A 133113-nucleotide genomic window follows, 5' to 3' on the forward strand; every position below is an offset into this window, starting at 1 on the left:
CCCATGATTGCATTGCTTCGGGACCTGAAGCTTCAATGAAAACACCACCAAGTACTCACCTTCTTTATGAACTAATAAAAGTTTTCAATGGGAAAAAAGAAAACCAACAAAGAAAAAATGACAACAAAAGAAAGGCTCTTACACAACAAGACACAGAACTTTGTCACCTCCACTTCCCCATTCCTCAACAAATTCCTCTCTGCTATGCTTTGTGCTCCCTCCCAAGGTCTGGGACCAGCTTAGAGACACACCTTGGTGTGGGCAAGAAGCTTAAGGGAGTTGCAGCAGCCTCAGCTTCAGATTCTATCTCTTCTTGCCAGTCCTGCAGTAACACTGGGCAGCTTGACCTGACTGGTGAAGCCCTGTCTGGGCAGAGTAGATTTGTAATTCAAGTCCAGTGCATTGAGCTGCTCCCCAAAGGTGACAGCTGATGCCTGGGGTCAATAGGCAATTTGTGAGCACAGAATTAAAACAGCAATTCCCTCTTGAGTGGTATCAAGCTTCAATGAAACAACAACACACAGAAGATATTCTGTAAGGAGGAAAATTCCTCGTTTGACCTTGATCACGACAGCCTTTATAGAGGCTGGCACATCAATTTACATATATTAACCATCCATGTCAGCAGAGTAGGGAAAAAAATGTATACACAAGTGGGTTTTGCCCCAGGTAGTAAAACACCATTCCATTGAAGGCAAGATGGGCAATCCAGTGCAGAACTGCTGATACCAATCTCAATCAGAAGTGATGAATTTTTTTCATAAAAGACACACTCCAGCCTTTCTGCTTTTCCTGGCAGAAGCTTATTTATCGATTGTAAAATTCACCAGCCTCAGCAACGCTGAGCAGCCTCTCTGAGGGAGCACACTTTGGCAGGGCTTTTATGGACAGACAAGAACTGGTTTCCAAAGTGTGGAGAGCTGATAGCACTGGATTTTCCTGCTGGAGCAGCAGTCATGATCCTGGTGAGGTACAACATGACTGTTCTTGGCAGTCCTTGCAGCCAGCCCTGCCAGAGACTCGGTCTCTCCCACTCGTTCTCAGCAACTGCAAGTACAATGAGGCTTCTCCTAGGAGATCTTTTCAGTATTTTTTTCATCTCTTCTGGTTTTAGCCAGTTTAAACATTGCCATCAGGGCAGTGTTGGTGAAATTCAGGTTGGAGGCAAAGCAGCACTTGAGGATAAACCCAGGGTGGTTTCATCTCACCTAAAGCAAACGTCAGTGCCTTGCTCAGAGGAGGAGCTGACGTTTCCTTTCCTGCCTTCCTGAGGAGATGCAGCCTCTTGCTGACAGAGCACAAATGGCTGGAGCTGACACAGCCAGGCAGCCTCTCTTGGTCTCCTGTAAATCAGTGACTGACCAGCCAGGAATGATCACACTGCAGGTCTGTCAGAGCTGCAGGGTTTACAGCTTCCCCACAGGATAACACAGCTCCATCTTGTTTTCCTCTTGGGATTTTCAAGTTTTCACCCCATGGCTGCATCCTGCAAACCTCTGCCAAAGCAGTGGGCAGGGGCAGAGCTTCAGGGGGGTCCCTGTGGAGTTTGGGGGGTGATGGTGAAGCTGCTGAGCCCAAAGCCTGCAGCAGGTGGCTGCTGTGGACAAACCTTCTGGAAGAGGAGGAGAGCACGAGGAGGGAAAGCAGGACACATCCCCAGTGCCTGCCTGCACACCTCAGAGGGCACCAGTGTTTGGTTGTGTGGAGTGGGTGAGCTGTGAAGCCCAGAGTCACCTCCTGAGCCTGCACCTGCCTTGCAGGGCACCTACACAGATCAACAATGGCAGGGAGCTCCAGCTGGACTTGCTGCTGGTCTGGGATCAGAGCACTGAGTGGGACATGGCAATGCAGCAGTGACCCTGTCCTCCCTCAAGGCCAAGCCTTGTGTCTTCTGGTCTCAGTGACTGTGCTCAGTCTGAAATCCAGAACACACATCACTGCTTCCTTGGTGTTGTCAGAATAAAGGGCCCAAATCCTCTCTCCAGAACCAGCATGTGCTGTTTACTTCCAGTAATCCCATGTGAAAACTTTGCACCCCACACAGCAGCCCTTACAGGCAGAATGGACACAGCCTGTCCATGGAATAATAGCAGTGATGTTATCAAACACAAATGGCCTTTTTGGGTGCAAAAATCAGTAAAATTACCTCCACACAGCAAGTAGGATTCAGTCCTGCTGACCAAGAACATAATAGAAGATATTTTAAATTTGCACAAAGCCAAGTGCAGTCATCTGGAGTATTCACGTGGCTGTTTGGCTCATGGAGGAAACTGGAATCTGAATATGGAACCCCACCACAGCTGGAGGATTTGTCAGAGACTCTCTTCTTTCAGGAAAACTGCTTTAAAAGTTGCCTTTTTCTGCTGTAGTAAGTGCCTCTGTAGACAAGCTAATAAAACTTTCAGAGTACATAAATTTATCTGCACTTTAATTTCTATTTATAGTTCTCCTTAAATAAGGAGGCAAACAATGTCTCCAAACTGCTCCTAAGTAAGAGTCTGAAGTTAGACTCTGAAACTCCAATGAAATACAAAGAAGTTTTTGGCTCTATTAATGTTGGCAGTTTCCTTTCTCCTTTGTTACTGGCAGGGAAGAATATGCCTGACACCAGCACCTGGCTTGAAAATTAACTGAAGTCTCCTGAAAAAGGGCTGACCACCGTTCTGCTCCAGATCTCTTTGCTTTATTAGAATACTCTTTAAAAGATGACACTGCAGTTCAAGTCCAGAACCACTCTACAGAACAATGAATAGTGTTCACTGAAATCGCCATTCCTGTGAACTTCACAAAAAAACACAGCAGGAAAATTAAAGATACAGTACTCCAGACTGACCAAGTTTCTGCTGGCATGGAAATGAAAGAGGGTTCTGCAGCTAGAGGCCACTCAGCCATTAGATCAAACTCTTAATAATGGCCATGGAAATGTTTCTTGATTTCTGTTTAAATCACTGATTGCTCAAACCTTTACCTGGGTCACTGAAATTTAGTATTTCAGCCAGAATAAGCTAAGAACTGAAATACCTGTGTAGACTGCTACTCTCCAAGAGGACCACTGTATCTTTAAATGTATCCTGGATTAAACAAAGGTTTTATCTACACTTGTTAAATTATTGCACAGACCATTACACTGACAAGTACATTATGAACCCATGGAATGTTACAGTCTGGCCTGGAAAATAAAAGCAGCAGCATTATCCTTGAGGTCTCAACCATGAGGGAGAGCTGGCCCAGCACTTCTTGAATTGTACTAATTATTAACAGGTTTCAATACACAAATGAAACATTTAAAAATAATCCCTAACTGCCAGGATTATGTTTGGGAGCATTCTCCAAGACTTTCACTGTTTTGCAAGTGGCACTTAGTTTGATTTCTTGACATTTTTCTTGTATCAGACTACCTGCAGGAATCCAGCTGTTCTGCATTTTCCAAAGCTGAAGCCATACAAAGAAATAAAAGCTTGGGTCACCAGGGGATTTGAACCAGCCATTGCAATGTTCAAGTGGTGCAGCAATTTCACCTCCTGCACATCTCCTGGCAGTTTGCATGACCTAAACCTGTGACTCAGGGAGTGGGATGAAGGAGAGCAGAGCCCATGGTGCCACCATGGCCCTGACACCCCACATGCTCAGATTCATGGCTGGGTCCTCCCTCAGCCAGGCAGCCTCAGCTCCAGCAGCCTGCACTCAATGCCTCTGCTCCTCATCAGGCCAAAAGGGGAGGATTTGGGGAGAGGAGGAGGAATTTAAAAAGTCTGATTCATAAACACTTGCTCTGCACATGCAACTTGATGGGATTTTCTTCACAGTGCAGAAACCTCCCAGCCACCTACTCTGAAAGTAAGTAAAATTCAATAAAACAGTTGGCGTGCAAAAAAAGAAAATGCCTTTGTTTTGTCCTCTCCTCTGGAAGGCATGATGACACATTCAGGCTCAGACAAGTCATTAAAAAATGCCCATTTGCCCATCAAACTGACCAGCTGGCACACTGGTTTGTGTCTGCAGTTACACCTTCTGCCATTATATTGGTTTATTTGGATCTTCCAGTAACATCTTTCTGTCAGTTGTAGCATTTTGTTGCTCCCCTACAACACTGCAGAAAGAGAGATGGCAACTGTTCTGTCCTTGTCTCCTCAACTAGAGGAAAAATCCCTACTCAAAGCTTCTGCTTGAGCAGGGCTCTGGCTGTTCGATTTAGAACATAAAAGTTTCAAAAGCTACAAAAATCAAATCAGAAGAACAAACAAATGGCTCATGCCAATTGTGGCTGCAAGTGATACATAAATAAACCACTTTTGTCCCAGGCAAAGCTCACAGCAGAGGAGAACATGCACACAGACATCACAATAGCACTGACTGAGTGGACTGAAATAAAGATTCTCCTGCCACAAGCCATTACAGGAGGCTTATGAAAGAGAAACTGTAATAAACTTATACAAAAGCTGAACCAGCTTCAGACTGGGGAGCAGACACATTGACAAGGAGGCAACAGAGGTGTAAGCATAAAAAACCAAAGTTATGTTTGACATGCAGCTAAGCTATGACAAAGTTATACCTGGAACTGGAGAAAAAGTAGGAAAAAAATCCTTGTTTTAGTCAGACTGTGAACTGCTGCCAATGGTTCCATGAGCAGCATTGCAAAACAAGAGCTCTCGTGCCTTTGGCACTTCCACACGGTCTGTGGCAGCAGGGACACCTTGGGAATGGCTCAGCCTGGAGCAGCACTTGGGTCTGAGCAGCTCTGGATGCTGCAGAGGCTCAGAGACCACGAGCTTCAGACCATGCTCTCAGGAGAGGCAAGGGGGAAAAAAGAAATCCCAACTCTCACAGAACAGGGTGAGAGAAGACTGGAAAAATATTCTGTTCACCATCTGAAAGATCCTAGGAATAGAAATACAGATTCAGGCTGTAAACAGAGCTATTTCTAGTCAGGCTTAAGCCTTTAAAATCTGCTACTTATGAGGAACTTTTATTTCCTTTTTAAACTGTTGATATTACTATCTGCTCAAAAACCTCTGTAAGGAGTAAAAGAAGTGGAGTGTTATTTAAGGTAACTTTGAGACCTTCAGTTGGTTGTTGAACAAATTAACCAGTTTTTAAAAGAAAAGGCTTTTTAGGATCTACAGGGTTCACAGAAAGAACTCCATGCTGGAAAAGCAGACCACAGAGAACATCATGATTTGAGTTTTCAAGTGAGCTGATTGTTTTCATGATGAGGTTACATTCACAACCCATGCCCCAAAATAAAATGGGTACCTATGATACCTCTGATGTTAAAAGTCACAATTCTTCTCTATAAGTTATGGTTTGTGTCATGCAAAGAGATTTGTTGGGTCAAAACTGACACATAACTGAATCTCCTGTTCCAGTCCTTAATGCTGACAAAGAGTTTCTCATGTTTCCAAAATAGTGTTTCTTTAACAAGATCCAGGAAAAAATGTGGAGAAATATATGACAGAAACAGAGATACAGCTTGACACACTAAAGAAGCGCTTGGAAAACATCTGCTTAAATTAAATTTTACTATTAAATCCAGACATCTACTCATCTTGAAAGGGGCTTGCTGCCAGGCTTTTTCCTCAATGTTTTTGTATTTTCCACCCATTTTTTCTTGCTGGAATCTTCTTTATTTTTTTCGCTGCCAGGTTGCCAAACAGATGTCCAGAAGGACATAAGCAGCAGAAAGACTTCATTTTTTAACAGCATTAATAAAATACTAGACAGGTAGAAGGAAGAAAAAGAAAAAAGAGACTACATAAAATACTCAAACTGGGGCAAGGGTGTAGGTGAGGAAGGAAAACACCACAGCTTTGCTGTATCAGAAACTACAACTGAGAGCAAACTCAATCCATTGAGTAAGATGGGCAAATAAAGCCATTCTGGATATCCCTTGAGAGCTCAGGTCAATCCTTTAAGTTTACACAAATTATTATCTAGCTCTAGATTCCTTCTGAATTCTAAAGGAGAAAAATAAGTTTTCAACTACTAAAAAAAAATAATGTCACAATGTTTAAAAACAAAGCTTCAATAAAAAATATGTTAAAGACCATCTAGAATTGCCAGACCCCTTGCAGTCAGAGCAATCCATAAGGCATTGGAACTCGATGTGTCCAACTGCAGCTTGCCCAGTTAATGGCTGTCTTTCCAAGTCATACCCCGTCCTTTGTTTGCATCAAACACCCCAAATCTCAAATTAGATGAGGACTGGATGAACACCTATTAACCTACACATGCAAGGTTGTGCCATGGAAGTGTCCTTGCACTGATTTGTTTCCTTTAACATTTGTGTTAAGAAAGTTGCTGTAGCCAGCTCCAATAGTGCAAGGAGAATATACTTATCACTATCAAAAAGGGAGAGCCACCTTTATGTAAGAAAAGATTCAGATGCTACTTTTTTTTTTCCCTATATTGGGGTAGAAGGAAGGAGAATGAATGGGAAGCACAAACAGATCAGAAAGGTCAGCCATGATACTCCAGGTGTGTGTAAAACTTCCTCCCCTCCAGCAAACAGCACAGCCTCCCTTTCCCAGCTGTGCAGAGCAGGGTTAACAGAGTTCTAAAAGTCATCCCATGCATTTTTTGTTGCCTTAGGAGGTTTTCTGGTCTTGCTCTCCCCTCCTGTGTTCTCCCAGTTGGTCTCCCAGTTTTCCCAGCTGTCGCTGTTACTGTTCTTGTTGGAGACCGTTCCCGAGCCCCACACGTCCCAGCTATCCGAGCTCTTCTTCTCTGTGGAATTGTCCACATAGGTCCAGCTCTCACTGCTTGGAGATTTATGAGCTTTTGGTGCATCTGAGTTGCCAAAGGTATCCCAGAAGCTTTGATCTACAGCATTGTTCTGGTAGCCCTCCCCTCCACTGTTCTGGTAGCTGTCTCCCTCAGCTGGTCTACTGGGGGATGGGGGGGAAAGGAAGGTAGAAATAAATTAGTTATGCCAAATGTAACAGTAAAAATAAATGACCCCAAAGAAAACTGTGATTCTACTCCTCCTTGCTTAAAAAAAACCCGTTGATGATAAAGGAAGAACTAAATATTGCTCCAAATGACATAAGCTTGTTATCTAATTCACAGATTTTGTTAAGAGATTTAACAAGCCCTAGGAAAGAGAATGTGCATTTGGAGTAAGTTTTAAACCAAAATGTGTGCACTGCTTTGTTCTCAGTTTAAAAACAGTTATAAGCAAAGTTATATTGAATTCCTCCCTATTACATAGAGGAAGACTATCAGCAAAGACAGAATAAGTTCTTAATACTGAAAAGTTACCTTTCACTACTATACTACAGAGAATATACAGGAGATAAAATTATGTGTTCAAAGAGATAGAAAGTAAGAACAAAAAATTACCTGTCAGAATTATCATCTGCTTTGCCTGAAAAGAAAGTGGTGACATCTCTCCATCCCTTACTCCCAACTCCCTGAACCTAGAGAAAGAAAAAAGACACTCCATTCATTTGGACTGAACCAACACCCCTGCTGAGTCCAACAGCAAAAGCCAGGACAAATTCCTCCACTTGCTTCCATAAATCAAACACATTTATCTCAGAGCTCATTAATGTTTCTGATGGGCAGTTACATGGTGGATGTAAAGAACATACATTTGGCAGCACTGTGCTGCTGGAAGAGGTGGGAGGTAGGTCAGGTTTGGCTTTTTCACCCATTGTAGCATCTTTTGAAGCTTCTCCTAGACTTCCTTGACAAAAGTACTGGAATTAGTCCTTACATAAAATTAAACTTAATGAAAGCACTGCTGTTTTATCATTAATGTAACTTGTATTTATATTTCTACTGCTCTACACAGCTACTTTCACTCTGTTTCAGCATTATTTTACTACCCATGTAAAACAGGCCTAAAGTTGAGTCCTGGAATTGGATCAGAAATACAACTTCTGAAGTGGCACCGTGGAAGGTACTATTCTGAGACAGAGACAGGGAGGATGAATCCCAGAATTCAGCCTGAGAGGTGCCAGGCTCTAAACAGAACACATAACATAATTCATTTTACTTTATTCAAGCAGTACCAAAACCTAAGACACTGAGCTAGTCTATGGAAGAGTTTCCAGTGCTGACTTTCCCAGTGCTAGAAGAGACACACTCCTGGGTAAAACCATGCAAGTTACCCCAGCAGCTGTTAGTTTGTGCAGGATTTCTGAGCTTGGCAGCCTCAGCCACACTTACCACGTCACCGAGAGCAGCGGAAGGCAAAGGAGAAAGGTGCAGAGCATTAGCAGCTTTTACTGTACCAGTGGAACACAAGCTGTCTCCATATTCCCTCACACATTTTCTTTGCTGTTTATAACCACCCCATGTCCTCATTCAAATTACTAAGAGGACACCACCAGGCCTGTGCAGCTTTAAACATCCCAAAAAAAGTGCTGCCAGCTGAAAATTCCACTTTCCAAATTTCTCTGTTCAACACAAGCGCAGACCAAAGCTGCACTTTGAGGTTTTTATTATTTTTGGGGTTTTGTATTACTTTTATGAGAATATGGAGACTGGCTTGACTTGTTTGGCCTCCTTAAAGCCAGGCAGGCCACCTCATACCTTGCTGGCCAACTGTGATACCCCCGTGGTGACCTCCTCAAATATTTTCCCCTCTTTCACCTATGTGGACCAAAGTATTGGTAATTAGTCATAAAACAAAGTATTACTGAAACCTTCAGACAACCTCATTTGTGCTTAACAGCTAAAATGTCAAAAAACCCAACCCCAAACTGAATCAAAACAGATTTAAGTCAAAACTAAGTTAAGAAAATGATATATGAAGTCTGTTGATCTATAGTAGAGTGAGGCTCAGTCCTTTGAGTTTGTGGGAATTTTCTGTGGCTAAAAACCCAGTGTGAGGAAGGTATCACACCCAGTTTGAGAAAGGTATTATTTAAACAGAGTTCAGGTATCATTACACTACTGCTGAGCAATAAAACACAAGTACAAAAAACATCTACAAACATGAAGCTTTATCAATATATTCTACTGCATATAAAGATTGTGTTAAGAAACATAGCAGATCCCTTTTATTCTCTTTTATAGATGCTTATTTAAATATTAAAAGGGCTTTGAATTTTGGTGGAACACAATACAACAGGTACCTTTCACCACTTAATAAATGGCAGTTGTTCCAAAGCAAGTGATTTTGCATAACCATATAGAGAATAATTATTTCAGAAAGTAACACTTATTTAGAACTAACAGTACAACATCCTAAGGGAAATGGATCTCTTTTTTTTTAAACACAAAATGCATAATTTCTCATTAAATTGTCCTACAAAATAAAAAGCAGCTCAAGGAAATGCACTCTAAAATATAACCCTGAAAATAATGCATCTAAGCCCTCTGAAATAAGCTGTGGATAATTCTAGGGAATAGAAAACCAATTAAAGTCTTCTCCTGTGGTTTGAAATGCCATGTAAAGAATGGTAAATTAATAAAGGTAATGGAAGGGGAATTAGTTTGCAATATGATTAAAACATTCTCTTCAAATGGCTCAAAGATGTTTGACTGAATTAAAATAGAGCTGGCAGGTAGGTAAAACACTAGGAACTTAACACTCCAAGATACAACTACTAAATAGATATAAATATATATATATATACTTAAACAACTGATTTTATATCCAGTTAGGGTGCATTTTCCCCTTGTTCCATCTTCCATTATTGAAAGCATGAAATCCATAAAATGGTACCTAACAAAGAGAGAATGTGGCAGACTCTGGTGGACATGAGAGAGGTAAGTGGAGGGAGTTTACCCTCATTAACATTTCTCTGATAAGAGCCTAACTTGGAGTTATTTGATGTCTCCCCTTTACAGAAAGACCCCCTGAGAACCTGGGCAGCTCTGGCAGGAGCAATCAACCACTCCCTGAGTGAGCACAAGCATTTTTCTGCAAGCCATTTACTAGATCCAAAGTTACCTTTTCCTGTGCAGGTTTGAGAACATTTTCATTTAATGTCTGACCTAACTCTGATGCCTATTTAAAAGCAAAACAAAAACAAAGTCAGTTATAGTATCTTTTTAAAAAAAACAATAAAACCCCACAGCCAACAACTTCTGCAGGCTCATTTCTCAGCAGTGTATCCAAAAACACAAGAAGCCTTTAGCTTTGATTCATACAAGCAGAATGAAAAGCTGAAAAGCACAAACAAAGTGCTGCAGAAAACATTAAAAGACAATAAATTAAAATCAGATACACATGGCAATAGATGCCCAGAGCCCAAGCAAAGTCTGACCTTGCACTGGAAGCAGAAGCAATGGTGCAACCAGCAGCAGTTTAGAGGATGGGTGCCTTGCTAATGCCTGCAGCTGAATATTTGGAAGAACTGTCCTCATTTCCTCTTATTTTTCCATACTAATTAAATTACTCATAGAAGTAGATCTTTTTGGCTGATTTTCCCCCAACTTCTCTGTCTTGTAGTGCTCCAATTATCATCTGCTAGTAAGAGCCCAAGTGTTTCTGAGCAATACATAAGAGCCAAAGCTGTGAGAGAAGATTTTTGTTATTTTCTTGAAAGCTCCAGGTTTGCAGGGAGAAAAAACAATGAACTGCAGAAATCTGTTGCAATCCAGAACAAGATGCACAAGGATATTGTACTTCAGAGGCAGCTTACAAAATCATAAGTCTATAGTCCAAGTCACAAAATTACTTTCCTAAGGCAAAGCTGACAAGGACAACAGGTTTAGAAGAGTTTGAAATCATTCCTTGCCCTACTACTATAATAAGCCTTTGAAAGATTTAAACTTTCTTCAGAAGTGCCATACCATACTGAGTGCCTCCAGAATTCTCCTGGTTAATCCAAAAGGGCCAATATGCCAAGAATTAAGTTTGATTTCCTAAGGGTTCATATTTGATTACTACCATTGCTCAGGGTTTGAGCCTTCACTCATGTTCTTCCTGGGAATGGAGCACCTTCAACATCTTTCCTGCACAGACTCCCAGGTGTGTAAGAAGCCTTTCCCTAAGCCACAGCATTCCCAGGATCTCCCCAATAGCTCCAGTACTTCTACTCCTTACAGGATAAAAATTCTTTGCTAAGCAAAGGCAAAAGGAAATCCTACTTCCACCTAGTGAGAAACATGAATGCAAATCACAAAGAGATTGTTACCTTTGGAAGTGAGGCTATAAAGTGTTTAAGAAAAACAAGAAGGGGGTGTTCTCACCTTTGAAAAACCCTCTGGAGTCTACTGAACCCAGCAAAGTGTTTATGTTTGGTAATAAAGAGTGTAACACACCCAGACTAACAGTTCAGGTGTTCAAGTGGAGTCACTGCTAGAATTAGGAAGAATTCTTATTTGGTCTCTTACTCAGCCACATAATTTTGTAGATATGGAATGGAAAGATTTGGGTACAACTGTATTTTCATCTAAATCACTTCATCCTTCCTACCTATTGCTGAGTTCAAGACAGCACTTTAACCACCATAACAAACACCTCATTCAAGTGTCTGCCTTCCAGCAACACCCAGCTCTTGGCACATTCCTGAGGCAGACATGCAAACAGAAATCCTGAAATCATCAGAGTGTGGACAGCAGCACAGTCAACTTTCAGACAGTGCACAGCTCGGGTATCTCTACCCAACTTCACAAATTTTAAGTAGGTTTGAAGAAATGTTACCATACAGAACACACAACATTATTCTAAACAGGTTTGATGTAAGGCAAAGAAAGAAAAGACAGCTCAGGAGCAAATGCACATATTCAGCACGAACAGACAAGGAGTCCATGCACAAGAACAGATGTGAGGGTGTTACCGGCTCTGGCTGCTGCTTGTAGCCCCAAAACTTTACCCAGAGAGCAAAAGAGAAAAGAGCAAGGAAGGTAGAAGCAGCTTTTAGCAAAAAATTGGCAGCATTTTTTCAGGCAAGTTAAGTATCATGAACCTTTTTCAACTTTTTACATCTACTGACAAGAGAAATAGTGAAATGTGTTTGGTCACTGGGCCCCACATAAACTTTTAACCAATGTAGTGCATCAAAAATGTGTTAAATCTGTTCTGCAAAAGGTCAGAAGTTTCAGGAACAAAATTTAACCTCCAGTAACACAGCTTAAACTGTAGAGCATCATGTTGCTGTAGTCCTTGTCAGTAGATGTGATGAGCTTTTAAACTTAATATAGTTATTAATAACACTAAAGAAGGAGCAGCTTTTATTACAAAAGGAAAACTGCCAGAGGGAGTGAAGAGGAAGACCTGGAGAAAATTTAGTTTTTCTTAAGCCAAGCAATTTCAAAGCTTTGAAGTAGGAAGTTTGGGTGCTTTAACAAGACATTTTTGTTGCAAACATGCCCAAGTTTGGCCATTTGAAGGATTAATATCCCAGTGCATAGACCTCTCTGAACACCTATAAATATCTGCATCTCATTCAGAACTGGACAAATTAAGAATCACATGCTTTTATCACTTTTACATTTGAATTTAAAACTTTTCCTTGCAGACAGATCTTGCATCTGTCAGAGCTCTGTGTAATCAGGTCTGACTGTCTCTGTTTTAACCCCAGTTTGATAAATGAAATCCCTTTGTCATTGCTACTTTTTAAAACACACACAAGCAAGTTGATTTATTAATAACATTGAGCAGTTCACACTTGTAATATCTTACTAGGCTTTAGCCATGGGAAGCTGGCTTGCATTGTATTGTATCATGAAGAAAACTACTTCAAGCTAGACCACATTTAAGATTCACAGAAGTAAACCAGGGGTTTAAGTTTGCAAGCTCTGCAGCCTTTCCAACACATCCAACAGTAACAAACAGCAGAGTATCCCTGTTTATCTCTTGCTTAATTTGATCACTGCAGCTGATTGCAATTCCCATGGAATTAAAAGCTAGAACTAAACACTACTGTGCACTAAGAAGGAAAAGCACACTGGTCTGCTGATGATCAAATCTAAGTCAATTGGTGCAAGCAAACACATGGCACTTAAAGACAATTAGATGGAGTAAGAGCTAAATCTATAATCACCTTTTGACTTGCTTGAGATCCAAATCTGGTAGCCTGTGAAGAGAAGCAAATACAAGCAGGTTTACCTGGAATAAACCCTTTGATTTTTAAAGACATGCATTTAGAAATGCTGCATGATCCTCTCCAAGGTAATGGAGCTTTGGCAGAATTTCACAGTGAAAAGAGAATACCCATATCACCACCTCTAGCATTCCACTGCTAACTAAACCACATTTTATTTACTTACACCCTCTTTAGCAGCTGAGGCAATTTTGCTTGCTCCAGTTGTAAAACTGCTCCATCCCTTTAAAGAAAGCAAGAAATTAATGAGCTACATGTGAATAATAACAGCAAATAACTAAATTTTCATTAAAACAGATTAGCTGAAGTCAAATGGTCTAATACAGCTTGTCCTGCTACTGAGAGAAAATTTAGAGCTTCTCATTTAACTGAAATATAGCGATGAACTTCCAGTATTTGTGTGAATTTGAACAAGCCAGAGTGTTTCAGATGTTACTCTGCTGAAAATATGTACAAGTGTGGAGAAAAAGCATCCCATGCAGTGGAAGGCAAATTGTTCAAATTGCTTTCCTCACCAGGATGAACATCCATGCAAGGAACTCAGCCTCCCAGAAATACAGGGCTTCAGGACACCCTGCAATGTGTGTCTGTGCTCACACGAGGGCATTCCAGCCAGCACATTCAGGGAGATCCTGACTCACAGAATGGCTCACAGGAACACTGTTGCCTCTCCTTGGCTGTCTTAGCTCACCTGCACTACACTGCAGATGTGCTTTCTAATCTGAACTCTCTGGCCTAAAACTGTGAGATACCTAGAAAATATTTAGCTGATCTATAGCAAGCAGCCTGTGGGATCACCTGGAATATGGTGACCAACCTGTTCAAAGGCTCAGGCATTACCTTTCTCTAGTAAGTTCTAGTGAAATGATTCATTTATTTATTTTTTAAATCAACAGTGGAACTTGGTGTGAGTATTTAGGTAGTGAGGCTCTAGAGAGGGCTGTTGGCCACTAACCTTGGTAGAATACCTTGCTGTATTTCCATATGACTCCAAACCCCAAATATTGCTCAGCACTGTGACTTTGCAGCCTATCAAAGCAGCAGTATGGCCCTGACTGCCTCTGACTTTATTCCCATTTTATTTCAACAATGCATCTTTCACTATCTCTACTTGAATCACGACAACTGCTCAGCCATATGCTGTTATCTCTTCACACCCTGTCACAAGTATTTCAAATGTTTTCATCACTGCTCAGGGCTTCTGGCACCCACATAAACACACATTTCAGTTGTTTTCCTCTGAACATCCCTAACATGGTTAACGGATTTAGAGCTATTCCTTACAGGTAATTACATTTTTTTTCCTTCAGCCCCTTTGATTATTATTTCTTAATCCATTGCTATATCCTCACTCATTTCTATGAACTGATATCAGACATAATTCTTAGTTCTGCTCAAGTTTCTCCATTTTGCCTGTTAAAGTCCATTGGTATCATCTTCACTCTTTGAGAATACAACCAATACTCTGCATCTCTCCATATGCACCTGCAGTCTTTAGTTTCTCCTCTCCATTCATGTTCTCCCATACCAGGGGCTAAACCTGAAGAGAACAGTAATTCAGAAAGCTCCAAACAACTCCTTACCGAGTACAATGAGGACATGGCATTATTCAGGAAGTCATCCTCTTTTTTTGGAGGGTTCACTGTGTTCCCAAACCCCACGTAGCGATTCTCTTGGCCACTGCCACAGGAAAAGGAATAAACAGTCCTTGTATCAGCATGCAGCCATTAAAAACATTAAACAAGAACTGAAATGCATGGAAGAATGACAATTGTTTTTGCACCTGGAAAAGAAAGTCCTGTAGCACCCAGCACCCAAAATACAAAACTACTCACTTCTTAAAAACACCAAGGATCCACTGAGGAATCCTAGGACAATACAATTTCCTCTGTGCATGCTAATGTGGTCTTAATGACTCTCCAGGTTTAACAAATCACTGACATCAGAAAGCTGAGTAAATCCTAATAAAGTGACACATGAAAATGAGAAAAGGAATGAAAGAAGCTTTATAAATGCCTCTGTTTAACTCAAATCAGATCCAACATACAAACAGAATTCCCTGGTTTGGGACCCACCACAATAACATTTGGAGTTACAAACTTTTTCTTCAACGCTTCAAACATTTTGTTATGCTAAAGAGAGAGGCACTCAGAAAGTCAGAAAATATTGCCTTACCCTTGGTAGGAGCTGACATCATCATTTAACCAGTCTTCAAAAGCCTTGTCAGAAGAGGCAGTTGCAGTCTGAGATTGTCCAGCAGAACTGAAATAAAACATTGAAGAATCAAAGCCATGTTAAGCAAAACCCACCAGCTCAGCAGTACAGCTTGATGTATATCACCATAATACAGGTTAGAAATTGATTATTTATTTCATCTATCAAGAAGGGAACTCTAATGCAACCACTAAAAGGCATGAAGCTCTTGTTCCTTTGATTTACAACTGCTTTTGCAGTTAACTTGCATCTTTAGTGCACACAATAACAAACACTACATGCAAAAGCAGAACAACAAAATTGCTGTGTTACAGATCTTTGATGCTCCCCTGGTAATTAGCAGCAGAAGGGAAAAGTCTGTTTCTTCTTCCCTGGCATCCACTCCCAAACTGGCACAGCACCACAGTTAAGGTGAGGATGTCACACACTACCTGTGAGTGACACAAATGTCTAATTTCAAGAGCATTACAAGTCAGGATAAAACAAGCATCGCTTCTTCCCTGCTCTTGCTCACTTCTCTCTGCCATGGTTTAAGGCTCAGGTGCAGGGGGTGGGAATTATTACAAAAACAAAGTCCTGTTTCCTCATACTCAATAACTTCAGCTTGTTCAGACACCAGCAGCAACAGGGTAAACCCAGCAGACATGAAACCAACAGGTTTTGATGCTGTGTCTGTATCTGGTGCTGTATCTGTACCAACATCAGGTAAGCAGGGCACGTACCGGTGAGCAGAAGACAGAGACATTTTAGGCTGAGGTGGGGTCCAGTTCCTGGCAGGAGAAGTTTCCATGGACCACTCCTTGCCTTCAGCTACTGTAGCTACCTACAAGAAGCAAAATAGTCAAGAATGCCAAGTCAGAGATTTCATATAAATTATAAACTGCTTCTGTAACACAAGGACAAGTCATTTTTCCAATTTGCTGCTGGATCACTAAACTTTTTTTCACAAGAAACCAATTTTTTTTCTGACTCCCAGGTTGTGATGTTGAATTGAACACTGGTTTTATTTCAGGCAACTGAAATAGAAAATTAGACAATTTCCTCAAAGAGGCAGGTTTGGTTTGAAGAGGAAAGACTGGATTCATGACATGTAAGCACTAATCACAGAGTAATGGAGGAACAGAACTACATTATTGTTGTATGTTACTACATACACTGAAGATTTATCAAATCACTTTGGATAGAACTGTACAGCTGAAGTAGTCAGTGAACTGAGAACTGAGACAGTTCCACTGACTAAACAGCTGCAAAAAACTACAGCACTGAAAATCAGAGCTCCCTCAGATAAATGCAGAAATGAAAATTTCAATAGAAAACTCTTACAAGATTTGGGAAGAAGCACTCTGAGACCTTTAGGGTCCAAGAGGGCAGTCCTGGACTGCCAGCTCTGAGGTACCAGACCCTTGGGATAACCTTGGGCTAAAGTAGAGAGAGTTACTCAAAATAAGGAAGTTAGTCCAGAAAAGCTCCTGCCTGCTCAAGACACACTTTCCTAACCCCACCTTATCTCCCTGGCAGGACAACATTCCTTTTCTCTTCTGCCAAATACTTGAGCCATGAACTCATTCAGGTTTACATTAACTCTACCAGGATTTCACATCTCTCACATTTACCTTTTCAGGTACCACTGCAGAGGTTCAAAAAATTGCAATTTCCCTCCTTTCAAAACCAAGTGCTTAAAAAGCACTTAAAGATCATAGGGGTGAGAACACACCTAAAACTGAGCCTACCTGGTCTCTGAACAGAGCTGCAGCTTTGCTGTTGTATTTCTCTTGCATTGTCCAGCAGGGATCATAATCATCTTGAGACTCCAAGAACTGTCGGAATTTGCTGTTACCTCCTGCTTTCATTTTCTCCAGCTCAATATCCTTCCACTTGTCCATGGTTACAGAACGCACAAAACTGAAAAGCAGGTTTAAACAAAATAAAATTTAGATCACAGCTTGTTATAATTTCATGCTGTATCAACAGTGACAAAAAAAAGCTTATTACAACCTATCTCAAAAGTTGAGAGTACAAACATCTTAGAGAACACTCTCCAAGTACAGAAAGACAGATCATCATAAGAAGGTGGGCAGATCCTCACTGAAATAAGCCAAAATCATGTCATTTATTGGCATTTAAAGGAGACAGTCAACAGAAGGCAAGTGACTGAAAAAGCATCTTCCTTCAAAGTCCAGAAATTAATTTAGCCCACTATGTAACAGAAACTTTTCCCATACTTCACTCTGCAATTTTCTTTTTCTGTCTGTTATCATATATTTTGATGGTTGGACTTGATGACCTCAGAGGTCTTTTCCAAACTTGGCAATTCTATGATTCTATGTCCTCATCTCAGAAATTTCACCTTTTCTTCCATGCCACAGACAGAACAGTTAAAAAGGCTCCTTTACTATGAAACTTCTACTCACTAATGAGCTTCAAGTCACCCCTGGAAAAGCAAAGAATGTATTTCTGAATGGCCTGCTTGCTTTGGTGATTTCCTTCCTGGACTTCCTCTCCTTTCCTCATGAGAGTAACTGTTCCCTGCTCTGACCCTATGGGGTCTCCAGAACCCCAAGCAGTTTTATTCCATAGACCCCATCTCAGCTGAGCACAGTTCTTGTAAAGCAACAAAAACTATCATTTATATTACAAAGAAAAAAGAAACCTCCTGAACAGAATAAAGCTATTTTTTAGACTAGTTTTATAAGCAACTACAGACAAGGCACAGAGAGCAAAGCCCACTTTGGAGAGGAGCATGAAGTAAAACTGCCAGTGAAATGTTGGATTTGAGACACTCTATACATTCCAAACCAACACATGCTGTTCACAGCCATAATGAACCCTGAGGTACTGCAACTCAGTCCATGGTGTGTTGGAAAGGCTGACCTGAGGTGAACTCCCAAGCCTCGGTGTTTTCCTGAGCACTCCAGACAGATCCAAATTCCATAGGTCACACTCACCCACTGGGGGTTAAATGCACCACATTCAAAACAGACCTGTGACAGAAAAACAGTTACTTCTGCAATCTGTCATCACTGTCCATGGGAAGTTTTCACAGCTCAAAAAGGCAAATCATGAAAACATCACACTCCGAAAATAATTTCAGAAGGAAGGGTTCTTAGTGTTTGGAAACACCTTCCCTGCTATCATAAACTTCTTTCAGATATTTATTTATGCTGCTTGGATTATAAAAATTACTGCACCAACTACCAAAAACCAGTGAGGAAATACAGACAAACAAATGGAAATTACCATGCAAAGAATTCATTTTGATTTAATTTCTATTGCCTTGAAAGAAAGTAACCAAACTGAATTCTTGAGGTTTCCTTGGCAAAAAAAAAAATTAATATTTAAAGTTTGGAACATTTTTTCAGTCACACTACAGTTTGGCAGTAAATGGTAGCAGATCTAAACAGGACTTTTTCTTTAGAAATAGCTTTATTGCTCATACAGTGCAACAACTTCAGTTTTCGGATTCACCACTCAAGATTTAATTGATATAAATAAAAGTGAATCTTTCCATGGACTATCACATTTAAGGTATAATCAAGCTACTTGAAAGGGACTATTTTAATTTAAGTTGTGCCTCAGACACCACTTGTTGAAAAGATCCCAGGGGCTCCAGCCTTACTAGAACTTCTGAAATACTTGTGCCAAATATGCAGCAATGTATTGTAATGCATACATGAGATATCCAAATTCCTGTTAGCATTAGTGAGCCACAGCACAAAGACAACAGCAGCTGTAGCAGACTCCAGTGTACATCTGGAGTAGGTAAAAAGCAAATGCAATTCGACAAAACTGATCTAAAGATCATCATTTTCTCACATTGTTCTCATCTTGTGCTCTGACTTCCTTGAGGACTTTCCTTGTTCTTGGACTTGCCATGATTCTGCAAAGGGAGAAAAAGAAACTAAGTGATGATTAGGGATTTGATGTTGGTAGGATGCTCAGTACCTCACAAGCACAGCCCTGTGACAAAGAGCCTGGAATCTAAACCACTGACTCACAACCAGCTGCAGAGGAAAAACAGACAAACCAAACCACTATAAACCCCACAATCTGGTTTTTCCATTTACTTTGCACTTTTGGGGTGATTTATTTATCTTAACTCCACCAGTGGAAAGGTGTAATTCAGTCATGGTTGAGAAGTGGGTAGGGGGTGATAAACACAGGAATTCTTCTATGTCACAAGTGGTATCAAAACAGACTCTGCTGGCTGCTGCTCCCAGGCCCATCCACAACCCTTCCTGAAAGCACTTCCTAACATCCATGATTTCACCAGATCACATGCACACAGCTCATCAGACCTATGCAAAAAATAGCAGAAACTCTTACACTTCAGAGAGCAGAACATGTTGTTAAAAGAGCCCTTTACTAGATGATACAAGAACTTGTAATTTTCCAAAAATATTAAGTTTGTTTGTCAACTGAATTCTAAGAAATTAAGGCATTTATTTGGACCTTTTACACAAAATAATATTGTAATTCAACAGGCATGTCTCACTGGCAGACCACATCATCTCACTCTAATTTTTATGACGCAGAAAACAGCAGGGAGTAGTGTCAAGCTATGGATAAAATTCACATTAAGACAAAAAATGTGATTCCCGCACAGTACATGGCCTGGAGAAACCCAAAGTACACAAAGCACTCATGATGTGAAAAACTACAGTGTAGGGTGCAGCATAAGGCTGCAATTTAGATCAAAAATAAATTCCTATTATCAACTAATAGCATCACATTTAAATTAACTTTAAATAAACAACATCTGTTCTCCCTTTTTACTTCCTCTCCATCTTATAATTTCTACTCCAGAAAACAAACTTCTAAGATGTAATAAAAGACAGAAGTCACCAAGCTGACTAGAAACAGAACCAACTGCTAAATGTCAAGCTTATTGGCCAGTCAGATACAAAGCATAAAACAGCAGGTTGGTATTTTCACCAAACACTGGTGTGAGAGGCAAAAATGCCTTGATGCAACTCTCTGTTCACTGTGCTGTTTGACCAAATAATCAAAAGTCCTTAGAACATCAATAAAATTAACAAGCTCACAATAATTTTAGAAGGTAAATGATTGTTACATACAATAGCCCTAGGGGATGGAAGAAGGATGTATCTTTAATAAATAAAGGAAGGATGTTTAAAAAGGTAAAATGCTCCAGGTAAGGAAAAATTGCATTTGTATGACTGACATCAAGTTCAACCCCTAAAGCAAAGCAGTACAATAAATAGTTCTGTGCATCACCCACTAAGATACCATGACTCAGAAAAGAAGCTCAGTGTTGAACCTACATATTGCCACTGCTAAAAGCAGAGGGTGTTTGTAGCAGAAGTCACTGCTTTTTATCCAAAGCACTTATTCCTCTGTAAACATCTTGCTGACAAATGCTTAATTCTGTGGAATTTAAGGCGAAGTGCTTTCACTGATGTTTAGAATGTGCCACTTTTGCAGCCTTAATTACTTTTTATTAGGGAGAACCAGGTAATTGTGATAAAAGTTACTGCAACTAGTGGTGAATCAAATCTTCCAGCCATCCTGCATGAAAATAAAACTGAGCACAGTTATTTTTATCAATAATCTAATAAAAATTGTGTAACTTTAAGAAAAGGAGAACGAAAGTGTGTCAAGTGACTTCTCATATAATGAAACACACTTTTTCCAACAGCATTCCAATAACATTTAGCCTTCCTTGACTTACTCATGTGCATGTGAGCAGGGAGGGAGACAGCACTACATGCATTTGCTCATGTCCTAAATAACAACCATAAACACATTTATATGACTCCCAGTCTCTATCTTCAATTCCACTATCTGTCCCTGGTGAGATAATAGAGAATTCTTCCTCTGCAGTACAGAAATTAAGTAAATAACTCAGCAGGAATAGCCAGACAGACAGCAGTGCACCCTCTGGGCCCTCCTCTCTGCCATTATTGCTGCTTGCTCTTTGCATGCCAACATCTCTTCCTCAGGAATGAATTTCCCCAGCATCTTCCTGTACATTACTGACAGCTTCCAAAGCTCCTCTCTTTGCCTGGATGTCAATCCTCTTACCCCTACCCTTCCTTTACCATTTTCCTCCTTTTTCACAGGTTTTCAATCAGAATAACCAACAGAGGCAGTCTACATGCAGAGGTCTTCCAGTCTCAATGGCAGATGAGCACTGCTGGAGCTGAACAGGAAAACCTCTTCCCACTCCAAGTCTGCACATGCCAGGAATTGTCTATAAAGCAGAAAGTTAAATCCATCCTCCAATAGCCAATATCCAGCCCCCTTCAGGGCTTATACACAAGTTTCAGATCTCCAGCTCCAAGGTGAGAGAGGAAGTGATTGCTTTTGGTTCTGCCATAACTACCTTTTTTAAAACAGAAACTGAAAGACTTTGGCCAACTGAACATACACCCACTCCACATGCACCAAGTTCCCTGACCAAATCATGTCTGCCTGGTGGGAAGGCAGAGCTTCACCCACACCATGACATCCAAGAAAAGGAGGAGGTAACTAAAGGCACCAGCTTTTCATCTTGTCCTCCTCCACCAAAGCATCTGGAAATAAAGGACAAAGTAAAAATGTCATGTTCTAAGCTTTCTAATAGGTAATATCTTTAGAGGTGCCTGGTTTACTTTTAATGATTTTCCCACAAAGCTTTAAGGGTTCAAATTATCATTGATTACCATCATAATACCTGAGCCCTGGTAACTGACTGGACATATAACCACTGTGCTGTTTAAGTTTCATGACTAAATACTGAAGAAAGAAGCCACCTGAAAGAAATGTACATTATTTTGATCTAGCAGAAATGGACACAAGCAGTGAAGGAAATGTTTAGTTTTGAGTAAGTTTCCATTGAAGAATATAAATATTTTTGACAAAGGTTCCAAAGTGGAAAGAGACAGCTTCACACAGATCAATCTCACACTCTTATTTCCCAAGCAATCAGCTCCCAGAGCACAAACTAGATGTACACCATGTGAGTTTTCTGGTTATGAAACTAACCAGAAACTTGCTAAATAAGCAAAAAGGCAGAAGTAGACTAGAAGTGGAAATAACACCAATAGCACTTTGCTCCTCTGATACAGCAGCAAATTCAGAGCCAACCTGCAAAGAGCTTTGCACTTCAGCACACAGAGAGTCAGTCAGCAGGTGACGTGGCCTGGTGACTTCATGGTCCTGAAGGCTCCCTGCGAGTCCCACCAGTGCGAAAAGGCCACAGAGGCTGAAGAAACCTTTGCAACCTCACACTGCGCCTATCTCCATGGAGCTGACACGGTTCTTCTTCGCAAATACATCAAAGACCGGTGCACACTTTTAAAGCCGAGTGGTTCTACACTCACCCGCCTCACCCAGCGCCTCGCAGGGCCGAGAGAAGGGCGATTCCTCCAGGCACACCTGCGCTACCCGGATCCCAGCGGCGTCCTGCAGCCTCCCTCAGAACATGGCCGGGTTCCGCCGAGCCCTCCGGCCTCTGCTTTCTAGGCAAGAAAATAACGCAGAAACAGCTGAAACAGCGGGCAGGGTGATGCCTCCTGCCCGCCACGCCAGCCTGGCACCCGCACCTCGCCCGCCCTCGGCACCGTCCAGTGTGACAGTGCGGGGGCCGGGCCCGAGCGCCGCCACCTCAGCGCTGCGCTGGGGGACACGGGCGGCCCCGGCACAACGAGCCCCGGCGCGGGGAGCCACGGGGACGCACCACGACCCTGAGCAACACTGCTGCCTCTATTTCGGTGCCGGTCCTGATCCCGGTGCCGCTCCTGATCCCGGTGCCGCTCCCGGTCCCGGCCGCGGCCCGGTCCCGCCCGGCGCCGCCGACGTTGCAGGGCGCGAGGCATTGTGGGCGCGCGGCTTAACCCGCTGCGGGCCGGGCCGGGCCGGGCGAGGAGCGCCCAAAACATTCGGTTCTATCCAACTCCCGTGCTCCAGAAAGAAGTTTAAGGGATTTTAAGGGATTTGTTCCCACCGGGCAAAGCTGAAATAAAGCTTTACACACAGCCTTGCGGGCGCGCTGCTCTCCGTGCGGTTCCAGGCTGCAAAAACGATCCCCGGGGTTCATCAATGAGGGGAGGCTGCCCGTGAGGGTGAATTATGTGGAATTCCGTGTTTTTTCCTCACTCAGCTGTTGATGTGAGCAAAGCAGGGTTTTCAGGTGATGGCCCATGTTGCTCCCAAGCTGGGAATAGCAGATGGAGATGGGCTGGTTGGACCCCCAGGCCTCCCCAAGCTTCATGTCCAGCTCTGCCTGTGCTGCTGTGGTCGCAGCTGGAGCACTGGGATGGTTTGAGGTACCCCAATCAATATATGGAGGAGCTAAAGCTACTAAGGAGCATCCCAAGGAGGCCACAGGGATGAGGAAGGGTCTAGGGAAAGCCATTAGAGGAGTAGCTGAGGGTCCTTGGGTTGTTCAGCCTGAAGGAGACTGAGGGGGGACATCATCGAGGTTTGTGTTCCTCATGAGAAGAACTGGAGGAGCATCTCTGCTCTCTGGTGACCAGCGATAAGATACAAAGAAATGGCTGAACCTGTGTCAGAGGAGGTTTAGGTTGGACATTTCGAAAGGTTCTTCCCCCAGAGGGTAGCTGGGTGCTGAACAGGCTCCCTAGGGAATGGTCACCGTCCCAAGGCTACCAGAACTCAAGGAGCTTTTGGACAATGCTCTCAGGGACGCATGGAGTGGGATTTTGAGGTTTCCTGTGTTCCTGGGTTGGACTCAATGATCCTTTTGTGTCCCTTCCAGCTAGAACTTTGTCTCCAGAGATCCTCCCAAAGGTGAGGGTGGATCAAAAGGAAAGAGCACCCAGAGTTGCTTTGTGATGCTTGGAAGCACGGGCCAGGCGAGCACATTTATGCTACTGCTAACTTCTTTTTAATCATCAGCTGTAGGCTCAGGGCAATGATTTAGTGTTTACATCTGAATCCCACAGAGACAATACGCTGCTCATTTCAGTGCAACTCCTAGTCTGGCCTCTGTACTTAATAAGTAGGCTATTATCTGACTATCAGCGCACGGGAGATTAACAGGAGCCATTTTCATTACCATTAATGGTGGCTACACACATAATGCCCTCACATCAATGAGAAGATAATGGGCCCTTAAGTGTGCGTGTGTAAGGCCGACAGAGGAAGGGATATGAAATATAAAGCAAACTCGGCTTAAATAACTTGCTTTTCCAGTTAAGAAGAAAGTAATCTCTTCTCATAAGCACCATCATTTTCTGGTAAACGTGAACCAACAGGTAATGAGGTTCCCATTACACAAATGCTGTGTTACAAGGTCTAATGAGCATATTAATCTTTGTTTTTCCATATAACCGGTAGATAATCCAGGGATTTGTGTTGGCGTTGGCTCTGCAGTGGTTCTGGGTGAATGTGTGTGCTCACAGCCTGAACCAGGAGTCATCCTCGACCCCAGACCCAGTGAGCAGGAAAGACTCTACGTGAGGGCTGCATGATAGGGTTGTCTGGTGTGCAGTAGGAATGAAGGGATGCCACAAACATTTGTCTTTCTCAGCAAGCAAGTAAATGTGTGCCATTCCCTGGCAAGTTGGGTTTGCATCGTGCCTGGAATTTGGGATGGGTGCATAGCTCTCTCTCCATCTCTGCAATGTGTGGCAAATGTCTATTCTGAGATAATAGATAATGCCAAGAAAAAACATTTGCAAAGGCAGCCAGCACTGCCTTCCCTACTTGTTCCCTTTATCTGCTTATGAGCTGTTTCTAGCTTGAAACTAAATGACATATTTTTAGCACAATTGCCATTGTTATAATTGTTATGCCCAATGTCAAGAACATATGAAACATGATGATAAGGAAAAAATTACAGCATAAAATAATACAAGGCAGGCACAGTATCCTTGAGCTGTTTTCCATGTTGAGATTTTCCAGATAGAAATCATTTTGCTTGGCTTCAAAAGGACAATATGCAAACATGTAAAGGTCAGTCTGATTTGAGAGCACAGAAAACAGCTAGAGCCAAATTCTGCAGAGATTTCATGAATAAGTTCACCATAATTGCAGTGAAGAAGACTAACAGCAAGTGGAAACTTACTAAGATAAGCTACCTAGTGTGCAATTTTGCTTGTAAGTTAATGATCTTGTGTGATGGCTTTGAAACTTCTTAGGGGAAAAAGAATCTCTGGAATAGGATTTAAACCAAAGAGCATGCATTTTCACTTTTCCCTGTTTTACAGATTTACTCAACCCTTTCTAATCTATTAATAAGACTAGATTTTGGTTATTAAATATTGAAGTCTTTGACATTAATGAAGTGGCATTATCTCTCAGTTTAAATCACACAAAAATACCTGAAAAATTCTCTTCTAGAATATCTGACAGCCTGAGCTTCAAATATTAAAGGCAAAAGCCTTTTTGGACTTGTTTACTGATCCCTCTGTGGGCTGAATTACAGCCCTCACTAGTAGCAGCACTTGTCATGGACTGAGAAACTGTGATTTTTTTATTGCCTTTTTCCCTCCCAACACACCTGAGATGAGCCACTATATCAGGATGTCACAACACTTAAATTGAGGGGGAACAAGAAGAAATGCAGATCCCTTCTTAGATAAATCTGCTTAATAAATCTGAGGAGCAAGGAGCGAGGAATGGACCTGTTTGCATGATAAATGTCACCACTGAGTTCTGCATTGTCACTGTGTGTGACTTATGGAACTGTATGAATAAAGTACAACTGTGAATGTAACACAGAAGTGTGTCTGTAACTCAGAGCTGTGTCTGTAACTGTGTGAATAATAATGCCACCCCAAACTCAGCCCTTCTAGCACCAGGAGAGGTCGGGTTAATTGATGGGACTGTGCTAACACCCTTTTCCTGCAGGGTTTTTTGGTACTTCTGTGTGTTGCCTGCTCTGAGTAGCACCCTGAGAACTGTAGGTTGTCACCTGAGCCACCAAAGGCTTCACCTTTTTCAACTTCACAGGCTTGAGAGTTCAGAGTGACTTTGGTGAGGGTCTTATTTTTGTAAATCTCGACAGAAGATTCCTACTAACCTTATGTTATATTAAAAATTACTAGAAAAATTGTATGTGACATATTTTCTGCCATGGGATGAAACACCAGTTGTTATTAAATGTTTATTTTTATATTATTGTTTATTATGCTGAATGAATAAGGTTTATTTTTATTAATCATAGCACTTGGGGCTATTGATACTCATTGTGTTTGGCAGCCTCAGTCTAGCAAACCTAGCCAGCTACAATGAATATTGCCATTAAGCTACAGAAATGTCACATGCACTTAATAAAACAGCCTCTTCCCTTTCCTTGTACAAGGGAACATGAATTTTTCCTTTCTCCTCAGATGAGAAACCTGTGTTTTCTGATACATTTCCTCAGTTAACTTGACACTGACACAAATCAGTAACTCCATCGAATGACCAGCACAGCCCTGCTCATGGTCGGGCACCAGAAGCCAGAGTTTAGGCAGGGCTTTAGTCCTACAGCTAAATCACAGTCCTGCCTATGCCATGACCACACACCACAGGCTCCAGCACTGAATTTCATGTCCAGCTCTTCAAAGCACAAACAAGATCAGGACAGCAATCAGCCCCCATCTACTTCTGCATATTTACAGGGAATTCACTTCTGATTGAGCTCCCTGTGCCCACTCCCCCACACAGCTGGGAGGGCATTTTAATGTGTGTATTTCTGCTACCCATCAGGTCATTCAGACATCCTTTCATTATATTTTTCCACCTCAGAGCTGGAGCTGAAACAAAACTTAAGCAAATGCTTGTATTTATAAACCCCCATCAGTCCTTCTCCCTGTGCACATTTTTTGCATTTCAAAAATTGAACAAAACTTGGAAAGCTTTTACATGAAACCACAAGAAGCTTTACTCTGTTATTAGAACAGCAAACAGAAAAACAAAACCTTTTCTTTTAAAAGCAGCCATTACTCCATGCAGCTTTAACTTTGTGTTTATGTCACACCCATGTGTGTCACATCACAGTTTGTAGCACTGTCAATCAAAGCTGTCACAGTGGCCAGTTTGGTCCAGGAGAGGGAAAAAGCCTGGAAGTGCTGCTTGAATCTACTCTGTGGATATTCAGAATGAACTCTGGGAGGCTGGTTCAAGTGGCTTATTTCCAAGGCAATTAAGTCTTTCTTAAGTAAATGTGTGTAAAAAATGCTCCCTCAGCCTGGTGGCACCTGACACTGCTGACTTCTTAATACGCATTAGCTCTCCCTGGCTGGGATTGGAGAGAATATGACTGAAAACACAGCAGAAAAATAGCTGGGGTTGTGTGTGTATGTGTTGGAATATCTTTGGCTGCATGTTCCATCCCTCCTCGGGGCAGGACTCACAAACGCCCGCTCCTGACACCACACACCCACGCTGCTGCAGATGTCCTTCAAGAGACATGCTGAAAGAAACTTGTTATTGATTTCTTCTCCATCACATCACTTGAGACTTGTTAAATTGGCTGGGGGAAGTTTGTAATCATTTGAGAGGAAGAAATGATTCCTAAGCAAATGGGGAAGCAGCTTTTCTAAATGAGAGCGCCCTAAGCCAGTGCCCGAAACCGGAGACTGCTCTCACCCTTCAGGCTCTCTTTTTTGTCATATCATTTGAGAAATGCAACTGTTGCATGGAAACCTTGAATAATCACTTGGTATCAATACCCAGGGACCTTGGCAGCTGCATTGAATTACTCCTTGGTCACAGTGCCTAGTGAAACTGCGGCTGGAAATGTGGCTGCAGTCATGCCAGCTACTCGGATTGCATGGCTGAGGTGCTGGGTGTCAGCTGTGCTTCTCCTGCAGGGTTTAACCCTTCGGGCACTGCCTCCTCTCTGCTCCAGGCTGTGCCTGCTTTGTCAGCAATGCTGACATACAATCATAGAATAGCCTAGGTTGGAAGGTACAAGGATCCATCAAGCTCCTGGCCTTGCACAGAACAATTCCTTCATGTGCCTGAGAGCATTGTCCAAACATTCCATGAGCTCTGTCAGTCTGGGAGGCAAGACCACTTCCCTGGGGAGCTGTTCCAATGCCCAGCCACCCTCTGGGGGCAGAACCTGTTCCAAATATCCAACCTAAACCTCTCCTAACACAACTCCATGCTGTTCCCTGGGTCCTATTCTGCACATGCCATTCCCAGAGCTACTACAGCACTAGTTTGAGCAGCCTTTCTCAAGTTCTGTAGCTGTTACATGTTTTTGGTCTTCAGACCAATAAGACAGGTGAGGAACTTCAGTGGATGAGGGAGGATTTTCAGTGCTGCTGCTGGGATGAGGTGGTCTGTGGCACAAGGCACTCCCTCAGGCTAACAAATATATTATAACAATATACTGGCAGCTTCCAGGGTGTGTCTGTCTCAATGTTTTTCCTTTATAGCCACGGAGACATAGAGCAAAGAAGGCTGTGAGAGACTGTTTGTGGGATGTTATGGCAGAATTACCAAAGTATTGCAATTACCAAAGGTATTAGCAAAGCTGTAAAGGTGTGAATTTGAACCCTGACTCCAAATGGGTGCTGCTGATGTGTTTGATCCAGGGGAGGAAGGATGCCAGTCAGGTTTCCTTCATACAGGCCTTGATCTCACAAACAGGGCAGCTGCATCAGCCAGATATGGACAAATTGTTCCCCTTGCTGTTACTCTGATATACCAGAGAACTTGGTGAATCTGCCTTCTACCTCTGCCATCCTCCACCTGCTCATCAAAGGGGGATAAGAATTTGTTGTGCAGCTCAGCAAGTTAATATTAGAGAATTACAAATGTGAAATGCAGATGATGGTGGTGTAAAAATGCCGAAAAGCCCCGATTAGGAGCTGCCTCTCCCCAACACTGGAGACTTCACAGGGATCAGAGAGAAAATGACAGATTTCACACACCAGTTCTGATGAATTTTACAGATCGCCCTGGGCTGCAGGGAAACCATTTCAAAGCATAAAAGTCATTGAGAATTTTTCCTTTTTTGTGCAGTGATGAGAACAATTTCTGAAACATTGTACTTTGCTGTCACCAGGCTGTTTTCCTCAGCAATTAATTCTCCAGGCTGCAAAAGGAAGGGAAGATCAGTGTGCCATGGCCTGCTGAGGTTGTGCCACTGTGGTGCTGCTCAGTTTGGGCTTCTCTGCCTCTCTGGTCCCTCTGGAGAGAAGAAGGACATGTCTGGGCTATTGCCACCTCTCTTGGGTCTTCCACTGTGATAGTCTTGGTTTCAGCTGGCTTCAATCCCAGAGCAGCAGTTATTAGCCAGGGTAATGGCAGGTCTGAAAAATTACAAGTTTAAAATTAGAAGGTCAAGAGTTCTTGTCTTTTTTTTTCATACTCTCTTTCTAGTTGGCTCAGTAATCTTTCCCTATGTTGAAAGTCTTCAATAAGACACAAGGGACACATCGCAGAGTCCAGTTTTTACAGCCAGAGCTGGCTGCCCAAGGTGACTGGAGGCAACCTTGAGTCACCAATAGTTAGATCCTCTCTCTGCATCCAACATTAGTCTTGAGGAGATGGGAGAGAGCCCTTTCCTTCTCCCACGCAGGAAGATGATTTATCCTAATTCAACTGTACATTTTAGACTTCCACAGTGTCCTGTGGCAGGAAGCTTCACAGCTCACCCACCTTGCATGTGCAGACTTGCCAGTGATCATTTTGGACGTGTCTGCAGGAAATCCTGCTGTGTGCAGTGCTGAGCTGCCATCCCTCAGGCCACTGGCAGTAGGGCTTACTTCTACTTGTGACACAGAAATAGGATGTGACATTCCACCTTGGGAAGGCTGCTGAGTGCCCTGGAGCAGGGGAGTGGGCTGGCTGATTAGCTCTGGGGCAGGCAGGCTTTGCCTTTGGGGTGTGGATGGAAAGGTTGGAACACTCTGACACCTCTGTGTTTGATCAGACATCTGCAAAGGCACCGTGACCCAGCTGATGTTATTAAAATGGAGAGGAGGTGGATGGAAATGAACTGAGTGGAATAATGCACCCCATGCTACTGTGGGATGTAAGAGCACCTCCAGCCTTCAGCAGCTGTGACAATTACAGGCTTTGGCTGTGAAGAGACACGTCCCCAGCTAATACTTTTAGCCTCTACTGCTCTTCTTGATCTGTCAGAGTGAGGAGGCTGCTGGTATTAGAGATAACAAGCTGTGGTAAGGTACTGCTGCTTTGTTTCAAGTGTGCTAACTTTGTTTCTTCATCTCTTCTAAAGTAAACTTGTGACTTCTCCCAGAAATTTGGATGTAATCAGACAGGCGATAACAAGGTACCACTATCTAAGGTTCATCACCCCTGGCAATGCAGCTGGATCCATGCAACAATACATTTGGATGGGAAGAGGTTCCTGATTCAAACCCTGTCTAAGAACAGGGACATTCAACCTTTGGAGCATTATTTGAACTTGAGGATGTTTCCCACCCCATGGAGGGATTCCATTCCCTCCATGAAGTCAGGATGTGCATCAGAATCTTAAAATACAGGCACATCCTCAGGAGGGTAAAAGAAACAACCAGGATCTCTTTAACATCCCTGTGGCCTGGCATTTAGAGAGGGCTGCAGTAATGACTGCTTGACCAATTCTTTGTCCTTGGTCCTCTCCAGATGGTGAGGGATGCAGCTGCCTGTGATTGCCCTGCCCTGTGTACACATATCCCTGTACACCAATATCCCTGCTAAGAATCACTCACACCCCATCCAGAACCTCTTAATCAGGAGAAATCCTTCTTAACATTCAGACTGGACTCTTGAAGCAACATTTCATCCATCAAAATGGTGGATGAGTGAAGTGTGTACTTCTCACTGAGGGTGAGTGTATACTTCAGGAAATAAAATATTCAGGATATTGAGAAATTTTGGTTTTCTTTCTTTTTTTGCTAAATTAAAGTTGTAGTTGGTTTTATGAATTAAACTTTCAAGGTAGATGCATGGTCCTGCAGCACTCGTGCAGGTATTCAGATGTCAGACACACAGGTAAGAAATCATATGAATGAAGATTATAACATCAGGCTCTGGAAGTTTTAAGTCTCTCTTTGAAATACAGTTTGGGTTATTCCTGTGGCCTCACCCTTATTAAAAAGCTCAAAAAAGTCTGTGTTTTCCTTCACATGCATGTGGAGTCCTAGCCAAGCCATGCTTGCTTTCTGCACAGCTTATCAAGATAAAAATGCAGGTGGAAAAAATCCTATTTTCTGTCGAGCTTAGCCCTTCAGCAGCAATACCTTTTGCTGTTTCACACTGTGTCTCCTATGCAGTACAACTGAGCTGGAAAATAGCAATGCCTACAGGAGGTTTTTAGAAGTAGGAGGTGGAACAAGAGATGCAGAAAACCTTAAGAATTGGCACAAAAGCCAGGTTCTAACCTGCATGGCTGTATCCCAGCTTTCCCCTGCTGTTCCCAGCAGTTTCCAGAGCACGTAACAAGTCCAGCCTAACCCCAGGCTGCTTTTGGCCAGCTTGAGCTCCTGTTCTAATTCTGATGTCAGTTGTCTGACCCTACAGTGCAGAGTGAGACCTCCCTGTGCAGTTTGTAAGGAATGTTTTATTTGCATTCTTGAAAAAATAAACTGATCTTTGCTCCATTGCCTTTTCCATTCAAAATCCACCTTCTGGGGAATATGAATACTGCCAAATCTTCCCCAGTCCACAGTTTTCTGGGTGAATTAAATTGTCTTCTTCTCAGGGTGTTTCTTCTCTGGGTGTTTTCCTTTCACATAATAAAATGTGTTTTATTGTACCTGATTGCATTAATTGATGCAATTAATTAATTGGTTATGCACAGTGCCCAGGTCAGATAATCAATATATTTTACCATTTAAAACCAGAAGGATTTGTGATCAATTCAGAGTCTGCCTTCTAATCTCAGGTATTCAGACTTGGTTTGTTTGCTTGCTCTGTTTCTCCCCGTGGCTGATGTGAATAACAATAATGTTGTTAATAGAAGGTTTTAAACATTCCTAGCATTTGAGGACCAATCCTGCTTCCTTTGGATAGAGGCAGGCAGTGCTTTCCTTGAGTGAAATGACAGAGCTGCTACGATTTCAGCTGCCACCTCCTTCTCACCCCACTGCAAGGAGCAGCGGGCTGTGCTTATTTAAACTGAAATAACTGGAGCTGATCACTGCTGGTGGGGATCACGCCCTGCTTGGGAGGCAGAAATGAAACCCTGACTTGCTTCAGAGGAAGAAGGGGCAGCCAGAGGCGACAGAACAAACTGTTGTGCAGACGCTGGAGCCACCGGAGATTGCAAAGAGACGACCTTGTCACAAGATGAGGCTCTCCCAAAGCTTCTTATCGTGCTGTGCTGAGCTTAGCAGCAAGTCTGTCCCAGTCTCGGTGTGTGGTGTGTGACCTGCTCCTCAGGCCGGCCACAAGTGAAGTGCGTGCACAGGGAGGGCTGGCATGAGCCGTGGCTTCTGGACCCTGCTTCTCCTTCGGCAGGGGAGGCAGTGGAGAGGACTCAGGCACCTAAAGAAGGTGGTTCTGTGCTTGTGCGTTTGCTCTGCTGTTCACAATTAAAGTCGACTAACTTGCTTTTGTACCAGCTGCAAGGCACAGCGAGTGGTGCATACAAGGTGCTCAGATAGAAGCACTTTTGGAAGTAGAGCGAGCTCTCCTACATCCCTCTGCTCCCGGTCAGCTGGGATTCCTTCTCAAGCCTAGGTATACTTCAAAATACCCATAAACGTGCACTTTAAAGAATCCCGTGTCTTATCGCCCTTTAGGAGTTTGTTTTCCATATGCATCCTCTCTGACAAATTTTATGCGAAAAACCATTGTATTTTAGGTTAGTTTGGGGTTTCAGAATGCTCAGGGTGAACATGCCAGCACCTGCACGGGGGAGCATATGTGGAAAGAGGAGTAGAGCTCCACAGACCGTGCCTCCTGCACGCACACCTGGCCAGCACGGACCCGTCACTCCCGCGTCCGGCCACGACAAAAACGAGAGGCTCCCCTGTCCGGGGAATCGGAGCTGCCCCCGCCTCCCGGGGGAGGGCCGGGGCCGGGGCCGGAGCATCCCAGCGCGCCTGCGGGGGCCCGGGGGGCGCATCCCGGCGTGGGCGGCAGCCCCCGCCCCGCCAGCCCGCCCAGCCTGCGGGACGGCAGCGCCGCCGGAGCGTTGCCCTTTTAAGCTGTGGCCCCGCTCGCCTCCTCCCCGGCTCCCGGAGGGGCTCCGGCAGCCGGCACCGAGCGAGCGACACCGAGCGACCTCCGCGCCCGCGGAACGGAGCGGAGCCCCAGGGCGGCGGCGGGGCCGCGGCCACCGGGCTGCCCCTGCGCTGCCCCCGCTGCTCGGGGACCATGGGATGCTGCACCGGCCGCTGCACCCTCATCTTCCTCTGCACTTTGCAGCTGGTGAGTGCAGGCGCTCGGCGTCGGGGGGAGCCGGCGGGGACCTGCGGGTTCGGCTCGCCGGGACGGGGCCGCGAACAAAAGCGCCTCGGTGCCCGCTGCCCCGGGCAGGGCTGAGCTCCTCCGCAACTTCGGCTCGGAGCAGCGAGGTGGAGCGATGTGGGCTGCGCTCCGGGGACGCTGGGGAGGATTTACCCGTGCTTAAAACTCAAAAATAGAAAAAGAGGGGGGGGGGAAAGTAATTTTCAATTAATAAAATAAAATTTACTGTATTGTATTGTATCAGTTGTATTATAAAATACAACTGAAAAAAAAAAAAAAAAGAAAATTACTCTTTGATAGGAGTCCCGGCGGCTCGGTGGCGGTGTTGCAAACCAAACCAAACTTGGTACGTGCACAAACCCACCGGTACCTTCAGCCTCTTTCATGGAGAGGTCCACCCGCATCCCACCCTGGTCGTCCTCTTCCCACTCCGCTGGGGTTTGTGCTGGCTCGGAAGGAATTATTTCAAACCTCCTCGGGATGAAGTGGAGGTTTTAGATAGAATGTGCCTATTATTAAGAGTGTATTTATGTAGGAATAAACTTCCCAGTGTGCAGAGAGTGCGGTCCCGGTGGGCACGGGTCGGTCCTTGGCGGGTGCGTGTTCCTGGTCCTTTTGACATCTGCATAGATGATAAACAAAGGTCTGGTTGTTCCCTGAGTGTCTGCGCATCCAGCCTGGGTCTGGAGGGTCCCCTTCTTGTCAATAGCTAATGGGCTCCAGGGCTCCTCCAGCCTTAAAAAGGAAATGACAGCATCTAGGGGTTTAATTTCATTGCCGTGTCCCGAATTCGCTTTATTTTGGAGCATTAGCAGCGCGCAGGAAAGGGCAGGCTTCCTGCGAAGTTCTTTTGAATAGTTTGCTGGTGCCAAGGGGTGAGTTTAGCTAAAACTCTTTGTTTTGGAGTTGGGTGCTGTGACAACGTTTCTTTTCCTGCAAAGAGTCAGGGAGCAGACACAGGACTGAAGGTGGGAGAGCAAAACTGGGGACCTGCTAGTTTTGAAATGATACCCATCAGCCTAAAATTGGAAGGAAAGAGGGTGGGAATTCACCCCTGTGAACCCAGACTGGCACAGTTGGAAGACGAGTGTAGAGGATTTGACTCATCATTAAACAAAATACAGAATAGAAGTGATGGGGTTTTCTTGCACGAAGCGTCTTGCTCAGCATATTTATGAGTGAGTTGAATGGCTGGGGAGTGTGTTTAGTCTCCTGGATTATTTCTTTTGATTTTTCACCCGTGATGACACAAGAAAGAAGCTGCACCCCGTATTACGTTAGAAATTGGTGTCTCAGCACTCACTGTCTCTTAAACCCATCACTGTGTCATCCTGCTCTAAGCACACACTCACACACTGGGGGAAAAAAAGGGAGGGAATGAGAAAAAGAAAAAGCCATGAACTGCTGGTGCTGTTCTGATTTCTGACAAGCGTGGGAGTTTTCTTGTATCCAAGATACGGGGACAAAGAACCCCCAGCATTTTATTTTCCTTAAGACCCTCCTCCTTGAAGAAAAGAATCAGTTTGGCTTATTCTTAAGCAAGTTTGGACGCCTCAAGCTGTAGCGATTTCCCATGGCACTTGCTGGGTGAATTGGTAGGGCTGGAAAAATGTGAACTATGGTGAGGGAATTTCTGGAGCTGTGCTCTGATGGGGGGTGAGGTCAGGAGATCCTGGCCAGTTCCCAGCAAGAGCTTGGGTGAGGGTGAGATCCAGCGTGGTGCTTTGTTATTTACTTTCTTATTTAATTGAGCAAACTTTGTCTGTAAATCATCACATCACTTCCACATCCGCACGGCCAAGTGACGTGCAGGGCTCGCTGCTGCCCAGGGTGGGCTCTGCTAAGACAAAACACTGAAGCAATCAGGCCAAGATCATCAATAAATTATAATGACGTGAACTTCCTTTGTTCATCTCGTGTCTCTGCTCAGCTTCATTTGATACTTTGAACCCTTCACAGCCTTCCCTGTTTGTTGCCAAGCTCTGGGTCTCCCACTGCTGGAGTCCCAGGGGTGAAATTCTGACTCTTGTGTGGACGTTTTGCCTCTGAGTTAAGTGGGGAGAGGATTTCGGTGCTGGGATCTCCCACTTCAGTTCTGCAGCACACCCCTGAGATCTGTTACATGTTCTGGTGTCTGTTCCCCAAAGCTTCACAGGGCTTTTTATATAAATGATGAAGGGAAACATGAACAACCCCCCAAAAAACTCGACTCAGGCACTCTGAGTTGGAATGCTTCATATAAATTGTTTTATTATTAGGTGCAAGTAGTTGAGTGAGCGTGCGGGGAAGTGTTTGCACACTGCAGTCTAAATGTTTCCCCGGGGAGAAAAAAAAAAAAAAAAAAGAAAAAAGGCAGAAAACAAACAAATTCATCATTTGCAGTGTGTGCTCCCAAAGAAAAAGTTTGTGCTCCAGCCGGAGAGCAGAACAACGTGTGAATTGAAGGAGCTGCTACACAATGCGAATACCAACGAGCTCCTCAGCCCCCCACGGGCTGAGCCTCGTGGCACGGGGAGAGGAGGAGAGCGTTTGCATCTGTCTGAAGAAAATCAGGGCTGACTCCCCAGCGGTTTGCTAATCAAGGGGGGAGGGAAGGCTGTAGTTTGAATAAATAATTTGCCGTGCTCCAATTTTAGATTATTGTTTCCTTGAAGCGTCCACGTTAGGCTCGGTGCTTGGCTGAGCGGTGCTGCAGGGAAGCTGCAAGAAGGTTCTGGCTCTCCCTCCCTCTGCCCTGGTGTGCATCCCTGTCCCTAATCCTTCCCTTTTTCCCAGTCCAGCCCTACCTCCAGCAGCAGTTTGGGTGAAAGTTGGCCCAGGTCAGGGCTACCCTGCAAAACAGCTTCTCCTCACCCATGGATGGCATGGAGGAGGACCATCAGCAAAATGTTGGGGTGTTTTTCCAGGGTTTGTGATTCCCAAAGGGGTTGCCCCCTCCCTATTCTCACTTTGCCCAAACACCTCTGTCATCCAGGAGCTGTTGTCACCTGCAGCAAATCACTAGCCCTTCCTCATCCTTCCCAACCTTTGGGCAGATGCTTATTAAGAAACAAGAGCAAAGTTTAAATGAGCCATAGGCCTCCCTAGGAAAAAATCATGAGGTTCTCTGTCAGGGAGCCTGCGTAGTGGGTTAAGAAATGCCCCATGCAGGAATTAGAATTGGAAAGGGTTTGCCAAGGGCAGGATTTCCGAACCCGAGTGGAATGAGGCTGTCACACCCACCAGGGGCTGGGTGGGTCCTGGTGGGGAGCCACAGACCAGGGCTGGGTCTGAGGCAGGGAGATACCAAATAATCATTGATTTGTGGCTTTCCTCTCGGCCAGTGCGAGATTGCACCCAACTGGTGAATTTTCTGGAGCAGTAAGTGCCTGTGCACCGGAGGCACTATGTGAATTTATTTCCACTGAGCATGGAAAAATTCCCTGGCTCCCCGTGCCCTGTCCCTATAAATCAAACAACTGTAGTTTCTTTACATTCTGTCCGTGGATTGAGAGCTCAGATGCCAAGCAAAGCCTGGAGACAATTTTACAGATACATTATAAATCCCCCTAGAATAACAGCTTCTAATGGAAAAAGTGACTAATACTTCAAATGAGCACAGAGCAAGGCGCCCTGGGACGGGACTGCACATCAAGACTAACCAAAAGTAACTATAGACATTTATTTATTTATTTATTTATTTATTTCCTCATGCACTTTTTCTGCCTCGCTCCTTTCTTAGTGATTCCTTTTTAATCTCTTAATCTCTTACAGAATAGGGTGACCAATTCTAGAAGCTGTTTGAAACCAGCACAGATCCTTCTCTAACTACTCTCTTGAAGTATGCTCTCGATTGAAGCATAAAATGATGCAGGGCATGTGAGGAGTGAGGGCAGAAGGGGAGTGTCACAGACTGGCAGTGGGATGCCCTGGAAAGGCCAGATCTGGGCACAAATGAAGTGTGAGTTAAAATAGTGGGAATAGAGGGATTCTTTACAAGGGCCTGTGATGATAGGACAAGGGGGAATAGCATTAAATTGAAAGAGAGTAGGTTTAGATTGAATTTTGGGAAGAAATTCAATCTAATCTGAGCCCCTGAGGAGCTGTGGCTGCCTCATCCCTGGACCTGTTCAAGGCCAGGTTGGATGGAGCTTGGAACAGCCTGGGCTAGTGGAAGGTGTCCCTGCTCTGGCAGGGGTGGGGATGAGATGATCTAAGGTCCCTTCCAGCCCAAATCTGCATTCTGGGATCCTGATTGTCTGACTCGATCCCTCAGCACACTGGGCTGCAGAGGGGAGGGTGGCACAGCATGTCCCTCTCCAGGGCGAGGAGGAGACAGGATTGCAGTGTCTGGGGGCTGTAGAAATTACTTGTTTGTCTTTCTTTCTCCTCTCCACCCCAGGGATCATTTGGGCTGGAGGCTGGGAGAGGAGAGCAGGACTTGTCTCTCCCCTCCTCTGCAGCTGCCTCTGGAGCCAGGGCAGAGTCAGGCTGCCCTGAGGGAGCTGTGAGCCTACACAGCTGCCATGTGGCTGAGCACAAAGCCTTGGGGGGAAGAGCAGGTGCAAGGGGAAGCACAGCATCCCTTGGCTCATCACGCTGCTCAGGACCCCTCCAAAATTACCTTGTGCTCTCCCCAGCTGCTTATCTTCTCCATGGCTTGTGCTTAAATCCTAAATCCTCCAGGGAAAGGGCCATCTTTGGTGGATGTGCACAGCACCCAGCTCTGTGATAGCTCAAGCCTATCCTGAAGTCCTTGAACAATATTCCAGGCTAAATAATAACGTAAGGCTAAAGACTGCGTTTGACAGATGCTGTCTTCTCCGTGTCTGTTCCAGACAAAGGAAAATTAAAGCTGTGCCAATAATAGAGCTCGTCAGCATTTTCCACTGAAGCTGACTTTCAGTAGAAACCTGGGGATTTGACTAAATGAATATTTTCATGAGAAGTATCTGCTTTCCATAGACAATCCTGACTTTTTCTCCCAAGTTTTGGCCGGAATATTTTGGCAAAAAGTCAAAAATGTGCTGGCAAATGTTTGCTGTGCTGGCAAACATTTTTAATTTTGGAGTGGTGGAGCTTTCCTTACAAAAAGTTGAATTTTTGCATGAGATTTCTCTTTTTTCCTCTGTTTTTCCTGAGCAGCTGGAGTCAGTACACTGCAGCCCAAGGGAAGAACAAGGGAGGAGCAGTTTGGGGTCTGTGTTTCAGACGTGCCCAGGTCTCCTGGCTCCCCACATCCTCCTTTCCTATGGTGGTGCTGGAGATTGCAGATGACTCACAGGAACTGTGTCCTCTAACCAAACCCACTCAGACCAGCCATGAAATTTGGCCAAAGCCAAGCCAAAAAAGCGGCTGAGGGCAGGGTGGTGTTGAAGTCAACTCTCCTTGGAGAACTGGGGTTTTATTTCGGCTGACACAGTGACTTTGTTGACCACTCTGATTTTTCCTGGTCACTCTCTGCTCCTTTGGCTTCCCCTTTTCCTCTCAGCAGAAGAAGAGAAGGATCTGGTTTTCCCTGATGGGGACCCTCTCCCTCTGGCTGGTGTGGGGTTAAGGGAGCTGACGTTGCTCCATTGTGTGCTAATAATATATGGAAACTCAGATCATTTTGGCTGGGGTGCAAAGTGGAGCTCTTCCAAGAATCTGCTCCAGGGGCCCTCAAGTATGAACTCTTGGAGAACAAACTGGATAACAAAGGCCAGATTGTGATCTCTTTTCCTCCAGGAAAACCCTGGACTAGCCCATTGCTTTTTGAGCACTTAAGAAAATGCATATTATCCAGTGAGCAGCAAGTGCCCCAGCTGTAGCATTGCCTTTCCCATTAACAAAACGTTGGGTCTGAGGTCAGTAGAACTGAACCTTTCTTTCTGGTGAAAACACCCCCCAAAACCAGGGATAATTTGTGATTTAATGTTCCCTTTGTCCCCATTCCTCCTACAGTACATGTGATGAGCACAGCCAACTGCACAGGTTGTGTCTCTGTGTTTCAGTTTGGTAGAAGGAGAGTTTTTAACCAAGTGGAAACTTTTGTCTCAAAAGCAGCCCATTCTTCACCCCTTCCCTGTCTAAAGAACACGAGGAGGGAAAAAATGACATTTGTGGACAAAAAAGGAAGAAAATACCCTGGCATTTAGCAATGTTTGCTGAAAATGATGGGGGTGTTCATTGTGCCAAACCCCAAATATTTTGAACTTTTACAGAAACTTGAAAACACTTCTGAAAACAGCTGAAAAGTCTCCCCCAAAAAGAAGTTGGTTTGTTGTTGTTTATTTTTCATTGGGGTTGTGCACCCTGGATGTTTTCACTCTCAAATATCTCTGACATCATCATGTCTCCCCCAAACCCAGCTCATGGTGGGATTTAAGGAGAAAAATCCTCAAGGGGAAAGCACAGGTTTGGGTGTTGCTCAGGGTGGTGCTTTGCTGCAGTGACTCATCTGCTCACAGTGGTTTGGGGTATTTTTGTTGCAGAAGGAAACTCAATGAATAAACGCCCTGTGGAAATTGGAATCTGAGATATTTTGTAATCATTCCAGAGTCATAATATTACCTTAAAGTTCATGAGATTTCAGACTAAGAATAAACAACTTCTGCTTCGTTCGCTTATTGATCTTTGGTAAGAGTCAGAATCTCATTTCACCTTCTTGCCAGGGATAATAGTAGGGATTACAAAAGTATGGATTAACAGGAGTAAAAAGTCGAGAATCAGTAGTAGTAAAGTAATAATAGGAGAGTAGGTGGTAATAATAGGGAGGAGAAGAACTGAAATGAGTGAAGTGTTTGGCAGAAATCTCTGAGATGATGCTTCAGCAGAGTTGCTGCTTCTCACCAGTGTGTCAGAACTGTGTCTCACCTTGAGCACAGAAAAGTCAATGGTGGTGTTGCTCTGGCTCCTCCTGCCTTAGCCAAGCCCTGGCCCCACATCTGAGAGTCCTTGTGAAGAACAGAAGTTTTATTTTGCTCTGTGTTCTGAGGCTTCACAGACTGTGGAGGAGCAAGCAGCAGATCTCTGCTGGGGCAAGATCAATATCTCCTCCCTTGACTTTGCTGTAGCTCATTAACATCAAATGTCTTTTCCAAGGGGTGCTTTTTGGTCTCTTTTCCACAAGGGCTTAATTGCCATTTTCCTGGTGTCTGTGGCTCGTTCTTAGCACAGCTGCTTTGGTGTCAGAGCACTAGACACAAATATGTTGTTTATCAGGGAAGTGCACGTCCCAGATTTTCTCTCAAAGGTGAGAATTCATGGAAATCAGGAGCGCAGCTTTTCTGATCCCCTCTCCCCCATCATCCATCAGGTGCTGCTTGGGTGATTCCAGGTTTAGTAATTGAGATGTCAGATTCCCTGACACCTTTGGGCTGAAAGGATGATGGTGTGGAAGCGGTGACCTCAGCTGCCATCTGCCTGGGCCTAATGAAAATATACTGTGGGAATTGAGGCAGCAGCTTGTCTTCATCACCTGCTCGAGGCAGGCAGACGTCAGGACTTGCTGTGCCAGCTTCCTTTGCCACCTCTCAGCTCCTGGCCAGCCCTGCAGGCAGCTTCCCACCTGCTCCCCAGGCTCTCTCTGGCCAGCAAAATATCTGCTTTCTTCCCTCTTGCCTTTTTTTTTTTTTTTTTACCTTCCATTTTTTCAGTCCAATGCTCAAAACTCAAGAAAACCAGGATCCTCATGGTGTTCTTTTGAACCAGTGGAGCAAGCACACAGATGTGCCCAGCCCTGATGTTCAGGGGTGTGGGAGCACAGGTTGCTCCTGTTTCAGCAGCAGAGCCATCCCTGTGCCCAGGGCTGGGGTGGGAGGGCTGGATGTGCTGTGCTCTGTCATTGTGCCACCCCTGTGACTTGGGACATCACTTATCTGAGGTCAGAATGATACAGGACACACTCTGTGCTTCCTTGGTGAGCACTTGGCCAGCTGGTCACCTGGGCTAAGAGGAAAGAACAAGAATTGAACAGTACTGGGGATAGTTCAGTTCCATTTCTCCTGAAGTCCTAAAACCTTACAAAAAATGGATTCAGGTGCTCAGATAAATACACAGCTACAACAAATATACAAAACCTGGGAAGATGCCTCCTGTGACGCCTCTCAGGGGACCAGGGACCTGTCTTGTGCCTGTGGTGACCTCACAACAGCCTTGGACCCATTCAAGTATTTGGTGCTGATTTATATTTTCTAAATGCTGTTCCCTGGGGATAGTTCATCTGTGAGCACCATTGCATCTGAACAGGAAGGTGAGATAGAGGACACTAAAGAAGGGGATGGAGCATTTTATTACCCACACACAACTTATAAAATATTGAGTGTAGCCTTGCATGGCGTGCTCTGAGTGCTGTGTTCATCCATCATGGATAAACAGGCTCCCCACAATTAACAGTTTGTCACTGTCTGTCTTCAGCTCCACCTGAACATTGCCTCTGTAGTAACCAGAGCTCAATCTCAGTACCAGCATGGTTGACCTTCTTGGACATCAGGAGGAGTCTTAAGTCCTGGCCTTACTCAGGTTTGTTCATATTTAGGAAGTTTGGATGTTATTGTAAAGTACTACAACAAGAGCATTGTCCTGCATGTTAGAAACTTCTTTGAGTTGAGAGTACACTGGGTTCTACTCTAAGGTCTCCAAGCAAACTTCTTCCCTACCTGAAGCTCAGCAGATGGATGGTGGTTTTGTGGAGGGAATGTGGCAGGGTCTTTGCTTAATATTACTGCCATGATCCAGATACTTGGGGGAGTGTACCTCCATGCTGTGGGGCTTGGGAGCAACCTTTCCTTCTTTGAGAGATGCTGGATCACTGATACTCCTTTAAGAACTCCCACTTTGATGGAAGCACCACATCTGAATGCTCCTTGAACCAGGATATATTCATGGGCACTTAAAAAAAAAAAAAACAAACAAAATTTTTCTGCTTCCCTGAGAAGGGATTACTGAGTGAAGCTGGCTAGAAGAAAATCTCCTCTTGAATCAAAGACCCACCTCAGCAGGACAAAAAAGGGCTGGCCTGGCCTGGCTGTCTTGGACCTTCATTTAAGGTCATTCATTCCAGGAGACCTTGGAAGTGGCACAGACACAGATAAGTGGTTGCCAGCTCACAGGTTCACAGAGATAAGGACCAGGCCCATGGGCTGATGAACCTTGAGGAGAATGACCAAGACCTGAGTGTTGGGCAGACTCCCAGAACCTGCCCAGAACCCAAAACCCCTCAGAGGTTCTGGGCCAGGCACCTGCTGTTCTGCTGCAGCACAAAACACCTCCCGCAGCCAATCCCTGAGGATGGTGCAGGGAACACTGGATCCCTGGCCAGATTTGAGGACTGTGTATTTAGATAACTTGCATGAGTATCTGAACTACTGGTTGCTCGGCCAACACAAAGCCAGTTCCCAATTCCCAATTCCCCATGGCTGCTGGTGATCCCTTACCAGGTGGGAGATGGGGATGGGCTCTGCCAGGCTGCTGGCACCCCTGGCTCTGGCAGACAACACTCTTCTGTGGCATCATTGTGGGAAAGGCAACACACCTGCTTATATTGTGGATGTACAGAATTAGGGAGAAATCTGATTATCCTAATTACTCAGAAATGCTAAATATGTGCAGAATACCGTTTGGCTAATTAGCCTGGGAGATTGCTGGCTGTTCAGCAGGGAGCAGAGCGGGTGCTGGGAGAAGTGTGATGGGAGTTCACAGGCTGTTTTTTGCCCTTTGCTGTCTGAGCATGTGGAGAAAAGTGAGCTTGGATGCTTGGAGATGTGGTTGCCAACCTTAAAACAACTTAAAAAGCTGGGAAAGTGCTATTTTTTTTCTTCAAATGTCTGACGCTTTTTAGGATTGTGGGTCTCCAAGTTTCCCATCTCATTATTTTGAGCAGAGACATCCAGGGGAAGGCTGAATTTGCCTTCCTGCAAACAGCTGGTGAGAGCCCCCACAGAGCACCTTCTCAGAGGGTTCTACTCCTTGTCCTGCCTTGTGCTGACACAGGCACAGCCTCAAATGCTCCTGAAGCCTGAGGAGACCACGATAGTTGGTTCTTTGAATGGTGCTGCTTTGTTTGCATTTAATAGGCTCCTCTGCACCACTGAGGGGTTCTTGTGGCCCCAAATCTGGCCTGAGGGGGTCTTGTGGCCCCAAATCTGGCCTGCTTTTCCCAGAGGCACAGAGCAAGTCAGGCAGATGCTGAGCAGGATGAAGGGTGGCTCGTGCTTAGGTCCCAAGGCATTAATCCCCACATATCCAGATCCAGGGAACCAGGCTGGCTCCTCCAGCTGCATGCTGGACACAGATCCAGCAAGGAAACCCTGAGGCTGTTTGGGAGGGCTGCAGGGAGGCTGGGACAGGTGATGTGCACAGCTTGGTGTGTCCTACAGCCAGCACAGCTCTGCCATCAGCCAGGGCCAAACCCAGATCTTCTGGGTGTAATCGGTGCCCAAAATTCACATCCATCCATCTCTCCTTGTAGCTGTGCTTCCCCATGTCTGTAAATAACCCTGCCTGGCTTTTACTCCTGACCTAGCAGAGATGAATGTCCACCTCAAGCTTTTCTGGAAAGGTTCCCCCTCTTGCTTCTGCAAGCTCAGGGGTCAGTCCTGTGGTCAGTCCAACACAGCATTATCTGGGCACTTCACTGGGAGAAGCTGCAAAACATTTGGGCCTCCAGGGCTGCCACTGAGACAGTTTAAAGCTGAATTGTGTGACAGTGAGAAAGAATAGATAGGGTGATAGAAAAACTCTGCCATGGCTTCAGACAATAAAGGCTGTGTCTCCCTTGTGATGAATAATGGCTCTTTGTTTTATTCCTTAGATGACAGGGCTGTTAGAGCTGCTGAGAACTATCCCAGTGCTAAATATATGGGTGTGCAATAAAGGCTCTGCAATCCATGAACTGAGACTGAATGGATACTTGAGTGAATCATTTCGAGTACGATGAATTTCTGGAGCAGCTCACAGTGACAGGAGGTGGCAGGGCAGTGTCCTGTAGGATGCTTTCCTTCCATGAGTTGCAGCCCAGGTTTCATGGCTGCAAACTTTTTTTCCTCATGAAGCCTCTCTTGGCCATGTAAAGTTCCTCACTCCCAGTTTTGGCCACTAATCTCTAAACAAAGGGCATTTCAGATGGAGCTCCAGGGTTTGGTGCTGAGACACTGTCCAGATTTTCTGTCAGAAATCCCAGAATCCCAATCCTGGCACACTCAGGGGGATGAAACAGTAAATCCCAGGTTCAGCTACAGACCAGGGCTGAGACCTCATCAGAACCCATCAGAAATTGGGTTCTGCTACAGTGAGGAGGAAAATGCTGCATCTTCCTGCTGCAGTGTCACCAGGCTGGAAGAAGAGGCGATGCCCAGGTGTTGCTGTCGCTATCTGGAGTTACCTCTGAGTCCTGCCAGATTAAACCTCCTTGAAATTACTTAATGTAGCAGCAAGGATTTGTATTTCCATAATGGGGATTAGCACTTTTCTATTTTAGCTAATCCTTGCAGTCAGACCCACAAAGAAGAAGATCAGAGGACTTGGGGCGGGGGGGGGGAAATTCAGGAAGTTTAGAGTAGGAGCAAACCAAGGATGCCATTGGATGAGGAATCATCTCACACCTCCAAGCAGAGGTGTGGGTGAAGCATCGGTGTCACAAACCAATAGAGGACAAGTCTTTGTCCCTTTCCATGGGTGAAGGAGACACAAGAGTCTGTGGGGGCCCCATGGGTGAGCTGCTGGTTGGGACTCAGCCCTCACAGGGTCACCAAACTCTTGCCCTATGGAGACACCATCACAAAGATTTGCTGCAAGTGAACTTTGTTCTCCAGAGCTGCCAGAGTGGCATCTATTGACCAGCCTCTGTTTCCAAAAGGAGGGGAAAGTGGAGAAAGAGAAGGAAAAGGGAAATTCAGCTTTGCTGTTGAATAAATCATGAGCCATTGAGGAGCTGTGAGTCTGCAGCAGGGGAGGGGCAGGGGCAGCGCAGAAATAAGGGGACAAAAATGTCATGCGAAAAATGAAGCACAGGAGGGGCCTGGCCATTGTGTGACACTCCTGGAAACTTGGAGAGTTGGTTGGTGGGAGGCCAAAAGATGTGTACAATGAAAGAGAGACACTCGAGTGGACTGAAAATGCAAACAAATTGGGTAGCACAACGGAGGAGATAAATTATGCTCATAAAATAAACAATGGCTGAGTGACACCGGATAAACAGTTACATATAATAACACCACTGTTTGTACCAACCACCCTAATTGGGAGGCTGGGCAGCATCTGATGAAAACTCTGCGTTGCACATTTTCCCCTTCTAATGAGGAAGTTTCCCTCCCCCCTGGAAGCCTCCTCCCCCCAGTCCCATTTAGCAGCAAACTGAAAGGCCTGGTTTCATTCCACTTTCCCACAGCAAACTCATCCTGGCAGGAACTGCATTAAGGAGGACAAGTAGAAAATGATAATAAATTGAGGACTTGCTCTTATTTCACCTTGTGACAAATCTATCCAGTGGGTGACTCAGGGAGGGTGATAAGAGCATGGACTGGGCTGCTGCTTTGCTTTTGGTGCTTGGTCATGTGGAAAATAACCCCATTCTAGCCCTCACTCAAAAGGGCTTTCCTTTAAAAATAATGCTTTTTAAAAGGCACTGAATCCCTATTTACCCTGTTGGAGAGCCAGCAGCTCGCTTCCATCAAAGTGAACGTCACGGCTCTCATTTCATCACCCACTTGGGCTGAGGGGGAAAACAAAGGGCATGCAGCACCAGAAGTGAGGTGGTCAATGCTGTCAGTGCCAGTGGGAGAATTTGGTAAACCTTAGTGGGTTTTCAGCATGATTCTGTATTGCTGATGAATCCCTGATGAGAATCTTTGGTTTTGCTGAGCTCCTCTCAAGTCTAGCAGGAAACCCAGCGGTGCAGGGGACAGTGGGCATGAGAAAACCACAGTGACTTCCCCCCACAGCCACTCTCATGCTGTGAATCCCAGAAAATCCACCCTGGAGCCCTGATTCCCAGCACTCAGACTATGTTTTGCAGCAGAGCTTGTGCTCTCACCCTCCCATGACTGCCCAGAGCAGATTGCAGTTCCCAAACTGCTCCATCACCCATGAAAGAGGGAGGCACATCTTCAGCCTCAAATCGTGCCTAAACTTTTTGCCAGCTCCCTCTTTAGATATTTACTTGTTTAATCTATTTGAGCACTTTGTGTGTCTCTGTTTTCTTGCCTTTATTAGAGGAAAATGGAGCTGGGGTTCTGCTCTGCAGCCTGCACTGCTCGTGGGGAGGTGCGGCTGAGGAGGAAGCCCAGCCTTCCTCACCTCTGAGGGACCACTCTGAGGGTGCTGGGGACAGCTCAGAACTCATCTCTGATCACATAAAATTGGCTCTGCCTCCTGAAATGGCTAGGAAACTGGAATATCCCTAGTTGGCATGCCTTGAAGGAGGCAAGGAAAGCCAGGGTTTTTACCTGTAATTGCTAAGGTAACGAATCGATTGCTTAAGTAGGTCTGATTTTCTTCCAGAGAAGCAATCAGATGATGAGAATCAATTGTGATTGATTCATTTTCTATCCACTTCTTAGAGGGAAGTTCTTTGTGGGGATTGTGGTTATTGGAAAATTCCTGCAATACCCCGAAAGCCTCTGACAGTCCCTGTTTTGAACAAAATCGTTGTTTTCCTGTTTGTTCCAATTTAAAACTCTTCCTGTCAGAAGCATTTTACTGGAACCAGAAGCTGAAATGCTAAATGTTTTTCTTGTCCAAAATACTATTTTCTTCCCAGTTCTTTTTTTATTTCATGCTCTGATGACAGGCCTGGAAATTTGCTGGTACATTCATTAGGGGAGAGTTGGTCAGTATTTCTTCACTGATATCTATTTCTCAGCTGAAAAAATGGCTACATGTTTTTTCAACTATCATTTTTCATTTTGTCATTTTTTTGAACTGATATAAACACATTTTTGTGTTTTGGTTGGGTTTTTTTTTTTTTTGGGGCAAAGCACAAACATCAGTGTTACTGGTGATGATTAAAACCCAGCTGTCACATTATGGGTCACTTTATATGATGATAGTGTGGATGAAATGCAAACAAACCACTTGGCCTGTTTGCAGCCCAACTCCTCAAATACCTCCAGCTTCTCATCTGGGGGATACAGGCATGGGAACAGGGGGAGTTCACCTCTCTGTGCTGAGAATGTGACAGTGAAGGGAAAGGTGAGGTATTAGGGTTGGTACTGCCGTCATTATGGGAAGTTCCCAACTTAAAATGCCACCTCTTTTTGCCACCACGGGCAGGTAGGTGTCCAAAAAACCACAATGGCAGTGAAGATGCTGTTGGTGCTGAGGCAGAATGATTGGTGTGGAATGTTACAGAACCTTTTTTGCAAGTCTTCAGCAATCCTCTGTGTAAAATGAGGTTGTTATTCCTAATTTCACTGCATAGATGGGAAGACAGAGAGTCCCCAGCTGTGCTGGAGGGCTTTGGTGGTAGGAGCAGGAGCAGGAGCTGCTGCCCATGGCATTACAGGGGGCAAAAGGCATCAGGAGCTGCTGGTAGGTGGAAAGGGAAAGCTGCAAAATAATGGGAATTGCATCCCTTTGGCTTCATGCTGTCTCTTCCTAACACCCCCAAATTGACAGCTAGGTGCTAAGAGCACTTCTCTGTGTCATGGTGAGGTGAGAAAGCCTTGCTCTGTGAAGAAAGGCTCCATTTGTACAGTAATTGCCATGGAAGTCTCTGGGTGACTGGGCTGTGTCCCCTCCTGCTTCAGGCTGATTAGGATGAGCTTTCCTTCGAGGAGCAAAGCTGCAGCAAGAGGGTGGCAGATCCCAATTTCCTAGATTATTAATAATAACAATATCATTTTCTCTCTCTCCCCTGTTTCTCACTCACCCTTTGCTTCCCTTTTAATGAATTCTCCTCTCTTGCTGTAGACTCTGCAGTGACACCAGCCTGATTTGTAATGTAAATAGGCAGCCCAGTGTAAAGGCGACCTGCAAGAGCACCGCAGGGCTCTAATTATAATTTTCATTAAATTCCTTCTGTTTACGAATATCCAAGCAATCTGGCATTGCAGCAGAAGCAAGAGGAAATTAAAGCAAAGCTACCACTTAGCTCCAGTGTCAGGGAGCAGGGCCCAGCTGTCGAGCAGAAACTGAAGCAAGGCTCCTCCAGAGAAAGTTTTGAAGAGTTATTTCAGCTTTGGCATCTTTCCTCTGCCGAGCTTTCACCCCAGTTGCAGGGTTTGCGTGTTTTTCCTCCAGAAGATCTGGCTGGTGCAAGTGTTTTACACGTGATCCATTTGTGACCTAATTAAGGGGATCAGCTGCTGGGGCTCCCAGTGCCATGTGCAGGAAGGAGCTGGGGGAGCTGAGCTGGCCAGAGCAGGGTGGGAGCTGGGGGTGCAGGGAGGGGACAGAGCAGGGACCTGGGGCTCACAAGGGTTCCTCCAGAAGGGATCCAGCAGCACAGGCACCATTTTCCCCATGTGCTGGGAGCATCCTGAGGGCTGCTGTGACACAGACCTGTGCAGAGAGTGGGGCTTTGCTGGCTGTGCTCCATGGCCACCAAAAAGCTCTCACCCTCATCTCCTGCTGGGTGAGAAAAAAGGGCTTCAGGTGGCTTTCTGCAGGTGTTTTGCCTTTTTGTCACTCAGGCCACAGCTGACCTTTCCTGAAGAGGAGGTGCTGCAGGTGCCAGCCATGAATTAGACTGAATTAGAACATTTCTGTTCGTAAAGCCAAAAGCAGGCGGTGGTCTCAGTGTCACTTGGTCACAGTGAGTCTTTAGGCTGTGTGTGGACGGGACAGAAGGAAAACTGAGCTTGGCTTTTTGAGCCTGAAGCAAGAGTTACTGCTCCCCTGGGGAAGCTGCCAGTGGTGTATTTACAGCCACAATTCTGCTTTGGGGTAAACAGCAGTGAAATAAAATTGCAGTTTGCAGTAAGTGCCTATAAAATAGCAGAGAGAGACAGAATTTTTTTCTAAACTGGGTGAGTCCAGCTGGTGTCTCATGGGCTTTATACACACTGAGAGTTTTGGTCAGATCCCTGAATAATTTAAAGTCTTTCTAGGACACTTGAGAGTTCATGGGATCTCTGGGCTCTTTGCACTCTGCTGCTCCCACACCCAGGAGGCTCCAGAGGGCTGCTCGGAGAAGACAGGGCTGGGCAGTGCTGGCCCAAGCAGTGCTTCAGGGCAGCCTTGTGCCTTCTGTGCCAGCCCTGTCAATGGTTTCCCTTCCCTGTTAGCTAAGCAGATGATGCCTAGCATAGCAGGTCAAAAGGATATAGGTTATATTCCCTAAACACAACAAGCCCTTGGCTAATTTTCAAGTATTTTCACTTTTTTCCCTGCATCCCTTTTGTGGGAACAAGCCCAAACTTCAGATAGCCTTCATGGCTGAGCAGAGGCAGGGATCACACAATATAAAGCCCTGTTGGTAGGAAATAAATCTCTCTATTAGAAAATTAAATTCCTGCTGATCTCCAGCACTGCTCACAGCCTTTAGAGTGTTTAGATGCTAGCAGATCTCCAGAGGGAAATGGCTGCTGAGTTAATGGCACACATTTAATATATATTATTTCATGCAACAGGGAAATTTGTGCTCCTGGTGGGAGAGGTTTTCCCCAGAGCTGAAGCTGTCAGCCACACCAGGATGCTGTTCAGGGGAGCAGACAGGATGTTTGCCCAGGATTAGCAGCATGAGGTGGGATAAGATAGCAAGTTTTCCACAGGTGACGGAAAGCCAGGAGTGTGGAGCCTGAGCATCTGAGTGATAAAAATGTCAGGCACTTGTTGAAGAAACTCCCTGGGTTTATGTCAGTTGCAAATGCAGTCACATCTCTCCACCCCAGTCCCTCCTGTCTCTGTCCCAAAGCTGGAGACTCAAAGCTGAGCCATGAGACTGAGGGAGGAGAAGAACACTGGAGGGGCTTAGGGGACAACATTGTGGGCACAACAGATTAATCCAATAATGTTTGGGCAACTTATGGTGGAGTGTTGGCGTGGGTTGCAAATAAAACAAGTTTGTCATTCCTGTCAGAGTGCTTTTCTGCCTGGGTCACAAAGGCACCTGGTTATGAATTTAGCCTGATTGCTGCTCTCAGCAATCAGCAATCACAGCAGAGGCTGAGGTGATACAGGAGATACAGGGAGCAGCAGCTCCCACACCCACTGCTGCCTGCAGCCCTGGGATCCAGAAAACCAGACAGGCCAGAGGCTGTGAGGGGTGCAGAGCACAAGCCTCATCAGGCATGTGACTGACCCTGCTTTGGGAGAAGTTCAGGCAATCCAGAGCAATCATTTTCCTGAAGCATTCCTCTTAGGAAGCAGTCTTTTCTTTCTCCCAGGAGCTGGATTCTGAGCACCATTCAGAACCTCAGTTAATTCACTGTCTTGCTGACCACCCTGCTGAGAAGGTTGTGGGTGAGGAGAGGGCACCTGTGGATGTTCCATGGTCCCTTGCTAGAAAAAGTACTGCCAGCTCCTGATGTTTTGCCAGTTCCATGGCACAATCCAGCACTTGGAATGAAAAGGCTTAAGAGGTTTGCTTGGATGTGTGCCTCAGATTGTTCCAGGGAAGGTTTAGAGTGGATATGAGGAACAATTTCTTCACCAAAAGGGTTGTGAAGCAGTGGAACAGGCTGTCCAGGGCAGTGTTGGAGTCACTGCTCATGGGGGGGTTTAAAAGAGGTTCAAATGTGGCTCTTGGGGACATGGGTTAGTGGTGGGCTTGGCAGTGCTGAGGGAGCAGTTGGACTCAGTGATCTCAAAGGGCTTTTCCAGCCTAAAGGATCCCATGATTCTGTGAATTGCTGTGCCTGGCCCATGTCTTCAGCTGAGCAGAGCTGGTGCTTCTGAGATGCACTCAGGAAAGCTCAGCTCCAGACACAGCCTCCTGCACTGCTCAGTGCCAGTCTCATCCCTTCTGCTCAGCAGGATTGTGCCTTCCCTGGAATGCTAAGCAGCACTTGGGCATGTGGGACTGAGCAATGGCATATCTTTGCAGCTCAGATGTTTCTGGGAGGCTTTGGCAGCAGAAAGCTCAGGGCTCAAGGTCACAGCAGTGGCACTCCTGAGAGTGTCACTGCTCACACACAGGATGATGCTGGGAGGGGAGGGCTCAGAGCTCAGAGAGGTGCCAGGCCAGGGGGAATGAGCAGGTGAGGGCTCAGCACTGGCATGGTTAACAGCAGCATGCTCCAGGCTTCAGCAGAGAAATTGTGATGAGCACAGGGAGGGTTTTACCCCTGCCCAGGCTCTGCACAGGATGGTTCTGGGCTGGGAGAAGTCCTGGTCCTTGGATGTGGCACAAGGCAGCCTAAAAGTTGTGTTTGCTGGAGAGCTGCAGGGAGTGACCTGGTGTGGGACCATGATGGGGACTTCCCCTGCTGCCCCATGGGGCCCTTCGGCAGGGCCAGCACAGGGACCAGTTTTCCTCTGAAATATAAATATAAATATAAATATAAATATAAATATAAATATAAATATAATATAAATATAAATATATAAAAATATATAAATATAAAAATATATAAATATGAATATAAATATATAAAAATATATATAAATATGAATGACTTCAAGGTATCAGCCCTGCTGTTGGAGGCCTCTCTGCTGTCTGTGTGAACAGAAGAGGTTTCAGCAGCTTCTGGGGAGAAAACAGAGCAGAGGAGCAGAGAATGGGGCACATTGTACACAGTGGCCAGAGTGACCAAGGCTGCTGAGAGACCAAGTGACAAACAGAGACCTCCTGTGCAATTAGTCTCTTGACCTCTGTGGTGGGGAGAGGGATGCTGGGAAAGGAGCTGTGGATCACAAGGCCCCAAGGAAGGTTTCCTTGACAACACTTACTGAAGAAAAAAGAGATTTCATGAGTGCAGCGGGTGTGAGCACGGGAGAGGCTGACTTTGGGAGAGACAAGGACGTGGCACCTCACAGAACCAGCCCCTCCATTTGGGGATGGGAAATAATGGCTCACTGAGCTGCTTTTCCAGATAAACTTAATTAAACAGCTATTGCAACCATTCATATTTATTTAGAAGTGCAGCCACTGTGGTAAAAGCAGACATTGTTTAATTGTTTTTCTACTCACAGAATCTTCTCTACCTTGAATAAGCACTGGCACAGAAGGGATTTTTTTTGCTCACTTCTGGTAGTTTCAGCACACAACAGCTTGGGTTTAGGATTCTTTAGTTCTAGCTTTGTCCCAACATTTACAAAGTCAAAGGAATTATATAGAAAGCTGTGTAGAATTAAACATTATATCATAATAACACCAATATATTAATAGTGATAAACTGCAGACAGGTCTTCAGTATTGCCAAACTTAAGAACCAAAAAAAAAGAGATATTTGTGTTCAAAACCTAAATAGATATATTTTTCAAATTATACAATCTGAGACTTTTTAATTTCTTCCTGCTGTTTTGGGTAGCAGGATATAAATTTCCATCACAGGGGCCACAGCACTGAGACTTTGCCCTGAGCTCAAGCCATCACATCCCATGGCCAAAATACCTCAGGAAACCAGTGCAGGTTTTTCCTCAGGAAAAGGCCTTTTCCAGTGAAAGCTGTGATGGTGTTTGCACAGCAGACAAAGAAAGAGCATCTTAAAAAGTGAAGCCACTTGGCAGGAAATCAAACCCTGGATCAGGGCATTGGATCAGTCAGGAGCCAGAACAGCATCCCAGCAGTGCAGGGGGGACCCAAGGCTGCAGCTGAGGCTCTGCTGGGTTCAGGCTGGAGGGAAAGGACAGACAGGCGCTTAAGTGGAAATTTAGTCCCAGCTGAAGCTGGAGGAGGAGCAAGAGCTGGAGCTGCTGTGTCCTCACAGCACTGAGAGACAAGGAGTAGCAAAGGAGTTTTCAGGTTGTTTTCTTATAGGTCAAGTGGAAAATTGCTGGGTTTATGGATAAAACATTTTTTCTTCTCTTTTTTTGTTGTTTTATTGGGTTTTTTGTTTGGTTTTTTTTTTTTTTTTTTTTTTTTGCAGCAGTAGGATCAGCTTATCCTTTTTGTTCCCTTTACTGCCTGCTTGTATATTTATTTCTGACATTTCCTTTTGAAGCTTAACTTGGAAAGGTTAAAAGCAGGTTTGCTTACAGAAACAGATACAAATGGATGTGTGACTGTACCTGTTGTGGAGTTTTCTGAGCACCTGTCCTGTGTCTGAATGAGTCACATCAACGTGTCTTGAGACTGATATATTTTCTTTTGTGTCCCAATTGATTTCAGAAATGCAGTGAAAGACACAGATACAAACCAAATAAGATTAAAGGCTTTAAAAGCTTAATAAATTAAGAAGAGCAAATCTGACTGATAACATGGCTTTGATAGTAGGCTATAAAGGACAGGGAGTTAAGGAATTACAGGTACCTGACTGTTCAGCAGCCTCCCTTCCTCCTCAGCACTGTGGGGGCACAGGGGAGCAGGTTGGACTCTCCAGCTTATCAGCAGGAGAGGAGCAACAGAAGACAAAGTTGAGGAGATAGAAAAGATTTGAGGGACTGGGATTCAAACAAGCATCCCCAGACCATGCTTATCCAGCTTGGAGTGTCCTGCTGGCAGTGACACCTGCCAGTGACACTGTCCTGCCAGAGCCATTGGAAACCATTGGAAACCATTGGAAACCAATCCCAATAAGGAACTGTCCCATGTTTTGTGATGTTTTCTAGGACTTGTTTTGCTATTTTGCTGTGGGCACCCCTCCAGCTCAGGTACAGCTTTCCCCTCTGGAGCAGTTTCATGGCGTGGTGCCCCTGAGCATGTCCAGAGCTCTCTGTGCTCCCTGTGTGTGGGCTGTGGGATGGGCTCCATGAGCTGCAGAACATCCCTCTGCCTTTCAGCTCTTCCCCAGCTGTATAAATGAATGAGGGCCCAAGAGAGAGCTTTGGCTTCTGTCGTTGGCCTGGCTAACAATTGCTTCACGTGGTTATTTGCTACTCCAGTTTCACTCAGATCAGCAGAAATGGGGTTTATTTCAGGAGAGAAAATCTTGCCACAACTCTTCTGATTTTAGTGCTGAAATAAATCATTTAATTTAAAGAATGAAAGGTAAAAGTATACTATGGGTTGGAGAAGCAAAAGGAGCAGAAGGAATCCTGGTTTTAATAAGAGCAGTCATAAAGAAGAAAAATTTGTCCTCCCTGATGGAAAGGTCCTGTCAGCTTTGAGTGGGTTGAAGCCTGTGCCACAATTTGTGACATTCCTCTTTACAGCCAGTATCTCTGGAATATAATAGGTTTTCTCAATAGGACACTGTGAATCATTGTAGGAACACCACAGCGAGGATATTGCTGTGCACAAACCTGGCAGCACAGGAGAAAGATGGCATTTCCCTGCTCAGCAAGAGGCACCCAGAGAGGCTCAGTACGAGGGCACAGATAGATCAGGGCAAACCCTGACCCTGCCATGTCTGAGCAGGACTGGAGGGACCAGGAATGAAGGACACTGTGACATTCTCCACATGCCAGCCCCAAATCAAGGCCAGCTGAGCTCCAGCATCAGCCCTGTTTGCCTGCAAATCTCAGCAGCACTTTGGGGGTAAGCTGTGCACACAGACCTGCAGTGCAATGAGGGAAATGGCTGTTGATCACCTTGTTTTCAGCAAATATTTCCTCCATTATGGTAAGTTCCTGAGGGAGCAGGGGGAAGCCCAGGATAACTTCAGGCTGCATTTCCAGTGGCTGGATTGCAGCAGACTCACTCCCTGCCTGTCACTAACACAGTGTTGGAGTTTCATCCGAAGCATTTGCTTGTCACCAACGTGTTTTACAGAAAATCAGATTTTTTTTTTTTTATAGATGAGGAAACAGCTTGTGTGAGCTCATACATCCCACATCCCCTCTCCTTCCCTGAGCCAGCAGATGGGCACAGCCCATCTCTGGAGCAGCTGAGTCTTGCCTGCAGCTCCCAGGTACACAAAACCAGTTTAATAATGCTGGGAAGGTGGCACAAGAAAGTAAATGAGGATAGAAAGGAACCTGGAGACAAGGGAGGTGAGGGAGAAGGAAGTATGGTGTGAGGATAATTTTCAGGGTTATGAGGAAAAATCCAGAGACTTCTCAGGGAGCTGTGCCCAAATCTGAAGCTGTGCAGATTGGCAGATCCATCTCCAGGGTGGTCATTTATCTGTCACTTCACAGCCCAATCTCTTGCTGGTGCAAACAAACCAGGAAACATCACCAGGCTGTGGCAGGGTGAATTTATACAGCCCTAGTGACAAATACTGGTGGAGTAGAATGGAGAAGAAAACACTCCCCCAGGCATGGCTTGCCCTGATTCTGGAGTGGGGAGCTCATGGCAGCAGGCTGGGTAGGAGGATCTGTGCTCATCGTGATTTTCAGAGCCTGCAGCAGGAGGGGAGGCAGGGCAGACCTCAGTGAGCACCCATTGTGTCCCCGGGCTGGGTGAGGCTCTCCCACTCCTCCTGCAGCACACAAAGCCAATTAAAGCCTGATTGGATGAAGCAGGCACAGTCCAGGGGCCCTTTGCCAGCCAGTCAGGATCCCAAATGTCCCAGTGTTGTTAAGGTATGTGTGTTAATCCCTCCTGAAGGATTAAGTGTTTAACCTGTGGCTGGTGTGGCAAACCTGCTGTGCTGGGGGGCAGCACTCGCCCCTCAGCATCTCAGGTGCTTCAGAGGGATCAGAGGGTGTTGCTTCTAAGGGAAGATTATTTGGCAGAGAGAGATTTGGTGACTGCCTCCATTCCTTCCCCACTCTCTGTCCTTTATTTGTTGACACCACACAGCCCTGTAGAGGGAAAGCTGCCTACCCCCTCCCTGACTGATTGCCCTTAACCACAGATTCCTTTGAAATACAGATTTCTATTGAACTTTCAAAGCAGTGTTGGGAATTGCAGTACCTTCCTAGCCCAAGAGAGGTGTGAAGGCAATTTCCCCACTGAGCCAGGAAGAAGGAGGAATAATGGCCATTTAATAGATGTGGCTTCTCTCATCCTGGGGCTTGAGAGGAACCTGCAGCCACTCACATCCTTAAACGCTTTAAGCCATCACAGAAGCACTGCTGCTTAGATCCCAGCCAGGAAAAGGTGTCACAGAGCTGATTACACACAGCAGACCAGGATTACTCATGGTTAATGCCTGATTAGGAGTTAAATTAATATTGACTGTCGATAGCAAATTGTAATTATTTATTTAGCCAAAAATAAATATGAAATGTCATAATGCAATCCCAGTGGCCTACTGTGATAATTAAACATGCTTTCAAATCTTGTAGTGACAGGGAAGACACAGGTCCGTGGAGGGGCTTGCACTGTGTTAATAAAGCCAAAAAAAGAGAAGATCTCTCCATGCAAGGCTGGGCACAGCAGAAAAACCTGTATTAGCAGTTTTCCCCCCTACACTCACTATATTTCTCCTATAGATAGATCATTTAAGGGCTGTGGGCATGCAAAGGCCAGCAAGCAATTACATGTCCATTGTGCTCTTTCAGCTGCACAGAGGCTCAGGGCCAGGGTGCCAGATGTTGTCTGATACACAGATGATGGCTACAGGTAAAAAACACATATTTATGCAGATATGGTTTGAAAATCAGCCCCAGCATTCCAACACTAATGGAGTTTTATGTCTAGAACACAGTACTAGCCTTGAACCATGTTATTAGTGCTGGAGAGGAGCACAGCCTGTCCTGGAAAACTGATGTGTTGGCAGAATTTCCTTACTGGTGGCAGCATTTTCTGAGGGGCGAAGGTGGAGGAGAGAGTTTCCTCCTCTCCGTCACTTTGATGGATGTGTGCTGGAGAGCAGAGACACAGGAGGTGTCAGGAATGATGGAGTGATGCTGAAGGCTCTGACAAATGAGCTCTAGGAAGTTACACTGACATCTTTGTGGACGTATTTTATGTCCAGGATTTAAGATGTTACCATCCCTCTGCTCCCCTCTGTCCTCTGCCAGAGCCCCACAGTGCACACCACAGAGGAATGCCCCACACTGTGGGATTTTCGGGGTCTCCAGGACGAAGGAGGAATTGAGAATCTGACTTCGTGTTCTTAGAAGGATTATTATATTATATTATATTATATTATATTATATTATATTATATTATATTATATTATATTATATTATATTATATTATATTATATTATATTATAATATTTATGCTATACTAAATTATCCTAAAGAATAGAGAAAGGATACAGACAGAAGGTTAACAAGAATGATAATGAAAACTCGTGACTGCTTCCAGAGTCCTGACACAGCTGGCTGTGATTGGTCATTAAGTAAAAACAATTCACATGAAACCAATAAAACAACCACCTGTTGATAAACAATCTCCAGACCACATGCCAAAGCAGCAAAACACTGAAGAAGCAATCAGATAATTACTGTTTCCATTTTCCTCTGAGGCTTCTCAGCTTCCCAGGAGAAGAAATCCTGGCGAAGGGATTTTTCAGAAAATATGACAGTGACACCACACAGCACTGGAGCTCAGCCATCAGAGGAGCTGGGATGGGAGCAGAGGGGAAGGGGGATGTGTGAACAAGCCTTGTGTCCCGCTGACCTGGTTCAGAGGCAGCAAATTGCTTTGGGAATGGAGTCCCACCTTCAGCTGCTGCAGGGCTTTGCTCAGGGAGCGTGTGAAAACCTTGAGCATAAACACTGTGCATGCAGAGCTGTGACTCTCCTTGTCCTTCTCCCTCCCAGCTGGCTGCACTAGAGAGGCAAGTGTTCGACTTCCTGGGCTACCAGTGGGCCCCAATCCTGGCCAACTTCCTGCACATCATCATCGTCATCCTGGGGCTCTTCGGCACCATCCAGTACCGGCCCCGCTACATCGTGGTGGTGAGTGAGGGACAGCTGAGCTCCAGCACCACAGCCTGTGCCCTGGGGGTGTGCCACGAGAGGGGGGACAGAGCAGAGCCCCTGGCAGATCTGGCCCTGCATGCTGTTCTAGCAGGAGGGCCTGGCTGTGCTCAGGAATCTGCTTGTGCCAAGCTGGGGAGGTTTCAGGTCATTCTCTCCGTGCCCAAAGGCTGCCCAGCAGAGAGGGAGGGTGAGGAGCTGGACAAATGCAGCACAGAAACTCTTCCAGCCCTCCAGACACCTGCCCCTGTGTGGCTTTTCAGGCAAGAGAGCATCTGAATATGGAGCACAAACAGAGGGAGAGGAAAAGGATTTCAGTGCTGACTCAGGGCATTCCACTGCCCCCAGCTAGAGCACACATACATCAATATAAATATAAATACATATGTACACACACTAATTCCAGTGATTTCCTAATGTTTACTGCTTCTCTCTCCCCATCCCCATTCCTTCCCAGTATGCCATCTGGACTGCAGTCTGGGTCACCTGGAACATCTTCATCATCTGCTTCTACTTAGAAGTGGGAGGGCTCTCAAAGGTGAGTGCCAGGCTGTGCAGCTCAGGGGGTGCAGCTGAGTGGGGAGGAGAGGCTGGCAGCTGCCAGGGAGCAGATCCTGCCTGTGGAGGGGCTGCTTTATCAAGGATGGGCAATACTGCTGCTTGCATGGGAAACTGAGGAGCCACTGCTGATTTCTGGAGCTCTTGGTTGGTTGGTGCAGGTGGTGGCTGGAATAACCCCTGCCCTCACAGCAGATGGAGTGCATTTGCCTTCCAGAGATGAGAGCAGGACTGGCAGCAGAGCCATCCTGAGGGGAGAGGGGGTTTGAGGGCCAGTTCCCAGCAGTGACGCTGAGGAGGCTGAGGAAGGCTGGGAGATCACCAGATTGCAGCGGATCCTCTTGGGATCTGAGCCCACCTTGGCAAGAAGGTGTGTGATGGAGGGGAGGGCCCTTGTGCAGCAGCACTGAGTGTGTCCCAGGGAAGGGCTGCAGCAGGGGTTGACCTGACCCAAGGGCTTTGCTGGAACTCTACACCTGACCCTCTCTTGATATTTTTGTGCCTCCTGCTCAAGACTTGCTGCACTTCAGCAGCAGGGATAAATACCTGGTTGTTGCCACAGCAGGCAAGATATTTCCTGTTGTACCTTTGGGGAGAGGCTCCTCTGTGTGCTGAACAGAGAACATCCCTCCCCAGAGGGATCTGGCTCATCTCCTTGGGATGGCTTCCCTGCCTCCTTTCTTCCTTTTTAAGGACAGTGGTAGTTACTCATGGCTGCTGGCCAGGCTGTTGTGAGTTAATATGCAAAGCTCTTTGAAGACTAGATTAGCTAAATATTGCTGTCTGCCTAATGAGGTGTGAGTCAGGAAAAACAAAAATGGGAGGCAGGCCCTAAATAAAGCCTGGGCTGTAAGCTATGAATTATGAGTGTTGCTGTAGCACAGCAGACTCAGACTGTGGGATGCAGGTTCATTTCAGAGCACTCCACATCTGGCCCAAATTCCAGGTCATGCATTGGAGTTGCACTCATAATTGGAATTGCCCTGTGGTTTTATCAGGCCTGCAGCAAGTCAGGAGTGGCAGCCTAAATCCTTTGCAGATAAGAAAATGTGGCTTCCTAATGTCTCAATTCATCTTCATTCCCCCTCTCAATTAACTCCATAAACTTTGAGGGAGTTCTTGCCCAAAACACTGATTATTCATAGTCTGAAATCTCAGCCTGAGATGATCTCGATGTTGGCTGTGACCAACTAAAAAAAAAAAGAATTTTATGTAACTGTTTAAATGCTCCCTTCTGCAGAGAAAATGTTGGCTTGATAAACTGCTCTGGGAGCTTCTCAGAGTCAGTATTTGCTTCCAGCCAGCTGGATACTCATGTTTGCTAATCCCAACCTGCACTGAAACACGTCAGGTTGCTGTTCTGCAGTTCAAACAGCACCACAAATTCTTTTTTTTTGTGCCACAGAGGAGCTTCCCTTGGTAACCTTGCTCTGTGTTGGGGCTTATTTTAGCCAAGCCAGCACACAGAGAGGTTTTATTTAGCCTACAGGGTGACACTTGTGACTGGGGACATTTTTTATAGAGTTGGGCTGCAGTGTAAATTGTTACTGACTCAGTGGACTTTCCTCTCAGGCTGGAATGAGAAATTAGTTCATTTAATGGCAACCAGCAAAACCAAGAGAGAATTTGTGCTTGTTTGGCTGTAAAGCAGTTGACAGCCTTGCCTCTGTTCTTAATGAGCTATTCTCACTTTAAAAAGCTGTTTTGTAAGGAAAACTAATGATGCTGCTTTCCATCCTCCTCCACTTTCACTGAAGTAATTTGGGTCTTTGTAGTGGCAAAACAAATCTTTGCTCCCACAAGAGACCAAAAGATCCACCTGAAGCAGGAGCTGAGGTTTCTGTAGGACACTTCAGGACACTTTCTGTAGGACACTTCACAGGCTGGGCTCTCCTGCTGCATCTCTGGGAAGCTGATCCAAAGGCAGCAGGTGTTTTATTGATGTCAGTCGTGGGATCAGACCCCAGGAGGAGATCTGGGCTTGGCTGGGCAAGGGCAGGGCAGTGCCAGCCAGGAGTGGATGGCAGCAGGGCTGCAGGTATCTCTGTGTGCCCCCAGGGGAGGGGGCTGCCCTCCAGTCCTGGCCAGAAGGCAAAGTCAAAGCTCATCATGAGGCAGGGAAACTGCAAATATTGGGAGAAGAGCTTTGGTGGAGGGAGGCTGATGGAGCTGATCTGATAAACACAAACTCATTCTAAGCATGAACACACTGGGGAGTGCTTGGACAGGGTTGTGCACGTCCCTGAGGGGCTGAGAGCTCTGGAGGTGTTCAGGGGGCTGTTTGCTGTGTGATTGCTGGTGAGCCTGGGGGAGTGGCATTGCTGCCAGCCCTGCACTGACCCTGCTGTGCTCTGACAAGGGCAGCCTGCCAGGGCAGGCTCTGTCAGCAGCTTCTTGACAGTGGGAGAATGCAGGAAGGGCAGGGAGCTCCATGGAATGGAGTTTGTTAACTTGGTGCCTGGTAGTGACAGCCCAGTGCAGCTGAGACAGGTGATACCTCAGGTGGGGTGAGAAAGGACAGAAAGGATTCAAGTGTTTCTGATTTAACAGATTTCAGAAAAGCCCAGGGAGTTGGAAAGATGAGGAAGCAGTTATGTGCACTCATTGCAAACAGTTCTTTGTGCTCTGCTGCCTAGGTGTGGTTTCACAGTGGTGAGGGGACACAGGGTGGGAGCAGCGATGTGTGCTGTTCACAAGAACAGGGACATTGTTGTTGTTGTGCCCCCCTGGCTTGGCTGATCTAATGAACAGAAAGCAGGGACCCCACAGTCCCATGTCAGCCCATGGGTGAGTTGGCAAAGGGGTTGGGACAATCTCTCAGTTAGAAATTTCAGGTCATATCTGTAGAATGAGGGTGGTAGGTGCAGTTTGGCTGTGGCTTTCCCCTTACCAAGGAATTGTTCTCTGCTGCATCTTTCCTCTGCTTCTCACCCCCTCTTTCCTTCTGTCTTTCACATTTCTTGAAGTGCTCCTTTGTCCTCCAGGTTATTCCAGCATGTCCATTCCATGTCTCCTGGCCATGGAATTGCTGAGGATGCTGTTCTGGTCAGCCCTGCTCAGGGAGTTCTAACTAATTACTGACCAGCTACCAATCACTAGTTATACTGAGTTTTTTATTGGAAAGGAAAATACCTTTTACTGATCACTGAATCTATTCCCTACTTCTTGGAAGAGCTAAACTGACTTGATTTCTGTCTTTCTATCCTGCCAGGGTTTTTTTGTCTTGGAATCTTCTCTTAGCAGGAGTGAAAGTGTGAAATATGGCCCAGCAGAGCTTCCTTGGCTGGCCAGACACAGGTGGATCAGCACAAGTGTCAGAGGAAGCACTTCCTTTGCTGCTGGAAGGGCCTCCCCAAGCACACAGCCCATGCCAGCTTTGCTGGCAGTGCTCTGCCAGTGAGTGCTGGGGCAGCCTGGGTTTGCAGGGCGGCTTCTCAGCGCTGGCAGGAGCTGCTGATGTGCTCTGAGCAGCTCCTGGCAGCCTTGCCTTGCTGACTTGCTGTGCCCCTGCTCCTGAGCACACTTGCAGCTCCAAGTGCTGTGCCGCTGCTCCATGGTGGCGCTCACAGCCCAATTTCCAGCAATTTCCAGGTTGCTGTTCCTCCTCCTGTCCCATCTCCCTCTTTTCCCATGTCCATTTGGGTAGGTGAATTGCTGGGAGCCAGCTCTGCAGTTTCCAGGCTGGGTTTGCAATAGTATGTTAAGCTTCTCCCTGTCTACTCGAGCGTGAAACACATCCCTCCTGCAACCCCTTCAGTCTCAGTTAATTATTAAAATCCTGCTGTTAAGACATAAGAGCATATGTCTGTCCAGCTGCCATGCTGACTGACTCTTCATCATGTGCTTGAGAAATATTCAAAAGAGGTTTGAGGAACTGGTGTCCTGTATTTCAATGTATTCCTTTGTCTTTTCCCTCTGGAATTATTCTTCTTGAATGGTGGTTTCTAATTTTTTTTTTATCATTCCTTTTTATTCTCTCTTGTCTATGCACTGCTTTGATCTGAATCCACAGTCGTGGTGGTCTAAATCTCCTGTTGAAATAGAAGCAGCCCTTGTGAGTCCAACAGGGGTTATTTGTATTTCAGAGAATCTGGGTGGCATCTTGGGATGACTTTGTACCTGGTTAAAACACCAGGAGGATGGACAAATTAATGTGTATGTAAAATTGTCCCTCAACTCCTTCTAAATGCAGAACTTGGAAGTTTGGGATTTGGCTTTAAATGCTGTGGCATTGTCAACAAGCCGACTGGGAGACACTGGGAGTGTTTCTCTGTGTCTCAAGGTGATGCAGGACTGAAAGATGAGCATGATATTTCCTATTTTAATAAGAAATATTTCCATCTAAAAAGATTCAAAATAATTCTGCTGTCAAGCTCTGGTGGCTCCCAAACGAAGTTCAGTTTATTCCAGAACTGTCCTAGTGTGGTTTTGCCTGATAATTAAGGAAATTTGGGGGAGGCGGTTCAGAAGGCTGTGAACAACAAGAAATTAAACCATCTCTGATAGTGTCCCTTAGAAAATAATTTCAGAACAGCTTTCAGGAAGCTATTTTAGCCCAGGGACACAGCTGGCTCTGTGGGTGTTGGAGGTAGGTGTGAGTTTCCCGTGGGCAGGCTCTGGGAGATGGAGGTGCTGCAGTTTCAGTACTCCTGTCTCCCTCTCACCCTGGTGGCAAACGGGTGGCAGCCAGGTGCTGCAGCAGTTCAGAGTGGGCTGTGAGCTTTTGGGTGGCCTTCAAGGTGCTTGGGGGGCTCCTGGCTCGCGTTTCCCCCGGGCTGGAGGTTAAGGAGGCAGTGACAGCCCTGGCAAGGGACGAGCAGGGGCCAGGCGCACACAGATCCCTGTCCCCGCAGCAGGGCTGGCTCGCTGCTGGGGCTGATTAACATCTCCCAACCCACATTCCACTCCTGGGAGCATTGCAGTGTGTTTAGATTTCAAATGCATCGCAGGAAGCTTTTGGGAAACAGCTGTTCCCTAAACCTTCTCAAAACGGGCTCTTTTCTCCTGATTTTTCTGTGCTGCTCTATTCATGGTCTCACTTCTCTCCTACTGCATTCTCACAAACGAAGCTGGCTCACCACAGGAGACATCCTGGCGTTGTTTGTGTAGTCTCCCAGCGAGCTCTGAGCAACGGGAGGTCAATTAAGGGATTTTCTTGAGTGCTCTTTTTATTGTGCCCCATCACACAGGTATCCCCCGAGGGCAAAGGAGCAGCTCTGCTTTGCATGTTGAGACCCTCTGGTGCTGCCCTTGCTCCAGACAGGGGTTCAGGAAGGTGGCTCTGAGCACAGAGACATTCCCTGATCCCAGCGTGCAATCAGTATTCACTCTACATCTGTGGGATGGATGGCTCATGGGTTCAAAGCATTGTGGTGCTTTTAGAATCCAAATGTGCTCCGTTTTGCCAATCTGCTCTTCACTGATGTGGAACTTGATAATTTTTTTCTTCTTCTTTTTTTTTTTTTTTTTTTTTTTTTTTTTTTTTTTTTGCTCAGAGCTGGAGTGTGATTGTAGACAAAAAGCAGCGAGTGCTGGTCAGGACCTCCTGTTCCTCCACCTGCCCACCACCAGCCACACCTGCTCTGCTTTTTCAGCCTGAATTTACAAGTTCAGCAGCAAAGTTAAGGCAGAGCCAAATCTCTGCAGGCTGACAAAAGGGAGATTCTAGAAGGAAAGCAGCCTGTTTCTTGCTTTGCCAAGCACACACTGATGCCTCTGTAAGGAGCAGAGAGGACACTGAGGGCTCTGTGTGCATCAGTGAGGCAGAAGGTTTGGGAAGGCACCATCTGTGAGCTGGGAGAGGGAAGCCCTGGGGACTGAGGTTGAGAGGAGATCCTGTGGTGCCCTGGGAACAGCTTTGGTTCAGTGCTTATGGGGGGAGCCCCAGGCAAAGAAACAGGAATTCACCTGGGGGGCTTCTTGGTTGTTCTGGAGGTTTCTTTCTGTTTGTTTTGTTTTTTGAGAAAGATGTTTGCTTCTTTCCCCAGCCAAAGCAGCGAGTGCCTTGTGAGAGGGAGAAGAGCCCAGCCTGGAGGCCTGGCTTTGGCTGGGGAAAATCCATCAGCCCATAACACACGAACTTGGGGGGAAAAGAGCAAGCTTAGCTCAGGAAGGCACCAAATCACAGCTTTTCTGCAATGTGTGAGCCAGGAGGGGGCTAAACTCCCAAGTGTTCATGGAGTTTTCCCCACTGTCTTTGCTGCCCCAGTGCCACTCTCCGTGTCTGTGCCCTGCTCCATCTCCTGCCCAGCACATGCCATCTGCTGTGGTGATTATGTCAGGAGCTTGGCAGCTGTCTTCTCACTTCATTGTCCACATTTCTCAGCACGTGCTTCCTGCAGCAGATTGGAATAAGGGCTCTGCAGGCTGGTTTGGGGTGTCTGTGGTGCAAGGAGGGTCCCCACACAAGGTGCAGAGTGGGGCAGGTGGGGACTGGTCCCTGGTTCTCTGGCTGGCATTCAGGTTCCTGCCCCTTGTGACTCGAGTTTGGCCCTGGACATGCTTTTCAGTGTCTGTTTTATATCTGCAGGACTGCCTGGCTTGGCTCCTGTGTTGGCTGAGGAGACAGGCTCTGTCTCTGGAGGGTAATTTGGAGCAGGGGCTTGGATAAGCTGCTCTGAATCTGTTTTTCCTTTTGACTCCACGGGGAGCTGACACAAAGGAGCTGCCATGTGAGGTTTTCCATGTTGGGAAGTGTGAATACCCCAAGCTCTGACTGCTGCTGTTCTGGGAGCCACAGCTTTCCTCCTGGGACTGTGTAGGACCCTGGCATGAGCAGTGTGAAATAGTTCATGGATAGGTGCTAAAACTTTTAGTAATGGGTGGGTGATGTGTGGATATCCAGCATTCATCCCTCTCTGTAGAGATACAGATTCTCTGCCTTCAAATTTTTTAACCTATTCTTCAGAATAAAACTTCCAACCCCTTGCCTTGTTTTGTGGTCAAAAGGAATTGTTGATTCTGCATCAAAGTGCCCTGAGAGGCCTTCAGGGGCAGCCAGCACTTGGCACTCATCCATGAAGGGTTGCAGCTGTTCAGCCAGCCCTGAGTTTGTCTTTTACCTTCACCATGTCCTGCAGGCTCAAAATCCCAAAGCTCTTCTGAGCGTTCCTATAAATACTGAGCTTTTCTCAAGTGTGAGGAAGGTGTGGTCATTTTTAAATAAGCACCTGGCTGCACACCAAAGCCCTGCACCCCTTGTGTGGCATTTCACTCTGTAACCCCCTCAACTGGTTTAAAGTATTTACCTAGGAAAGACAAGGTAGCAAAACAAAAAGCCTCTTGAGGTAAAGTTGATAAGAAATTGCAGGGGAGGAGTTTACAAAAGCTGCAGTCAGCACTGTGAGGTCAGCTGGGATGGACAGGCTGGCAGGAGATGCAGAAGCACCAGATGTGAAGAGTGTGGAAGGAAATCAGGTAAAAATGGTACAGGATCTTGTCAGACGTGAGAAAAGCTAGGAACAGAGGAAGATCTGTTGGGTTTTGAAGCTCACTTTGGGGTTATGAAGTTCATATTTTCCAGGTGCTTGTGTTGATTCCTGTGCTGGGAAGAGCCTGGCAGGACACTGAGTGCTGCCTTGTTTACCTTTTCCTCCAGAGTTACAGGCTTCATCTCCCAAACCCAAAACTTGAGGATTCATTCTGGATGAAGAAACCACCAGCAAAATGTTTTTGGGTCTGCAGCCTCCATCCAAACTGTGCTGCTCCAGGATGGTGAAATAGATTTGTTGCAGGGCTGCCTCAGGAATGGGTCTCACCACATCAGCCTGCCTGGGACATATGTTTACATTAGATAATAGGAGGAAATTCTTCCCTGTGAGGCTGGGGAGGCCCTGGCACAGATTACCCAGAGAAGCTGTGGCTGCTCCATGCCTGGAAGTGCTCAAGGCCAGGCTGGACAGGGCTTGGAGCAACCTGGGATAGTGGAAGGCTCTTTAAGGTCCCTTCCAAACCAACCCATTCCATGATTCCATGAAGGAATATCAAACAATGTGCTTTGATCTGTGCTAGCAGTTTTGGGGAGTGGGGATCTCAGAAACAAGGTTTTCCATTGATTTAATATGACCTCCATCTGACAGCATGTGGTTCCAAGCAGGATGTAGTGCAGGCTGGATATATGTAGTAGGTGTCCAGCATGTCTCAGAGTCCATAGAAATGAATTTATCATAGGATTATTGTACTTTTATGTGATTGATTGAAAGACATTAGAATATGATATTACCCAAGACTTAGAGAGGAGGGATACATTCACCCCAACATTTTCCCCTTTTTCTTTGTATTAACAACTAAAATAGGAACCTTTTTTTTGGATAGGCTGCTCTGAATCTTGTTACCATGATATCTTCTGAAAAATCCCTTCACCAGGATTTTTCTCCTGAGAAGCTGAGAAGCCTCAGAAAAGAAATGTAAACAACAATTATCTGATTGCTTGGAATGTAGTTTAGAGGTTGCTTACCAACAGGTGCATCTTTGATTGGTTTCATGTGAATTGTTTTTAATTAATGACCAATCCCAGTCCAGCTGTGTCGGGACTCTGGTCAGTCACAGGTTTTTATTATTCCTTCTTATCTAGCCTTGTGATGTCTCCTATCTCTTTCTTTAGTATAGTTTTAATATATCATTTTCATTTCATTTCATATAATAAATAAAATATAATGTGGTATGACATAAATGTAATGTAATATAATATCTATTACATAATAAGTGTATATTATATTATATTATATTATATTATATTATATATTATATTATATTATATTATATTATATTATATTATATTATATTATATTATATTATATTATATTCAGCCTTCTGAAAACTTGGAGTCAGATTCTCATCTCTCACCTCATCCTGGGGTCCAACACCACAACAGAATCTGTTTTTCCTTTTGACTCTCAGGGGGGCTGACCCAAAGGAGCTGCCATGTGAGGTTCACACTCAGAGTAACCAGAGCTCTCTTTGCAACTTCTCCCTTTAGGACAGCGAGCTCCTGACATTCAACATCTCCCGGCACCAGTCCTGGTGGAGTGAAAATGGCCCTGGCTGTGTGAGGAAGGAGGCTCCAATGTCTGGCATCAAGGGGCTGGATAACCATTCCTACATCTCTGTCATCGGCTGTGCCCTGGAGTATCGCTACATCGAGGTCATGCACAGCTCCTTCCAGATCCTCATCGCGGTGAGTGCCCCAAGAGGGGAGCAATTCCCCAGGAGATGCTGCTCTGATTTCGCTCTTTTCCAGGCACAGAGGCTGGCCTGTGTTTTCCAGGGGTTTTTGTATTGCCTGATTGCAAAAGCCTCTGTAAATGTGTTTTGTTGGGTTGTTCTGTTCTCTCGTATGTAAAGTACTGCTGGAAACAGTTGGAAATGGGTATCAGCAACCTGATGCTTGAGGTAATGCATTTGTGCAACCATACAGTAACAAAGGGTTCTGAATCCCTGTTGGGGTGTGGGAATTCATGTTTTGACCCTTCTGGAGGAGGGTCAAAAGACAAAGTTTTGACAGCACAAGAGGAAATGGCGTCAAATTGCACCAGGGAGGTTTAGTTTGGATACTGGGCACAATTTCTGCACATAAAGGGTTGTAAAGTGCTGGAACAGACTGCTCAGGGAAGTGGTGGAGCCACCACAACTGGAAGTGTTCAAAAACTGTGTGGATGTAGCACTTGAGGACATGCTTTAGTGATGAATGTGGTGGTGATGCTGGGTTGATGATTGACTTGAAGCTTTAAAAGGCTTCTTCCAACCTTAATTCCATGTTTCTGTGAAGGATTGCTCTTACTCCCCATGGCTCAGTGATGGGTGGTGGAGCAAACACCTGCACATTTGTTGTGAGCAATCCCCAGAAAATGAAATCAACTTTTAAGAGGCAGTAAGCAGCATATTTTCCTTCTGGTGATACTCAGGATATAGTCCCTAAATGTTTCCATCCACTCTTTCCTCATCACAGTCTTCCTCGGGCTTTTGGAAGTACTCTGCAAAAATGCAGTGTCCTTAACATTTATTGTTAATTGTTTCTCACTTTTCTGTGAAATTAACTGAAACAAAATATCCATTGTGCCCCTCGCTTTGGTGCTGCTTCTACATTTTGTAGCCCACATCTCTAATCTGCTTTGGGTTGTTACTTTGGGGTTAATGGCTTTAGGTAAAAACATGAACTGGTGAACCATTCACATCCTGGCTTTCAGTTTTGGCTTAAAAAAGAAAGGCACCTTGCCCTGTTTAAATGCTGAAGGATTACAGAGATTTTTCAAGTTTCTGCAGTGCCAAGTACTTCTCTGCACGTTTTTGGTGCTGTCCTGATCCTGCATTTCCTATTAGCTGGGCTGGTCTGTGTGACCCAGGGAACTGCAGGGAGGGGGGAAGGCTCAGGCCCCGTTCTTGCCATGTCACAGAGAAGAGGCAGAGGCAGAAGCTCCCGTTTCCTGACTTGGATGAGCTCCCTGGCACGTGTGCTGGCTGCTAATATTCCCTCAGTTCTCCTTGGGGCCAAATGATCTCCATGGATCTGTCTGAGAGCTGCTGCCATGCCCCTGTGTGAGAGAGGCAAACCTGCGTGTCCAGCAGAACACAGCCTGGTGTCTTGTAGAGAGGGCTTTTAGGTGGAACAGGATTGGTGCTGTACCTGAGTTTGGTGAAACAAGGGCAGACTTTGCAGTCATACCATCCCCTTGTAGAGCACAGAAGTTTCTCACTCTTAGCATCCTTCCTGAACTCCTGAGCTGGCACAACCCCTGTGCCCTGGACTAGAGGTTGAGGCAACAAATGCTCCTGAGTTTGTTTGGAGTAGATCTTTGTTTTTTGGCCGCTTACTGACTTAGGCACATGGCCCTGGGCTAAGAGATCACTCTGATTTATAGAACTCTGTCTCTGGCAGTGGCTTTTCCTTTGCTTCTTCCCAAAGGCACGTGACAATATTCTCTGTGCATCTGCAAAACATCACTAAGGGCCAGATGGGGAGACAGGAGGGAAATATAAGACAAAATAGGATTTAGGGAAATACTTTCTCTCTCTTTCTCCCTGAGATTTAAGGTGCAATAAATTTTTGAGTCCTAAACCCTGGAAATGGGGTTAAAATACTCATAGGCAAGAAACCCATATGGGCTGAGCTATGCAGTGAGCTAAATTTCTACTTGTCCTGTAATAAAAATAGAGTATTGAAGGCCCAGATCTGTAACTGCTGCTGGTTCTGAAATGCTCATGTAGTTTTGTCATGTAGTGGAAGGAATGGAGCTTTTCCCCTCTTCGCTGAGGTCAGGCAAAAAGCAAGTCTTTCTCCCTCAGACCTTGCCTGAAAGCAGTCAGCCAATTCTCTCCCTTTTTACTCTCTGAGGGTCAAACTCTTTGATCCCTGCCAGTATCTTTTTCTGTTCCCTTTATCTCACTTTGAGGCAGGTTTTATTACGGGCAGCTGTCCCCAGAGTGCTGGCAGGTACCGTGCTGCAGACAGGCAGGGACACAGATCAATAGCACAAAAACACAACCAGCAACTGGAAGGCTCAGGGGATGCAGCGAGAGACATGACCTCGTTCCCTCCTTGTCTGAGACCAGAATAGTCAGTTCCCTGTTAGGAAGGGCAAGGGACAGGCAAAATTTTGCTTTCAGTAGTTTGGTTTTGCTTTTTCTGATGTTTTTTAGAAGTTGTGGGGTGGGGGGTGTGTTTTGCTTGGTTTGGTTTTCACTCCAGGCACAGCACTGTGAAATCCACACTGTTTGAATGTGCAGTGCCCAATTGTGAACACTTATTTATTTTTTTTTCTGGAAGTTCCAGTTCCTTGAGACTACTGAGGGACTGTAGTGCAGTGTTGTGTACCTGGGGCAAGGCTCCCTGAACTCAGTCTTGCATGCCAAAGGAGAGGGAAAGCAAACCTAGATCCATCTGGTGAGCACAGTGTTGGCTGTCAGCTTGACTCCTGCTGATTTTATCATCCTGCTCCTGGGCATACATTTGAGGATATACATAAGGTCTCAGTCTGCTTTTGCTCAGAGCTTGTCTGTACTCCTTGAAGGCAAAAGCAATTCCTTTAATCTGGAATGCAATCAAACTTGGGCATATTAGTCACCACCACACATGATCCAAGTTGCTGTAGGGCCCAGTATGAAAATCTCTCTCAATGCTTTAGCACAAAACACATCAGAGGTAAAAGCTCATTGGGTCAACATCTAAAAGTCTGTCCTGGTGTAGAAATGAACTGTAAAGATAATCCTCCCAATCCAGGTAGGAAGTGCAGCAGCTTCTTTGTCAGGATAAGAATCTGCTTTGCTTTTTCCTTAGCAAGGATTCATCTTGCACATCCCCAGCTCGCCAGCCAGCAGGGAGAGGAGTCATTCCCAGCTCTGAAATACCTGGCATAGCTCTGGGCTCTCCATATGGTACTTCTGGGAGTGGGGAGGCTTGGGCTTTTCCTGAGGCTCCACTGAATGGGGTAGGAATTGGAAATGTCTTCCCAGGCGCAGAACTCGCTGCCTGCCTGCCTGTCTGTTGTTTTCACTCAGACTGACAGGTTGGAAGGTTCCCAGGGAGGCAGCAAGGCAAGCCTTGACAGCAGATGTTATGTGAGAACCAGTGTGCAAGAGATGCCTTGCTCTTGGCAGAAGGTAGATTTTCAGTGGTTGTAATTGCATCCAACGAGTAAAGAAGGTCAAGGAATTAAAGGATTTTGATTGCCTCTCTTTGGCTATCTGGTCACAATAGCTCTTTCACAAGCTGGATTTTTGCTTTCTCATAGCAGACTTCCCTTCATTTCCCCCTCTTGCACTGATGTCAGTGTGCACCTTTCATTAGCTCTGATTAGAAGTGAAACCTAGAATGCATCTGCCTGGAAGAAGAGTCTTTGCACCTATTCTCTGTGGTGGAAAAAGCAGTGGCAAATTTGTCTATTGAGAGAAGAGTTGGAGAATCTTCACTAGGACAGAGGTAGACTAAAGCCAAGATCTTACACAAGTAATACCTCCTAAAATTTGCCTTCCCATCCTTTGTGTATTTTGCACACTTGCAGCCAGCTGGTCCCTTTCTCTGGGTTTTTCTCTAATTTACTCTTCTGTCTCCGGTGCCTTCATTCAACACTGCTGGCTGATGAACAGTTTTCAACTCTATATTAAAAAGTTCACTTCAGAGGGCTGAGGGGCTGGGGGATGCTCAGACATACGTTTCCCCCGTTCCCTTGGGGCACACTTGTCTCTCCCTGTCTTTCCCACTCTGTTTGCCTGCAGAGTGCTTGGGGCAGCCCAGCTCCCTCCTCTCTGGTGGGGCAGCGTGTGCATTCCCAGGCTGACACAACACACCTGCCCTCAACATGTGTTCCTCATAAAAGGCTTAATCAGATCCTTCTGCAGCTTGGAGAAGCTGGTACTGCACATGCAGAACAAGCAGAGAAACAGCAGCAGAGGCTAAAGCCCTAGAACATTCTTTGGGGAATTAGAGCAGTGGCTTAGTGTCATTTTACATCGCTGACATTTTCCCTCCTCTTCCACCTCCTCGATGTAATTTGCAAAGATCCAGGAATTACTGGTATTTCCCCGGGATACAGAGTTTAAACCCCTCCTTTGTACTGAAGTCAGCAGCCAGGATGGCACTTGGAGCAAGGGTGAAATTATTCCAAATTGTTGGCTTCTGTGAAGCTTCCTGTTGTGTGTTAATTGCTGATAAACCGGGTGATGTTTGGGGGTTTGACACATCGTTATCAAAGATGCAGTCAGAAGGGAATTGCAGGTGTTTCTTGGAGACTGCTCATTCCACACTCCAGCAGACTCTTCCAGGGGAAAGACTGGACAACAGGAGCAGCATTTCTCCTCCTTAGCTGTATTTCATTCATAATTTATTCGAAGGTGAGACATGGGGATTTCCATGAGTTCGGTTAAACCTTGAGATTATTTAATTTGAGGTTATTTAATTGCAGATTAATCCTTTAGAGTATTTAATAAGGTCAGCACATAAAAAACTGGAATTCATATTTATGGTGTATGTCTCTTCCTCCCTTGCCATTGGGACTCTCCTGTTCTGGCCAGATCACAAGACAAAGCTTCTTTGAATAAAATGTTCCACTAAACTAACAAACTTTTTTATTGATGAAGTGCATCTAAAGAAGAAATGATTATAAAGTCAATAAAAAGTAAATTTTAAACACTAAGCAGATGATTTTGAAACAAAGCCAGGAGATGGAAGTAATCAAAAAATAAAACCTTCCACTCCAATGAAGCTGGGATTAGAGATTTAGGGAAGTTCACTTAATTCATTAGGCTCTGATTGGTTGGTTTGTTTTTCTGAATGCAAAAAAAGTCACCTTAGTCATAAAGTGAAAAATGTATGGGGTGAGCAGAATGATGGTTGAGGGTTATGGAGCATTAATTTCTGTGCTAAACAAACTTCCCAAGTCAATCACATTGCTTGGTGCTTCTGAACCATGAAAAATGTCCAGAGCTTTATCAGGTTTGCTGTGACAGTACAGCTGATAATGGCTCCTGACTCTGCTCATAAACTGGGCAGGTAAATCATTTTCATTGGTAATTCTAGCCAGAGTTTCCTGACACAGGTACCACATAAGATTTGTGTCTACGTGTTATAGAGTATAATTGCAGTGAGTGGATTTAGGGCTGCCACTTTGCATGGCTGTTAACCCAAAGTTCCTACTCTGAGAGGTGATGGGAAATCTGGGGAGGGAGAAAACGGTCCTAGAGTTCCCTTGGAATCAGGGTGTGTATTCAGGGTGCACCTTTCCTGCCTGGATATTTGTGTGTGTGTAGATTGTGTAATTGGACGTGATGTAAGAGGCTGAATCTTGCAACTATAAAAATGTAAGCAAGTACAGAGGATGTGTATGAGCACGCTCCCAATTTATTACTCGGGTTCAGATGCCTTTGTGCTGGAGATCACAAGGTTGGTTGGGCATCTCGCGGAGTGCTGGGACGTGCAGGACACACTCTTGTTTATCCCAGAGCACCTGGGTGGGGTCCCGCAGCCCTGGGAGGAGCGGGTGGCTCCGGGGAGCGGCCTCGGGGCTTCAGCACCACGGCCAGAGCCCGGGCCGGGAGCCCCGCGATCCTTCGGGCTGGGAAAGCTGCCCGAGACCACCGAGCTCCCCCAGCACTGCCGAGCCCACCACTGAACCTGGCCCCCAGTGCCACATCTGCTTGTCTTTTAAATGCCTCCAGGGATGGAGACCCCACCACTGCCCTGGGCAGCCTGTGCGAGGTCTGGATAACCCTTTTAATTATGAAATGTTCCCCAATATCCAATCTAAAGCTCCCCTGGCACAGCTTGAGGCCATTTCCTATTGTCTGCTTGTTTCTTTGGAGGAAGAAAGCCCTTACCTGGCTACAGCCTCCTTCCAGGGAGTCACAGGGAGCATTAAGGTCCTTCCTCAGCCTCCTTCCAGGGAGTCACAGGGAGCATTAAGGTCCTTCCTCAGCCTCCTTCCAGGGAGTCACAGGGAGCATTAAGGTCCTTCCTCAGCCTCCTTCCAGGGAGTCAGAGAGAGCATTAAGGTCCTTCCTCAGCCTCCTTCCAGGGAGTCACAGGGAGCATTAAGGTCCTTCCTCAGCCTCCTTCCAGGGAGTCACAGGGAGCATTAAGGTCCTTCCTCAGCCTCCTTTTCTCCTGAGCCCCCTCAGCCATTCCTCATCAAACCTGTGCTCCAGACTCCTCCCCATCTTTTTTGCTCTGACCTGCCCAAAAACTGCCACAAACTTCAGAAAAAAAAATTCCAAGATTATTGTATTACATAGGATAAAGGAAAAATCTCTGATATTCTGTTTGGTTTTGATTTGTCTGCATTAAGGACTGATAGTTCCATTCTGAGACAATTCTAAAGGCAGCAGGTACAATTAGATTGGCCATTGCATGTGGCCAGAGGGTTTATGTTTCCCTGTAGCTCACAGGAGTTTATCCTGAAGCAGCCTTGGTCTCAGAAAGGCCCAGCAGAGGAATGAGGGAGTCCCCAGAGCTGCCCTTCCTCCACTGAGGTTCTGGGATGTGCTCCCATCAGGCTCTCCCAAGAGGAAAGAGTGAGCTGCCTTCTCTTTCAGATGATTAGAGAAAAATCTTCAGAGGAAAAACAGGATTTAGTGATGCTACAAAAACATTCCATTTCCTTCCAACAAAGCATGTTTTGTCAGGGAGAGCTGGAGAAACCACAAATATTGTAAAAGTCCCCAGCAGAAATCTCATTATCCTGCCTTTTGTTTTCGGGTGTGATGTATTTTTCTGTCATATTAGAAATGAATGGACTCTACTTTTCAAGCCCTCCCATGCATCATTCTGTCTCCACTTGGAGTGAGTCACTGTGTGTTGCAGGCTGACTCTTGTTCCCAGGAATTGAGTTCACAGTGGAAAACAATTATGCCTCACAATAACTTTACTAATGCAGTTTCTGTCAACCAAGATCTCGCTAAGTGGGGTGTTATGGAAAGATGTGAAATGAAGGATGGAGAGGATATTTGATTAACAGGAAGAAGGCAAAGCAAAATAAGACCCTGCTGCATCTGGAATTCCCATAGTACCAGGAGTTTGTTTTTTTGTTTAGGCTGAGGAACACCTTGAAAGTGAACCTGAAGGAGGCAGCTCTGATGCTTTAGATCTTCTAGAAACTACCAAATTACTAAAGATTTTTGTGTCTGGACCTTTCTGCCAGTACAGCACCATTCTTATGGTGAACTACTTTTCTCTCTCATCTGCATAAAAACTACTCACCTCTAATTGGTAATTTCCCCCATATGACAGGAGTGCTGAGCTGATGAGTTCTCATCAGTCCAACTCTGTGTCTCCTGTGCGTTGTTGTCTGTCCCACAAGGCATCCCCATCACTTCTTACAGAGACTTAACTTAGCACAGCAGTTTCAGTTTCAACAAAGCCAGCCCATGTTCTTGCCAATCATTCAAGCAGCTGAAGGTGCTGCTCTGAAGGTGAGGATTCTTATCTTCTCTGAAGGTGAAGGTTCTTACACGTTTTCCTTCTGAAGCTTTGGGTGTGCTGCCTCAGTGCCTTCCCTGACACCCACACCTCCTCCCTACAGCAGATATGGCTTGGCTCCACAGTTACAGAAATGCTGCCAGCTGAGTGTAAATAGTGCCTGCTGAAGTTGTGCCCAGTGGGTTCTGACCAGGCTCACACTGGCTGATGCTAAAATGATTTATTCTCTCTCTTTTCCAGCTGGTGGGCTTTGTGTATGCCTGTTACGTGGTTAGTGTTTTTACAGAAGAAGAAGACAGCTGTAAGTATTTATCAACAGATCCCTTGGCAAAGGTTTTAGTAAATTGTATTTCTCTCTCAGATGTTTGTCTGTCAGGACTGAGCTGCCATCAGATTTCTTTCCATCTCTGCCTCTGTATGTTATGGCACTAACTAACCCTCAAGGATCAGCTATTTTTACTGTGAGGGTTTTTTTTCCCCATGTCACTCTGTGTTGGGTGCTGTAATTCTGCTACACTTGGAGCACAGAAAGAGCTTGGTTTTGGCTTCTCAGCTGGACTAAGCCTTAGAGAAACTGGGCAGCTGTTTCTGTTCTCAAGCTCATGTAGCCTGAGAATAATGGCTCTGAAATATTGCTGCTGTGATTAAAAGCACCTACAACAAAGCTCTCAGCCCAGGGCTCAAGTGGGAGACCTGCAGAGTCTCATGTGCCACAAGCTGAGGATGAAGCAGATCATGAGAGTTCTTGCCAAGAAGCAATCTGAGCACTTAATTTAAGAGCAGAGGAAGTGCTGTGTTTGAATTACGAGGAGGAAGGAGCCAGCTCGCTCGTGTTGGGTACACAAATCTCCTCAGTGACAGTCAGTCACTGTGACACCTGTCAGGGTAAAAACCCACAGGGCTGTGGGACCTGTGCAGGTATCCAACTGCTCCTGGATTGCTTTGCCCCTCTAAAATGCCCTTTGAGAGCAATGATTTTACAAACAGAAAATGGATGCATGAAGTAAATGCAGTTAGATTTGTTTGGCAATGTGTTGGGTCGAGGCCAGATTACTCCAGCAAAGGAGCTCATCCAAAGGTTTTACATCCAAGTATCAACTCTTTTAAGACATTGATTAGGTTTGTGCAAGTAGCTTTGTTGTTTTAAAGAGCAGCTGGCATGGAGGAGAGCTGGAAAACAACAGCTTTGAACTGAGTATTTGAAAGTACGTGAAGAATGTGTTTTCATAGGAGCGAGAGGAGATGCATTACTTATCTGCCTTGTCCTTATGTTTTTTTCTTCCTTCCTTCCTGGCTGAACTCATTCTCCTGGCTTTATTGATCATTTCTGTAGAGCTTGGCAGTGCACTTAGAGAAGGTGCTACATTATAGTAATATTTTTTAAATTAGGCTATAGCTCTTGTATTAGCTAAATAGCTCCAGTTCTGAGCCCCTGCTGAATATTGTAAAGCAGTAACTTGACAGAACTAATTTTTATAGTAGGGATCTGTTAGGAGAGGCAACAACATGGGAGGAAGCTTTATCTAGGCAACACAGAGCTGGTAATTTCAGGATATGTATTTTTTTTCCCACTAACAAATTCACTTTCCCTCCCAGTTTCCCAGCTTGGAGTTAAAATGCCAGCTTGAATAATTAACAATGACAAACCATCAATATTTCACACTCACAGGGGTAGATCCTTCCAGTGACCTGAATAAATTTGAGCTGCGTTTTAATTTTCTCTTCCATTTGTGGTTTCCTTTAAATGTTGCTTTGATATGCAGCATGAAGTAATTATAAGTGCAGAGGCACATTAATCAGGAAGCTCATGCTAACGTGATTTTCATGAGAAAACACAGCAGTAGGGACCTACTAATGCTGAATTGTGGCAAGAATATTTTAGATGTGCTAATGCAATGTGTTGAATCACAAGGAACCACACTTAAGATTTCTTTTTTTTAAGTGTCTTGGATTTTGAGTGCCCTCATGCTTGTGTGTTCAGATGATAAGACTTGTGTTTGTTCAAGGTACCCAGTAGTTACTGAAAATTGCAGTTTTTAAAGTTTCCCAATTTAGGCATTCCACAACTGAAGTGATAAAGTTAATATCTAGGTTTTGTTTAAAATGGCAGCCTGTTTTGATTCTAGAGTACTCAAACACTTTCAAAAGTGGCTGAGAAAAGGTAAAGCTTCACTGAAACTCTTTGGGAATTATCCCCACAATTAACTTAGAATTTCTGCAGATTTCACCCATTACCTGTCAGTTGTCCCAAAATTGCAGTATTAGCCTGAAGCTTTCCATCAAGATGGAATTTGTCAGAATCTGTTGTCCTTAGTTTTCTAAATATATTTTAACAAGTTTGGGTTTTTTCACATCCAGCATATTAGTAAATATTTTTTCTATTTGTTGATCAGCAAAAAAACCTCAAACCTCTTCAGCTTAAATTTAAAATAACAGTGCCACCTTCAGGAAAGAAAAATAAACAGGCACTTAAATAGTTAAAAAGAAACCTCTCCAGTTATTTTTTAAATGGCAGTTGGACAGGATGCTTTTCACACTTTCATACAAAATGTACTAACTTGGCACCAAAAAACGATCCAAACTGGGTCAGTTTTGAAGGGTTTTGCAAGGCCTGCGAGGTCAGTGACAAATCCCAGCACCTGCCACCCTCCTGCCCTGCCTGTGCTGGCCAGCTCTGTGCTGCAGGCTTGGCCTGGAGTCCAGGGAACTGAGACAGCCCTGGAAAATTCGTGCCTGGGTCCTGAGGGAATTGTCACTTGGAGCTGTCCCCACTGAGTTACGCTGCCCTGGGTGAGCCCTGGAGAAGGGAGGCATTGTTCCTGTTTGTGCACAATTCAAAGAAATTCACTTGGCAGAGGAGATGCAAAAAAATACCAGAGCTGGAGATAATGAGCTGGTTGCGGTTTTCCAATGCTGCTGTTGTCTTGCAGGAGAGACAAGTGGGGCAAGAAAATTCCCACTTCAGTGTGTAACCCTCACACTGTGGGAGGGCTGTGCTGCCAAACCTCTCCCTGGCACTGCCTCAGGAGCTGTTCCCCAGCTTCCTCCCCTCGGCTCTGGCTTTGTCTGCTCCGCTCATGTGCAGTCACAGTGTGGTGGCAGTACCCAAGGAGGCTATTCTAGAGTCTTTGTTAGCTCTGCTTTAAGTTTTGTGTTGGCTGAAATCTCCTCTTGGCATGCTTGCCCATCCCAGGAGATACCAGAAATCCATACCTGAAAAAATCACTTTTCTGTTCTGTCACTAATTTTTGTGTTTATGACATTACATTCACCAAGCCTTCCTTTCATTTCCTTCCAACTTTCTGGCCATGTTTGTTTGTTTATTTGAGTTTTGATTTTTTTTCAGTTGATTTCATTGGTGGATTTGATCCATTTCCTCTCTACCATGTCAATGAAAAACCCACCAACCTTTTGTTCAAGCAGACATACCTGTAAGTATCACCAGTGCTAAGAGACTCCACGTGCTTCTTGGTTTCAAGGGTACCACAGGTTTGGGTTTTTCCCTCCTTGTAGGTTGATTTCTCCAACAGGCTTTTCAGGCATGGAAGGAATGAACAAAAGGACACCAAAAGGGGTGAAGCTGCCCTTTCTCAGCTCCAAAATTATTTTAAATTCTATTGCCTCCAAGAACTGAGCCTTCCACGTGTGGGGCAGCCCAAGAGTTCAGAGAGAGAGAGAGAGAGTTCAGAGTTTAAAGAGTTCTGAGAGCAGAAAGGGGAGCTGTCCACAGCAGCTTCTCTCGTACCAATAATGAAGGGCCACTGTTGAATTCCCATTTCTACCCTGAGGCACAAGATCACAACTTCACTCTCTTCACTTAAAAGCTGGCTCTTAATGAGATTCTCAAACACGAAGGCCAGTTCTGTCTGTTTAGAGAAGCAATGAGATCTGATTTTAGATTCTTCCAATTGATCTGCAAGAGGCAGTTCAACACATGGAAGTGTTTTACAGCAGCTGCTGAGGGAGGCTGTTTTTCAGGAACAATGTTACCAGAATCCTGCCAAAAAGAAGGATGTGAGGATGGTGGAAAAGAGTGGGGCTGAAGGAAGAAAAACTTCCCTGAGGTAGAGTAGTGGATGTGCCCCTCTAATTTCATAAGGCCTTACTGCCCACTTTGTCACTGCAGCACAAGATCAGGAATACAAGTAATTTCTGCAAAGCCACTGAATTCCCTGTAACTTTGGGGGTTCTCTAGTGTTATTACAAGGGATGCTACAGGAGATTAAATATTGATTTCGCTCTCATTTTGTCACAGTGGGGTGGAATTTTTCATAGTCTGCAGAAGCTGTGCAGCTTTAAGCAGCTCTCTGATTTACTAGCTGGATGCAGCAGCGTGCTGAAGAAGCATCACATTTTTACAGTACAGGGTTTGGGCTGCTTTTTTCTTAAAATGACCAATTCTGCTTGTGAAAGAAGCTCTCACTTCTAAATGAAGATTCCTGTATGGGGAGATGGTAATATGAAGAGAAGTTAGCAATGTAAAACTTTCTTCCAGGGCCTCAGTAAGAGGAGAAGCTGCTGCTCAAGTCCACAGCTAATTTCGTTGTTCCTCCCTCCCTTTCTTCAGCCCATCACTTCTCTGTTGATATCTTCTGCCAGCACAAAATAATATTTCTTCCAGGCTAACAGAAGGTGAAAACAGCTGCTGAGCTGTAGATAATGTGACCCTCTATAAATTTCAGCAGCCACCAAATAGCAATTTCTGTTTATTTATTTCAGCCTATTGCCTCTTTTCCATGTGTGTGAATGGGAGGAAGGGATAATTCATTCCCAGGTTATGGTGCCATGGAGTGCTGCAGGCTGGGGCACTGACTGCCAGATGCCCTTGTCCAGCTGTGAAAATCATTTAGCGATGACTTGAAGGCAGGTTGGGTTTTATTTTATATCCTCTTCAAGAAGATGTGAAACAACAAATATACCCAACTTTTTTTAAAATTTAAGAAGGGCTAAGGATCAGGAACATGGGGTTTCTGGTTTGAACTCCTTTTTGTTGATGGAAATGTTGAATGAAACCAAATTTATTCTACAACTGATCACTTGGAGCTGACTGCAAGCAGGAACTTTCATTTTAGAATGGCATCACCCCCTTGGCTGCAGTGTCTGGGCTGCCACACTTCTCTAACAGGATCACTTTCCTTCATTCTCCAATGGAATTATCCTCTTCACTCCAGTTTTACCTATCATTTTCTGATGAGATCCCATTCCTTCCTCCCACTGTGCCCTTTCCTGGATTATTCTCAAGTCTCTTTTCTTCATATCACTGAGTTTATGAGATTTTAGAGATCTGAGTCCCCACAGTACAATGAATGACATGAGCTGCTAAATTCAGTATTTAAACTGTGCACCAATCAATTGATTCAGCCAATCAAGGCACCACACTAATTATTTAATAATAATATATTAGCACTCGTGATAGAAGACATGTTAAAATCTTCAGTGCCTGAGCTTCTGTGTTGAAGTACTTACCCAAAGGATAGTAAATCACTTCTGGAAAGACAAAGTTGCTCACCTGAGGCTAAAAGAGAGTATTTTCAGTGAGTTTTTAGGAAGAAAGGATTGAACTCTTTCTCCTCCCTGAACTGAAGCACAGGTTGTGCCTGCTGGCACCACTGTCCCCCCTTGTGCTGCACAGCTCAGGACCTCAGCTCTGGGTTGCTTTTCTTCTTGTTTGTTCATTTGTAGTAACAGAATTCTCATCACTTGAGGCAAAAAAGCATTTTTGCACCAATGACTGGAAGTGCTGGCCAAGCCAGCTTTGACATTTCTCACTCAAGCTGTTCTCTCCAAGGCCCTGCACTACCTGCCAAGTACCCAGAGCATCCTGAGCATTTGTCAGCCCCTCCTGCCTGCTGAATCCTTTCACTTTCCTGACATCACTCTCCAGATTTGTTTTGGAAAGCAGCACTGTGTAATTTCAATTATAAAGCAGAATAGCCTCAAAGTGTGATTTTGTACACAGGGTAGGGATAAATCAAGAACCTGCTGGATGGCAGGAGGTGCTCTCTGTTTATTTAAAAGGTACAGGGACAAGCACCAGGTCTTCCTGCCTTTTAAGACTGTGTTTGCAAGGCCAAGCAGTGAACTGCATCTTTGTGAGGCTCCAGCCCCTAAAGCTGATCTGGCACCTCAAGTACTGCATCACTTTAGGGGCTTCAGAGCTTTAATTTGAGTTGTGGAGCCAGATTTTATGGACTTTCCTTTCCTCAGATCTCCCAGGGGAAAGGGCCCTGTGTTAACACAGGGTGTGACTTTTTTCTGATGGAGACCTCAGTATTGACAGGGCAGCAACAGGAGGCATTGGTTAATTGAGGGATCTGAGGCTCCAGTTGGCAATTTCTCACCTTAATGGTCCCTGATCAGTCTTTGGTGGGCCACTGTCTGCTGGCCAGAGGCACAAAGCAGCTGTGAGCATTAAAGGACTTGTCCCCATACAACCATCATCCCCTACTTCCTTAAAGTGGGTTCTTCAATACACCAATATGTACAAGCACACAAAGAACATTTAGTCAAAAAGCCAAAGTCCAAGGCTGAAACACTGGAATAAGAAGGAGAGGGAGGAAAACTCCTTTAGAATTGTTTTCCCACCTGTCTTCTCCAAACTTTGACAAGCAGAATAATTTACAAAGGAAACTTAAACAGGAAAAAATTCCACTTTGTTCTGAGGAGAGAAAAAACACAAAACAATTCTGCTTCTCTTTCTAGGTAGACTTTTTCCCAAACAAACAACATGAATTTTCAAACTCTTTTGATCATCCTGAAGCTGCATGTGCAAGAGGTGATGTTTCAGCCAAAAGCATTCACTCACCTTTACTGCTGGCTCCAGAAGTAGATCTGCTTATCCTGCTGCACCTACACCAAAAGCACATCACTGCAATTTCAAGCAGCTCCTTTATCCTAGAGATGACCCTTAGCTTTTTAAGTTTCTAACCACATTTTGTGCAGCTCCAAAACGCTGAGGATCCATAGATTAACACTTGAGCCTAACTGCAGCTTATTCAGGTTTGACATGTGCATTGCATTCTTTCCAGCCTTGAAGACTACTTAACCACATTACTTGTGAGCTCTCAATCCTATTCCTCATCTGTAGTCAATCATATTTAAAAGTCCAGAAGAGGAAAGAAAAAATTGTCCTCATTATTTTCACACCATTTCTGTCACATAAAGAAATCAATCGAGTTCTTGCTCCACACTCACATCCTGCCTTCACCTTTTTTCCCCCCTCTTCTAGGCCTGCGTAAGTGAAGAGGAGCCAGAGGATGGATGAACCTTGCACTCCACCAAAGGTGCTGCAGGAAACAGTCCCCTGGGGCCTGGATCTTTGGCAGAGGAAATGCAGGATGGTGAACTCCACTCCATTTTTTCGTTCCTTGTCTTCTCTTCAAACACAATGAATGTACATCAAAGAACGGCCACGCAGTTGGTTTTTAATCCTCCAAGTGCCCTGACGAACCTTTCCTACCACAGTCTGCTGGTACTGGCCCAGAAGTTGCACAGGCCTAAAGACCTCTGGCAGAACAAGTTCACCAAGAGCCTCTCTCAAGAGCTGCAGTTGAAGCTGGAGCTGCTTCCTTGTGCCATGGATCCAGAAAGAAGGAAGCACTGCGTAAAACCCTGGGACATTTCATATTTTCCGTAGTTAGTTTCCTCCCTTTTTCTGAACAGAGCCTAAATCCCCTAACACAACTTCATCTCCTCCCTGCCTGCATAACATGAGGTGGGGGCTCTCTACACTTGAGTTACTTAGGCATTGTTGGGTTCTAAGTTATAGGTGAGAACTTCTCCCTCCTTTGTGCCCCCAGCCAGGACCCCCTTGCTCATTCTCTGTAGACATGGCAGTAAGGCTTTTGTCCTGGAGCTCAGTGTGGCCTGGCTCCTGTAATGCTGAACAGCTGAAAACTGCTGCAGCCATCAGCTCTTCACTCAGCATGCAGCTTCACCCCACATCCAACCAGCCCAGCCATTCCTGGAGCAGCTGTAGCTTAATCTGGGTCTGCCCAGCTACATTAAATTAACCCTGGTGTAGCTGAATCCTGCTGCAGGCCCTGGAAAAAAGCCCAGTTCCTCATGGAGCAGAGGTGGGTTTGCACCTGCCTTCTTCACCTAGAGCCACACCTATTCCATGGTAACAGCCTGGTGGAAGAGTTTCATTTGTGACAGGCTTTTTGAGGGGAGGGAAAGGGCTGAAGGGGGAATGCAAGTGTAATTAAGTTGCATTAATGAGCTGCAGCAGTTGATTAAAAAGAAGAACAAAACCAAGGCAGTTTTGTTAGCTGTGTCTCCCAGCATGTGAAGTGTCAAAAGCAGAGGAGGAGCAGTTGTCAGCCAGCCCTGGCATTTTTGGGCTGATACTTCAAGTGCTGTTGTAATTCATTGTTGTCTTGCCTAATTTGTTTGGGATTACTTGGCATTTTTTGAGAAATGCTTTTCAGAAGGGTCAAGCTTGAAGCCATGCTAGGGAGAAGTGTGAGGGAAGAATTAAAAACAAAAATAAAAACATTAAGTGCTAAATCAAAGACAGAATGATGCAGCTTTCTTTGGTCTCTTTCCGCAGGGCCCAGGAAGAAATATCCTCTTTTATAAACCCAAATGCATAAGCACTGAGAGAGTATTTTTTGCTTCTGTGCAACTTCTATTCCAGATACCCAAACATCCTGAGTTCTGCTTGGGTGCAGCTGCAAGTAAAAAATGTTGTTTCCTGTAGGGTGGTTTTTTCCCTTTTTTTAGGCACCAAAATCCACAGCTTCTGACTGAGCAAAACAGACAACTAGTTTCATCCTTGTTTAATATCTCAAAGAAAAAAGCTCAACCCTGACAGCTCTGCATGACAAAAGACAAGTACCTCCTCATTATTAACATTGTGTCACTACCAAATTAAAAAATACCAGTGAAACACAATCTACTCTGCATTTTGAGATCACACATAGCAGTATGCGCACATTTGGAATTCTTTCTCCACCTCTCCTTTATTCACTTTCTTTATGGATCACTCTCATTCCTGTCTGCCCACCTGACATTCCCTGGAAAGGCAGAAAAACAAAAAGAAGAATACACATCCTCTATTCAATGAGATTTTCCCATTAAAGATTTCATTTGTTCGGGGCTTTTCAAATTAATCCTTCCTTATCTCATTAAGCACTGACTTCACACATTTTGGGTTTAATATGATTTCTTTTCCTCAGAGAGAGTATTATCAATCAGATACCAGCAGTCTTTGTCAGCCTTGTTTGGGAGCAATCAAAATTCAGCACAGGTGGTGCAAAAAGGACAGTTTCAGCTCTGAATACCTGAAACATTTCACTGGTACTTCCAGGAAGCAATTCCTCTAGATGGCAAGAGGAGGGAACTTTAGGAGTTGAGGTCTACATGTTTTTAACACTACAGCTCCCCAACTGACCAAGCTCTGATGCCACTTTGACCAATTAAACTGATCAAAACCCCTTGCTAAGCACTCTAAAAGAGATAAAGCACCAAACTCTGCACTTAACAGCATTGCCCCTTGGCTTTCATACACTGACAAAGATCAACGAAATAAAAGGGTGATGACTGAGTCACTTCAGGACTACCACTCTATTGCCTGTGTTCATTGTAGCATAAAGCACCAATTAACAAGTAAAATAAACACCAAGCCCATGTTCAGGTAAGCCTATAATATGCAGTATCAATGACTGCCATTAATCTTTTAAAAAAAAGGGTCTGAGAAGAGAAAGCTACCAAGAGTCCTATTCCACACTTAATTATCTCCTCCAGGTTTCATTAGCAGAGCCATTCCTCCCGAGAACCCCTCTCGTGGTCTGCTTGTGCTAGACTCACTCTGAGTACCTCAAGGTGACAGTGACCGTGCTCTCTGAGGGCAGGGACTGCCAGTCCGTCCCACCCTACCCCATCCCATGCCCAGGGTGATCCAGGAGCAGCTGAGGGTGGTGGGTTCCCTTATCTCCAGTTTCGGAGTGCCCTCTGTTGGGGACAGGCATCACTGGAGATGCTTCTCGAAGAAGAGCGTGGTACCTGGTTCTGAAGGGACATTTCCCTGCAGGACACAAAGCAGCTCCTCCCTCTCCCTGGGGGGAAAAGCCATTCACCGTTTTCACACCGTTCCATAGGGTTAGCCCCAGAAACAGCTGGTGCAGTTCCAGCCTCACTTCAGTCACACTCAGGTGAGTTTGGGAGGAAATAACACTGTTCCAGCACTGAGCTGGTGTTTTCCCTTCTCAGATCAGCACATCTATTTAAACTGTAAGTTCGTGCTGTATTTATAGAGGCAAAACAAAGCCAATGATATCCTGAACCCAGACAAGACCTAATTTGGCATGGTGGTGACATTCTGTTCCCTAGCAAAGCTGCTGTCTGGCAGACACCCAACCAATTCTCCAAGAGCTGCGGAGTTTAAACCACTCAAGTCTTAATTTCTCTCATCTTTGCCAAGAACTGTGCTAGTATTCCCTTCTTCTGAAGGCAGGGATGAAGAGAGCTGCCCTGCCATGGGATCCACAGATAACTGACACCTTAAAGTGACTCACAGGCAAGCCCCTAAGCTCTTTAGTAACCAGAGCAGCAACCAAAGAGAAGCAGTCCCAGAGCCACAAATGCACTAAAAAGAGCCACCTACCAAAACTCTGCAAAGAGTTCAGATCAAAATTATTCTGCATTTGCACAGTTTTATGTATCAGATTCTTATTCTCCTTCATCCTTATCCCTTCTTTTGCAGTTTAAGAGAATTTTGAAGAGCCAAATTCTCTCCTGTGAGGGTGTTGAGGCCCTGGCACAGGGTGCCCAGAGCAGCTGTGGCTGCCCCTGGATCCCTGGCAGTGTCCAAGGCCAGGCTGGGCAGGGCTTGGAGCACCCTGGGACAGTGGAAGGTGTCCCTGCCATGGCAGGGGGCTGGAACTGGATGAGTTTTAAAGTCCCTTCCAACCAAACCATTCCAAGGCTCTATGACCCACATGCTGTCTGGTAAATCCCAAAGGACACTAATGGATGGTGAAACAGCTGCTTTTCTTACTCATGCCCACCTAGCACTGAAGGACAGGTGTTGTTTACAACCTGATGTCACTCCAGCATCTTAGGACACCACCACACCCCTCCCTCAGCAGGGAATTGTACTAGAATCAGATACTCAGACCTCTAAGTTAAATAAAGGAAAAATTTTATTCCATGAAAAAGAACAGATTATTTTTAAAAACTTCTTTCCTTTCCCTTCACTTAACAAGGCATAGCATGGAAGAAACTTACTCTTTTTGGCTACATGATAGAATATCCCACTTTAAATAAGAATCACCAGTTTAGCCAGCAAAGAGATGTTCTAAAAAGGTATTTTTCCAGAGCTGTTTTCTACCAGGATAATACCCAACAGCCAGGGAGGAGCTCCATAAGAAGCTTCCAGGAGACCATCCAGTGACCCTGAGCACAGAGCCTTCCACCAGGGGAGGTCAGCTGAGAGCAGAGAGCTTGGAGAGTTAGGCCAGACTTTTCCACTTAGTTATGCAAATTTGAGCATTACTGAAACGTTTCATCAGTTGTTGAAAATTCAACAAAAAGGGGAGAAAAAAGAAAGACAGCAAAAAAGGGAGAAAAAGGTAGATTGTCCCTCCCCCACAATACATTGTTGCTGAGTATTCTAGTCCCAAAGGAATGTATTTTGTACAAAAAAATACTCCCATTTTCAATCAAACTTCCTGAAGGAATCCCTAAGAGAATCTCTAGACAGCTGCGCTAAGTAAGTGAGAAAAAAACCAGAGTCTGCTGAAAACAGTCTTTGATTTCAACACAGAGCAAAGATTCACTTGAGAACACAAAAATGTTGAGAAGCAGAATATCTGTCAATAAAAGCCTCATTCTGGAGGACAAAAGAACCCAGCAGAGTTCTCCTGGAGCAGTCCTAAAGCAAGAGTAGATCAAACCAGCAGTTCTTCCTAGAAACACTGTGTATGGGAGACACATTTAGTAAGTTCTTACACTTATGCCAAGCCACCCTGCAAATATGATTGCTCCAGCAATCACTTCTTTTCTCCCTCTGCTGAGTTATCAGTGAGTTGTATGGACTTATCTTTCCCCTTGGGTGCACCATGGCTCAGGACATGAAGGCTCTCACACTGCCCCGGATGGCAGCTCTGCAGATGGGACACAGCCTCAAATTGAGGGCACATGCTTCACAGGCTACCAGGTGGCCACAGGGAACAAACACAACAGACACATCTCTGTCCATGCACACTTTGCACATCCTCTCCTCTTGCAGGCGCCGGAGCTGTTCTTCTGTGCTCAGCTGAGTCTCTACCAAAAAACAAAGGAAAAAACCAAAGCCCAAGCTGTTAGTGTTTTGTCACAGCTCCAGAGTGCCAGCTGTGACAGCTTAGAAAGTCACACTGCAACTTGCCCATTGTTTTGTTCAGAAACTGTGAAGATGGCAAAAATACCTCTCAGGCAAGTTTCATTTAAGCAGAAAAACTACAGCTATTGTAAACTGGCTTATCTACACAAGATTCAGCTTATCTACACTCACTGGACTGAGCAGGGTCACATATCAAGAGTATTTACTCTAGTACTAAATTATCCCCATCAAGTGGATTTTTTGGTAACAGCAGCTTCACAGGGGCACTCCAATCCCTGAATAAGGGTTCCTGTGCTCAGGTACCACTCAAACTAGCACACAGTCCTCTTCAAAATTTAAAACATGAGTTAGTATAATGACTACTGATACTGTTATTCTAGAACTCCTCCAGTCATGCTTAAGCTCACTTCCCCACACTGCCAGCCCAGAGCACCTGATTCCTTTTGCTGCACAGATCGTATTTCTTGTCTTGATGTTCCAGTCTCTCTCTGAACAGCACCTGTAGAACCAGAAATGAAGATGGTATTCAATGCTCCCTCCTTTATCCCTCTCCTGACAGTTCTGTGTGGAAACAAGAAATACTCTGGACCTCAGAAGCATTTGGTTAAAAATTTCTATCTCAGCCTGGCATAGCTGATGTTCTCTGTGGTGCTTCAGCAGCTATTTAAGTTCACCTGCTTGCCCAGGCCTGTCTGTCCACATCACATTCTCTCCTCAAAGGTGGTTTATCCATCACATCAGCTGGTCATTCCAGCTCCTGTGCTACTATTTAATCAAAATTTCAGTTTTGTGGATTTTTTTCCATGTTAGCTACAGAAGTGGCAGACCATGCTGTGGAGGCAGGAGCTTTGGAACTGCATCTTCAACTTGGCAAAATGACTTCACAAAACAGATAACAAAAGGCAGAAGTCAAGGAAAATATATATTATCTAGACAAGAACTATGGCTATTTATAAACAGGTTATTGATTCCAATTTTAAATAGGCTTGGAGTGATTATCCACCCTAGGAGCTTTGCTTCAGACAACTGCCTCTGCCTGGGTCACCTGTGAATTTGTGCACGAGCCTGCACATCATGGAGTGCCAGTTACTGCAGGTCTGAGGGCAGCAGGAAACACCAAGGATATCCCCAGCACAGCCCAGTGCAGGCAGATCCAGCCACTGACATCCCAGCAACCACAGCTCCTGCAGGTTTCTTTAACTCAGAGCCTCATTGCTCAGGCTCCCAAGGGAAGGCAGGCTTGGGGGCATTAGCCCTCAATTCCAGAGTGCAGGCAGACCCTCAGGACGCTCCCAGCAGTGCTCCAGGTGCAGAGAGGAAGAGGTTAAACACCCAGGTGTGAGTCAGGCCTACCTCTCCTCTCTCCTGCACTGCTGCTGGCCCCCCAGCCTGACTGCAGCAGCTCTGAGATCAGCTCAGACTCAGACAGGTAGAAAGTCCCAGTCAGCGCAAATTTATTCTCTACCAGGTTTGCCACCCAGGTGGGGTCAAAGCCCATCTGCAGGACATTCTGCACTATGAGACTCTGATCCTCAGAAGGATGAGCCAGCAACTTCCAGTTCCTCAGGGGATCTGTAAAGCAGTGAACAGGTACTTTACCCAAAAGGCAGAGCTTTGGGCAAAAAGTGTGCCATTCCTTGAAGGTGTTCTACATAAAACGGCATTAATATACCCTAGAACACTCCTCAAGCTATCCACTTAGCTAGATTAACTTCCACATTTATTTTTTACTTCAAATCATTATTCACAAGGAAGTTAATCAAAGCCAATTTCATAAAAGCCCAGACTCTTATTTTGGATGGTTTATTTCACTTTATCAGTGAACAGTCTCCTGTGTTTGGCATCAGTCCAGAATTCTTATCTCTGTTTTCACATCAGAACAGAAGCCTCAGAACTGCTTTCATGAGCATCAAGTGGAACATCCCAATTGAAGCTTCTCCTACCTCAACCATTCATCAGTAACAACAGAAGTAGGAAATTCAGCTGGCAGTCTCTTCAAAGGCTCAAGTCTTGCTTGAGCTTATGGGAGCCAAACTTCACCTACTTACATTTCTGGGAGCAACTGATAAATGGGAGTAAACCCCAGCAACAACATTTTCATGAACATCTAGACCCTTTACTGTTCTCTGGTTTCTTATCAAGCTCGTTTAAAGTGTTGTAGTGAAGGGCTTTACAGACAGACACCAACAGCAAGAGCATCAAAAGCCAAAGGTAAGTTAGGTATGCACTCAAAATTCACATGATTATCCAGACTAGATAAGCATCTCTGGCCTTTGACTAAGAGGTCTCACAAGAACAAGTAATTTTGTTTCTTGAGCTAGAGACCATTTCCTAAAACCAAACAACTTCTAGAATATCAAAACATCTCACAAGCACCATGTCTACAGAGGGCAGAGCAGCTGAGGTGGGCCGGTGGAACTCAGACTACACCACATTCACCAGAAGATAAAACACCATGGAATTACAGCACTGACCTTGGGAAGGAGAGGAGTCTTGCTCAGTCTGGTCCCAGGAATGTCTCTGAAAATGATACAAAAAGAGAAGCCTGTGTTCAAGACTCACCCATCTACCAAACCTAATCCACTATACACAAAATGTTCATGACTCACAGGAGCCAGCAGGGTGCCAGAAAAGGTTGCCTGAACACTGTTGACAAATTCTCTCCCCCTTGAGTGCAGTAAAAATTCACACCTAGGAGCAGAAAAGTTGAAATACATTAGTACAGGCTCCCCCAAGTGAAAGTTACAGTTTTAAATTTATGAGCAAAGGGTGCTATGGGCAATGAGCAAACCTCTATATATCCATTAAAGACAGGGGATCAGGTGTTTCACCTGCCCACCCCTTGCACAAAGGCTGACAGTAAGGGGATCATGATCCCTCCCCCTTAATTCAGTCTTCATTTTGGCCCAAGATGGGTTCAATTGTAACATGCTTTAGAGTAGACCACAGGAACTGTGAGAGAGCAGTTCACAGGAAAGAAACAAGAACTGCTGCAGAAAACCAAGGCTTACAGTACATTTCTTCTTGTACCTCAGAGTAGGAGTGATAGAAGCTCTTCTTTGGTGCCAAAGAAAGTTATTTTAATTGAACTCTTAGATGGTGAACTCTAGGTCAAATTAGACAATCTCAGGTCTGAACTGTGCCATTCCATCTGAGCTTGAACATTTCATTTTGCTTTTAAGGTGAGAGGATATAAACATTTCTGTCCTATGAAGCGAAGTACTGGTGTGAAATGCATGACCTATCTTTTGGGGTATTTGTTAAGCAAGACTGACTTACTCTGGGTACCATTTGGCATGTTCCCTCCAAGGATCATCTCCTAAGGACCAGCTCCTCACGCCTCCATCACAGTAAAAACACCTCACTACATCTCCTCGTCCTGAAAGAGCAAGAGATTATTTGATACCTGAGACACTGCATGCCCTACACTAACCCTGGGTGAGACTCAGCACAAAACCCAGGCTTTGGACAGAAGAGATGAACACATGACAATTTACTAACACAGCACACATTGTACAGGGGCAGGAACTCAGTCTGAGCTCCCAGAGATGGCTGAGATGATTCCAGAAGGGGATCACAAGCTCACAGGCAGCATCCATGGGAACAGCTAAGCTCCCATGCACAACCCCCCTGCCTGCCTTTGGAGCAGAGCTGTAATTAGTTACACCTGTGAACACACTTTGTTCACTAACCACAATCTGCCATAGTGCAAATATTTCCTCTGGCTGGTCAACTCAGAGAGGCCTGTTTCTTCAAACCTGTTACCTATCCAGCAAAGCATTCTCAAAAGGCAAGAATAACATTATATTGATTTTCACATGCATGTGATTACAATAAATATTGCCAATTTTCCTCAACAAAAAAAAGTATCTGATTTCTGTATTCCAAATTAAGAGTCCTTAGAGAAAAAAGCCACAGCAACAGCCAGAGGGGCTGACTCCATACAGCTGTCACTCAGACTTGGGGTTTTGAGAAGAGGCTTCAGTGCAAGACACAACCTATCCAAAACATGACACACCAAGCAAGCTCCTCAAGTCCTTTTAGAAGTGCAAGGAATAAATACACTCAATGGATCTTAAAGCACACATTTCTCTGTCTGTAAAACATCTGTTTAAAACACATCACCTGTTCCTCTCCTGCTGGCAAGGAGGTATTTACTAGTGGACCCTCACCACCCAAACAGGAGTTAAATGTGGAAACAAATTCTGCACATGCAGCAAGAGAAACAGCAGAGGCAGAAGGAAGGATGTGGTTTTTAACTACAAAACGTGTACACACAGGTATTTGTAAAAGCAACAGTGAAGCTTTCAAAAGTTAACTCAAATAAGAGTTAAGAACATTTCCCCAGAGTACCTACCTGTGTAAAAGAACCCTGCTCTAGCCAGTTGCTCTGGATGAATGCTGGAATTTTGTGGCCAGTTCTCAAATGTAGACAGTCTCATCTCCTCTGTCACCATCTCAGGGTACTCTGGCTCGTTGGGCATGGCTGGCTCCTCACTGACTATCCCCTGCAAGACACTCAGGAATTGCCCATCCACAGTGTCAAAGATCTCCTGCAGGGACAGCATCTCCTGGTTCCCAGCATTCTCCCCACGGATGTATTTACAGGAAGGGAAGAAATGCACGTGCTCTATTAAGGGGTAATCACCAGGTCTCCAGTCCTTCAGGACACCACCACAGCAGAAACACTGCACTTCATCCCCAGGGCCAATGTAGAAAAATCCAGCATCCACCAGGTCCTGGGCAGACACGGGGGCAGTGTGGGGCCACTGCTGGAAGGTCCTGAGCCTGCTGGCCACGCTCCTCATGCTGGAATTGAAGAGCCTGCAGCGAGCAGCCCTGGGCTCTGGAGGCTCTGCTGGTGCTGCATCCCCCATGGCCGTGCTCTGCAAGAGAGGATGGAGAGCCCAGGGCAGTCAGCTGCATTCCCACCCCGTGGTATTATTCTCCATTCTAGAAAGCTCCTGCTCACAACAAAGCCCAGCTTGTTTGGGAATGGCAGCCCAGTCACAGATCTGGTGTCTCTGTACTTTGCTGTTGGACTTTTGCTGAGCCTTCACTGGTGTCTGATGGGAAGAGTCCAGTGCTTTCCAAGGCTCTCTGCCAATTTACAGGAAAGACAGAACAGAGAGGGGAGGGCAACAAAACCTGTGCTGCCCCCCAAGCTGAACCTTTGGCAAGATAAATCCCCAGCCATTTTGCTAAGCCCTTAAACTGGCATAAAAAAGGCTCTGCTTTTTATTCCCTAAACCATGCATGTCACAACAAAACAGAGAACAGCCACACCCAAATAAATAATGTCTCAATCTCCCATTTATAGCCAAGCACCACACAAAACATCACATTTCTCATGTTTTTATTGTCATGATTATTAAACAATGATTATCTAGAAATAGCTCCATAAAAGAGAACTTTTCCAAGCCTAAAATAATTAGGTACAGTTTTTATGAGGTGGTATCCTTAAATCAAGGATTTTCTAGTTTTTTGTCATATTCTGCCTGTGCTACTTCTGTGCAAGAGGAAGAGTAAAATTAAAGAAGTTACCAAGTGCTTGATTCTCCAAGCTCTCACCTTGCTTAAGGTAACAGCCCTTCCCTGGGGGATTAAGCTGAACTGCAGCTCGGCCACTGCTTCCAACAATTTCCCTATGGCTGGCAAAGACACTTTCAAAAGGCCCTACAATAACAAAACTGAGGACCAGGAACAATTTAATTCCTTTGGAGAGAAGTCCCTACACAATGTGACTAAATGAAAGGTGCAATCAACCTCCTTTTTTGAAAATTAAGAGCCCTCCAAATCCCTTCCCAACTGAATAGGTGAGTTCAACTCAAGGAAGTGCAGCTTCTTATTTACTAGTTATCAGGGTTAGGCATTATTAGAGCACAGATCCCAAGACATCACAGAGGAAAAGAAAATATAAACACACACTTTTAAAAGATACAATTTTTTGAGGCTGGTACAGCACATTAAAATAACAGATAACTACAGCAGTGCTCAGTAAAATACAAACAAGTAGAGACCATAGATACAGCAGCTACTCTGCAAAAAACACCATCACAGAGACTCTGAGGAGCCTTAAAAAACAATCAGGCCTCTCTAAAGAACTATTTCTCTAATTAAGGGCTGCAGCACATTTAGGGAGGAAAAAAAGCTTTCAGGTCATTTTAATCACAAAACTCACAGCTGTCCTCCATAGGTATTACACATTTAATGAGATTTTAAAAGCAAAATCAAACTTACTCAACCACATGTCCCTCATAATAAAAGGTAGCAAGGAAGAGAAAGTTCATTAGCAACCAGAATTTCCTTCTATAATGACAGGGACAGAAACCAGGGCTGGAAGAGAAGGCTCTTTCAGAAACTGCTTTATTTAACACAATAAAGAAGCCACTCTCAAACCATATCACTGGTGTAAGGAGAAGTCCACAGCGAAAGCAAGCTCTGGGGCCATCAGTCACTGATGCCCAGCAGAATCTGCAAGCTAAGCAGACTCAGGAGAGGCAGATTGTTTGCCTTGACAGCAGATTTTGCTCCCAGAACACAGAAGCTTGTTCAGCAGGCACAGCTCCACAAGCAGCGCTGCTCTCATCTTGAGCCTTAACAAAGAAAAAGCTGTAACTCTTAAGCTACAAAAAATTTTGGGTTGCACAGAGGTGATGGCAAGGTTATCTTAGTCTTCCTCCACCTAGAAAGCCCTTGAGAGCAAGCTTCACAGATTTTGCTTTATGTCTTCACAAAGAAAATTATTTCTTCCACAAAAGGCTTTTTTTAATAAGAGGTGCAACATAGGAGAACAAATATATTTATCTTTTGCTTATTAAGAAGCTCATTATGGTTTACCTGCATATTCATAGACTCTGCAGAAGACTCATTAACTCTGCTAATGAGACTCCCCAAGCCAAATAAGAATTTTAAACAGCTATAACACCACTAAAAACCAACATTCTACCACAACCCACCACTTATACAGGAATACAAAGCCAAAACATCATTATAGCTCATACCAACAATTAGCACAAAAAAAAAAAAAAATCCTTAAAAAAACTCCAACTTTACCTGAAACAGGTTAACTAAACTCCAGAAAGCTTCCATAGTTTAAAACTCTCTCAACATCACAAGCTTCACACAAAAATCTTCTCTCCTCAGATGCCCTCCCAAAGCAGAAACACTGCCGAGGAGTAAGTGAAGCCACCTGCCTCAGAGGCCATTTATAATGCTTAGTTGCCCCCAATTGGTTGGGATGGGCTGAAGTTCTCTATTGGCTAATGAGCCCAAATTCCATCTTTATAAAAAGGAGTCACAAGGCAGAGGTACAAAGTTAAGCTCAAATTTTCTCCAGAAAATACCAGATCTTGTTAAAACCTAGTCTAGTGCCAGGTGTGACATCCTGACTCCTATGATATAATGGCTCTCACATCCCTATTTTGCAGTGACTCTATTAACAGTGTTTCTGTACATTTTTCAGCTTGTTTTCACATGTTTTGCACCTTAAGTTTCTTAATAAAATGTACTGTAAAATTAGCAGATAAATAGCAACAAGAATTTTCTTCAGACAGCTTGGACAGATTGCATTGCCTTTACTTTAGGAATCAAGCTTTTTTCTGCAATTGCATCTTCACAACTTGAATCTTCCTATTCCTTTGCCTTCCTGTGGCCACAGTTCCACAAAATGGAGGATTTTAATGGTAATTTTGAAAAGTGCAATTACTTGAAAATGTGTTTTCCTTTACCACTGCCTGAGAAGATGCATAAAGCTTCTTCTAAACTCTTGACAAAATATCAGTTCTCCATGTAAACATAAGAACATAGGTGATTCATGTTTCTCAGAAATGATAAATTAGCATTTTTCTTTTGATAAAAAGATCCAGAGTCTTTTTTTTTTTTTTTTTACAGGCAAGCCCATACAATCATTCTCATTAAAAAGAAGTGTTGGGTTTTTTGCTAATTAAATACTCGTTAATGAAAGCCCCTGAGCAGTAGAGGGCAGTGCTTTTATATGACATTTACAGAATGCTGTAACAAGAGAATGTGCTGAGGAGGTTTCTCCTTAGTAAATTTCTCTGTAATAAAATACATATAAAGATAATTGCACATTATCTTCCACTCCCTGGATCCTATCCTTTCTAAGTCTATGCTGATTTTTGAAGAATGCATCCTAAAAATCCAAGGCACAGAGTCAGCAAAATCCCTCCTGCAGAGGTTGTTTGTGGTCTGCTGATGGGTTGTAGCAAATCACCTGTTAATCAATAAGAGTGATTGATAATTCTGAATTTTACAAGCATTTTACAAGCAATGACCTCATCTTCTACTGCTTATAACCACCTGGTCTCTCAAGGTATGCACAATTCCACCTGTTTTAGGGGAAGCCCCAGCGTGATTGTTAAAGAGGGAAAAGCTGTATAAATCTCAGAGGAGCTCAAAAGCAGCTTCTAAGTTAATTGATAACGTTGGTCTGTTTCTGGCAGTGGTTATTTGTTTTGGGTTTTTTTCTTCTATACTTAACAGTCTTCCATCATAAAAACTTCAGGATAGGTTTAAGGTTGATTATCTGTGGGGATACACTCGTGTTTTTGGGGGGAACATTTCACCAACAGAGGAGAGCTGAGGAGGACCAGTGAGATGACTGTAGCAGAAGAAGATTAATGACTCCAAGTGTGGTGCTGAGAGCAAGTAAAAACAAGTCACCATGTATAAATGATAGGGTTTTATTTTAGCACATCAAAATTTGGAAAGCAAATAACATATTCAGTAATCTGTTGTATGCAACTTATACTGATCTTTTTTAGCAAGTCATACATTTTCAGTTTCTTTCAGAGCATTAAGATGTCCTACTGAACTTCTGAATACTTCTTAAAATGAGGAGTGTCATGAGCTAATGATAAACAAATGTGGGACTCAGTAAACATCAATCAGGAGTCCAGGACAGATCAGTGATAATGATCAACACTGCCATCACTAGCCAGTGATTGGAAACACTCGATGAAGAAAGTAATATAAACATAATTAACCAAAAATCTGGTTGCTATTATCAACCTGATTTGGAAGGAAAACAATCAATAAATACAAGGGGCAGAATATATCTGGAGACAGCATAATGAAGAGCTTGAAAGCACTGACTGGAGCCCCTGGAAAAACTCCAGCAGAATTCAGCATCTCCACCCTCGAGGTGCTACACAGCTGTAAGGGGCTGAGGCTGTTCTGTGTGGCTTAGCTCGAGGTAGACTATTGTGCTTTCATCAATAAATTAAGAGTTTACTGAGGAAAGAGGCTTTTATAACAGGAGGAAAAAAGGTATCAGTTGGCATTGGTGAAGAAATGAAGAGGCTGGAACACAAAAGGAGACGCCATAGCTTGCCACTGCAGTGATGTGTAAAGGGACTGGGTATCAAGCAAATTTATGGCATCATTCCCATTCCCACTTGCTCAGATGTTAGCCATTACTAAGATGTGGATCCATTTTTCAGGATAAACCCTTCAGACCCTGTGATGTAACTGCTTTGCAGCCTGAAACAGTGTAGACAAAATCATTATACCTGAAGCCCTAGACACAGATGACTGCTGCTGTTTCTCCATTTAGGTCCTCTCTTTTCCTCTTCTGGCTGCCTCTTCCTTGTGTGCTGTCCTCCCCCTTCCTTCCCCTGAAGGGCCTGCTGGTCTGCTCCTGCAGAGCAGCACCTGCACTGCTGCTCTCTGGGGAGCTCCTGCCACAGGAACACCCAGGAGGAGCCCATCTGCTCAGCTGCCTCCCAAGGCAGCCCAGAGGGACCAAAACACACTGCTGGTGCTGACACACAGCTCCACAGCATACCTAAAACAAATCCACTGCGGACAGGAAACAGGATCCAACCCAGTGAGTAGTGACAAAGCACACTGAAAAGTGACTGGTCACCCCTGGGACAAACACAGGGCCATTTCCTCAGGGCAGGGCAAAGCTCAGAAGCCTCACTTTGCTGTTTCATGCAGCTCAAGTTTTTATTTTCCCATAACAAGTTCTGCCATACATCTGCAGTGATCTTCTCTGCCCATCAACAGCTTCCTTCCTGCACTTCTCTCAGCGGACTTTTAATAATACTGTGGACTATTAATAAGAATAAATGGTTTATTTCTTCACACATTAACAATCTTTCATTCAGGAAGCCTGGAAAACGTTTCTATGAAGTAAATCATAGAATCCCAGAATGGTTTGGGTTGGAAGGGACCTTAAAGTTCATCTCATTGCAATCTCTGCCATGGGCAGGGGCACCTTCCACTACCCCAGGTTGCTTCCATCCCATCCAACCTGGCCTTGGACACTTCCAGGGATGAGGCAGCCACAGCTTCTCTGAGCACCTTGTGCCAGGGCCTCAGCACCATCTGAGTAAAGAACTTCATCCTAATATCAAACCTAAACCTCTCCTCTTTTAGTTTAAAGCCATTCTCCCTTATTCTATCACTGCATGCTCTTGTAGAAAGTATACATCCTATACATAGAGACTGCTGGAACTAACACAGAGGTGAGTAACAAACACCTTGTGATTTCCCAGGGATTCAAATCTTTTCATCTCCTGCCCTAATTCTTTCCCCTGGCCCCCACTACTGTGGCATTTGATTGCCTCAAAACTTTAGGTATTGTAATAGTTAGGAATAGCTAAATGTAGCTTGCAACGTGATTCATGAAAGTGCTTTAAATCAAATCCTATTAATATCCCAGCCCACAGAACAGAACACAGTACATATGAAAAGGAAAATCTGCAAAGCACAGCAGATACTCAAAAAATCAGCAGAGGAACTGGCCTTAAAATCTAAAAAACTTTATGGTTTCAGTGTCCAGCCTATTATAAAAATATTTCTGTTATTGGAGAGTGGGTTGACCACTGTTCACTTCTTTTTCAAAGGAAAGTGTTTGTGGAAAATAGCTTCTCTTTTATGTTTCTAAATGTCTTTTGGAACTGAAAAATGGGAGTTTCTTTTTCAAGGATTATTTTTTCCTCTTTATTCAGTTTTCTATCCCTTATTGCCCTTGCCAGTTAACCCAATAATCAAGAGAAAAAAAAAAGAAATTCAGAACAACCCCAAACCCCATCCATTATTTGCCGTCTTTTTTTGTTTCCCATAACATTCTGAATACTTAAAAAAAATCTGTTATAAATTGAATGAACTATTTTCAGCAGATCAACAATCCAGTGATCCAAAGAGCATGCAGAGTGCTTAGAGGCCTGAGCAGCAGCACAGGGATTGGGAATACAAATTAAAATTTGAGGAGAAAACAGTAGGGCTAAGTACATTCCCACAGTAAGTATGGAAAATATAAATTATATTCCCTTGCTTTTTTCCTTCCTAAGTAGCACCTGGTAGGTTTCCCCAAAGGTGAATTGCACCTCTTCCTCTCCCTCTGACTGACTTTGACCATTTCCCAATTCCTTCTGATTCTGACATGGAGAGCCTCATTTGGGCTCTATTCCTTGTACCTACTCCAAGACAGGAGGTACAGCAACAGAAGACCTGGAGCCTCATGTAAACTGAGTGGCATTGCAACTCCAAATTATTCACACATAAAACTAACAGCTCCTCAGAAGAGATTTTTATCCACTTGTGGCCACAGTTCCGCCATTCAGCCATTAAATTACCTGTAAAGAAGGATTTGTCAGGCATTGTTGTGATTCTAATGAAGCTCGTCCTACTTTATAATTGGCAGAAAATCAGTCATCAAGAATCACAGAACATCTGATTTTCCAATTAAATCCTGCTATAGTTTGGACTGTGTTTTTATTGCAGAGAATGTGCCTGGCTGCCTGAATATTGCTTGGGCAACCGGCAGAAAGATCTATTCTTGAGCTATTCACACTACAATCTTCTGCTTTTCTCCGTGCAAATTGGCTTGGAATAAGTTTATTTTGTCCCTGTATCAATAATCAATAGCAAGAGTGAAAGACGAGGAAGAAAGACAACAGAGCAACCTGAAGTCACTGCAAAGAGCTGAAGGGAAAAATGCACAGCAAAGTAACCAAAGACAGACTGACCTTACAATTTCATGGAAACCCCAGAGAGCAGCAAGAAGGAGTAGCCAAGGATGAAGATCAAGAGAGAGACAGGGGAGAATCGCTGTGCTCAGTCATTGCTCTGTTGAGCTCCTTGCCACAGCTTTCCAAGGAATTTGTCTTGCAGGGAACAGCATGTGTGATGCTGATGTCAGATGGGATCTGTTCACAGGCCACACTCTTTGCATATGATTTCCCTCCTCATGTTTTCACAAACAATGTGTCAGTGACATGAGAAACAGGAGAGGAGAACAGATACAATTTCTCTGTGTGTCTGCTTTAATTTTTCACCCTAAAATGATGAAGTGAATGCTGGATCCTTGGTTTGGGAACATTCCACAGGGGTGTAGAGTGCAGGAGGGAGATTATTCCATTATGGCAATATTTGATTTACTTCCATGCTCATAACAGAGAGGGCTGCATAAAATTCCTGTAAAACCTGAATTAAAAACAAATAATAAAAGCACCAACAAAAATATGGTGCAGCTTACACATGAACTCTTCTGAGATTTCAGTATTAGCAAAGGAAGAAAAAGATAAGTACAACTTTTTCTTAAACTAGAAGAACACATTTCATTCAACTAAGAACCAAACCCCATGTTTCCCCCTGGGTTACAATGTTACACTCCAAGAGTATCCTAAGTTATATAATACATATAAAAATATGAATATTGCCTTATCCATATCCTTCAACTGACTTTTCATCTCACTGGTTTTATTTCTCAACGACTATGCACTTCTCAACAGATAGACAAGATCATTCTTAGCACTACCAGAAAAAAAAAAAATCAGATTTTCCAAATGCGACAGAAAAAAAAATATTCCCACAAAGACTTAGATGTGTACACGCATGTACATGTGTGACATGCTGCCTTTGGGTCTGACCTAACAGGTACAGCCTAAGAGCCCCCTGTGTGTTGGGATGCTGAAGCACAGAGCTCTAACATTCTGCCCACATGCTCTCCTGGCGAGGATGATTCACAGTCACATCATTTCTATATTGAGAAGTGAACATACACAATCACATGGACTTCGGAGCAGTGCCCATCACCCAGGCACCCAAGCCTTTCCCTTCTCCTGCTGCACACATGTTCCTCTCTCCAGCCACAATGATGACTTTTTTGTCCTGTCTCTTGAAGCTCTGGTCTTTGGACAGACTTTCCAGCTCGTTCAGGGAGTGCCCACAGCAGGGATTTACTGACTTGCTACTTGCTCCAAAATTACACCAAAAGCAAACAGAATTGGAACAGGCCAGCTCGGACAGGGCTTGGAGCAACCTGGTCTACTGGGAGCTGTCCCTGCCCACAGCAGGGATTGGAACAAGATGATCTCTGAGGTGTCTTCCAACCCAAACCAAATTAGGGATAATTAGTATTTTCTAAGAAAATACTCATTATTACTTGCTACCCAAGTCAAACAGAGAAGCCAAAGCATGTGCAGGTGCTGAGGATTAAAGCACCACTATTTCTTCCTTATCTCTGGATGTCTGATCAGAAAAAGGACAAAAGTGGACTCTTCGTTTCAGATATTTTATTAGAATGTTAAGTACAAACTCAAACAGTTTTCAAACATGTGAACACAGCGAAGATTCTGGTTTTAATGGCATCTAAAGGAAAACATGATTGTGTTGTACGGTGTATTCCGCAAGGACCAGAATTTGCCACTTTTACCCCCAAAATTGCGCATGGAGATGTCACAAGACTTTGCAACCAGCACACTTAGACCTTGATCTCACTGAAATCAACATAAACTGGGCTAAGGGGCCCAAATTCCACCCAGGTTCTGCAAAACAGCTGGAAGAGAAGAAAAAAAAAAAAGAATCTGATAAAAACACACGTTGAGGGTGGCTGCTGCCAGTGGTCAGACAGGCTGTGTGAGGGAAAGTGGGCCTCCCAAAGCTCTTGGGTGAACCAGAACAGACTCCCCACGATGGTGATCATGGCACCAGGCCTGATGGAGCTCAAGGAGATTTGGACACATGGTGGGATGGCTGGGGATGTCCTGTGCCAGCACAGGAGTTGGGCTCTGATGATCCTTGACAGTCTTAAGCTGCACCTGGTGAAGTTCAGGCTGGGTATCAGGAGGAATTCCCTCACAGAAACAGTGATTAGACATTGGAATGGGTGGCCCCAGGGACGCGGTGGAGTGGCCTGGCAACTCAGGCCCCTGATGCAACTGAGCAGGGCTGCTGGGGATAGGTTGGACTTGATGGTCTCAAAGCTCTTTTCCAACCTAAGTCATTGGAGGATCCTTGGTCCCTTTCAGCTCGGGCAGCTCAGTGATTCTGTCACAGTGATCCTGAGAACATGAGGCAGTGTCCTAGCACAGACTGAGGGAGGAACAGAATCAGAGAATATTCTCAGCTGGGAGAGACCCACAAGGATCACCGAGTCCAGTGCTGGGCCTGCACAGGATACCCAAGAACCCCTCCATGTGCCGTTATCCGCACTTATCTCGAGCAATCAGGCTCAGCTCTGCGACCCCATCCCTGGGGAGCCCGTTCTAGTGCCCGACCACCCTCAGGACGAAGAACCCTTTCCTGCGGCGGAACTCGTGCACAGCGATGAGCCATGCCCTCAGCCCGCCGTTCCGCAGGCCGGGCAGCCCGAGCGCTCTGTGGCGGGTGGCGGGGCGGAGCCGTGTCCGCCATGCGCCCCCTCAGCCCCCTCAGCGCTGCCGCGCAGGCGCACGAGGCGCCGCCGCCCCGCGCGCCTTTCCCCCGCTCCCCGCCCCGTGCGCTCCCGGCGCGCCCCGCGCGCTCGCCGCTGACGTCACCGCAGCCCGGCGCCCGCCGCCATTGGAGTCGGCGGCCGCCGCTGCCCCGCTCGCTGCGGCCCCAGGCCCGGCCCGCGGGCATGTGAGAGACCGGGCCCGCACCGGCACCGCCAGCGCCGCGGCCGAGCCGCGCCACCGCCGCCTGCACCGCCGTCTCCTAAGGAGGCGCCCCGAGGAGGCGCCAGGCGGCCCCTTTCCCTCCCCCTCGGCCCCGGCCCCTTCCCCGCCTGGCCGCCGCCTGAGGGGAGAGGAGGCGCCGCCGCCGCCCCTCCGCCAGGCCCCGGAGCTCCGCGCCGCGCCGAGCGGCCCTGCCTCGTCCCCCGGCGCTCTCTGCTGAACCACGGGGCCCTGTGCATGAATTATGTCTGCCACAAGCGTTGACCCTCAGGTGAGCGAGTGGCGAGGCGGCCCGTGGGCGGGGGGATTCCCGGGCCTGCGGCTGCAGGCCCCGCGAGGCTTTTCTTTTCCCCGTCGGCTGCTTTCGAGCTCCATCGTTCTCCTTAACTTCCCCCGTGGGCACAGCACGTTCCCGCCTCCTCCCCGGAGCCGGGGCCATTTCTCAGGAAGGCCGGTGCTGAGTGATACGTGGAACACGCTGCTCCAGCCCCGGTCCAAACAAACCTTGAGATGCTGCTGGCCATTTTTAGAAGTCTCTTTCCCGTCCTCAGAAGCTGTGGGGTTCGCAGTGCCTATGACAATATAAGCGTTTTTCTAAAATTAACTTTTTTATTTCCCTTTTCTTTTTTTTCCCGTAATCACGTGCTGTGGCTTCCCAGAGACCGAAAGGACAGGATAATAAAGGTGAGAAATCATGCTGTGATCTGGTCGCTTAAATTGTTACTGTAAGAAATCAATTACACAGGTACCTGTAGGTGAGCAGAAACGTATCGCTGTTACTCTGCGTGGAAAACATCTGGGAATGAGGGAATGTGTGCTTTGTTTCAAAAATAACATCGACTGCCATTCACCCGAGCTTGCCTGCATCCCACTTAATGCTGCTGGATTTGCAGTGGGAAGGACTCTGTGTTGCTACTAAATAATTCTCCCTGTTTAAGATGAAGCAGGTTGCTATGTAAAGTCACAAGGATATCCCTGTACAATTTATGTATTTTTGTCTACTTTTGCACGCTCTGGGAATCCAGTTGTGTTGCTGCTCTGCTGTTGGCTGAGATATTTACTTAAGCCTATAAAACTTAATAATTTTGAGAACTTAAAAGATGGTTAACTTCTGATGAGATAATAGGTATTTTTATAACTCTTCTGCTCCAATTGAAATTAAACTCAGTAATAAGTCATCTAAAAATATCTTAATTACTGTGATTGCTAACAAGCATGTAACTCTTAAGACTTAGAAAGTGATAATATCCAACTCATGAATGCTTTTTAATACATCTTAACCTGCCTTGAAAATCCAGCTCCTTCTAGTTGAAGAAACACATTTCCCTGTGTTTGTAAACACTCTTTACTTCTGCTCCCCTTGATAAACTTTGCAGAAATACTCTGCTGAATTCCCAAACTTGTTTGCTAAACACTTTATTTGGTGTAGTATTACATTTGGTTCAGCTGTTCTATGAAATAGGTAAATACAGCAACTACCATACCGTGTATTTGACCTTGTTTTTTCAAATTTAAAGCAAACAGAAAATTATTTGAAGGGACCTAATAGCTGTTTTGGGTTTGTATGTCATTCAGTAATGGCTTATCAGACATTCTTTTATGCTGAAGTAGGACTTTATGGCAGATATCTTCTTTTTTACAGATCAGAATGTTGAAACTTAAGTTTTCCTGAAAATATCAGGATACCAAAGCTCTTAGCAGTCTTCATTTCATAATTAAATGTAACCTCACCTCATCTTATTTTAGCCAGCTTAAGCAGTGAATAGCACACGCTGGGAGAACTGTGAGTTTGTGTGTTCTAATTATGGGCCAGAACAATAGATGTTGTTTCCCAATCTTTTTTCACAAAATTGTTCTCAATAATGATTTTCTATTGGGAGTTAATTCACATGAGTTGTTTACTCACCCTCAGCTGTAGAATTTTTAATTACTAATTTTTTTAATTTATTCAAACTTTGTTTTATAAGCAGTAATATAAAGAGAAACTATCTGGGGGGGTGGGAAATGTCATCCCTTGGTCTTTTTATGAGTCTTTCTGGTTTGCAGAAGAAATATGGCTGTTCCTAAAGTAGCATGGGGTGGAACATCACTGCTGCAATGCTGCTGCTGCTGTTATAATGTGCTGTAACCCTTTTTTTGTAGTACAAAATGGTTCGTTACATCAGAAAGACACAGTTCATGACAACGATTTTGAACCTTACCTTTCCGGGCAGTCAAATCAGGTTAGTGTATTTTTAACTTAGTTTTTTTTTTTTTCCTTAGGCATGCTGTTGGCACTCCATTCATAGGATTGTGTGGAGGGAGCAAATGCCTTAAATAGAAATGGAAAAAGAAATGACAGCATATTGTGTTACTTGGTGATACAACCAGCATTTGTGTTCCCAAAGCTAATATTACTCTGCATCTCCAGATGGCCACAAGTGAAAATGAAGTTGATGCTCCAAGGAGCTGGAGCTGATTCCTCCTCCCCTTGCAGGTTGTTGGTGTGGCTGGACTGGGACAGCCTCATCTTACAGTTCTTTGATAGGCCAGTTGCTTGTAGGAGTCTAAAAATTCTGCTTTTGGGCTCTCCTGATCTCTATTATTTATATAATCACAGAAATTAATGTAGTTGAGATTTGGGTTGGATGCTCTCTAGGTACTTTGTAGAGTTGGCCCATTTTTTACACTTCAGAAGTGTTGTTGTTCTTTCATGTTCTCTGATACATTTTAAGAATTAAAGATGTGTTGCTTAAGAGTAAGGAACTGTAATGTAAACTGTCATAATAATGTACATTAAATCAACATCCATGACTAAAGTGCCATTTTAATTGAAAGTATTCTCTGAAGTAATTTTTGAGTTCACATTCAGATCTTTAAAGGGAAAAAAAGGTATAAAAACTGGAGAAGCAAAAAGTTTTCATTCACAAGTGTGAAACACCATTTCAGAGAGAAACATTTACCAGAGGTACATGATGGGATGGCAAAGTGTTACATTTTAAAAAGAAAATTTATAATTCAGTCTGAAGCTGTCAGATGCCAGTGTTAATATTGATGACATCACTGAGCTTGCTTGCAGCATAGACATGTTCTCCAGACTTCATTTAATGGGAGGCATTCCTTCTTTTGGAGTTCATGTGCTGTGGAAGGTAGAAAAACCTTTATGGGGAAAAAGGGAAGCAAAATCTTAATTTTTAATGCAGAATTAATTATAAAAGAAATTGAGGGTTTCACTTCCCTCTGATTTTTTAAAATTGTGCTCCATCAGATTTGTATGTGATTTTTAATGACTTTAAACTTGAAATATACTGAATGTTCACATAGAAAAAATATACCCATCTATTATAGTTTTATTCTGGGAAGTTTGTCTTTGCTGTCAACAAGCCAAATTATTAGGATTAAATAGAAAAATTTCTATGGTTGTTAGAAGTTCCATAATTATAAAAAAAAGTTTTCTTTATGAAAGTGTAGCTCCATTGACCAATTTATTTATGCTGCAGTGAAAAATTGGCATGGCACAAGAAACAATTGTGTAGGTCCTCTTACAATTTTAAGTGGAAAGTGACAGTAGCATTAATTAGGACTGTGAGATTTTGTACTGAAGGCAACCATGTTGCTGAACAAAGACTTATTATCCAGTTATCCAGTCAGATTTATTCAGCCCTTGAAAATTACTGTAAAGTACAGATAACTTTAAAAAAAAGATTTGAAGCCAACTGGATATTTAAAATAAACTTAAGAAATTAAAGCCCCAGCTTACACAATAATATATTTAACATTGAAAGTCAAAAGTAGGTGAGTAATATTGTGTTAAAAGTACTTTTAAGGGCAGAGAGAACTGAGTCAAGTGGACTCTTCATGTACAGATTTACACTCAGCAAGAAAAGCATCCTCCTGTAAAGTCAGTGAGAACCAAGAGATTATTCCTGTGAAACAGGGAATCACCAGCAAGGAGCATATTTTGGGGGATAGGAGTTTCTTTCCTAATTACCAGAATGGTTGAATTGGTTTTGTTTGGAAATTTTTAATAAAAAAGATACAGAAGGGTGCAGAAAGGTCAAGGATAAGTTTATTGAAATAAATGTTCTGCTGTTGAAGGGAAGAACTTCTGTCAGGGTTTCTTTTACACACTGGCATAAAGCCAGTCAAAATAGATTGAATGTCTGGTAAGGATGGCTGCTGAAACTTTCCTTGAATCTTGTAAGAATCCTTGTGGGGACTTTACAGGCTGTGTGAAGAGATGACAGCTGCAGGAATTGTCTAAAATCCTTTTAGCCTAAATATTTCTGAGACAAAACACTTGCTTTTCTACTAGGCTTACTCTTTTTGGTCTTAAAATCTAAACTCACAGAATTTATGAGCATAAGTATCTCAGAGAACTACTTATATCTCCTCCTTTTCACCTGTATTTGTTTTTAATTTTTTTCTTAAATTAACACTTTAAAATCAAACACTCAGCAGTGTCAAAGTCTTTCAGAAAAATGGGCTTTTATGCTAAATATTGATTAGCTTGGGAGGCTCAGAAAACTCAGTGTATTTTAGAGGATCATCTCATAGGAAGGTGATTTCTGTACCTCTTGTTAGTGATAGAATTTGTGTGTAAATAAAGGCAGCCTGAAAAGTGGCAGAGATCATTTCTTTTGAATCAATAACCTTTGATTTAGGCTGTTTCAGTCTCTGAAGTGTTTGCAGTACTGTATGGAAGTCCTGGAGGCATATTGTGGTATCATTCTGTGTATGAAACACAAGGCTATTGAATTACTCTGGCTTTGAGGTGTCATGGAAAAGAGGTCATTGAAAATGAGCAGTAAAAATGATTCTGTATCAATTGAATATTAGGCTTATCTTCAGCAAGGACGGGATTTTACTTTTTTTTTTTTGAGAAAGCTGAGAAATAATCAGATTTTTGGAAAAATAGCTGAAGTTCTGGTACAATTTTCCTGATTTTGCAGATAGATTTTTCTTTCCAAGTTTGAAATCTTGCAGTTTGAAAGAAGAGTTCCTCTTCTTAAAATAGTCTTTATGAGTAAGGAAAGGAGAGCTACTGTTTGACTCATTAACAGGAGATGTTGACCTTCCCACCCCCTCTCTGGTAATTATGGTTGGAGTGTCACTTTGGAAGGTCTCCAGTATAAGTGCTTCAAGTTGATTTGAAGAGGAATAAAACCTACTTTAGAACATCCTGGCTTTGTTCTTTTGCATTGCTGAATGTAAGAATCATATGGAATGCTTCAAGATCAGGTGCCAGCCAAGTGTTAGTGAGAGGAAAAGCTTCTCAGCTTGATCTAATACTTAACGGTTGAAGGGGAGGAAATTTCAGAGGGGGCCTGTTGGTTTATGAATGTTTGTTCTCTTATTTCATGAGTGGGAGAGATGTCCTGTTTGAAAGGACAGTCAGGAACACTCCTGCACAGTTGTAACTTTACTACTGAGGGAGGAAAAGATTTATTCAACAGGCTGGAAAGGGTCTTTCTCCAAGATTGGGGATGGCCTGTGTCATGTGCCATCTGGGCATGGATTTGTCTCTGGTGCACCAGGCCCTTTAATGTCAGCTTGTCTCTCTTATCTGTGGCAAACTTGGCACGTGTGTCAGAAGTAGCCTGTGTATGTTCTATTGCTTGAGGTGTGGGTTTTTTGTTGGAGACTGTTGGCCCCTCAAAACAACTACATAATGAGGATTGTAACAGTATGTTACATGTGTTGTCATATTAAGGTGATTAGTCTAAAGCTTCTTCCACGTAGCAGTCTAGAAATGCTAAATATTCTTAGTTCTGTGAGCCACAAAATATAGTTAGATATGTTCCTTGCAATAATTTGGGGTGTTGGCTACTAAATAACCTTAGTAGTGTGAGATCACATGGTTTCAACATCTCAAGTATTAATCTCAATGTGAGCCCCTAGTCCTGGGGTATTATGGATGCCCAGATACTTCATTTGTAGTGAATCCTTCTTGGAATGAGTTTCTAATGTCATTAGAAATGACATTACTTTGTCTCTAGTGTTCTTTTCTGTTTGGTGTTGTGGCTATTTATAAATGAAGGGTTTATTTATCTGTTGACTGTTTTTTCTCTTTAACAGAACAGTAGCTATCCATCAATGACTGATCCTTATCTGTCCAGTTATTATCCACCATCTATTGGGTTCCCCTATTCTCTCAGTGAAGCACCATGGTCTACAGGAGGAGATCCTCCTATCCCTTATCTCACCACCTATGGACAGCTCAGTAATGGGGATCATCATTTTATGCATGATGCCGTTTTTGGACAGCCTGGGGGTCTGGGAAATAATATCTATCAACACCGCTTTAACTTTTTCCCTGAAAATCCTGCCTTCTCAGCTTGGGGAACAAGCGGATCCCAAGGACAGCAGACACAAAGCTCAGCATATGGGAGCAGTTACAGCTACCCACCCAGTTCTCTGGGGGGTACCATTGTGGATGGACAAACAGGATTTCATAATGATACATTAAATAAAGCTCCTGGAATGAACAGTATTGAACAGGGAATGGTTGGACTTAAGATTGGTGGAGATGTTACGACTTCTGCAGTGAAAACAGTAGGTTCTGTTGTTAACAGTGCCGGGATGACAGGCGCCCTCTCTGGGAATGGTGGATCTAATGTAAACTTGCCAGTATCTAAACCAACCTCTTGGGCTGCTATTGCCAGCAAGCCTGCAAAACCACAGCCTAAAATGAAAACAAAATCTGGACCTGTAATCGGAGGAGCGTTGCCTCCTCCCCCTATAAAGCATAATATGGACATAGGTACTTGGGACAATAAGGGTCCTGTGGCAAAAGTTCCTGCCCCCCAACAGATACCTTCTCCTCAGTCTGTTCCACAGCCACAGCAACCAATTGTTCAGCCTGTTCCAGCTCAGCCTCCTCCATTGACTCAGCCACAGTATCAGACCCCTCAGCAGCCACCCCAAAACCGCTGGGTAGCTCCTCGCAACAGAAATGCAGCTTTTGGCCAAAGTGGAGGAACTGGGAATGACACCAACTCAGCTGGCAGCACCCAGCCCAACCCCGTTCCGAGCGGTGAGTCCCATCCTGTCCTTGAAAAACTGAAAGCTGCTCACAGCTATAACCCTAAAGATTTCGAATGGAACCTTAAAAATGGACGTGTGTTCATAATAAAGAGCTATTCCGAGGATGATATTCATCGTTCCATTAAATATTCTATTTGGTGTAGTACGGAACACGGCAACAAACGCCTGGACAGCGCTTTTCGCTCCATGAACAGCAAGGGCCCCGTGTACTTGCTGTTCAGTGTCAATGGCAGTGGACACTTCTGTGGAGTAGCAGAGATGAAATCACCTGTGGACTATGGCACCAGTGCGGGTGTCTGGTCTCAGGACAAGTGGAAGGGGAAATTTGATGTCAAGTGGATCTTTGTGAAGGATGTGCCCAACAACCAACTGAGACACATCAGGCTGGAGAACAATGACAACAAACCCGTTACAAACTCCCGTGATACACAGGAGGTGCCCTTAGAAAAAGCAAAACAAGTGCTTAAAATTATTGCTACTTACAAGCACACGACCTCCATCTTTGATGACTTTTCTCATTATGAAAAGCGCCAGGAAGAGGAGGAGGTGGTGCGGAAGGTAAACTTATTAAAAAATTTATTTTATACACAGATATGGGGAAAATGAAATGTGAAGGCTGCTATGGTGGAAAAATGTAAGTAGGAATTCAAAATGTTTTTAATACAATCTCAACTTGATGGTTTCTTGTGTGTTTAGCAACACAAATCTGATGCATATTTCTTTGTGAGAGTTTCACAAGTCAATGAGTTTCAAAGCAGAAAGCTAAGCAGTAATGCGGGTAAAGGACTTTATGTCCAGTTTATTGGAGTTTGATTTATTTTTTTATCTTAAAATGGTTAATAGAAAATAGTTTGTTTCAGAATTGGGTTCTGCCAGTGATTGTCACTTAAGTTTTTTTGCCTTAAATATGAGGTGTTTAAACACTGTTTGACTGGAACTGGGCTTCAAAATTGATACCTGTACTGGTATTTGAAATTTGTACATCACCTTTAAGAATAAGAAAGCTGATTTTGTTTATTCAGTTTATCTCTCTGGAAAAGAAAGAGTTGCATAATATTGCTGGAATAGTGCTAGAAAGAGTGCATTTATGCTGCTGAAGTCACGTGTATTATTTGGATTAATAAAGGTTTTCAGTTCCCAGGTTTAATCTGTCTACTAATTCTTGAAGTTTTGAGTGAAGATGTAGTGAGAGAAGTCTGGGCAGTAACTGGGAGAGTGTAGTAAAACTTTCCATACACTTTCATGGCTCTAAGTCTGCCACAAGGGATCTCTGTCCCTCTCCATCCCACTAACTCAATTTCAAGAATGCCTTTCTCTAATTAGGCAGTCTAGAAGTAATGACCTGACAAAATAATAGGTGTCAGGATGTGTAGTTGCTACTGAAGTAACACTTCAATTTGCTTGATGTTGATAGTGTTTCCTAGACCTTTTTTGTATAGCATTGCAAATACAGCATTTGTTTGACAGGCTGCTTTAGTTTAGGGTAGCTCATATTTTTGTTAAGATGTTTTTAAAGTAAAGACTTAATGCATGTTCCTGCAGCTTAAATTCTAAATTGCCATTTTAAAGTTTTTATTGCCATGTTAAAGTGTAGATAAAATTACTTTAAACTGTCTTCATAGATTGGACCTTTAAATTATATGAGAAAAGGAGTTCAGTGTCTTTAAAACTTTGTTGCTGAACTTTTCCTGGCCATGATAGATGTGCATAGCTGACCTCAGCACAGCAGAGAAGGACAGCTTAAAATTGCAAGTTTTTCTTGTATACTCCCTGTGGGATTCCACAAAGTAAAACCTAAAGGGCCTTACTTGAATACTTTGTTCCTTCAGTAGATAATTAGCAATTCAGCATTTAATGTGGCCTGTATCTTGGAGAGGTGTTCCCTTATGCAGGAGAGAGTCCTGACAAAGTGAGGCAGCCTGGCTTCCTCTGCCCAGTGTTTGTGGTGTAGTGGGGTGTGATTGGTTTGGGTTTTTAATTCTGTCTCCCTGTGCTCTGCTGCCACGGCTGGAGGGGAGAACTGTGGGTGTTTAAGAAGTGAGAGCACAGGGAAAGTGATAACAGATCTACTCCTGCCCAGATAAATCCCTGGCCTCAGCAGGATCCCAATGGTGGCACAAAGAGCAGAATTTCTGTGCTTTGTGGGATCTCAGAGGGTTGGTGTTTGACTGTTGAGCTGATCTCATTTTGGGTTGATTTAATAAACAACTAATTCCCACTTCCTGCACAAAAATATTCTTACCTAGGTCACTGCTTTATTTGTAACAGGATCAGTTTTTGAAAATAATGCATTTTCCTTCCTCATTTAAAACAGAGGCTATGGCTTGTATTACACATTCACAAAATAAACTATGAAGTCTAGTTTATGTTTCTTAGATTTCTCTGAATAGCTTAGAAAATGGGACACCAAAGTACACCAAGGAAGGTAATAGTGCTAGAGAGCTAAAGCAGAGCAGCAATGAAGGAATGAAAAATAAGATGCTGCTTGTCAGGTTGCACTCTATAAAACTTGATTGGAAAGTCACTACTTTTTCTCCTTCATTGATAAAATGAATTTTAGAAGTCCAGCTGATTACTAGAAGAGTTTGGTTTTTTTACAGGGTATGCACATACCTAAAGTTCTTACTGTTAAGAAGTTTGTGCTGTTGAAGTTCAAACCTTCCTGTTAACAAAGTTAGTCTTCCTATGACAATAATTTTTGAAGAATCTTATTGCCAACAACCTTATCTTACAACCTGATTGACATTTTCAGATGTCAGTTGTTGGTATATGTGCCATCTTAATTGCTTTTCAGATTGCTGGGTTTAACTCATTATACTCTTCTTTAGCTGTAAAATCACTGAAATTTTGTGCTTCCATTTCACTGCTGTTGTGATTACAAAGGGACACAATTCTTAAAAAGCTGTACATGGAGAGCTTAAATGATACAATTTCATTTATACAGAAATATTTAGTAGAGAATAATAATGTAATCTGTGCAGGGCAAGCCACTGGCATTTCAGCTCTTCAGATGGTTCCAGTTTGTTGCTAACCAGCATTTCCATGGCTGCTGTGTGCAGAGCCAGCTCCAGCTTGTGCTGCTGAGTTTAAATGATGTAGGAGCCTCAGTGTCAGTGCCAAATCATCCAGTGAGGCTTTGGCAGGTACAATGCTGGATGAAATTCTTCCAAGTGCCTAAGATTGATCACTTTGCAGCATTGCTGAAAGAAGGTATCCCTCCAGAACTGAGAGAGGATTTGGTCATGCTGGGATACAAGTCCAGCTTTTGATTTGCCCCACTGAAATACTTAACCAAAAACTGGGAGGGGATTGGGGTCTGGGATGAAATAGCAAAAGTGTGTGGCATGAATTGTCACATGACCCTCACAGCCTTTTTCAGTCAGTTCCAGAGCTACTTCTGTCATCAAAGCCCATGCTCTGAAAACTGAAAAAGTTGTGATATGTGAGAGAGCTTCTTTAAAAAAAAAAAAAAAAGAGTATAATGTGGCATTAGTTATTATTCCCTAAAAGCATTCTATCAGAGCCTTAACAAAGTTGTCTTCCAAAGTTTAACAGCTTGTGAAGACAAACTTGTTGCAGATCTTGCTACTTTACAGGTGACAGATGAGCTGTCAGCAGCTCAGGCTCCCAGATCTGCACCACAGCAGATGGTCCCAGTTGCTGTACTGGGCTGCTGTGCTGTCACCTCTGATTCAGGCAAGACACTCAGCTCTACACCTTGGTGTTGTGTTGGCAGAGCTGCACAGTCTCAGAAAGCTCCTGAATCACCAAGATTACCAGTTCTGCTTTAGGTGATTAAATACTGAAAAGTGTTGGCTGGTGTGTGTGGTACTTGGAAATACTCATTTTCTCCTAGCACTGGGTGATTCCTTTCAGTGATGAGCTTTCTGTGAACACAGTCACTGAACTTAAAAGGATGGAATATTGTCCTTCCTCCAAAGCACTAGTTAAAAAACATATTTTAAGATTAATACCGTGTTCCTGAGATAAAGAAAACATTTCTATTTTTGTGTCTGAAGATGAATGCTTTGATCCCACTGACTTTAACCAAGTTTAGTAGGAAAGTTGAAGCTACTTTAGCCTGAGGTGAAGAGAACAGAAGTTTGACAGGGATGAGTGTCTCCAAGGTGGAAATCACTGCAAGTTTTGTGGAAACCTATTTTCCCTGTGTCTGAAGACCACACAGATTAGTGTCCTGAAGGAGAAGTGTGCAGCTGGAGCTCTCCTGTGAGATATCAAGAGTAATCCACTGGAGAAGAGAAGCTGAAGGCTCCGGATCTTCAGAACCAAAATGAGCACAGCTTTGTTAGCTGCTTACAAAACTGTTCTTGCTTGCAGTAGTGCTAAATAGCAGTAAGGAAGAGAATTTGAGAGTTAGAGCTTCTAAAAAGCAGCCATGCTCGAGAGCACGAAGAATTGTTGCATCAGTTTATGTGGTTTCAGACATTTGTAAAGAGGAAGACTCAGATTAGCTCCCAAGAGAGAAAGCAGAAAGCAAGGTAGGAGGAACTGCTTGGGAACTTGCTCAGTAAAGAGCACTTTTTACTGAATTAGAGTCTGAGCTGAGTTTCTGAATGCCATGAGCACTTCAGGTGGAGGTCTCAGGTGCTAGCCTGCCTCTTTTATGTGGGGCTAGTCCTTGAGAATGGAAAGCTTCCATTTCTAAAGGAAGTGGAATTAGAGAGGTCAGTGGGTGACTACACAGAAAAATAAAAATAAGTTCAATAAGTTACATGAGGTGGCAGTGGGAAAGAGTGGGCTCATGAACATGGTAGGACTCTAAAGGGGATGTGCCACCCTGGAAATGGAAGTTGAAAATAGGATGAAACAATTCCTCTTTTTGGAAGCCTGAAAATGGAGTTGATATGATTCAGTTCTAGATACTTTGTACCCACCTTTTGTTTGAAATGTCAGGCAGACATAAGCTCTTTTTATTAAGAATAACATGTAATGTTCTGATACTCTGCCATTAGGAAATGGCTTTTGCTGATAATTCATCATAGTTGAGAGTTAAAAGACAGGAGGAATAGATTTTTATAATAAATTCTACCACTTTACACAGCTTGTTTTGTTGATTTGGTAAAACAACTTTGCTATCTCTTACTTCTGTCTTAAATTATATATTTATAATTCATTCTGGACTTTGTTGACTTAATTTTATTATGAAAATTAAAATATTAACATTCTGCCTGGAGGCAGAAATCAATATATTCTGTTTTTAAAAATCTCTTCTGATTTTTATGCTGTGACCAGCTGAAACAGCAAATGCAGTCTGTTACATTTACAATGATTAAATGGTATATTAGCAAGTAAGCTTTACATCACAACAGAAACAATTCTGAGATGAACTTTATACAGAATGAGTCCACAAAACAAAATATGAAGGTGTTAGTTCAGGAGTTGGCTGGTGGTGCTGCTTAGGCTAGTTCACAATTTCCTTTGGTATAGGATTTGGTGCCATGTGATGTGTTTAAGTACAGAATTGAGTCTTTCCAAGCAGCAAAAATGGGAAGGCTGAGCCCTTTCTGTTCAGTGTGCAGTGCTGCCCTGGCTGGAGGATGCACAGGACTAAGGCACAGCAGCCTGGTTCTGTCCTGCTGTCCTTGCACGTTCTGCACTTGTGGGGCTCCTGGAACCCTGGGTGTTCTGCTGGGCACTGCTCAGGCGTCCCTGGAGCCCTGTGCTGCTGGGAGGGCACAGGGTCACTGATGTGGAACTCACTGCAGGCAGCCCCCAGCTCTATCCCTTAGGTGACCTTTACTGGCTTCAATATTTGTGATTAGCAGAAACTTGGGGAAAAGGCTCAAAGACCCTCCCAGCAGCACTTGGGACACCCTTGGGTTGGTCAGTCCAGCTGTGCTGGGTTTTATCAGACTATGTAGAAGCACAAAACTTTCCTTCTACCTGATATTGTTTCTGTCTCTTACCCCAGGTATTTCCCAGTGCTTCCCAGTATAGTTCAACCTGTAGGAAGATTTAGGGACAGAATTTCTCGACAGCTCAAATCCCTGCTTTTACTGAATGTGACTAAACTCCAAAGTCATTTGAGTGCTTCAAAATTAGACCAGTTCTGTGGAGTTCACTAATCTGCCATCTGCTTTCTGCTCATGTATTGGTTGTGCTACTACTGCAGTAGCTAAAATAATCCAGAAAGCAGAATATTGCAGATCCTGGTTCTCCTTAGGAGTGTTGATATTTCATACCTTTCTCTCTCTGTAACCTTAGTTTGAAGTGACTGCAGGTATTCATCCAGATGTTCCACCTGAGACTGCACTTAAAAACATTAAATTATCAAGGCCTTGGGTTTGTTGGGTATGAACAGTGTATTTATAAAATGTAGCAGCATTGTTTTAAGTGTGTAATTATCTGGGATCACATTAGCTCTGTTAAACTACTAAAAACTCTGCTTGTTCCTTTGACTAAAATCTTAACTTTTTTCTCTTTGCAGGAACGTCAGAATCGAAACAAACAATAAGAATAAACATAAACAGTTTGATATATATACTAGAACTGATATTAGATTCGACTATGAGAAACAAAATTAAGTATAACTGGTGCTGTATCCTGGCATCAGGACAAACTAAAGCTTTCAGTTCCAATATATCTTCTCGTGCAGGGGAAATTAAGTTGTTGCATCTTTAAGTACATTGTAGTTTATTTTTGCCCAAGTGGATCTGCATTAATTTGTATCTTTTTTCTATGTAAAATTCTGTAGAAATCATTAATAAAGGTGTGTCTGTTTTTATTTTTTTAAGTTGGTAAACAGTTATATTAACCTAATGTGGACCTATACATGAGCATACTAAAGTGTCAGTGCTTCCCAAAGACTTTATTTTGGCACGAATTATGTTCCTAGCCAGATATAGAGATTATGGAGAATACACGACAAATCTTCCTTTATCCTCCTCCCAATCCCTTTTTCTTCATGGCAGAAGTATGAAACCATGCATTGATTTTTTATTTTATTTTTTGGTCATTAAAAAAAAAACAACTCGTAAGATACTGCACTTCAGAATTTTAAAATGAAAAAAACCCCTAAATTTCTGATCACTTTGTGCAGCTGCTCTGCCTCTTTATTTATCTGTACAATTACTCTTTTAAAAAACTGCTGATGCGCCATGTTGGTTTTTTCTGTCTAGTAGAAAATCAAATTGTCAGTGGAATTGTTTCTCTGGAAAATATTTCCCTTTCACATTCTGTTAAGCAGTGCTTCAGTGTGCATCTGTTATTCCATATCCTGCTGAGGGTGAGCAAGACGCTTTCTCTCTGCCATAATTCTGCTTTACGGTTTTTGTAGCTTAATTAAATAATAATGTGATGCTATCGACATTGCAGGGGTTTTAAACAATGTGTTTAAACCTGTTTCAGCTTTCAGGTGTTATTAGTTAATTGCAGATCATTTTTAATCCTTCCCTTCATTACTCTCTCCCAACCCCCCCAAATCCTAATGCCATTTAAAGTTTTTATACCAATAATGCTGAGCTTTAACGTAGGAACTAATAGTACGGATAATATGATGGATTATGCCTCAGATATTTGAAATTGACAGTGTGTTTGTCTAATTTTTTTTTTTCTGTTGGATGAGTAAAAAAACCTGTTTTAAGAAAATGAATTTGCTGTCATGTTTTTGTGGAGTGAGGGGACCTTCGGAGAACCTGTCACCAACTGGAGTTCCAGTTAAGCATGGAAATGGTGCTCATGTCCGCTGCTCTAGCACACTGAATCTGCACGTGTTTATTGTAGAGGATCTTTTACTATATTAGAAAGCAAGTATCTTCTGAATACTATTTACTCCAAAAGGACCTCCAATTTAAATAAAGTTTAATCTGTATCATTTAGACTTGTATTTAGAACGTATAACTCTGTCTCTGGACTGTTACTGCCTGTAAGGAGTAATGGACAGCATCAGATTAACTTTTTCCTCTAGGAGAATACAAGCCTTAATAAACAATACATATTTAGCAAGCCTGATGTCATTTTCATTTTTTTCGTTTTCATTTTTCTTCCTCTGTTCCAATCACACTTTATGCTGATTCCTCAGTTAAATCCAACTTGAGAAGTGGTATGATGAGTAACTCAGTTGTTTGCTCTCAGCACACCTGAACGGTTTCACAGGACTCTGCAGAGCACGTGGAAGCAGCTTTGACTGTTCCCATTCCTCAGAGGACCTGCATCCATGTGCAGTGGCTGTCACTCGTGCTTCCCTTTCCCCTGGTACGATGGAGCAGCTGAGGACTGGAAGTTGTGCTGTATCCTTGAGGAGGCAGCAGCACAGCCTGAGATCACCAGGGTGAGAAAAGAGCTTCCCAAATCCACTAATGCTCTGACCAGTTTTGTTCCCAGCACTTGGCTGTGTTTCCCAGCTCTTACCTGCAGTAATTTGCTTTGATATCTTTTTTTAACTGACTTATTGAAGCAACTGTGCATTTCATGAAGGTGTTTCCATCCAATAAAAGCACCTGCTGTTACTTTCAGTTTTTACATCAGAACATTTCCACTGGTGATTCTAGAGCCAGAAAGAACTGCTGCATCTGGACCCTCAAGAGAAAAGTTAGTTACACTACTTCAGTAATTTTTTTTCCAGATCTAAACACTCCTTGCTGTGATATACCAATAGACTTCAGGTAAATGTTTTCTAAAAACAAAATAATTTGGAGCCTTCAGCTGAAACTGGTTTGACAATATTGAAGTGGTGATGTGTTTCAGCTGTCGGGCTTTGTGGGCAACAGAAAGCAGCTTCAGTACGAAGAGATTTGTTCCTGACACTGCAGTGTGGTACAGCCCTATCAGAGAGGTGGGAGAAGATTTAACAGTGGGTAAAATAATCCTGTTCATCACAAGCACGTTGGGTGCTCAGATAACTGCAGTGCTGGCTGCTGGTCCTGATTTTCAATCCCCTGCCACTGCAATTCCAAGGGATGACTCACTTTTTGTGTTTCACAGAGTTCACATTTCACTGTGAGGGGGAAGAAACATTCTTCCAGTGTCTCTTGAAGAATAACTTCATGTCACAAGTCTTGCTTATTCTTTATTTAGTCCAAGTAATAGTTCTGAAGGAATGTTCCTGTGTGCTTTTGGAATTGCTGCTTGAACTCACTCCTTAAATGAGTTGCTTTGCTTGGTGTTTCTGAGGTTTGGATGTGACAGTAACTCTGCTGCCTTTCACTTTTAAGCCAAATGGAGCTGGTAGCACCAAATGCTGATTAAAAAGGTCAATTATGTCTCTGGTTCAATTGCTGGTTGGTGATGGCAGCACGTTGCACTGCTCTGAAGCTGTGAATATGCATCATGAGGGGAAAAAACCTATTTGCTTGCAGGTAGTCACACCAAAAGTTATAGTACAGAATAATTAAATCTTTATGGAGATTTTGTTTGTCACTGGGAACGACTTGAGCTGGTACAGAAAACAATGAAGTTAAACCTACACTGAGATGCGAGGGCAGAAATTCAAGATTATTTCTCTTCCATAACATATCTTGCTCAGAAGGCCAGACTGATTCTTTTTACTTCTCATTTTAGGGAGATGGAAATAGAGGATGTAAAATTTTAAATCCTACTTTTTTTTTCTTTCACCATTAACACTGCTGTTCATATTTAAAGATGTGTTTCTTGACAAAATACTTGCTATTTCTTTGAAGAAGTTAAAGGTATTTATGAAGTTGCTCACAGGGTATTAGTGAGATCCCAGTGAAGAGAGCAGTATTTATTTCAAGGCATTAGCCTGACCACAGTGCACTACAGAGCATGGGTAAGTGTTTTGCTTTCCCTCTTTGAAACTGAGGGATTTTATTTGGCTACAGAGGATGGAAATTCCAATAAATGTGGCCAGAAAAAAACCTCGTAGGCAGAGATAGTGCAAAACTATCAAAAGAAAACTAATTGATGTAATGTTACTGCCCTTTTCCGGTTTCTGCACCTCTTGAGAAAAGAGGCTGAGAGGAGTAAGGGAAATTTAGTTAAAACAGGAGATAAATGCAAAACTAAGCACAAACATCTGATGGAGGGAAGTGTGTTTTGATGTAATGCTCCTTTTCCTGGTCTCTCAGCTACTTTGAATTCTTTATGTTGAACAATCTGTTTCCCTTGGAAAAAGCTCTGGCTCTTGCTGACAACAGTGCTCAGCATCTGCTCATTTCAGGAGAAAGCTGTTCTCTATTTTTGGGAAAGTGCAGGTTTTAATTGGAATTTGTGATCCTGCCCAAGAACAGAGCAAGTGTAGCTGGGGCTGGGGCTGTGATCACTGCCTTGGCTGTAGCCTGCCCTGTCCACAGCTCCTTTGAGAAGGAACAGCTCTTGTTCAGCCTATTTTTAGAATTAAGAGAGTTGACTCAGAATGTTGAAATGACTTAATTGGGGTGTGACTTGCAAAGGGAGATTTTGGATTTCACAAGAAACCTGGTTCAGCCTGATGGACTGTTCCATAGCTGACATCATTCCCATAGTGCATCTTCCCAGTTCACATCTCTTGGTGCTTTCACCTAATTTGAGGGTGAAGGGAGATGTCTTGGGTATGAACATTATGAATTTCACAGCTTTCCTGTCTTCAGAAAAGCTTATGTTGATTAAAAAAAGCTCTCAAATTGCCTATTGCAGATGCAGAACTGCTTTGCACGTGCAGTGTGGGATGTTTCTCATTTCCCTGTCAGAGCATGAGCAGGGCAGGGCTTTAGCAATTCCAGGAACAGCTTTTGTTCCCTGGTACAATATGGGATTAATTTCCTTGTTTTATGTAGGACCATCATTTCAGGGCACCTTTGTAATCCCTTGGGAAATGCTGCACACGAGAGTGCTGACTTGACTTGTGTCTCCTCGTTTTGCTCCCTGTAGCATCCCTGATCTCCCTTTTGTTCACATTCTGAGGTGAGTTTCTGCCAGCACAAGCAGGACCTTGGAGATGTGCCTTCTTCAACATGCAGGACTTCATGGAACTGGCATCATCACTGTCTTTTACTGAATATCCTTCAATTTGGAGAGCGTGGGAGGTTTTATGCCATCTGTCTGTTTATAAGTTATTCAAGAAATTATTTTTACCTGGGATGTTACCATGACAACAGACAGACAGTAAAGTCTTCACCAAATGCATTTCTAATGTCCAACTGCTGCTAAATCAGTAGGATCTGGTGTTTTGCTGTGGTTTCAATAATGAAGACAGTGGGAAAGAGGTGTAAATACTTGTTTTACCAAATATACAGTCTCCAGGTATTTTTAGATTATTAATGCAATGCCTTGGGCAGTAATACATATTGCAAGCAACATCCTTAAATATTTTTTCTCCCTCACCATCTGGATGTGAGAATAGGAAGAACATAATTTTTATCAGTAAAGGATACATTGATTTTTACAGATATTATTAGGGAGCTTTTTTCATTATTTATATCTACTTTGATTTCTGTGCTTTGCTCTGTGGGCCTGCAAATTGTAAGTTGAGGAATTTGATGACTGATAACATTTCAGCCTCTAGGATAGCTCAGCATCTCCCTGGAAGTTGTGTTCTGCAAACCCTCCTGAGTTAAAAACCACTGATGTAGTAGGAACTGTTCCTGCTGCTCTCTTGTGACAACACATTTCAGCTGAAAGCACTTGAGGGCAGAGAAATGGAATGTTCATGTTCTTGCAGCTGAAGGCGCTTTGCTGAAATAGTATTTAGTCAGTTCTGATAAAACTTTGGGGAGCTGGGAGTCATTAGGCTCAGAAGCAGCAAATGAGATCATTGTCTACACCTGGAGGGAGAGTCACTTTTCAATTCAAGACTGCACATTCCCTGCAGTGGGCCCAGATTTAGCAAGTTTGAGTTGAACTTACTGGTGGAGAGTGGCTTCTTCTTCATCTTCTATTGTGGATAATCAGCCCATTCACGAAATAATGGATTTTGGAAGGTCTGGGGACTTATGGAGACTGTTCAGCTTTCTTAGTCCATTGGTGTGTATGAAAATCCTTTTCTAATATAAATCTGTTTCATGCACATTTGTAAAATATTGACAGTATCTATTTATGTGAGCACAAATAGTCTGATTTGTTGGGGGAAGAACTTCTCAGAGGTCTGCAAAAAGCTCCTGCTTGTAACTTCAAAAAGTGTCAGCAGAGGTTTTTGGCCACTTGTAAAAAAGCTGATTACCCAGAGCCCTTGAAAATACTTTGGTGAAAAGACAAGGTGCTTTGATGTTTTGGCCTGTATTCCATAAATACATTGGTGACATTTCTTACCTGGCATGAAAATTCACATTTGTTAAGTGCAACTATCTGTAAAATTTCTGGACCTCTGTTCCAATCTTTAACTTGTCCTAAGCCCCTCTGAAAGGTGCTCTGAGATACACAAAAGCTGAGGTCCTTCCCAGCTCTGCTGCTCAGGACTGGGTGGGACAAAGGCTGGAAGGGTGTCCAGGGTAGGACTGATAACAAAACTGTGACATTGCAGACAATTTTTGAACCATTTGTTAAAAGAGTGCAGGTTTAATCCTTAAATGAGCTATTTTGTACTTTACCACAGGTAGAGCAGAGAGCAGGGGTAGGAGCCAAATAGGCTGAGCATGGAGGCTCTGGGGGGTCAGGAAGGAGCAGTTACTGGTAAGGACCCATTTCTGGGACAGTATTAGATTCTGAGGTATCAAAGCAGGTTTTATTTCTTAAGCCATTGGCAAATGGTTGAGATTTTTCTCATATTTTATTCTTTTCAGTCCTCACACCGTGTCACTTTGAGATCTCCCTTTGAATCAAAATACTCAGTTGTGGTGTACTGAAATGGAACTGTTGGCAGCAGTTGGATGGTCAGACATTCAATCACACCAAATTCTGTGCTTTATATGCAGTACCTGCCTGACTGAGGTAGCTTATTTCACAGTGTTCAGGGATCTATGCTTTTTTTCACTAATGCCAGATCAGCCACCAGGAATTTGGAACAAAAGAAGCAATTACAGAGGTGTAGCTGCATGTTGTATCACTGGTGTGCAGCATTTCAGAAATGAAAGCAAAGGATGCTGCTTTGTGTCCTCCAGTTTTATATATTTGACTTCTGTAAAAGAGAAATTGCAACTAAAACATTATAACGGCAGCAATTCCTTGTTTGCTCTGACAAGGAACAAGAATTCCTAGTTTTAATCTGTTAGTCTCTTAAAGAACAATCTTTCAGTGTGCCTTGGCCAAATGCTTGATTTGCAGAACTTGACAGCTCGTTCATTCACTCAGCAGCATCAAGGTTAGAAGCATGGTGGGGTTTTTTGGTCCAAAATCTTTGTCTTTCTGAAAATGCCACTTCAGAAGCAGGGAGTCATGGTCAATGAGTTGGGAGAAGAAATAAAAGGGCAATTTTTATCATTTGGGAATAAAGACAACTCCAAAAGATTTCCTGATGCTGGGAAAAGAGCAACATTAATGAGCCCCCGTGGGAAATGTTATCTCCCTGTAGTGAGTAAAATAGTGGGTGGGGAAGAGAAGTAATTTTATGAGCCAGGTATAATTTCAAATTTTTCCTGAACTTACTGACCTTGCTGAGGATGGGAAAACACTGCAAGTTGCTAATTCAGTTATTTCAAAGAACATGATAGTGGAAGATGAAAAGGAGGGTATTAATAAAAGACCAGCAGATGGGGTGGTCTTTAGACAGATTTAAAAAAATTATTTATCCATTAGAGTTTATTTTAAATAATAAATACAAGCAAGGATGTGAACTTGCAGATCACAAATTGCACAGAGGTTCCTCTTGTTGCATTCCAAAAGCCTTCTGGTGAAATGAGAGTGGGTTGTGAGGCACAGCCATCCTTAGAAACATTCACAGTTGTCATCTGCTCTGGGGACCATGACCTTGGGACTGCAGGGAACCCACAGCCCCTTTCCCTCTCACCTCCTCCTGATGGGCTGATGCTCCACAAAGTGAGTGGCCCACCGAGGGCGAATAAAAACATCCCAGGCATTTGTGAAGCTGTGCTTTCAGTCAGGGAACAGATGCAGGTTTTCTCCCAGAAATACTCTGAGCATGGAGGTCAGCAGCAGTCAAAAACCTGTGCTGCAAGAGGGGCTTGAGAGAGCCCTGCTCAGTTCTGCAGGGAGGGAAGAGAAGAGAAAGGCAAGGGCGAAGGTGGCAAACGTGAAAGCAACCCTGTGGTTTTTGTTCTTACTTGTTTTTTAAAGTGTGAAGGTGTGGTTGTGTTAGAGATAAATGGAAAGACAGGAGGAGGGGAGGGAAAACAAGTGGTGCATGGTATGTGCTGCCATCAGCTTCCCCAGCACACCTGCAGTGAGGAGCCCACATGGGCTTTCCTGAGATGCCTGTGGCTGCTGCAGCATCCCTCAGTTGTGGCTCATGGAGCAGCAAAGGTGGTGTTTGAATTATTCCCAGGACCCCAGCTGTGCCATTAGTCAGCCTGGTGAGGTTTGTCCAGAGGCACAGAGCATCTCTAGCCTGGTGACTGCAGCAAGCATTCAGCCTGTTTGAAAGATTGGTTACAGGAGCTGTGACAGCACAGAGAAAAGGAGGTTTATAGGCAGTACCACTCTGACACCTCTGCCCACAGGAAATGTTGTACAAACACAGGCCCAGGGTCCTGGACAGTTAAAATGGATTTTCTTTGTGATCTAATGTCATCCTTTCCAATGCAGTTACTTTTGCAGCTTTCTCAGACTTCATTCTCCAAGGCACTTTTCATTCTCAGTAGAATAAGAACATGTAATAAGCCATTAGTTTCTCAAATAGATCACACTCTGGAAAAAACACTGGGGTTTTTCTGCTTTATGTGTACCAGTGTGTATATTACATTTATGTACACATACATTTGCTTCCAAGAGGAGACGTGCATGGACAAATAGTGATGGCTTTTTCTTCACACAAATGGGAAGGTGGTAACTATCACCGTGTGTCTGAGCTGAAGGGAATTGGCACAGCCCCAGATGCTGCTGATTTCCACTAGCTGGCAATCTCATTGTGCTTTTTATAAGAATGCATTAAAGGTATTAATGATGCTAACAAAGAGGAAAGTGGGATGATTAACAATGAAATGAAATAGCAGAGGAGGGAGGAGGTCTGGAAGGCTCAGTGTGCATCAGAGATGCAAACCAGGGAAAGCAACCCCTTTTTCACAGCTTTTGTCAGACAGTTGGTCTGGTGTGATGCCTGCCCAGTTGCCCACATCCCACATTAGGTGGTTCCAGCCCAACAAAGGGATTCTGCAAGGGTGGGTTCTCCTTTCTGCAAGAACTTGCCAATAAATAAAAAAGCAAAGGGTTTGGGGAGCTCTACAATTCTTTTACAGTGTAGAAGTGCTGGGAAGATAAGGGTTGTATTCAGTGTTACCTTTTCTCTAAGCAGCACTGGTTTACAGCACAGGCTCTCTGTCACAGAGAGCTGCTCCCTTCCCCATTACAATCCTGCCCACACTTTGTTTTTTAATTGAACTCTGACTATAAAACCCAAAATACCTTATTTCAGTGATTGGATCTTCACCCCAGGCTGCACAGTTAGCACAGCTAGTGGACAGTAAAGGATCAGAATTAGCAAAGCTGGAGGAAATGTAATAGCAAATTCATGCCAAGAAGCCAACTGCAGAGATCCTGATCATCTCCATGGTGCTAATTTGGTGCTGCTGCTGTAGTTCACAGCATTGCCATTTCAGAGGCCATCAGCAGAGCTCAGTTAGATGAGCCTAAGAGAGCTGGGTAGGGCACTGGCTCTTTCCATAGCTCCAACTGCATATTTAGGATGCCTTTGAATTAGTTTGAATGTATGGGTATGTGTGCATCACTCTGAGGTGATGTGATGTAGTTGGTTAATTGTTCCCAGAGTTCTGTGGAGTGGAGAAGTGGAAATAAAGTGGTTTTTGGTAAATTGTATGAGTGTGCTGACCCCTCAGAGTGCTTTGCATCCTTCTCTGGCAAACAGATTCCTTAACATGAGTGTGCTCTGCTGCTCTCAGGGCAGGCTGGGCTTCTGTTCCCTGTGGGCTGAGTGTTTCAGGAGCCAAGAATATTTTACCCTTTGTTTTCTTTTCCTGAGCTCATGCCATTCTCAGTTCTGACTTCCAGATGTGGCTCCCACAAGGTGGGAATCTCTCAGACTGGGGTCTCTGCAGGGACATAGTTCAAGCTGAGAGTCAGCCTGGCTTGTGAGAATTACAACCAAGCAGGGAATTAAGGACTAGAGCTAAAAACTCAGCTCCAGTCTTAGTCATGTTGTAGTATTCTCTCAAGTCCCTGCTCTAGGTTGCTGAATCCTGGGAATTGAGATGGTTCTTGGGTGCCATTTGCTTGGAGTTTGTTTTCACATGTGTCAGATTATTGCTTTGCAAAGCACTTAGCAAAGCTAAAGGGTACAAAATGAGGCTTTTCTGTTCCTCACCTGCCATTCCCATTTCTCTGCAGATCTGCAGAATGCAGGGAAGGATATGGAGAATGTACCTCCCAGTTGGCACCATCTGGCATAGCTCATGCTTGGCCTTCCAAGTATAGGATGTGATCACAGCCATGCAACTGTTCCATCCCCACTTTGATAGGGCCTGTGGGTGCTACTGGCACAGTTTGTTCTGAAAGTAGTTCCTGATTTTGTAAAAAAAAAAAGGCAAAAAATAATTCCAAACAAACAAAAAAAAACCCCAAAAAACCAAACCCTGAACAAATCCAAAAAATCAAACACTATTAGAGCAGAAAAAAAGATGGAAAAATATAAACAAAGTCCCAGCAGGTCTGTTTAAAAAAAAAAGAAAAAAAGGGGTATTTTTTTTATTTTTTATTTGGAGTATGAGGGGTCACAGAATATGATGTTTAGGACTGAAATGCAGCCAGAGGGCCCTAGGAAGCTCTGTCCTCCCTCGCTGCCTTTTGTTCTGCTCCAGACAAGCTGCCTGCACTGCTGCATCCCTGGAATCATTTCCTTCTGACACAGAAGGCTTCCATTAATGCCTTCCTGCTTGCATCTTTGTTTCTGGGCAATTTCCAGAGCATTAAGCCACAGCACATCCACTTATTCTGGGACTCCACATCTCAGTCATTAGCTTCTTTTGCAAAGCCCTGTCCACTGCATGCAGCAAACCTAATTGTGCTGTGCTGTTCCCTCCCCTTTGGCTGCTGCAGCAGTTCCAGCCTCAAAGAGCTCCACCTGATTAACCACAACTGTTCCTTGCTGAAATCACCTTAGTCCCTATTACTCAAGCTGTGCTTTTGCATTTGATCTTTTAAATGCTTTGTAATGCTTACCCCACCTTTACGTGAAGTTAATTGGGATGTAACTTCCTACAGCACTTGCAGATCTTTTCCTGTAACGGTGCCAAAAGCTTTTCTGTCTCTGGGGCCTATACCTGAGTGTGGCTGTGGAATGACAGGTTTCCAGTGGCAAGGCTTTGCACCAGGATTTGACAGTGTAAATGTCTGACTCTGTCACTTGCACTGGGAAAAGGGGGAGCCTTGGCTGGGAAGGGTTTGTGCTGCCAGCAGGGTTTAGAGCAGAAAACTGCCAGGCAGCCCAGGAAAACAGCTCCCATGTCCTGCTGCTGTCACTGGCCGGGTTGCAGTGCTGCTTTGCTCCATCCCAGTTCCACCTCCCTTCTCCCTGCTTTGATTTATTTGCAGACCCTTGGGCGTCAGCTCCTCGTGCCTTTTGCTCCCTGCCCCTGGGTCTGGCATCCCTGTGCCTTGGCATGAGCACTGCACAACCTCTCCTGCTGCAGGACCCCGTGGGATGTCTTTTATGAGGGTGCCACCCTCCAAGTAACCCCTCGAAAATGGAAATTGCCCATTTCCAAGCATGGGATAAAAGTCCTCTCCCTGTGAGCTGACATACAAGCTCCTGACAAATTCTCTCATGTGCACATACCACCTCCTCCTTGCCTTTGCTTCTGTCTTTTTTTTTTTTTTTTCTCATGTGAATGCAAGAGATTTGACACATCATATTAGGTGATTTCTGTGGGGCTCATTTAAATACCACTCCTGCTTTGGAGATGCTGTTGGGGATAAGGTGGGCTCGGAGGCAGCTCCTTGTGTTGTGCAATAGCTCAAATCAGGCTCAGCAGCTGCAAGCGAGCCTTTGATCACTGCTTTGCACAAAACATGAACCTCTCTGAATCAGCTGGCATTTCCATATGGGAGGGCATACAAGACTCTATGGAATGAGGTGGGGGAAGGCTGGGTGCTGCCACTGTGCAGTGAAGTGCTGAGGAGCAGCACATCCATTCTCCCTGGAGGCTGTGTCAACTTGTGAGGGGCAAGGCTGGGGAAGAGGAGGCTTGTGCTGCCCCTGGGGAAGGAGAAGGAGGATGGGAGGCCTGTGGAAACGAGGGAATGGAGGAGGAACTAGTTTTTAGGTGAAGACTGTAACCTTCTCCCATCCTTATGGGTAGAAAGGGTTTTTTTTAATGGGGTCTGGTTTATTTGCAGACCAGCAGGAAAGGCTTTGCTCCTTGCACACTCCCTGCCTCGTCACTTCAGACACCAGGTCTTGGCCAGCATCCCGTGTCAGTGGCAGCCCTGGCATCCAGAACTGCAGCGTGTGAGAGGAAGGACCGGGAGAGGAGAGGATCGGCCGTGTCTGGAAGGTCCAGCGAGGGGCCGGGGGAGGCAGGGAAGGAGCCGAGCGTGCATCATCTGACAGAGCAGCTCAATGCCCGCTTCGCATCCTCCGCACCGGCCGCCGCTCCCCGCAGCCTGTGCTGGGATGGAGAGCGAGTGCCACCGTGTGCCCAGCAGCAGCCATGGCTCCCAGCCCCAGCTCGGGGCCTCTGTCCCTCCCTGTCCCCTCCTGCCCCGGCAGCGGGGACAGCAGCCCCGGGGACAGCAGGGGTGGGAGCCGGGCTGGGCTTCCAGGCACAGAGCGGGTCAGAGGCAGACGGGGACGATGGGCTATGATGTTGACGGTGGAGGAATGCAGGAGAAGATCCCTTTAATGCAGCAGCACATCCCTTTTGGCTGTTTCCGTAAATGCCAGGGCAGGGGGCCGGCTCCGGCCCCGCAGGGAGCGGGGCTGGGCTGGCGGGAGGAGGCAGAGCCGCCGCCTCCATGCAGGATGGAATTTAATTCAAGCCACAGTCTTGAAACCGAACTCGCAGCTCAGGGTGTGTGCAGGTGCAGGACACTGAATCATTCATCGGCGGCTCGGTGACACAAACGCCACCCGGGAGCGCGGGCGGGAGCGCTCCGGGCGCGGTGTCGCCGCTGTCCCCGAGGAGCAGCGACAGTGGTGCCATCCTGCGGCCACCTGGCCCTTTGCAGGAGGCACGGGGGCTTTGTCCCGCCTTTGTCCTCTCTGTCTCTGCTGCCCCTTTGTGCTACAGGTGATAAAAGTTTAAAGAGGCGCTGCCCGCTCGGGCTGGGCGGCAGAGAGGGACGTGAGAGAGGGATGGGAAAGCGATCCCTGCGCTCTCCCCCGCCCAGAGAAGCTCCAGGAACAACACAGGAGAGCTGTAAAATACAGGCAAGCTCTGCAGGGAGGGAGGGTGCCGTGCTGAGGATCCCTCACTTTCTGGTGGCAAAACTTGGGCAGCCCAGGCTGTGAAAGCCGTGCTGCAGGTGAGGTGAATTGTCCTGACCGCCTAAAGAAATCACCTCTCCCTTCCCTTGAGGGTAGGGCATGGTTCAGGGTCCTTGGGTGAGTGCTTTGAATCCCTTGTAAGTCCTCTGGACAGAGAGACAGCTGCATAATATATATATTATGTATATTAATATATATATATACATATAAAAAATAAATATCTATTTTCAGATGCACCTGTATAATAGATATATTATCTAATCCTATTATATATTATCTAATCCTACACACATCAGATGATCGATGTTTTCCTGTGTTTCTGCAAATGCACCAAGGAAGGTGTGCAGTCAATTGAAAAGGAGCTATTAGGAGGTGACAGAATAACGTCCATCCCTCTGGGATGTCACCTGAGGGTATTATACCTTGGTAATGCTCTCAATTGGTTTTGAGCTGGCTTGGGACAAACCATGTGAGGAAGTAATCCCAAATAGGATTATTTCCATGGGACTGATGAAGATACATCCTATTCCTATAATTTTAGGAACAAATTATGCTTGAATTTGACCACAATGTTGTGATGCCTCAACATTGTTTTTGTATGACTACAACAAGGCACTGCACTCTTTTATTGTCACTTGAGCAATGGCAGCACCTTTCTGGTCTCTGTGGAGACACAGATGAACCCTCTGGGTTTAGGAATAGACAGATGTTTAGGGGCTCTGCCATATTTTCAGGAGAAACAGATGTGTGATGTCACCTTCTGCTTGTGGCACTTTGAGGCTGAAGGGACCACTGCTGCCTTGGGACTCCTGCTGGGTGCTTCCCCAGTATCTTCCCTGGGCAGGAATTTCTCCTTCTTCTCAGGCTGTTCCATTGCTTCTCTGTCCTTTCCACCAGAAGGAATTTTCCTGTTACCTGATTCATTCTTGCTGCAGGTTGGACCTGTTCCTACCTACACAGCCATGGAAACTGTCTGGTTCCCTCTCCTTGCAGCAGCTTTTTATGCACTTCACTCTTGCCCTCTTTCTTTCTTAGGTTTACCCTAATGTCATCAAAAGTCAGGCCTCTGCCCAGGCTGGTTTCTCCTTATCCTGTTTGCAAGTGGTGCCTGTATTTCTTAATGCAGCTCAAATCCAAGGCCTCCCTGGCACACACAGTGGGCTGACAAGGCAGCTCCATCTGCCCTGTGGTGATTTGGGAGAAAAGAGACCTATTTTTTAACTATCCTTAGTGGCTGATGTCAGGACTTGGACAGGACGAGCCTGTCATGTGCAAAGCCATTCCCTGAGCAGTTGTCATGTGGATGTGGGGACTGGTGCTTTGTGTACATCTACAACCAGGAGGTGCTCAGAGGGTGGAAGGTAACGCTTCCTTCTCACCCCAACTTGGCTCCAGCCATGCTTTTCCCTGTGGGGAGGAAACTGTGTCACTCCTGAGTGTGGGGAACAGTACAGGGGAAATAAAATGATGATTTCTCCTCCGCGGTGACACTATCATAGAGTGGCCTGATCCAGACCCTTTGTTGCAGCTCATCTTTTCCCCAAGGCTTTCCCATCAGGAAACTGGACTAAAGCTGTGACTGGCACAGGAGTATATCTGATCTTTGCTAAATCCTCCTTCTGAATGTCAAGGAGGTGGTGCCTGTAGCTGAAGGTGATTGGTGGCAGTGCTGTCCTTGCTGTGTGACTAATGGTGCTGCTCTGGGGGCTTTTTTCAGCCCTGTGGGATGTGTGACTTCCTGGAGGAGGTGCCTCCAGCTGAACCACAGCAGAGCTGAGGCTCTGAGCCAACCAAGAATCACTGCAGGATCACCACCAACCACGGCTGAGGAGCTGGCACTGAAGTGGGACCATATCCTCGAGGGACCTGTGAATCCACTGCGAGATGATGGAGAAGGGAGAGCAGCTCATGGCACACGGAGCTCTGTGCAGGAGCTCTCTGCTCCCTGGTGCCTGAGCCTTGGCTTACCTAGACAGGGGTCAGTGCAGGAGCAGGGAACGTGCAACACGAAAGCACAGCTGGCTGGGCTGCCAGCCCTCCCCATCCTGCAGCCAGTGTGGCTCCTGCTGCCTCCCTGGGTGTCACAGCGGTGACACGGGCAGGGCTCCTTGTGCCATGGTGGGGTGTGTGTGCCCCTCCCCAAGCCGTGCTGCAGCCTCTGGCTCTGCACTGAGCAGGGATGGGGATGGCACCTGCCAGGCACTCTGGAGCAGTAGGTGTGGTAGCACAGGAGGGGGCTTTGTGTGAGGGAAGGAGGTTACACCTAAGTGATCAAATTTAATAAATCCCCTCTTGTCTAAGAAGGGCGCACACAGCAAGCCTGAGGGAGAACACTTGAGAATTGAGGCAGTCCTGTTTGCTGAGGAGTCTCTGCAAAACCCTCCCCGGCAAACCTGGAGAGAGATCTGGTCAGGGATAAGCATCTGGCTTGCACCATTTTGGCACAGCCAATCTTGATTTTCAATGTCAATCCAGGGACCAGGCCCAATCTGCTCCATTGGGCCCTGCACAGCTCCCACCAGTTACCTGCATTCCTTCAGAGCTGTCCTTGGCCTCTTGGTGGCCCCTGGAGGAAGCCAGCAGCTTTCCTGCTGCACTGCAGATTACCTTGGAGTGCCTCACTCCCTTCTCTCAATGTCAGCTTTAGGTTTATCAGGATCTGTCTCCCTGCACTTGGGTTCTTTTCCCTCCCTACCAGCTTTGCAAAAAGCCAAGAACTTGTTCAAGAGCAGAACTGCCCTGTGGCTGGAGCTCTGCCCCCACAGGGCTGCATGGAAGAGATTGTGGGGTATTTCCATCCCACATCAGTGAATCCATTCACTGCATAGCCCAGCTTACGCTGGGAGCAAACGAGGTCAAAATGTGTCCTGTGACATTGCAGCACATGATGGATGTGAGAGCAAGCAGGTCTCCAACACCTCAGTACCTGTGCTGATCTTTTGGGAAAGAGGGAGGGGAGCAATCCAGCTTCTTGTAAGGATCTCTGTGTCCCTAGAGCCCTCCTGATGAAGCTGGGCCATCCTGCACCTCACAGCCTCTTGCTCCACGAGCTGCTGCAGGTACAGGGTACCCGGCCTCGCTGGAGCAGCGCTCAGGATCAGGTCCAGGAGAGGGATGGGCGGCTGCAGAGCTCGACGGAGCCCTGTGGACACTGGATGCTTCCTCACTCCTGTCTCCTGACAGGTTTGAAGCCATGACCTGTCCACAACTGCTGGGTTGTGCAATGCCCCTGCAGCAGCACAGCCTCAACACCACGCTCCTGCCCTCCACTCCCGTGTCCTCTGCTTCTCCCCTCACCCTGCTGCCCCCAGGAGACCTACCTGAAAGTCCCTGCATTTCACAGGCCAGCTTGAAGTCAAGTAATCCCACAAAGCAGGGGAAGGTTTTCCTTTCCCCCCCTTCCTAGGCAAGGCGGGTGCTCTGCCACTGACATTTCCACTGCAGACAAGGTCGTGTGTCCCACACAGGCACTGCAGGGATGGAGGATGGAGCCATCCACAGCCTCAGTTCCTTGGACAGACACAATGCTGACAAAAGTGGAGCAGAGATGGAGCAGGGAGGGGGCACAGAGAGTTGGGAGTATGCGGCTCCATCCGGCTCTGTGGCTTTTTGCTGCCAAATAATCAAATCCTCCCTTGCCCAAG

At 44.7% G+C, this 133113-nt stretch overlaps 4 protein-coding genes across 13 annotated transcripts; 2 read left to right on the forward strand and 2 right to left on the reverse strand.

Moving 5' to 3' along the window:
• Window positions 1-2661: 2661 nt before the first annotated feature.
• Window positions 2662-23007, reverse strand: ARFGAP1 (ADP ribosylation factor GTPase activating protein 1). Of its 7 annotated transcripts, none has more exons than XM_036395525.1 (15): window positions 22894-23007; window positions 22538-22675; window positions 19029-19092; window positions 18087-18196; window positions 16946-17117; window positions 15938-16038; window positions 15177-15263; window positions 14585-14681; window positions 13168-13224; window positions 12942-12974; window positions 11736-11765; window positions 9902-9958; window positions 8536-8595; window positions 7339-7415; window positions 2662-6881 (listed from the first exon to the last, which is right to left on the reverse strand). In XM_036395525.1, exons 3-15 carry the CDS (start codon window positions 19086-19088, stop codon window positions 6554-6556), a joined length of 1269 nt encoding a protein of 422 aa, XP_036251418.1. In that variant the 5' UTR covers window positions 19089-19092; window positions 22538-22675; window positions 22894-23007; the 3' UTR covers window positions 2662-6553. The 7 variants fall into 7 exon arrangements, with proteins under 7 accessions (XP_036251418.1, XP_036251417.1, XP_036251420.1 ...); XM_036395524.1 differs by having other exon boundaries at window positions 2662-6884; XM_036395527.1 differs by lacking the exon at window positions 11736-11765.
• Window positions 23008-33246: 10239 nt separating this feature from the next.
• On the forward strand, window positions 33247-84278 carry NKAIN4 (sodium/potassium transporting ATPase interacting 4). 3 transcript variants are annotated; one of them, XR_004981457.2, is made up of 8 exons: window positions 33249-33503; window positions 58146-58283; window positions 58762-58842; window positions 67840-68037; window positions 76006-76066; window positions 79112-79196; window positions 82468-82540; window positions 82994-84278. XR_004981457.2 is itself a non-coding variant. In XM_036395656.2 (7 exons), exons 1-7 carry the CDS (start codon window positions 33450-33452, stop codon window positions 83001-83003), a joined length of 627 nt encoding a protein of 208 aa, XP_036251549.1. In that variant the 5' UTR covers window positions 33250-33449; the 3' UTR covers window positions 83004-84278. The 3 variants fall into 3 exon arrangements, 2 of the variants coding, with proteins under 2 accessions (XP_036251550.1, XP_036251549.1); XM_036395656.2 differs by lacking the exon at window positions 82468-82540 and having other exon boundaries at window positions 33250-33503; XM_036395657.2 differs by lacking the exons at window positions 79112-79196; window positions 82468-82540 and having other exon boundaries at window positions 33247-33503.
• Window positions 84279-86901: 2623 nt separating this feature from the next.
• Window positions 86902-95182, reverse strand: BIRC7 (baculoviral IAP repeat containing 7). The gene is made up of 8 exons (XM_036395723.1): window positions 95147-95182; window positions 92448-92976; window positions 91370-91469; window positions 90700-90781; window positions 90565-90610; window positions 89444-89662; window positions 88524-88589; window positions 86902-88032 (listed from the first exon to the last, which is right to left on the reverse strand). Exons 1-8 carry the CDS (start codon window positions 95180-95182, stop codon window positions 87833-87835), a joined length of 1278 nt encoding a protein of 425 aa, XP_036251616.1. The 3' UTR covers window positions 86902-87832.
• A 7721-nt stretch (window positions 95183-102903) lies between these two features.
• On the forward strand, window positions 102904-117990 carry YTHDF1 (YTH N6-methyladenosine RNA binding protein F1). Of its 2 annotated transcripts, XM_036395542.2 has the most exons (5): window positions 102905-103270; window positions 103659-103683; window positions 105142-105221; window positions 109057-110583; window positions 116474-117990. In XM_036395542.2, the coding sequence occupies exons 1-5, from the start codon at window positions 103244-103246 to the stop codon at window positions 116498-116500; spliced, it is 1686 nt and encodes a 561-aa protein (XP_036251435.1). In that variant the 5' UTR covers window positions 102905-103243; the 3' UTR covers window positions 116501-117990. The 2 variants fall into 2 exon arrangements, with proteins under 2 accessions (XP_036251434.1, XP_036251435.1); XM_036395541.2 differs by lacking the exon at window positions 116474-117990 and having other exon boundaries at window positions 102904-103270; window positions 109057-111172.
• Window positions 117991-133113: the final 15123 nt, after the last annotated feature.

Source organism: Molothrus ater, chromosome 17, assembly GCF_012460135.2.
Source record: "Molothrus ater isolate BHLD 08-10-18 breed brown headed cowbird chromosome 17, BPBGC_Mater_1.1, whole genome shotgun sequence".
Classification (NCBI taxonomy): domain Eukaryota; kingdom Metazoa; phylum Chordata; class Aves; order Passeriformes; family Icteridae; genus Molothrus; species Molothrus ater.

What these genes read in the sequence shown, in the direction of transcription:
- NKAIN4 (XM_036395656.2), top strand. Translation starts at nt 33,450, where the DNA reads ATGGGATGCTGCACCGGCCGCTGCACCCTCATCTTCCTCTGCACTTTG. An exon ending in GGCCCCGCTACATCGTGGTG is followed by an intron (nt 58,284 to 58,761) that starts GTGAGTGAGGGA and finishes ATTCCTTCCCAG; the next exon opens with TATGCCATCTGGACTGCAGT. An exon ending in TACAGAAGAAGAAGACAGCT is followed by an intron (nt 76,067 to 79,111) that starts GTAAGTATTTAT and finishes ATTTTTTTTCAG; the next exon opens with TTGATTTCATTGGTGGATTT.
- YTHDF1 (XM_036395541.2), top strand. Translation starts at nt 103,244, where the DNA reads ATGTCTGCCACAAGCGTTGACCCTCAG. An exon ending in CCACAAGCGTTGACCCTCAG is followed by an intron (nt 103,271 to 103,658) that starts GTGAGCGAGTGG and finishes GTGGCTTCCCAG; the next exon opens with AGACCGAAAGGACAGGATAA. An exon ending in TTTCCGGGCAGTCAAATCAG is followed by an intron (nt 105,222 to 109,056) that starts GTTAGTGTATTT and finishes TCTCTTTAACAG; the next exon opens with AACAGTAGCTATCCATCAAT.
- ARFGAP1 (XM_036395524.1), bottom strand. Translation starts at nt 19,088, where the DNA reads ATGGCAAGTCCAAGAACAAGGAAAGTCCTCAAGGAAGTCAGAGCACAA. An exon ending in GATGTCAGCTCCTACCAAGG is followed by an intron (nt 14,682 to 15,176) that starts GTAAGGCAATAT and finishes TTCCTGTGGCAG; the next exon opens with TGGCCAAGAGAATCGCTACG. An exon ending in CCATGTCCTCATTGTACTCG is followed by an intron (nt 13,225 to 14,584) that starts GTAAGGAGTTGT and finishes CTTTCTTTAAAG; the next exon opens with GGATGGAGCAGTTTTACAAC.
- BIRC7 (XM_036395723.1), bottom strand. Translation starts at nt 95,182, where the DNA reads ATGGAAGCTTTCTGGAGTTTAGTTAACCTGTTTCAG. An exon ending in CTGGCACCCTGCTGGCTCCT is followed by an intron (nt 90,611 to 90,699) that starts GTGAGTCATGAA and finishes TATCATTTTCAG; the next exon opens with AGACATTCCTGGGACCAGAC. An exon ending in TGTGCAGCAAAAGGAATCAG is followed by an intron (nt 88,033 to 88,523) that starts GTGCTCTGGGCT and finishes GTTTTTTGGTAG; the next exon opens with AGACTCAGCTGAGCACAGAA.